The sequence below is a fragment of the Oncorhynchus mykiss genome, chromosome 2 (genome assembly GCF_057628025.1).
Source record: "Oncorhynchus mykiss isolate SJ-2025 chromosome 2, ASM5762802v1, whole genome shotgun sequence".
In the NCBI taxonomy this organism is placed as follows: domain Eukaryota; kingdom Metazoa; phylum Chordata; class Actinopteri; order Salmoniformes; family Salmonidae; genus Oncorhynchus; species Oncorhynchus mykiss.
The window spans coordinates 66,807,010-66,951,188 of NC_143023.1; the positions used below are offsets into that span (position 1 = coordinate 66,807,010).

A 144,179-nucleotide genomic window follows, 5' to 3' on the forward strand; every position below is an offset into this window, starting at 1 on the left:
TTAGCAGTCCAGTCTTGACGGAAAATGTTGTAATTGGGGATGGAAATTTCAGAATTTTTGGTGGTCTTCCTAAGCCAGGATTCAGACACGGCTAGGACATCAAGGTTGGCGGAGTATGCTAAAGCAGTGAATAAAGCAAACTTAGGGATGAGGCTTCTGATGTTAACAATCCTGAACCCAAGGCTTTAACTGTTGCAGAAGTCAACAAATGAGAGTGCCTGGGGACACACAGGGCCTGGGATAACCTCTACATCACCAGAGGAACAGAGGAGGAGTAGCATAAGGGTTCGGCTAAAGGCTATAAGAACTGGTTTGGGAACAGAGAATTAAAGGTGCAGATTCCTAGGCGTGGTAGGATAGTCTCAGGGCATAGTGCACTTTAAATTTCTGTGTTCGTCAAGGTTCCGTTTTAGGACCACTATTGTTTTCACTATATATTTTACCTCTTGGGGATGTCATTCGAAAACATAATGTTAACTTTCACTGCTATGCGGAAGACACAGAGCTGTACATTTCAATGAAACGTGGGGAAGCCCCAAAATTGCCCTTGTTGGAAGCCTGTGTTTCAGACATAAGGAAGTGGATGGCTGCAAACGTTCTACTTTTAAACTCAGACAAAACAGAGATGCTTGTCCTAGGTCCCAAGAAACAAAGAGATGATGGTTGTACAGTCGTCTCAAATAAAACTGTGAAGGGCCTCGGCGTTATTCTAGACCCTGATCTCTCTTTTGACGAACATATCAAGATTGTTTCAAGGACAGCTTTTTTCCATCTGCGTAACATTGCAAAGATCAGACAATTTCTGTCCAAAATTGATGCAGAAAAATGTATCCATGCTTTTGTTACTTCTAGGTTAGACTACTGCAATGCTCTACTTTCCGGCTACCCGGATAAAGCACTAAATAAACTTCAGTTAGTGCTAAATACGGCTGCTAGAATCCTGACTAGAACCAAAAAAATTGATCATATTACTCCAGTGCTATCCTCCCTATACTGGCTTCCTGTTAAGGCAAGGGCTGATTTCAAGGTTTTACCGCTAACCTACTAGGCATTAAATGGGTTTGCACCTATCTTTCTGATTTGGTCCTGCCAAATACCTTCACATACGCTACGGTCACAAGACGCAGGCCTCCTAATTGTCCCTAGAATTTCTAAGCAAACAGCTGGAGGCAGGGCTTTCTCCTATAGAGCTCCATTTTTATGGAATGGTCTGTCTACCAATGTGAGAGATGCAGACTCGGTCTCAACCTTTAAGTCTTTATTGAAGACTCATCTCTTCAGTGGGTCATATGATTTGAATGTAGTCTGGCCCAGGAGTGTGAAGGTGAACGGAAAGGTACTGGAGCAACGAACCGCCCTTGCTGTCTCTGCCCAGCCGGTTCCCCTCTCTCCGCTGGGATTCTCTGCCTCTAACCCTATTACAGGGGCTGAGTCACTGGCTTACTGGTGCTCTTCCATGCCGTCCCTAGGAGGGGTGCGTCACTTGAGTGGGTTGAGTCACTGACGTGCTCTTCCTGTCTGGGTTGGCACCCCCCTTGGGTTGTGCCGTGGCGGAGATGTTTGTGGGCTATACTCGGCCTTGTCTCAGGATAGTAAGTTGGTGGTTGAAGATATCCCTCTAGTGGTATGGGGGCTGTGCTTTGGCAAAGTGGGTGGGGTTATATCCTGCCTGTTTGGCCCTGTCTGGAAGTATCATCGGATGAGGCCACAGTGTCTCCTGACCCCTCCTGTCTCAGGCTTCAGTATTTATGTTGCAGTAGTTTATGTGTCGGGGGCTAGGGTCAGTCTGTTGTATCTGGAGTATTTCTCCAGTGTCTTATGTGAATTTAAGTATGCTCTCTCTAATTCTCTCTTTCTTTCTTTCTCTCTCTCGGGGGTCCTGAGCCCTAGGACCATGCCTCAGGACTACCTGGCATGATGACTCCTTGCTGTCCCCAGTCCACCTGGCCGTGCTGCTGCTCCAGTTTCAACTGTTCTGCCTGCGGCTATGGAACCCTGACCTGTTCACCGGATGTGCTACCTGTCCCAGACCTGCTGTTTTCAACTCTCTAGAGACAGCAGGAGCGGTAGAGATACTCTCAATGATCGGCTATGAAAAGCCAACTGACATTTACTCCTGAGGTGCTGACCTGTTGCACCCTCGACAACTACTGTGATTATTATTATTTGACCATGCTGGTCATTTATGAACATTTGAACATCTTGGCCATGTTCTGTTTATAATCTCCACCCGGCACAGCCAGAAGAGGACTGGCCACCCCTCATAGCCTGGTTCCTCTCTAGGTTTCTTCCTAGGTTTTGGCCTTACTAAGGAGTTTTTCCTAGCCACCGTGCTTCCACACCTGTCTTGCTTGCTGTTTGGGGTTTTAGGCTTGGTTTCTGTACAGCACTTTGAGATATCAGCTGATGTAAGAAGGGCTGTATAAATACATTGATTTGATTTGTACAGACATGGGTATGGTAGGGTGCGAGTACAGTGGGGGTACACCTAGGCATTGAGTGACAATGAGAGAGTTTGCATCTCTGCAGGTGCTAGTTAAGCTAGGTGCAGTCTCCGCATGTGTGGGGGTGGGACAAGGGGGCTATCTGAGGCAGGATTAGAGGCTCTGCAGTAAAATAAAACTATGAGAGCTGCCCTCAACAACAGTATACAAGCTATATTGACATTAGAGAGGCATAAAGCAATCACAGGTGTTGATTGGAAGAGCTAAGACAACAACGGGTGAGACAACAACGGGTAAACAACTAAGACAACAACAACGAGTAAATGGCGATAAATGGGCAGAGGGGGTCCGTTAGCTACACACAGGGCCTGAGTTCGAGGCTGGTGTCGACAGATAAACAAAATGAACCGTGTTAATGAACAGTCCAGCAGGCATCAGCTGTGTGGCCGAGTGATCATAGGGTCCAATGAGCAACAATAGATGAAACAGGGAGCCGTTCGGTAATCAATTACTATGCTAGGCGAGAGGGAGATAGTGTTCAGGAAGCTAGTGGGCTGGGGCTAGCAGATGGATCTTCAGCACATCCACGATGCAGAGGCCGGTTGAGAGCACATCAGCCGAATTATGTCAGCAGATCAGCAGTGTCGACAAAGGGTACAAGCCAAATTGGCAAGAGAGGTATTGTAGTTGGTGTACTTCGTTTGCTAGCCGGGGGATGGGCCTAGCTCAAGGCTAGCTTGAGGCTAACTGGTGCATGCTTCTGGACAAGGGCATTAACCACAATAGCCACTCGGTAGCAGCTAGCTAGCTGTGAAGAATCGGTGTAATGGTCCAGATTTTGCGGCAGTGGGAAAAAAAGCAGTCCAACATGCCATGGGCTGATATCGCGCTGTGCAGACTGGCAGGTATTATCCGGCCTATCTGGTGTCCGTGCGCAAGGAAAAGATCGCTAGTAGTGGCTAACAATGACTAAATAGCTAGTAGCTAGTTTGCTGGCTAGCTTCTGATGGAGGTTCCAGTTTTAAGGTCTAAAAAATAGCAGATCCATACCACATTGGGTGAGGCAGGTTGCAGGAAGGTGTATTTAATTCGAAAATGGAAAAAAGAGATTGAAATTTAATGAAATGTATACAAAAAACAACAAAAAAGACTGAATATTTACATGGGACAAAAACAATTACGTCTTACTGCTGCGCCATCTTGGAAATCAAACTATTATATTAAAATGACTATTCACAATAATCGCATTAATGTGTGCATGTAACTGTACTCATTGACCTCCATACAAAAACTCCTTTCCTTCTTCCTCTCTGATGTGACTCACTGGTCTGGTATCTCAGCTTTTCTCAAATGAACATAAAAAGTGGATTATTTTTCTTAATTTTAGGTAACCCTAATGCAGTTCAAAACAACTGGGAACTCGAGAAAAATAGAGGTCAAATCATGACGTCAGTGATCTTTAGGTTGATCTGAAGGTCGGATCTTTAGGTCGGCCTGAATTCCCGAGTTGGAATTGCGAGTTGGATGAACGTTCAAATCGATTTTTCTCAGTCAGAGTTCCCACTTGATTTGAACGCATTGAAGTCAGAAGTTAGAGATTTCCGAGTTCCCAGTTGTATTGAACGCAGCAGGTTAGGAGAATTAACGTAACAGGATAGGAAAATTAGGTTAAGGTTAGGAAAAGGGTTAGGATTAGCTAAAACGCAAAAATATATATGACTTTTGACTTTAATTTGACAAAAATTTGATCCCATCTAGCCATGACCACATATCAGGCTTGTAAACGTGGAAGTTGTGGGCCTCCTGAGTGGCGCAGCGGTCTAAGGCACTGCATCGCATGACTAGAGGCATCACTACAGACCTGGGTTCAATCCCAGTCTGTGTTGCAACCAGTATACCAATGAGCTAGCACATAAAAAATTGTAAAAGACTTGAGTCACCCAAGTCATACACTGTTCTCTCTGCTACCGCACGGCAAGCAATACCAGAGTTGCAAGTCTAGGACCAAAAGGCTTCTACCCCCAAGCCATAAGACTGCGGAAAAATTAATAAAATGGCCACCTGGTCTATTTACATTGACTCTCCCCCCTTTTGTTTTTACACTGATGCTACTCGCTGATTATTATTTATGCATTCACTTTACAAATTACCTCGGCTAACCTGTACCCTGCACATTTACTCAGTACCGGTACCCCATGCATATAGCCTCATTATTGTCATGTAATTGTCTTGTGTTACTTTTAGATTTTTGTTTTGTTTAACATTAGTTTATTTGGTAAAAATTTTCTTAACTCTATTTATTGAACTGCGTTGTTGGTTAAGGGCTTGTAAGTAAGCATTTCACAGTAAGGTGAAATACATGATGTATTTAGCGCATGTGACAAATAACATAACATTTGATTTGTTTCTATAATTGGCCCAGTGTTGTCCGGGTTAGGGGAGGGTTTGGCCTGCTGGGATGTCCTTGTCCCATCGCGCTCTAGCGAATCTTTGTAGCGGGCCAGGCTATTGTGAAGAGACCTGGCATTTGGGGGCTATGCATGGTTGTCCGAGCTGTGTGCTAGCAGTTTAAATAGACACCTCGGTTCATTCAGCATGTCAACACTTACAAAAACAAGTCAATCTCTCCTCCACTTTGAGCCATGAGAGATTTACATACATATTATGCATATTATTCATGTTAGCTCTCCATGTACATTTAAGGGCCAGCCGTGCTTCCATGTTCTGAGCCAATTGTCATTTTTCAAGGTCCCTCTTTGTGGAACCTGACCACACAACTGAATCTAGGTGCGACTAAACTAGAGCCTGTAGGAACTGCCTTGTTGATAGTGTTGTTAAAAAGTCAGAGCAATGCTTTATTATGGACAGACTTCTCCCCATCTTAGCTACTGTTGTATCAACATGTTTTGACCACGACAGTTTACAATCCAGGGTTACTCCAAGCAATTTAGTCACCTCAACTTGCTCAATTTCCACATGATTCATTACAAGATTTAGATGAGGTTTAGGGTTTAGTGAATGATTTGTCCCAAATACAATGTGTTTCGTTTTTGAAACGTATTCCTTGCCACCCATTCTGAAACTAACTGCAGCTCTTTCATAAGTGTTGCAGTGATTTAACTTGCTGTAGTAGCTTATGTGTAGTGTTGAGTCATCCGGATACATAGACACACTGGCTTTACTCAATGCCAGTGGCATGTCATTAGTAAAGATTGAAAAAAGTAAGGGGCCTAGACAGCTGCCCTGGGGAATTCCGAATTCTACCTGGATTATGTTGGAGATGCTTCCATTAAAGAACACACTATGTGTTCTGTTAGACAGGTAACTCTATATCCAGAATATAGCAGGGGGTGTAAAGCCATAACACATAAGTTTTTCCATCAGCAGACTATGATCGATAATGTCAAAAGCCGTGCTGAAGTCTAACAAAACAGCCCCCACAATCTTTTTATCATCAATTTCTCTCAGTTAATCATCAGTTATTTGTGTAAGTGCTGTGCTTGTTGAATGTCCTTCCCTATAAGCGTGCTGAAAGTCTGTTGTCAATTTGTTTACAGTAAAATAGCATTGTATCTGGTCAAACACAATTTTTTCCAAAAGTTTACGTAGAGTTGGTAACCGGCTGATTGGTCGGCTATTTGTCGTCGTCCAGGTTAGGGAGGGTTTGGACGGTAGGGATATCCTTGTCTCAGCACGGTGTTTCCTCCGACAAATTGGTGCGGCTGGCTTCCGGGTTGGAAGCGCGCAGTGTTAAGAAGCAGTGCGGTTTGGTTGGGTTGTGTTTTGGAGGACACATGGCTTTCGACCTTCATCTCTCCCGAGCCCGTACGTTGTAGCGATGAGACAAGATAGTACTAACAATTGGATACCACGAAAAGGGGGTAAAATTAAATAAAAAATTAAATAATTATAAAAAATGCCTATGTACCTTGTTCCATCTGACTGCCAATCCACTGTCTCATCAGCCCAGCCAGGCAATTTATACATTTGATTTCCACTATAAAAACATTTAGACATTATCTCACATTTCTTTTAGACTAACATTTAGTTTTCAACAGCGGAGATTTGAATAAACCTTGCTGTCTGTCTCTCCGACATTTCCAACATTGTTTCAATATTCAAATTCGATCTCCAGCTATAACATATTGAGAGTCGGGATGAGACAGACAGGCAAGCAGCTTTTCTCAGCAAGTCAAAATCATGAATCCACATAATGGTTATGGATATACAAAGAAATATCAATAGAAAACAGGTCAAATGAAACAAAGTGCAGCTAGTTTCAGTACTTCCATGTTCAGTTTGAAGTAATTGTGTTAACTGTGTTGTTGGCTATAAGATGGGAAAATATTCTTATAACCTGTGTTTGCATGAAATACCCTGCTCATTGAAATTTGTGTATTGATTATATATAGCAAACAGTACATGATGAATGCTGATCACTGCAATCAACAGCTGCAGTGTTGCTGATTGGATTACCACATACCATAGAATAGGCTATGTGAAAGGTTACGAAGACAGAAGCCAGACACATAGAATTATTTGATTTGGCTGGATCATGGATGGTTGGCATGACAGAAAAGTAGGCAGATGTTTTCTTATCTAAAATGTGGGTGAATCTTTGCTTCAGTGTAGGCTACATTTCTCGTGCTCGTTATTGTGTTGTTTCACGCACGGGACTCGAGCCTGGATGGACTCACGCTTGGTAAAAACTTTAAAGCATATTGCACACTATAGTCCAAAATTAAGTTTTTCTGATCAGATCGACAATTTTTTTCTAATATATTTGTGAGGGCAATACCATGCTATCTTTAGAGCACAGCATATTCCGCTATGTTTCCAGAGCGAAAGAGAAATTAGGCTACTAGGCTACTATCGGTAACAACCAAAATAAGATGGTCATACCATGTAACCCAATTGGTTTCGATGCTACAGACAAAAGTTTGCACATCAGGGTTTCCAATTTCACATAAGTCCACCATCAAACGGAGAAGACCATTGTGTTCGTGAGAGTCCCCCCTTTCCATAGAGTAGTCATATCGTTTTTAGGCCACACCGTGTTTTCGTGAGAACGGTTTTCTTTCGAGATGCCTCCTGGTGCAGATGTGGAAGGCCGATGTAGGCGAATGCGGTGGATTAAGACTCAGCCCATGCAAAAAAAGATATCTCTAGTTTAAACTGCCGGATATTGACAGGGATTTTTTTATTATGTTACTTACGCATGGGTGCGTCAATAGACTCTTTAAAGTGTTTAATCCTTATATGTACTAAACACATACTATCATTAGAAAAGCTGATGCCACACCCGCCTGTGTATTTCTATCATACTCACACACACACACACACACAAACAAACACACAAAATAGGAGTAACGTTATTACACAGTAATTAACATATGATATGACAAGATAACATTGTTTCAATAACAGCATTACTACACAAGTAGAAGAGCAATGTAATGTGAAGTGTTACCGACCGGTCTTTCCAGTATCATAAGGAATCAACAGATTCTCATGACTGTGGTAAATCCAAAAGGTAATGTTTGATCTTGTGTGTTCTGTATCTGTGAAAAACAATGACAAGATCTTTAAAGATTAGCATGATTAGTGAGTATCAGATTATCTGATGTAACACTTGTCTCAATTTCTGTACATCATCAAGACAAACTCACATGTTGATACAACATAACAGCTATCCTGCTGTTAGACACCAGCCTTTTTCTACTTGACAAGATTTTCACATTGTCACTAGATGGCAGCAGTGAATACGGCTTAAAAACTTGTCTTGTAAGCTATTGTTTTGGTTGTTGATTTGTACCCTCAATTTATGCCTTCTGGAGAAGTATTTTGTTACATATTCCTGAATGGTTTGTCAAATGTAAAACTATAGAAAAACAGATAAACAGATAAAATCCATACAAACTGCCTTTTTAAGTATTGAGAATACATATTGCACACTTGAGACTTTATGTTGCTAACAATCTATCACTTGGTTTTTACTTTGGTAGCATAAAAAGCGATGAGACTATTAAAGCCACACTCCTTAACATGTGCAAACCCTCAAAGAATTAGCAACAAAAATATAAACAATGGAGAATATGCATCCCATGACATTTTCACATACAAATAGTACTTGATATATATGATACGTCTGCAGTTCTCAATGAATGATTTTTCAGGATCGTGCCACATACATTATTTGTAGCTAATAATAACTACAGCATGCTTGGCACCCATCAGTTACCTAAAAACAAATAAATTAATTTGTCTTGAATTGCTTAAGTTTGTAGTAAAAATGCGGTGTTCCACATCACCTATGACATTGCATTTACATTGCACTAAAGAGGGTCACAAAAATACAAATCAAATACAATTTTATTGGTCACATACACATGGTTAGCAGATGTTAATGAGAGTCTAGCAAAATGCTTGTGCTTCTAGTTCCGACAGTGCAGTAATATCTAACAAGTAATCTAACAATTTCACAACAACTACCTAATACACACAAATCTTGAGGGGTGAAAAATAATGTACGCATAAATATGTGGATGAGTGATGACTGAGCGGCATAGGCAAGATGCAATAGATGGTATAAAATACAGTGTATACATATGAGATGAGTAATGTAAGATATGTAAACATTATTAGTATAATAAGTGCCATTATTTAAAGTGACGAGTGATCCATTCATTAAAGTAGCCAATGATTCGAGTCTGTACGTAGGCAGCAGCCTCTCTGTGTTAGTGATCGCTGTTTAACAGTCTGATGACCTTGATTGATGTTTTTCAGTCTCTCTGTCCCAGCTTTGATGCACCTGTACTGACCTCGCCTACTGGATGTTAACAGGGTGAACAGGCAGTGGCTCGGGTGGTTGTTGTCCTTGATGATCTTTTTGGCCTTCCTGTGAAATCGGGTGCTGTAGGAGTCCTGGAGGGCAGGTAGTTTTCCGCCAGTTATGCGTTGTGCAGACCGCACCACCCTCTGGTGAGCCTTGCGGTTGAGGGTGGTGCAGTTGCCGTACCAGGCGGTGATACAGCCTGACAGGATGCTCTCAATTGTGCATCTGTAAAAGTTGCATCTGTGAGGGTTTCAGGTGAAAAGCCAAAATTCTTCCGCCTCCTGAGGTTGAAGAGGTGTGTACATTTGTGATGTGTACGCAGAGGAAATTAAAACGTTCCACCTTCTCCACTACTGTCCCGTCGATGTGGATAGGGGGGTGCTCCCTCTGCTGTTTCTTGAAGTTCACGATCATCTCCTTTGTTTTTTTTACAATGAGTGAGAGGTTGTTTTCCTGACACCACACTCCGAGTGCCCTGTCTTGTCGTTGTTGGTAATCAAGCCCACTACTGTTGTGTCACCTGCAAACATGATGATTGAGTTGGAGACGTGCATGGCCACGCAGTCATGGGTGAACAGGGAGTACAGGAGGGGGCTGAGCATGCACCCTTGTGGGGCCCCAGTGTTGAGCATCAGCGAAGTGGAGATGTTGTTTCCTATCTTCACCACCTGGAGGCGGCCCGATCAGAAAGTCCAGGACCCAAATGCACAGGGCGGGGTTGAGACCCAGGGCCTCAAGCTTAATGATGAGCTTGAAGGGTACTATGGTGTTGAATGCTGAGCTGTAGTCAATGAACAGCATTCTTACATAGGTATTCCTCTTGTCCAGATGGGATAGGGCAGTGTGCAGTGTGATGGCGATTGCATCGTCTGTGTACATGTTGGGGTGGTATGCAAACTGAAGTGGGTCTAAGGTGGCAGGTAGTGGAGGTGGAGGTGATACGATCCTTGACTAGTCTCTCAAAGAACTTTATGATGACAGAAGTGAGCTTTACGGGGTGATAGTCATTTAGTTCAGTTATCTTTGCCTTCTTGGGTACAGGAACAATGGTGGCCATCTTGAAGCACATGGGGACAGCAGACTGGGATAGGTAGAGATTGAATATGCTCGTAAACACACCAACCAGCGGGTCTGCGCATGTTCTGAGTACGAAACTAGGGACGCCGTCTGGGCCAGCAGCCTTGTGAGGGTCAACATGTTTAAATGTCTTACTCGGGTAGGCCACGGAGAAGGAGAGGGGGGACCCGCAGTCCTTGGCACTGTATTATCCTAAAATACTTTCCTTATGCAAGGTTTCCCATGTCTTAATTTCTCATCAACTTCAATATTATCATAACTGTCTTTTATCTTGTAGGCAAATTACAAGGGATGGACTAATAGCCTTATAGTTTGTACATTATAAAGATAGGCTACAGATTTGCTGTGAATCATAGGCTACTATTGCCAGATTATGCAATTATAAATGCCAGAATAATTTAAGTTTTTGATAAACCTTCCAGATAAACCTAGATAAGTTAAGATAAACAGTCAAAATAAACGTAATAAATGGATAAAATCTAAGTAGGTATACAATCAAGGATTTGGGGGCCAACTGTTGACGCCCATCATCGAGACGCTACATCTACGTCAGACGCAGGTGGCGTTAGAGGGGCGTGTCATGTCTCCATATCAGCTGTACTGTTTAGTGTCATGCTCGCGCTCCATTGATACTGGCTGCCTGTACTAGAGCGTGGAGCGGACTAGGGAAAAACATAAAGGAAAAACGAAAACAATCAAGCGGCAACATTTAATACAATAATGATAGCGACACAACTGCAGGCACTGGCATCCCTTCGGTGACAGTCAAGACATCACAAGGAAGAGGAGGAAGAGCTAGGAGAAGACCGCACATCTGGGAAGACATTTAAAATTAACTAAAGCTTACTTGACCACAGGTAGTTATCGCGCGTCAAATAATATCAAAGTGCAGGTCATGCGGATATCTCCGGGTGGAGATCGAGCTGTGTTTCATTGCTAGTAGAGGTCTTCTTGGGAAGAAGATCACTTATTTTCAGCTGAACAAGAACAGGATAAAGCCATGTCCCGAAGGAAGCAGAGCAAACCCCGGCAGATCAAACGTAAGAACAAATAAGTTCACATTTATCTTTAAAGCGGCAATCAGCTGTTGAAACAATAACAAAGCGAGTTCCCCGCTACTGTTTCGCTAAACAACAGGGATGGGGCTGGATAAATGTAACCACTCTCAAGGAGCTATGGATGCAAGGAGGGGTCACCATGTTGTAACCATGTTTTGAGGCTATACAGCATTTGTTTACAAGTACTTTGTTTACAAACATTGGAATATCTCAAAACCATCTTATATTTTGGGTTCTGATCAAATCAAATTTGATTTGTCACATACACATGGTTAGCAGCTGTTAATGCCAGTGTGGCGAAATGCTTGTGTTTCTAGTTCCGACAATGATGTAATAACCAACGAGTAATCTAACATAACAATTTCACAACAACTACCTTATACACACAAGTGTAAAGGGATGAAGAATATGTACATAACGATATATGAATGAATGATGGTACAGAACGGCATAGGCAAGATGCAGTAGATGGTATCGAGTACAGTAAATACATATGAGATTAGTAATGTAGGGTATGTAAACATATAAAAGTGGCATTGTTTAAAGTGGCTAGTGATACATGTATTACATAAAGATGGCAAGATGCAGTAGATGGTATAGAGTACAGTATATACATATGAGATGAGTAATGTAGGGTATGTACAGTGATGGTATGTACAGTGATGGGGTACAAGTGTTGAACTAATCTCATGAGGCATGTATAAGTTATATTCTTCAAGAATCAATGGGTAAATATTGATTTTTAAGTCAACAAAATGTATGTAGCTACTGCAGATTTCCCCTTTAAGTGTCATTGTGCAGTTGTGAGTGTGATATATATATATATATATATATATATACACTTTGACAGGTGTTGACAGGTTTGTGAAATTCAGCAGTGACCAAAATAATATTTCTAGCATTTACCTGCAAACCTAATTTAAAAATGTTATTATGTAACAATATATTTTAAGGATTTTGTGAAAATGTGCATAGTTTTTTCATTTTGTGTAGGGTAGCCAACAGTTTTACTGATAGCCTAGGCTACTGACACAAACCAATTTTAAAATATAGTCAGCTAGCATAACATTGAGCTCGTAGGCTAGCCTACTATTATAAATGCTAAATAGGCCATACTATAGCATATATATTCAAAATTATTTCAAAATAATGTCATGTTTTATTTTAAATGTGATGTAAAGCACATCTCACTCAGTGGCAAGCAACATCTGCAGGCTTTCCAGCTCAACTCTCCACAGTGAGAGTGTGCAATAAATGATTAAACAATGTGAAACATCATAGAGTGAAAGCTATTATTCATTTAGATCTAGGCTAGGTTACATTTGAAAAATGGTTAATGCGGTCTATCGCGGGAGGTTTAAACGTTGTGTTACCTAATTAGTTAGGGCCATTTAGCCTAACTTGCAGTCTCTCTTTACTTTATTTACAGTTGCTGTAGGCTTAATAAAAAGTTGAATTTGCTCTTTTAAAAACGTTTTGTCCATTGGCAACTGAACTGAAACAGTGGTTTCCTGTTTAATTCTGTTGTGGAAACGTCACTGTTCTCTGAAAAAGGCGATGTGAACACAGATATACAGCGATCCGATCTCAGACGAGATAAAGATTAAAATTTGATCTTTTTTTATTTGTTTTCTGTCTGAGGCTGACGTTGCATTTTCCCCAGGCTTTACTGTTCTTTTTCCAGAGATGGGACACCAGATAGCGCGCCTAGCTGATCTTGCCTGCTGATAGTGGGTTACAATAGGATATTTTTTCATCTATCCTTTTAACTGTAATGCATAGGCTTCCATTTAAAATTGTTTTTATTTTGGTCTGGTGCTTGGTCTCCTTGCTTGACAAGTTCTTCCTGTTTACAAATTGTGTGAAGGTTTGCATGATTATGCAGTTAATGAAAATATTAATAATATTTACTCTCTCTCTCACACACACCCTCACTTACTGACTACTGCTGAGAAGTTGTTTTTCTCTGTTGCCATGCGCTGTTTCAGTTCTTCATCCAGAAGAGATGCCTTGGTCTGATAAACACAGTAGCAATATCTTGGAGGTTGAGTTTGGAAGGGCTGCTCAAAAATAAAGCAGAAAGCGACTCTTGAAAAGGAAAGAGAAATCACATAAGGTAACATTAGTATATGTTAGGCACTGTGTTTAAAGTGCTCATAAAAAGCTTCTAGTAAAAGGCACACCATTGGGCGTTCATGCCAATGGCCCAAATCTACTCCAAATAGGATCTGCAACATGCCATCATCAAAGCAGCCACTGGAAAAGGCTCTTTGACTATAAGTCAAATCCTCTTCATGTTATGTTGTTGATGTTCTGTAGGCTAGCTAGTTGTAATTTAAATAATACAAAAAAAACAATATTTGTTATTTCCTTTTCATAGTGGTCTATCAATAGTGTTCTATCAACTGATCACACATCAGTCTCACGTGGAATGTGGATATAGTCCAGACCCTGGAAAGGATGTATGCGTCTCAGGGTTGTCATAGCCTTTGTCTTTATCAGTTCTTACACCATCATGCTTCCCCGGCCTCTTGACGGTGCACAGAGAAACAAGTCCCATGATTCTCTTGTGCCTTGGCAGACATTTTAATGGAGGAGGAGTGTTGATAAAGACTTGGGGTTGGATTACTTCCACAATATTGTTCCATAAGCATCACAAGCTTGCTTCTTTGTACCAGCCTGTATTTTATGTTATGGTTATAGCACATTTGCTGGAATGATGGTAACAACATTTGGAATGATGGTCCAACAACAAATGTTGTGTCCAGCATTACGGAAGCTGAAAGCCTAAATTCAGGTTAGATATTTGTCTGCTTCTTTTGTGCGTCATTTTCCCAACGGTGAAGATCTCTCAAACTGATTATCCATCCCTCCTTGATGGAAAGATATGCATGCAACCCATTGCATCCGGATCCCAGGGCTTTTATTTTGGCGGTTGAGATGGGAGACAGGATAAGCAGGGCGGCGATCGCTCTCCGATATTATGAGCATGAGACAGATGAAGGCGATTGGGATGGAGCTTGCATTATAATTACATTCGGCTGCTGCATTCTCATCTTTGTTGTGTTTGTGTTGTTGTTTGGGACTAGCTGGGGGTATCTCTAGATACTTTAAAAAGTGGGAGAAGAGGATAAGACCAGAAACAGGGATGGTAGGTCTGATAAGGCAACAACAAAAAGAGCCTGGAATACAGACATGGTAGATGGATGTATTGTAGGTTTAAAAGCAGGCAGCTTCCCCTCTGAGATGTGCAGGGCTGATAAGGCCGCCTGCTGATCACTGGTAGATAAGCTCAGGCAGATCCACAGATACAGCTGCAACTCTCTCTGCAGCTCTGCCCTCATGACATCACGGGTAAAGCTCAGAGGTCACCATGAATAATGCATGGCCTCCTATAGAAACCATGATGCCATGTCTATAGGTTCAGCCACCTCTGAATTACCCATTGACCTTATCTCTTCAGACCATGGAAGTTTCTTTATGCATCAACTTTTTAATTTAGATTTTATATTTGTAACATTTGTATGGATGATTGTAACCCTTTTCTATATTATCTGACATACTTTTAACTTTCTGGTTCACATGACAGTTTCATAGTTATACAATTGAAACATTGATCCAATCTTCCCAAGCCAGTACCAAAGAAAACCACTGTGTCAGACAAACACACACACTCATAAACCCATATGCCCATATATACACACAGCGCCTTGGTGGCTTTCTCTTGTGTGTTTTTCCTTATTTGTTCTGCTTTTAGCTCGATGTGAACTTTTGATAAGCCCTGGGGGCCGATCTCCGGTGCAGATAGAGATTGCCAAGTATGATTAGAGTTGTTATCAGCACAGAGCAGGCAGGAGCTAAGACTCCACTGCAATAGCAAAGCGACACGTAGGAGCAGCAAGGCCTGGACCCTGGCAATCAGTTCCACCGTTAATGTGATTAATGTTGTTGTATAATTAGATGATAGGTGTGAATGCATTTCTCTCCCTCCCTCATTCAACCTCATCTTTTTCCCCGCCCCATTTTTTTTCCTAACAAGCATTGTAGATGATTAATTTAATTAAAACTAATACCACATATTACTCAGTGTAGATTCCATGTAAGATACCATTGAGATGCAGGGAAATTTGTGTTCATCGATGATTATCTTGAATGTGTTTTTTGGGGGGGCGAAAAATCAAGAGCATAACTTCATACTGCTAAAAGGGGGGGGGGGGATTAGAGAAAAGTACAGCATCAGCATAATGCTTAAAGTTGTTGATTTTTCTACATATTAGATGACAGATTAAGTTGGAATTGAGATGGTTTTAAATAGTCTGTTCAGTTTGAGAACATTATTTTTAGGGATTTGCTCATCTTGTTGGTGTGTTGTGTGTATCAGTTTATTTTGCACTTACGTTATGGTCTATAGAGCTGATGACTGTGAACAGTGTTATTGGAATGGGTGAGTGGTCTGTTAGTGGAGGGAAGTTGGCAGGGTTACAGAGGAAATGTTGCCTGTTTGGTGTGTGGATGAGTTATTACACCTTCCTGCTATTTACTCTGGGGACCGTGTAGCGTGAATTGTGATGCTCTGCTCTTTGGCCCCCCTGGAGCCATTGTAAACGGTTTCACCTCTGACCTCTGAGGCAAGAACCGCCTATAAAGAGAGAATACTTACTTAAAGGCCCAGTGCAGTCAAAAACTTTAGACATTTCTGTGTTTTTATACAATATATATAAAATATAATGTATATATTACATACAGTACCAGTCAAAAGTTTGGACACACCTACTCATTCAAGGGTTTTTCTTTATTTTTACTATTTTCTACATTGTAAAATAATAGTAAAGACATCAAAACTATGAAATAACACATGGAATCATGTAGTAACCAAAAAAGTGTTAAATGAATCAAAATATATTTTAGATTATTTAAGGTTCCCACCATTTGCCTTGATGATGGCTTTGCACACTCTTGGCATTCTTTCAACCAGCTTCATGAGGTAGTCATCTGGAATGCATTTTAATTAACAGCTTTCTTGAAAAGTTAATTTGTGGAATTTCTTTCCTCCTTAATGCGATTGAGCCAATCAATTGTGTTGTGACAAAGTAGGGGTGGTATACAGAAGATAGCCTTATCTGGTAAACGACCAAGTCCATATTATGGCTAGAACAGCTCAAAAAAGCAAAGAGAAACGACAGTCCTTCATTACTTTAAGACATGAAGATCAGTCAATCAGGAAAACTCATCCCAAACCATCTCAATTGGGTTGAGCTCGTCCAGGTCATCTGATGCAGCACTCCATCACTCTCCTTTTTGGTCAAATAGCCCTTACACAGCCTGGAGGTGTGTTGTGTCATTGTCCTGTTGAAAAACAAAAGATAGTCCCGCTAAGCGCAAACCAAATGGGATGGCGTATCGCTGAAGAATGCTGTGGTTGTGATTAGGGATGCACGATATATCGGTGAACATATGGGAATCGGATGATTATTAGCTAAAAATGCCAACATCGGTATCGGCCCGATGTCTAGTTTAATGCCGATGTGCAAAACTGATGTCAAAGCTGACGTGCATACCTATATAATGTAGATGACGTAATGACGCCACATAAAATGTTGCACTACACGTGCAACATAGCATTACTAACCTAGCCCACAATATCTTCTGTGTGGATCGAGCAGTCAACAAGTCGAGCAGTCATTTGAAAGAGTAAGAACATTTCAGTGAGACAATTCAAAGGCAAAATCCATTAAAGCCAAGATAATAGAATTCATTGCCCTTGACAATCAACTGTTTTCTGTCGTGGGTGATGTTGGCTTTCGCCGACTGGTCAAGCACCGGTACAGACTATCAAGTGCGCTGTTTTTCAGATGTTGCCCTACCGGAGTTACTGCTATTAGCTTCACGGCATGCATACTATAGAACGCCGTTTGGGTCTTTGCGTTTCAAAAAATATACAGTAGCACTGTCAAAGCTGTACAAAATGTCTGCAAACACCGGCCATGAACGATGTGTTTACAATACCGCATTGGTAATAAAGCATAATTTGTTTGACCGCAACTTCTGGGGTAGCTAGCTTTAGCTTCGTACCTAGCTAGCACCAATACAACCAGCCTGAAAACAGTAGAAACTGCAGTAATTTTCATTAATCTTAGCAATGATTTAGGAATCCTTGTGAGTAAGTATTAGCTAGGTTGCCACTTGTTGTTCACCAATTGAAATTAAACGTCAGTTCATGAAAACAAATAGCTATCCAGCTACTTAACCCTGTTTCCCAAAGCTAACGTTATAAACAGCCAGCTAGCTTCATCTGGCTAGTGAGGCTCGACCGGACCATGTTATGTGTTGTGAAGCTAGCAACAATAAGGATTAGGCACAATAGTGGAATTTCAGTTTGCCTTCAAAATAAAAGTATGTAATGGACAGTGATGCAAATGAATACAAATAGTAGAATTATGCCATACTTTTATTTTGAAGGCTAACCGCAAAGCCCACTATTATGGCCAATCCTTATTATGGCTAGCTTCACATAGATGGGTCCGACCACCATTAATCAAATAAGAACTGTCTTAATTTATAAGGTTATTTTAGACGATGACACCTAGCTATATAGTTGGCTAGCTAACTAGAGCTACTGAAACAGATGTCGTTTTGCTATGTTTTTGGGGAAGAACATTGTTTGCATCCATGAGCTCGCTAACTAGCTTTTTTTATGACCAGCGAGACAACTTTACCAGCATCATAGTATACATATCGATGGATCGTTGTGACACATGAAATAGGAGTGATTGTGTAATAACTACGTAAAAAAATGTGTGAATGCGTTAAATTATTATGTGACGTGCAGTCATATTCTGATCCTGATTGGTCAACAAGCTTATTTGACACGTCAAATAGTATTACTTGACGCATATATTTTATGACACGCAAAGACCCAAGCGGTGTTCCATAGAAATCCTGGTTGAGAATGAAACGACTGAAGAAATTAATAAATCCTCTTCAGTCTACCCCCTACTTTTTCGAACATTCTGTTAAAAATTCTGTTAAAAATCGCTACTCATGCCAGGAATATAGTATATGCATATGATTAGTATGTGTGGATAGAAAACACTCTGAAGTTTCTAAAACTGGTTAAATCACGGCTGTGACTATAACAGAGTGTGTGTTTCATCGAAAAGCGCAAGAAAAACTGGTCACTGAAAACTGAAAAAAATATCCATGCGCCACTTGCATGTATTGTTTAAGGGACACCAAATTAAATGGGGCCGAGATTGCAATTCCTTCAGCTTCCACACGATGTCGCCAGTCTTGTCAATTTCCTGGGAGTTATTTCTTGGTCAAACAAAGGAGAGAGATTCCATTCCATCCGGTCTCCGACAGGACGTCTTGGAAGAGAGATTTCCCAAACATGATTTGAAGACTTGGAGCTATTGAATACACCGCCCCGTGTTCAATTTGATAGATTATTAACGTTTACTAATACCTAAAGTTGGATTACAAAAGTATTTCGAAGTGTTTTGTGAAAGTTTATCATCGACTTTTTTAATTTAAAAAAATGACGCTGCGTTTTGAAACAGTGTTTTTTTCTGAATCACACAGTTTCCATAGATGGATATTTTGGGTATATATGGACCGATTTAATCGAAAAAAATACCCAATAGTGATGTTTATGGGGCATATAGGAGTGCCAACAAAGAAGCTCGTCAAAGGTAATGAATGTTTTATATTTTATTTCTGCTATTTGTGTAGCGCCGGCTACGCTAATTCTTTTGTTTACGTCGCCTTCAGGTATTTTGGGGTGTTGCATGCTATCAGATAATAGCTTCTCATGCTTTCGCCGAAAAGCATTTTAAAAATCTGACTTGTTGGCTAGATTCACAACGAGTGTAGCTTTAATTCAATACCCTGCATGTGTGTTTTAATGAACGTTTGAGTTTTAACGAGTACATTTAGCGTAGCGCATTTGCATTTCCAGGTGTCTAGATGAGACATCTGCGTCTCAGGTAGGAGCAAGAAGTTTAACAATGAAACAGCGCAGCAAGTAAGTGAAATAAATAGTTTTTGATTATGTTTTACTGGTAATGGGGACATAAGTAAATGCCAACCAAATTTTTGGGGGGTCAGTGTGTGTGTGTGTGTGTGAACTTTATTTAACTAGGCAAGTCAGTTGAGAACAAATTCTTATTTACAATGACGGCCTACCCCGGCCAAACCCAGACGACGCTGAGCCAATTGTGCGCCAATCACTGCCAGATGTGAGACAGCCTGGATTTGAACCAGGGACTGTAGTGACACCTCTTGCACTGAGATGCGGTGCCTTAGACCGCTGCGTCCATGTGTGTTAACTATTTAACTGTACTAGAATGCTTCAAAGGCCACTAATATTTTAAACATTGGTTATCGGTATCAGTGTCTTTTTTTTTGGCAAGGAAAATATCAAGTATCGGCCAAAAATGTAATATCGGTGCATCACTCGAGATGTCTGTTACATGAACTCTGTGAAGCATTTATGTGGGCTGCAATTTCTGAGGCTGGTAACTCTAATGAACTTATCTTCTGCAGCAGAGGTAACTCTTTGTCTTCCTTTCCTGTGGCGGTCCTCATGATAGCCAGTTTCATCATAGCGCTTGATGGTTTTTGCAACTGTACTTGAAGTAACTTTGAAAGTTCTTGAAATGTTCCTGATTGACTGACCTTAGTCATGATGGACTGTTGTTTCGCTTTGCTTATTTGAGCTGTTCTTTCCATAATATGGACTTGGTCTTTTACCATTTATTTTTTGTTTATCACCACTACCTTGTCAGAACACAATCGATTGGCTCAAATGCATTAAGAAGGAAAGAAACGCCACAAATTAACTTTTTTTTATCTCATGAAGCTGGTTGAGATGATGATCATTCCATATGTGTTAGTTTTGATGTCTTCAGTATTATCCTACAGTGTAGTAAAAATAAAGGTGTGTTCAAACTTTTGACTGGTACTCTGTGATATAATATATATATATATATATATATATATATATATATATATATATATATATATATATATACAGTGCCTTGCGAAAGTATTCGGGCCCCTTGAACTTTGCGACCTTTTGCCACATTTCAGGCTTCAAACATAAAGATATAAAACTGTATTTTTTTGTGAAGAATCAACAACAAGTGGGACACAATCATGAAGTGGAACGACATTTATTGGATATTTCAAACTTTTTTAACAAATCAAAAACTGAAAAATTGGGCGTGCAAAATTATTCAGCCCCCTTAAGTTAATACTTTGTAGCGCCACCTTTTGCTGCGATTACAGCTGTAAGTCGCTTGGGGTATGTCTCTATCAGTTTTGCACATCGAAAGACTGAATTTTTTTCCCATTCCTCCTTGCAAAACAGCTCGAGCTCAGTGAGGTTGGAAGGAGAGCATTTGTGAACAGCAGTTTTCAGTTCTTTCCACAGATTCTCAATTGGATTCAGGTCTGGACTTTGACTTGGCCATTCTAACACCTGGATATGTTTAATTTTGAACCATTCCATTGTAGATTTTGCTTTATGTTTTGGATCATTGTCTTGTTGGAAGTCAAATCTCTGTCCCAGTCTCAGGTCTTTTGCAGACTCCATCAGGTTTTCTTCCAGAATGGTCCTGTATTTGGCTCCATCCATCTTCCCATCAATTTTAACCATCTTCCCTGTCCCTGCTGAAGAAAAGCAGGCCCAAACCATGATTCTGCCACCACCACGTTTGACAGTGGGGATGGTGTGTTCAGCTGTGTTGCTTTTACGCCAAACATAACGTTTTGCATTGTTGCCAAAAAGTTAAATTTTGGTTTCATCTGACCAGAGCACCTTCTTCCACATGTTTGGTGTGTCTCCCAGGTGGCTTGTGGCAAACTTTAAAGACACTTTTTATGGATATCTTTAAGAAATGGCTTTCTTCTTGCCACTCTTCCATAAAGGCCAGATTTGTGCAATATACGACTGATTGTTGTCCTATGGACAGAGTCTCCCACCTCAGCTCTAGATCTCTGCAGTTCATCCAGAGTGATCATGGGCCTCTTGGCTGCATCTCTGATCAGTCTTCTCCTTGAATGAGCTGAAAGTTTAGAGGGACGGACAGGTCTTGGTAGATTTGCAGTGGTCTGATACTCCTTCCATTTCAATATTATCGTTTGCACAGTGCTCCTTGGGATTTTTAAAGCTTGGGAAATCTTTTTGTATCCAAATCCGGCTTTAAACTTCTTCACAACAGTATCTCGGACCTGCCTGGTGTGTTCCTTGTTCTTCATGATGCTCTCTGCGCTTTTGACGGACCTCTGAGACTATCACAGTGCAGGTGCATTTATACGGAGACTTGATTACACACAGGTGGATTGTATTTATCATCATTAGTCATTTAGGTCAACATTGGATCATTCAGAGATCCTCACTGAACTTCTGGAGGGAGTTTGCTGCACTGAAAGTAAAGGGGATGAATAATTTTGCACGCCCAATTTTTCAGTTTTTGATTGGTTAAAAAAGTTTGAAATATCCAATAAATGTCGTTCCACTTCATGATTGTGTCCCACTTGTTGTTGATTCTTCACAAAAAAATACAGTTTTATATCTTTATGTTTGAAGCCTGAAATGTGGCAAAAGGTCGCAAAGTTCAAGGGGGCCGAATACTTTCGCAAGGCACTGTATTTATATACACATACACAGTGGGGAAAAAAGTATTTAGTCAGCCACCAATTGTGCAAGTTCTCCAACTTTAAAAAGATGAGGCCTGTAATTTTCATCATAGGTACACTTCATCTATGACAGACAAAATGAGGTTAAAAAATCCAGCAAATCCCATTGTATAATTTTTAATGAATTTATTTGCAAATTATGGTGGAAAATAAGTATTTGGTCAATAACAAAAGTTTATCTCAATACTTTGTTATATACCCTTTGTTGGCAATGACAGAGGTGAAGACTTACAGAAAACATTTGATAAGGTTTTCACACACTGTTGCTTGTATTTTGGCCCATTCCTTCATGCAGATCTCCTCTAGAGCAGTGGTGTTTTGGGGCTGTTGCTGGGCAACACGGACTTTCAACTCCCTCCAAAGATTTTCTATGGGGTTGAGATCTGGAGACTGGCTAGGCCACTCCAGGACCTTGAAATGCTTCTTACGAAGCCACTCCTTCGTTGCCCAGGCAGTATGTTTGGGATCATTGTCATGCTGAAAGATCCAGCCACGTTTCATCTTCAATACCCTTGCTGATGGAAGGAAAATCTCACGATACATGGCCCCATTCATTCTTCCTTTACACGGATCAGTCGTCCTGGTCCCTTTGCAGAAAAACAGCCCCAAAGCATGATGTTTCCACCCCCATGCTTCACAGTAGGTATGGTGTTCTTTGGATACAACTCAGCATTCTTTGTCCTCCAAACACGACGAGTTGAGTTTTTACCAAAAAGTTATATTTTGGTTTCATCTGACCATATGACATTCTCCCAAACTTCTTCTGGATCATCCAAATGCTCTCTAGCAAACTTCAGACGGGCCTGGATATGTACTGGCTTAAGCAGGGGGACACGTCTGGCACTGCAGGATTTGAGTCCCTGGCGGCGTAGTGTGTTACTAATGGTAGGCTTTGTTACTTTGGTCCCAGCTCTCTGCAGGTCATTCACTAGGTCCCCCCGCGTGGTTCTGGGATTTTTGCTCACCGTTCTTGTGATCATTTTGACCCCACGGGGTGTGATCTTGCGTGGAGCCCCAGATCGAGGGAGATTATCAGTGGTCTTGTATGTCTTCCATTTCCTAATGATTGCTCCCACAGTTGATTTCTTCAAACCAAGCTGCTTACCTATTGCAGATTGTCTTCCCAGCCTGGTGCAGGTCTACAATTTTGTTTTTGGTGTCCTTTGACAGCTCTTTGGTCTTGGCCATAGTGGAGTTTGGATTGTGACTGTTTGAGGTTGTGGACAGGTGTCTTTTATACTGATAACAAGTTCAAACAGGTGCCATTAATACAGGTAACGAGTGGAGGACAGCCTATTAAAGAAGAAGTTACAGGTCTGTGAGAGCCAGAAATCTTGCTTGTTTGTAGGTGACCAAATACTTATTTTCCACCATAATTTGCAAATAAATTCATTAAAATTCATACAATGTGATTTTCTGGATTTCTTTTCTCATTTTGTCTGTCATAGTTGAAGTGTACCTATGATGAAGCCTCTCATCTTTTTAAATGGGAGAATTTGAACAATTGGTGGCTGACTAAATACTTTTTTGCCCCACTGTATGTATGTATGTACAGTGCCTTGCGAAAGTATTCGGCCCCCTTGAACTTTGCGACCTTTTGCCACATTTCATGCTTCAAACAAAGATATAAAACTGTATTTTTTTGTGAAGAATCAACAACAAGTGGGACACAATCATGAAGTGGAACGACATTTATTGGATATTTCAAACTTTTTTAACAAATCAAAAACTGAAAAATTGGGCGTGCAAAATTATTCAGCCCCTTTACTTTCAGTGCAGCAAACTCTCTCCAGAAGTTCAGTGAGGATCTCTGAATGATCCAATGTTGACCTAAATGACTAATGATGATAAATACAATCCACCTGTGTGTATTCAAGTCTCCGTATAAATGCACCTGCACTGTGATAGTCTCAGAGGTCAGTTAAAAGCGCAGAGAGCATCATGAAGAACAAGGAACACACCAGGCAGGTCCGAGATACTGTTGTGAAGAAGTTTAAAGCCGGATTTGGATACAAAAAGATTTCCCAAGCTTTAAACATCCCAAGGAGCACTGTGCAAGCGATAATATTGAAATGGAAGGAGTATCAGACCACTGCAAATCTACCAAGACCTGGCCGTCCCTCTAAACTTTCAGCTCATACAAGGAGAAGACTGATCAGAGATACAGCCAAGAGGCCCATGATCACTGGATGAACTGCAGAGATCTACAGCTGAGGTGGGAGACTCTGTCCATAGGACAACAATCAGTCGTATATTGCACAAATCTGGCCTTTATTGAAGAGTGGCAAGAAGAAAGCCATTTCTTAAAGATATCCATAAAAAGTGTAGTTTAAAGTTTGCCACAAGCCACCTGGGAGACACACCAAACATGTGGAAGAAGGTGCTCTGGTCAGATGAAACCAAAATTGATTTTTTTCAACAATGCAAAATGTTATGTTTGGTGTAAAAGCAACACAGCTGAACACACCATCCCCACTGTCAAACATGGTGGTGGCAGCATCATGGTTTGGGCCTGCTTTTCTTCAGCAGGGACAGGGAAGATGGTTAAAATTGATGGGAAGATGAATGGAGCCAAATACAGGACCATTCTGGAAGAAAACCTGATGGAGTCTGCAAAAGACCTGAGACTGGGACGGAGATTTGTCTTCCAACAAGACAATGATGCAAAACATAAAGCAAAATCTACAATGGAATGGTTCAAAAATAAACATATCCAGGTGTTAGAATGGCCAAGTCAAAGTCCAGACCTGAATCCAATCGAGAATCTGTGGAAAGAACTGAAAACTGCTGTTCACAAATGCTCTCCATCCAACCTCACTGAGCTCGAGCTGTTTTGCAAGGAGGAATGGGAAAAAATGTCAGTCTCTCGATGTGCAAAACTGATAGAGACATACCCCAAGCGACTTACAGCTGTAATCGCAGCAAAAGGTGGCGCTACACAGTATTAACTTAAGGGGGCTGAATAATTTTGCACGCCCAATTTTTCAGTTTTTGATTTGTTAAAAAAGTTGCAGAGGGAGGTGTTTAATCCCAGGGTCCTTAACTTAGTGATGAGCTTGGAGGGCAGTATGGTTTTGAATGCTGAGCTGTAGTCAACAGCATTCTCACGCAGGTGTTCCTTTTGTCCAGGTGGGAAAGGGCAATGTGGTGTGCAATAGAGATTGCGTGATCTGTTGGAGTAGGTCCAGGGTGTCGGAATGATGGTGTTGATGTGAGCCTTTCAAAGCATTTCATGGCTACAGATGTGAGTGATAAAATAGTCATTTAGAAAGGTTACCTTGTCGTTCTTGGGCACAGGGTGTTCTGCTTGAAACTTGGGTATTACAGACAGGATCAGGAAGAGGTTAAAAATGTCAGTGAAGACACTTTCTAACTGGTAAGCGCATGCTCCGAGTACGCATCCTGGTATTTCGTCTGGCCCTGCGGCCTTGTGAATGTTGCCCTGTTTAAAGTTCTTACTCGCATCAGCTACCGAGAGCGTGATCACACCGTCGTCCGGTACAACTGGTGATCTCATGCATACTTCGGTGTTGCGAGCATAGAAGGTGTTATGTAGCTTGTCTGGTAGGCTCGCGCCACTGGACAGCTCGGCTGGGTTTTCCTTTGTATTCCGTGATAGTTTGCAAGTTCTGCAACATTTGACGAGCGTCAGTGCCGGTGTAGTAGCATTCAATTTTGGTCCTGTCTTGACACTTTGCCTGTTTGATGGTTCGTCGGAGGGTGTAGCGGTATTTCTTAAAACGTCACACACACATACATTTACATTCCTTCACACTCTTCACATAAGCTGCTGCTACTCTGTTTATCTATGCATAGTCACCTGCATGTTATTAATACCTCAATTACCTCGACTAACCTGTACCCCGGCACATTGACTCGGTACCCCTTGTATAGAGCCTCTTTATTTACATTTTATTGTGTTACTGTTTTTCTTTAGTTTATTTAGCACATTTCTTACTTACATTTTAAAACACTGTTGTTGGTCAACTTCTTCGGGATCGATGTCCCATCCAGCATCTTCACAAGGTACTTTGCTGTTGTTCTGGGATTGATTTGCACTTTTCGCACCAAAGTACATTAATCTCTAGGAAATAGAACACATCTCCTTCCTGAGCGTTATGACAGCTGCGTAGTCCCATGGAGTTTATACTTGCGTACTATTGTTTGTACAGATTAACGTGGTACCTTCAGGCATTTGGAGGTTCAAATTGCTCCCAAGGATGAAACAGACTTGTGGAGGTCTACAATTCTTTTTCTGAGGTCTTGACTGATTTCTTTTGATTTTTCCCATGATGTCAAGCAAAGAGGCACTGAGTTTGAAGGTGGGCCTTGAAATACATCCACAGGTACACCTCCAATTGACTCAAATTATGTCAATTAGCCTATCAGAAGCTTCTAAAGCCATGACATCCCTTTCTGGAATTTTCCAAGATGTTTAAAGGCACAGTCAACTTAGTGTATGTAAACTTCTGACCCACTGGAATTGTGATACAGGGAATTATAAGTAATCTGTCTGTAAACAGTTGTTGGACAAATTACTTGTGTCATGCATAAAGTAGATGTAACCGACTTGCCAAACCTATAGTTTGTAAACAAGAAATTTGTGGAGTGGATGTAAACTTCAGACTTTAACTGTATATCCACAGTAAAAGGAGTCCTATATCGACATAACCTGAAAGGCCTCCCAGCAAGGAAGAAGCTACTGCTCCAAAACTGCCATAAAAAAGCCAGACTACGGTTTGCAGCTGCACATGGGGACAAAGATCGTACGTTTCGGAGAAATGTCATCTGGTCTGATGAAACAAAATATAATCGTTATGTTTGGAGAAAAAAGGGGGAGGCTAGCAAGCCGAAGAACACCATCTCAATCGTGGAGCACGGCGGTGGCTGCATCATGTTGTGGGGGTGGTTTGCTGCAAGATGGACTGGTGTACTTCACAAAATAGATGGCATCATGAGGGAGGAAAATTATGTGTAATTAAAATTACATCTCAAGACATCAGTCAGGAAGTTAAAGCTTGGTCGCAAATGGGCCTTTCAAATGGACAATGACCCCTAGCATACTTCCAAAGTTGTGGCAAAATGGCTTAAGGACAACAAAGTCAATGTATTTGAGTGGCCATCACAAAGCCCTGACCTCATCCTATTTGTGGTGTGGTATATCCTATAAGCGTGTGTGAGCAAGGAGGCCTACAAACCTGACTCAGTTACACCAGCCCTGTCAGGAGGAATGGGCCAAAATTCACCCAACTTATTGTAGGTGAATTTACCCAAAACGTTTGACCGAAGTTAAACAATTGAAAGGCAATGCTACCAAATACTAATTGAGTGTATGTAAACTTCTGACCCACTGGGAATGTGATGAAGAAATAGAAAGCTGAAATAAATTATTCTCTCCTATTATTCTGACATTTCACATTCTTAAAATAAAGTAGTGATCCTAACTGACCAAAGACAGTGGATTTTTACTTGGATTAAATGTCAGCAATTGTGAAAAACTGAGTTTTTAAATGTATTTGGCTAAGGTGTATGTACACTTCCGACTTCAACTGTATATGCTTACCCAGAGAGCGAGTTTGTAAGGACGTGTATAGGAGATGCTGTACCCACTGTGACTTAAAACCTTCCCTAACCAGAAACCATGGATTGATGGCAGCATTCGTGCATTCGTCAATTGTGAAAAACGGACTTTAAATGTATTTGGCTAATGTGTATGTAAACTTACGACTTCAACTGTCACTGTGGGGACTACGTCGTCAATGCTCTTATTAATGAAGCCATTGACTGAAGTGGTAAACTCCTCAAAGCCATCGGATGAATGCCGGAACATACAGGGCATTCGGAAAGTATTCGAAGCCCTTGACTTTTTTCACATTTTGTTACAGCCTTATTCTAAAATGTATTAAAAATATATATCTCTCATCAATCTACACACAATTCCCCATAATGACAAAGCAAAAAGCACGTTTTTAGGAATTTTTGCTAATTTATAAAAACATTTTTTTTTTGTGAAATATCACATTTACTTAAGTATTCAGACCCTGTACTCAGTACTTTGTTGAAGCACCCTTGGCAGTGGTTACAGCCTCAAGTCTGCATTGGTATGACGCTACAAGCTTGGCACACCTGTATTTGGGGGGTTTCTTCCATTCTCTGCAGATCCTCTCAAGCTCTGTCAGGTTGGATGGTGAGCGTTGCTGCAAAGCTATTTTCAGGCCTCCAGAGATGTTCGATTGGGTTCAAGTCCGGGCTCTGGCTGGTCCACTCAAGGACATTCAGAGACTTTTTCCAAAGACACTCCTGCGTTGTCTTGGCTGTGTGTTTAGGGTCAATTGTCCTGTTGGAAGGTGAACCTTCGCCCCATTCTGAGTTCCGCTTAGCATCCGCTTCATCGCACCCGTACGTCCTGTTGGAGTTTTTCTTGTAAGCAGGAATTAAGAGGATGGAATTATGGTCAGATTTGCTAAATGGATGGCGAGCGTTGTATGCGTCTCTGTGTGTAGAGGTGATCTAGAGTTTTTTATTTTATTTGCCTCAGTTTGCACAGGAGACATGTTGGTAGAAATTAGGTTTCCCTGCGTTAAAATCCTCAGCCATTAGCAGTGCCGCATCTAGTTGACCATTTTTCTTGTTTGCTTATGGCCTTTTACAGCTTGTTGAGTGTGGTCTTAGTGCGAGCATCAGTTTGTGGTGGTAAATAGACAGCTACAAAAAATGTTGATGGAAAGTCTCTTGGTAGATAGTGTGGTCCTTGAGGCTTCCTTAATTTTCACGATCATCGTAGTGAGGAGACCAAAGCGCAGCGTGATGTGAATACATACTTTTAATGTAAGACGAATGAACACGAAGTACACTAAACAAACAAACAAAATAACAAAATGAACGTGACCGCTATCAACACTGAGTGCAAACATGCAACATCACATAGACAATCACCCAGAAATTACCCAAGGAATATGGCTGCCTAAATATGGTTCCCAATCAGAGACAACGATAAACAGCTGCCTCTAATTGAGAACCAATCTAGGCAACCATAGACATACAAAACACCTAGACTAGTAAACAACCCCATAAACATACAAAAACCCTAGACAGGACAAAAACACTACAAACCACCCCTTGTCACACCCTAACCTAACCAAAATAATAAAGAAAACAAAGATAACTAAGTTCAGGGCATGACATTAATATTACAGATTGTGCACCAATTGTTGTCGACCAAGTGACACAACACCTCTCCTCAGCTTATCGGACACAGCTGTTCTGTTCTGACAATTTATAGAAAATATATTGTATTTTCCATGTCATTGTTCAGCCACAACTCAGTGAAACATAGTATATTGTAGTTCTTCTGATCACGTTGATAGGATAGTCTTGAATGAAGCTCATCCAGTTTATTTTCCAGTGCTTGCATGTTTCTCAATACAACGGAGGGTAATGGCAACTTATGCACTCGCCGTCGCAGTCTCGTTACATATCTCTCATGCCGACTTCTATAGCTCCGCCTCCTCCGAGTGACAGGGATTTGGGCCTGGTCTGGGATGAGAATTATGTCCTTAGCCTTCAATTTGTAGAAAGTAGAAGTCCTCATCCAACTCAAGGTCAGTAATCGCTGTTTTGATGTCCAGAAGCTCTTTTCGGTCATATGAAATGATGGCCAAAACATTATGTACAGCATTGTTTTTGGATCAGAGCACAAAAAACCCCACACAATATAGCACAATTGGTCAGGAGGCCGTAAAATGGCGGCCATCCTCTCCGGCGCCACTATCTCCAATTATATCCATAATCGTCTCATGTAGGTAGCCTACCCGCACTGTATCTGTGAGCTCTTGGCTAGATTGCCAATGCCTAGGCCAGAGTGGGCACATTTGTTGTATACCGCAACAGTTTTTGTGACAAAACCATCAGTAGGGTTGAAAATGCAATAGAAACCTATTTAACCTGTGTTTTTCATTCTGTACATGGGAATTCAGTGGCAAAATATATTTTTTATGTGCACTACGTCATCACGCACAGCCTTTCATCTGCAAAATGTCATTTTGATGTAAACACTACTCTGGTGGGAAAATGTGCATAATGTTTTATTCAGATTTTAGAATATTCACATGAAAATCTGTTGCAAATTAAATGGAAACCTAGCTACTGTCTGTCACCTTGATTACACCAATTAGCAACCTCATGATGGGTATAGAGCAAATATGTGTATCATGTAGTAGCCTAAACCTATTTATGTTACATTGAGCTGAGTGAATTGAATATGAATGACAGTCATCCAATATGCTGTAATGGAAATAAAGCCATGCCATAAACCTAAACGCCACCGACCGCCACTGATTACCACACTATGAGGTTGGAATAATACTATGAAATTGTGAAAATGATGATAATGCGGTTTGAAAATACGAGCTGAAATGTTATCCTTTTTCATTGGGATGGAGTTTTGGCCTGCCTGGTGACATCACTAAGCGGTAAATTAGTTAATAGACCAATAAGAAAGAGTTCCAAACTTCTCTGCTAAAATATAGTGTCTTAATAGGGTGTTAGGCCACCATGAGCAAGAACAGCTTCAATGTATCTTAGCATAGATTCTTCAAGGGTCTGGAACTCTATTGGAGGGATGCAACACCATTCTTCTAAGAGAAATTCCATAATTTGGTGTTTTGTTGAAGGTGGTGGGAAATGCTGTCTCAGACACCGCTCCCATAATTGTTCAATTGGGTTGCGATCTGGTGACGGAGACTGCTATGGCATATGGTTTATCGTTTTCACGCTCATCAAAGCATTCAGTGACCACTCGTGCCCTGTGGACGGGGGCATTGCCAGGAGGTGTAGCCAAAATAAAGACCTGCGCAGCATTTTTATACATGACCCTAATCATAATATAATGTTAATTGCTTAATTAACTCAGGAACCACACGGAACCACACCTGTGTGGAAGCACCTGCTTTCAATATACTTTGTATCCCTCATTTACCCAAGTGTTTCCATTATTTTGGCAGTTACCTGTACTTTGTCAAACTATTTACTTTTGCAGTAACTGCTGCTGTGTTTTGTCTTCGGTGTGGTTTAATGCCTTCCTGTAGTACAGGTGGACTTTTACCTCCACAACATTAAAGCAAAGAGCCCTTTCCTCAAGTACATAACAGCTGTGTCCCTCCTTCCATTCTAAACACTGCTGGTGCTGCTGTCTGTTGTAAGGACTTTTTAATAATGTGTACCTAAACTGTAATTACACTGTACCTGCCTATGTAACAACCAAATTAATACATAGCCGTTAGGGACACATTGCAAAATGAGACCAACAATTCTTTAGTTTTGTGTCCGTTATCCAGTTGATGAGTGATATTTATGTGGGGTATGGTTTGATGTGATTACGCTTTTTATTCAGGATATGATTGATGGAGTAAGGTTGTGTGGGTGTTGTATGTTAGATCTTTACATTGATATATTGTCTTGATGCAGAGGTCTGGATAGAGATGGTGTTTCTATGCGTGTCCTGGGTAGCCGTTGGCCACATGGCCATACTCAGGCTGAGTCGGCAGGCAGGCAGGCCGCTGGCTGGGGGGTAGTGTGTGACGCTGTTATGACAAGTTCCCCCTAGCGAAGACGATAAGAGAGGCCATTTACTCCTACTGTGTTCAGCGCTCTGTTCGGTTCCGGGGTATAAAAATGCTTGGGCAAACAATCCAGCCTGACCTGCTTTTTATAGCTGGCAGGCAGGTGGAGGGATCGGAGTACAACGGGAACACTACGGTCCTGCCCCCAACCGCTACTGTGATACGGGATGTACACAGAAGTGTGTCTTCTTGACCTGTAGAATATGATACATGTACAGTATGTTGCATGGACTTATGACTCTGCACCCCCAATCAGATCACCCATAACGATCTGTATTACACACACACACACACACACACACACACACACAATGAGGAGGAAAATAGACGATAAGAACTGCAGGGCGTCAGGGACAAAGGCCCAGAAAGAGGAGATGCTAGACTGCCCCAGGGACCCACCTTAACAGAGGTGGTCTAGACCAGCGGCTCCTCTCACTGTCTGCTCTCATACACTACACTCTGGCCAGATAGGATGTGTCCCATATGGCACCCTTTCCCTGTATAGTGCTCTAGTGGTCAAAAGTAGTGCATTATGTAGGGAAATGGATGTTGTTTGGGATGCAGATACACTACACTCCCTGGCCAGTAACTCTCCCAGTCCAGTTGAACTGAGGCGGGAACCAGGGATCAGTAACTCCTCTCTCTCTCTCATGTGTACAGTATGACCCATTCAGGCCAACCCTGTTATTTGTGAGTGGTCTTAGCCTGGTTTGCTTTGCTCTCGTGTAAAACGTGTGTTCTTGCTCTGTGGCTGATAAGTAACCTGTCAGTCAAAGACAGTTCTCTCGGCGGAGGGGATTTAGATAGTTGCGGGGCCACAGGTAGTATATCACACGTCATTAAGGAGTACTTTTCAGTGTACAGTATGAAATGGGGATGGTTAAGTGAGCTAAGATATGCTCTGTAGTACTCAGTAAAACCATAGGGGAATAGGGATCCAATCAGACCCATATATGGGTTAGGTGGTGTCTTTGTCCACCCCACTTACTACTAGCCCTCCAAGTCCAGTGACTCTTCACCCCTTCACATTTAGAAGTCTGTCTGTTGTGAGGAGAGATGATGTAGTCCAGACATCATGTTACTAACCACTCCCTTTGTTTTCTTCCAATGCCATGCCAAACTATATCTTATATTTTCCCTTTCTTAGTATCTTATTGATACGTGCACGTAATGAAATACCTAATTGTGCTCAAACGAGATGACGGAATAACATGGCAGATTGAGTCAGACAGTATGACCACAGCTGAAACTCATTTCCTTTATATAGTGTGTAAATGAAGAAGTTGCCTTCTTGACCATCAATGAACAACAAGAGAGTAAAAATGGGGAAGAGGAAGAACAATCGGGTGGTTTAACGACTTCCGTTGGCAATCAGATGTCGAACATCATTTTCATCCTTTTAGTACGTGAACCCACCTACAGTGTCTGTTCGTAGCCAGTGCAACCTGTGTAGACTATATTGATAAGCTAGGGGATTAGGAATGTGCACTTTATCTCATGGTTATGTTTCTACTTGTTTTTCCTGGTATATACAAGGACATTTTGTGATGTCAGTGGGTACTTTCTAAAATAATTTAAAACAATTGGAAAAGGTGCCTAGTGGTTCTTTGTTTTATTGAAACCCAAATAAACAAACACAATTAATTATTAATAGATTATTGTTGTGGAATTACCATGTAAAATTCTAAGTAAATACCTGGTTGTTACTGTAAATTTATGATAATTATTATAATTCCTGTAGTTAGTGTGACCTTGGGCTCCCGAGTGGTGCAGCGGTCTAAGGCATTGCATCTCAGTCACTACAGACCCTGGTTCGATTCCAGGCTTGCCTACTTAAATAAAAATTATCTATCTGTTTTCCAAAACCCTTTATTCTCCTCATTGCTCTCCTTTTCTTCTCTATCTACCAGTCCTACTTTTTTATTCACTCTATCTTTATCCTTCATTCTCTTGCAGAAGTCTCTCTCTCTCTCTAGTCAGACCTCTAGCCTCACTGAACCAGGTCTTGGCGGTATGATAATGTGGAAAGTTGAACTGGCCCCATTACAGCTTGGCTGATGGCAATGCCGATAAGGCTGTTGATAATGGGTGCAGATAGGGCTGACACAGCGGTCCAATAGCCAGCCCTCTCTCCCCCATTATCATTCCTGCCCACCGATGGGCTCCCAGAGCGCTATCTGCTCTCCATTTCCACTCCTGCGACAGATAAGAATGGAAATACTGACTTCATAGCTGACTGATTAAAGTGTCTGCCTTTCTTGATAATACACAGATAAATTATGATTTTTTTCTCTCTTTCTCTTCCTCCCTATCACTCTCTCTCTCTCTCTCTCTCTCTTTCTCCCTCTATCTAGAAAGGATGGGGTGCGTCAGGGTGAAAAACCTCTCTTTTTAATTTCTCTTTCTTTGTAGGCCTTTTTGAGAGGGAGCAGGGTCATAGGGAGAGGGGAGGTATAGGGATAGAGTGTATGATGGTAGAATAATTGGGAAAGTTTGAGGGTAGTGTGGAGGTCTATTATACATCTAGGTTGCATATGTATACATAATAGGGTCGTGCTGTTTTGGTTGTCTGTGCCATCTATTAGCAGCGAGGCCAGAGGAAACAGTACAGAGCGTGGGCAGCAGCCATATCTACAGCCCAATGAACTCCCATCGGAGTTACAGGCTTTTCCAGGTTGAGTTTTTATCACTGATTGCACCAGTGAGATACCAGGATGATCAGTGATGGATAGACTCCAGCATCCAAATCCTGTAACCCATTTGCTTTTTATCCACATTCCCTATCTTTCCTCTTATTCTTCTCTCTCCCCTTACTCTCTTTCCATCGTTACTCCTGTTGTCTCTCCTCCACTCACCCCTCTCTCCTCTCCTCCGCTCTCTTTCCCTCTCATTAATAGTGTTCCATTAGGAGTGGAATTCCTCCATGCCTCCTCTTCCCATATTGTAATATGATGTCACTCTTCCTGTCTACTGTCTCTTTGTTGTATGTCATAGCTTTGAGTCAGATGAGCTGTTCACATAGCCTGTAGCACACATAGACACGAGCTAGACAAGAGCTGATTGCACATGGCAACAACTCACTGGCCTATCCCAGTAGTAAAATGTCCCACCCCTCTCTCTGTCACAGTGGAATCTGTCCCCACAAGCTTGGGCCCTGTTAGAGCCTCGGAACAGGAAGTGGGTGGTTGTCCCCTTTAGAGGTGCAGAGGAACACCTCCCCAAAAGACCCTCCTGACAAAGACAGACCTGTAGCCATTGTGAGAACAGCGGCCTGTAACAACGTGCTGTTTGTTCGGGGCACAGTAACTGACCTTGATAGACTACAGATGGTTTTTTTTCTGTGAGTGAGATAAATGATAAGTCTTGTCTGAAATATTTTTTTACTCTTCTTTGAAACATGACTTTAGGATAGGGTGAGTCTGTGTCTGCTTCCAAGTGTGTGCTACTCTCCCTCTGGTTCAAATGAACTGTCTTTTACTTTTTCCCCATACTCCCCTGTGACCATTTCACCACAGCTATCCCTGCTGCTGAATTATACACATTAACAGGCCTGTTAAAATGTGTACATAAGGTTAATTTGATACCAAAACCTGACTTCATTTTTAAGGGTAATAGTCCTTCTTTTAGGCCATAAAGAATAGAGAGTGGAAGCGGGGGGGGGGGGGGGGGATGTGATAAAAAGCCTAGATAAGGGAATGACTGTGTTGTGTAGGAGTTGATATCAATGTTATCTATCTCTCTTTTTCACTCTCCTAGCCCTTCTGTTGTTTTTTTACCCCTTATCTCGCTCCACCAAAATGCCAGGAACAAAAAGGGAGAAAGAAAGAAATTACCGCATGGATTATTCATGGGGAGGCTGATAAAATGTTGACGCAAAAATTAAGAATATATGTTTTTCTTCCTCTCAGTTATTATTATTATTTTTTTACGTTTTAAAATAAAGGGTTAGTGTTGTGTGGTTGTTTTTGTGTTAGGAGATTGGACCTTGTTTAACCCTTTTCCCCCGCTACGTCTTTCTGCTCAGACCAAAGCCCCCGTCCTCATGATCCACACAGACACATAGAGCGCTGCTTGGCTTAGATAAGGCAGACCTCAATCTGACACTAATAGAGAGGCAGGAACACAGTGGACAGGCCTGTGTTGTCGTAGATGACAGCAGGTCTGGTTATTGTTAGGTTTCTGCTGAGGAGCTCTCCCCTCACAACGAAGAGGGGCAGGCCGTCCCTTTGACCCTGCTTTACATCCTAATCATTAATTGCACCTGTTCTAATACAATAGATTTAATTCTCAGTACTGATTCTCTGGTATTTAACTAGTCTACTCTGGTTTCCCTTCTGGTCTCAAAATGGCCACCATGTAATACTGATGCAAACCTGAAAAATCTGGTAAGATGCATCCAGAAGGGGAATAAATAAATATACTGTACAAAAATATAAACACAACATTTAAAGTGTTGGTTCCATGTTTCATGAGCTGCTTAAAAGATCCCAGAAATGTTCGATAGGCACAAAAAGCTTATTTTTCTCAAATGTTGTGCACAAATTTGTTTGCATCCCTGTTAGTGAGCGTTTCTCCTTTGCCAAGATAATCCATCCACCTGACAGGTGTGGCACATCAAGAAGCTGATTAAACAGCAGGATCATTACACAGGTGCACCTTGTGCTGGGGACAATAAATGGCCTCTCTGAAATGTGCCATTTTGTCACACAAGACCATTCTAAGGGAGCATGCAATTGACATGCTGACCGCAGGAATGTCCACCAGAGCTGTTGCCAAAGAATTGAATGTTAATTTCTCTACCATAAGCCACCTCCAACGTCGTTTTAGAGAATTTGGTATTATGTCCAACCGGCCTCACAACCGCAGACCACGTGTAATGACAGCAGCCCGTGACCTCCACATCCAGCTTTTTCACCTGCGGGCTCGTCTGAGACCAGCCTCCCGGACAGCTGATGAAACTGTGGGTTTGCACAACTGAAGAATTTCTGCCCAAACTGTCAGAAACGGTCCCAAGGAAACTTGCTTGTCGTCCTCACCAGGTTCTTGACCTGACTGCAGTTTGCCGTCGTAACTGATTTCAGTAGGCAAATGCTCACCTTCTATGGGCACTGGCACGTTGGAGAAGTTTGCTCTTCACGGATTCCCAGTTTCAACTGTAAGGGGTAGATGGCAGACAGCATGTATGGTGTTGTGTGGGCAAGCAATTTGCTGAAGTCAATGTTGTGAACAGAATCCCCCATGGTGACAGCGAGATTATGGTATGGGCAGGCATAAGCTACGGACAACGAACACAATTGCATTTTATCGATGGCAATTTGAATGCGCAGAGATACCATTACGAGATCCTGAGGCTCATTGTCTTACCATTAATCTGTCGTCATCACCTCATGTTTCAGCATGATAATGCACGGCCCCATGTCACAAGGATCTCGACACAACTCCTGGAAGCTGAAAATGTCCCAGTTCTTCCATGGCCTGCATACTTACCAGACATGCCACCAATTGAGCATGTTTGGGATGCTCTGGATCAGCATGTATTACTGTATGTTCCAGTCCCTGCCAATATCCAGCAACTTCGCACAGCCAAAGAGGAGTGGGACACCATTCCAGAGGCCACAATCAGCAGCCTGATCAACTCTATGCGAAGCAGATGACGCGCTGCCTGAGGCAAATGGTGGTCACACCAGACACTGACTGGTTTTCTGACCCACGCCTATACTTTATTTTTTTAAAGGTATCTGTGACCGACCAATGCATATTTGTCATGTGAAATCCATAGATTAGGGCCAAATGATTTTATTTCAATTGACTGATTTCCTTACATGAACTCTAACTCAGTAGTATTGCATGTTACGTTTTAGATTTTTGTTCAGTGTAGAAAAATGTCAAATGAATTTCAACAGATAACGAAATGGAAGAGCTGTCTCTATCTTGGTTTATCTCAATCTGTTCTCTCTGGTTTGTTATAGATTGCTACTGTAGCGAGAAACTAGTCTTTGTGTGGTGTCCTTGTGCATCACACTTGACCCTGTTTTAAACCGTAGGTCACCTGACGCGCCATCCCCTGCAGGGTAAGGTTTCCGCTGCTCTTTGTGCCTCTGGTCCGTGTGTGGCTGTGTGTGTACGCATCAGTGTGAGTCCTGGGGTAGAGGGGCTCTGTTTCAGGCCTAGGTGGGGAGGCAGGAGGTGGGGTGGAGGTGCCCTCTGTCCCTGGCTCCTGATGCATGCTAAAGATTAGCTGCAATGGACCAGGAGAACAAGGTAACAGTGGATGGATGGTTGTCGCCATCCCAGCAATGAGATCTAGCTAATGTCCTCTAGTCAACCATCCGCTCTCTACTTTACCCTCATCCTTTCTTGTCTTTTATCTCTTGTACCTATTCGTTCATGGAATGAGATATTTCAGGGTGAGATACACTTCCTTATTCCTTGCCTTTTTCTTTCTTTCTTTCTTTCTCCATCATCAATACAAAGAACGTCACACAGACACGGACGGACAGACACACACTTTCCCTTTCTCCAACTCATTTAGTGTCTTTTCCCTTTCCTCTTTGTGCTCTTGCCCCTCCTCCCTCACCAGTGAGTCTTGTCAAATTATTAGTATTAGCAGCAGCAGTGTCCCCTGAAGTAAAACAATCAGCTGTAATCTATCAGTGTGTTATCAGGCCTATCTGAGAGCTGAGAAAGCCGGGGCCGTGTCCGTGGCGCCGAGCTCCGGAGCTGATAAAGTTTCAGAGTTCAGCGATGATGAATGTTAAGAAACTACGCCCTCGTTAGAGAGGATGTGGACTTGGCAGAGGGAGTAAAGGGCCTGGGCTGAAAAACAAAAAGCCTCGGCACCAGCCACGGGTCGTGGGTCAAGCCCTTGTTTTTACAGACACACTCTCTGTCCTGACCCTCTACCTCATTTACTAACTGTTTTTTTTACACAGGGTTCACTTTCCCCTCCCTCCCTCCTTAAATCTCTCCTTTGACCTTTGGGCCTGTTGCCTAGTTTTCTTATTCTGTTGCATCTGTATCAAAGTTCTCATCTCATGTGTCTCAGACTTGTTTTTACCCTCTATCCCCTGATCCCTTTGTCCTCTCTGTCCACCTGAGCTCATCAGAAGCTTCTATCTATCACCTGAGCCATCGCGTCATGCATCAAAGTCCCCCGATTACGATGCAATTGATAAGGAGGCTGGAGACTCAAAAGTGCACAGTACAAATTTCCGATAAAGCATTAGTTCCTTTATAGATATTAGCTTCTGGGTATTAAAATGGTTCCTATTCTTTAACTTTGAATTCCAAGAGCTGTGATGTTTGATAAGGATATGTGTGGAACCAGCACAATTGGTGTCCCCTCAGTCTTCTGACATATTGTTCTCTGATGGTTCGAAGACATCTTTTTACCTTCATCTGCCTATAACAAGTGGCACAGAAAGAGAAGTGGTTGGAGTTGTTAAGAGCATAAAAGAGGGAACCATTATGATTTTGACAAAGTTCATGAGTGTATAATAGCAGTTAATGCAATGCAAGGCGCAGGCAGCTTTGTTCGCCAAAGTGTTGAGCGTTTAATAGAATCTGATAGACACAAGTCCTCGGGCCCAGAGGACGAAGGGGGGACTATGTGCTCATCAAGGAACTCTGCGCTCATCAAGGGAGCCGGGTGCGCTCTAAAGGAATCATTTGTCAATAATTGGCCGTGTCAGTCTCGTTAGACGTTTGATAATGCTGCGGTTCTTTGGGGCCGGCCTGTGAATATCTCAAATGAAACCGCCAGGCAGCGTGTGGCAGCAGATCTGGGCTCTCGATAGCACCATTAAGTGCTTTAGAAGTATTTTTGCTGAATTCACACAAAGCAAAAATAGATAAATAAATAATGAAAAAGAAAGTGGAACATCAACTGTCAGGGAAGTGATACAGACTATAAGAAATCATTTGTGAGGGTCTCCTCAGCCATCACTGTGGTTAATTCGCTTACTCAAGCAATCGTGCGGACATGCCCTGTGTGTGTGTGTGTGTGTGTATGCGTGTGTGTGTCCAACAGCCCCTTGGCCTTGTAAGTGCTACTCTAAGTGCTTATCCCAGCACTGTGTTATCCGAAAAATGGTTTTCAAAATGGTGTGTGTAGACTGTTCAGTAGGTGTGTGTCTGATCCCCTCTGTGAGCACATCACTCAGCACTATGGGATTCATTATCTCTTCCACTGAAAGGCCTGGAATGGTTCTAGAGATATTGTGGAATGGTTTATCTCAGAAATATCTCAGAATGGCTGACGTTTATCTGATTGGCTAAATCCTTCATGGCACCACATTCCACTGACCCTCCTTCCCAATTTCCCAATAGCTGCAAAATGGAGACTACACGAAATGTGCATATTCTCAAACACTACTGTATATCAAAGTACACTGTGGTGTGGACCAAGGTTACAGCACCAAGCTTACTGCTCTTGAGTTGTGCCTTACCTACATTCTGAGTAATAAGGGTGCAATATAAAACCCCAGTAGAGATGCATGGAGATCTCCCCTTAGTTTAGGGAAAGATTCTCTCCTTGTATCAGCGCAGCGATCTAACCGATTAACACTGTCATGGCCCAGGCTTGTTTGTCCTCATGCTGTACAAAGCCACTGTGACCTTTCAGTCAACTGGTCAGACTTTGCATTTATCCCTGCTATTTCCTTTTTATGCAAATGCAGACTGATCTGTTCCAGGGAGTGGGATTTTGGGCCTCACTGGTATTAATAAAGGGAGATTTTGGGGCCCAGGTGAAGATTATGGGAGTTTGGTCTGGTTAGTGATATTAGAGGATGGGACTGGTTAATAGTTCAAATGTACTGGGCTGGCTGTGGAGGGGTCATTATATTACATCTTTGGGTTACTTTTAACCTTCAGTCCCGTTTAGATTAAATCCCTCTCGACTATATGGCACATGCAGGAAGGTCCATGTATAAGAAGACACTCCATGACTATACTCTTGGGGCTGTATCCTGGTTGAAACAGTGTAATAGCAGTATGAATGGTTACATTTATAAGCAAGCGTCACCATCTGAATTTCCAGCAGCTTCTCTGAGTAAGGTATTTTTCCGCACTCTAAAACCACACGGTTTAAGTGAGTGTGATACTGGAATCCAGCATTTATTATTCATCTAAAGATAACACTTCCAGTGCTGAACCTCAAGAGTGGTGGGCAATGGGCTAGGCTGAGAGGGGGAAGTGGGAGGTAACGTTAATATTCCCTTTCCTCTGAGAGTGCCTCTCAAAAAGGAGACATCTATCGCTCTCATCCCCCTGCTTTTATTTCCCTTTCAGCTCATCTTAAATTTCCATTATTCACCACAAAAAGCCTACCCGAGCCTATTCATATGGCTCTGTGACACTGACGGCCCTCCTACACACTCACACACACACACACACACTTCAACCAACACTGTTATTAATCATCCCTATCAGTTTCTCACATCTCCCTGCTATTGGCTGTTTAATCACTAAAATAATATAGGGGGTAGAGTGCCTGTTGTCATGGCGACCAAAATTGAAAAGGTCAGGGTGAGTTTATCTTATCAGTGATAGAGAATGGTTACTAATTACAGATAGGTACTACCAGCTTTCAGTCCACTGGGCCCTGCCTTAAAACACTATCAGCAATCCACACCGGCCTGATATTAAAATTATCTACAGTCATCCACACAGACACACCTCGCCCTGGCACTGCACACCACGGCAGACCAGACAAGACAGGACCAGACTTTATCAGAGCTAACTAATACTCCAAACTAATGAAACAACCCTGTTTTAATGAGAGCTGTGGTATGTATTCAGCTCAGCTAGTGACTGATGAATTGTGGCTTTTATCTAGGTTATTCCCTCAGCTAAGGGTGATGTATATCCTACTAAAATGTCTAAGTATATTTATGACTAATTGCAACTATAGAGGAACCATAGTGCTCATAGTTAATGATGAGACCTAGCTTTCGTGAAAGATCACCAATCATATGGCTTTATTAGGAAGTGATTTATATAGACAACATAACACTGTAATAATATTTTTGTTAAAGTTAAAAAATAATACCTAACCTGTCGTATTATTTTAAAATATGTGGGGCAATTCCACGGTAACTGAATTACGTTTTGGCTCAGTTTTTTCATTTCAAAATGTATGCCAAACAAAAACATTGATTTCAACTTTTAACACACAATACAACTCTATGCACAGGAACTACTTTTAACAATTTCCGCTGAAAATGTAACCAAAACATTTTTTGTTGAAGAACTGTGCAGATGCAAACTGTGGTAACTTAGTTTGCGACCATTTTTTCCAAAAACTGTAAAATAACTGTTCCGAATTAAGGTTGGATTATGTCTGCAGAAAGAATGGAGTCAGCTATGGCACCTTGAGGTTATAAACATCTCTTGGTTATTGAACTACAGTAAATTAAGTGGATGTACACCCGCAAACAAAATTACGGTAACGGAATTACATCATGGGTCCCTGATATGTACTACTTAGAAATGCATAATTATGGATGTGAATGTCATTCTCCTCATGTTTCACAGGCTTTGGACATCACAGCGCAGCACAGTAGAGCACAGTGCATGACCATCCGGTGTCGTTCGGTGCTCAGTGGGTGAGGATTCTGGTTAAAGTAAATGGAAAGAGAGGGGGCTCATGGGTAGGTGTCAGTAAGAGATTGACATTAACTGGAGAGCGGGAGAGAAAGGCAGAGAGGGATAGAGCGAGGGAGGGGTTGTCCAGATGTACTTTTTTAATAGTCTGTGGTTTGACCACCAGACGACAGAAAGGGAAAGAGTTATGAGCTGAACGTAGTAGTATGCCAGTGGAAGGGAGGACAGTACAGGTGACCCAACTGTGGTTTGTGATTATTATGAGTTGTCATTGTAGCCCATTCATTTGCAGTCATTTATTTTATTGGTAATGTCGTTACCAATTATGAGTTTTAATCACTTAATGATTCATAAACAAAATTGATATCAGTGAAATCACTATAGCTAATTGGTAGGTCTACCATTACTTGTTACTTAGAGGAAGAGATTACAAAATATGTGATTTTTTTTTTTGTAACCGTATTACAAAGCAATATTTCTTAAACTTACAGCAGGTAATCAATTTCACCAAAATGAAAGGTACTTTAACATTTATTGTGTTCTGATTTATTTCTGATACCTTTTAAAGACTTTTTCTAGTAGATGTTTTCTAAGGCCCTTTTCCATCTGTTTATCCAGAAATCAAAGCCATGCCTAATTTTTAAGATGGAATATGGTTGAAAAATGGTATCTAGGCCTTAATTTCCCCAAAATATAGGCTCTTAGTTTTCATTTGACACCCAACTTGATATGCTCCAACATGTTGGTGCTCTTTTCTTTTTGTTTTCAATGGAAATACCCAGCATTTAGCTTTATTGCATTTTGTACCAGTAATAACTATGTTTGTAATCAAGACGTTTTTGTTTAAATAAACGTGTGTGGGAACTACAAGGTTTGAGCCTATTATACAGCTACTTTTTACAACTAGTTATCCATTGTGGTTATTTTAGTAAATCATATACCATATATTCAAATGGTATGTGTTTCTGTGTTTATGTATGTATGTGCATTCAGTTGTGTGTGTGTGGGTGTGTACTGTGTATGTTCACTTGTTTCTCTACACTCTTACAGTTATCATCTTTGACATTTGGCTGTATTCCCCCGTATCGTCCCATCATCTGAGAAGAACACATTTTTCCCATCAGAAATCCCGTTGTGACTTTTTGCGTTCGAGGGGTGCTGATATTTCCTTTTGCAACCAGGGAAGATGCATAGATGTGAGTGCATCTTTTCTGGGCTGCGTTCCCTCTCCCCCTTCTGGATGTTATCAGAGCAGTGAGGGCTACAGTGATGCCCTGCCTCTTGAAAATACCCCCTTTCTTTGCTGCTGCCAGCCATGCAGTGGGTTATATTTAACAAGCTAACCCCATGCTATCTCCTCTACATCCCCTCTACATGCTCCACAGAGTTATCACACTCACACTCCCAGGATCTTTATTTGTATTTTTTTAAGCCATGTGACAGGAGGGACAGATAACATTTCAACTGCCATCCGCTCCTCTGCCCCCCCCCCCCTTTTTTACTCTCCGTGTCCCTTTTTTTCTGCTCTCTGCCCACTTTTTTTTTGGCCTTTCAATTTATTTTTCTTGATCTCTAAATCTGAAATTTATTGTTAGACTGATATAAACTGACATGGTCCTATGGTCATATGATCATGCAATGCCTCGGTAAGTTACAGTTGGATGTAGTGATGTGGAAGACTAGTGTTATTGTATATCCTGGCTCTATGCAGCTCCTCCCTTTCCAGGGTTTCTCTTTGGGGGGGGGGGGGGGGGGGGGGGGGTAACCACTGTGTTGAGTGTTTTTATGTTCTTTTAGGATGTATAATTAAGTCATAACAATTACAAGAGAGCCATAAAAGAGTATTGTGGTTTAACAGGTTATGTGCAGATATTACACATCTTAGAAATACACAGTTGTGACTTCCACGTGGCAGCCGGTATACTGAGTGGGTTTAAGAGCAGGTGCGTACTCACTAAGCAGTACTAAGAGAACAGTAGGCTATGATACTGCCGTTCTTAGTAAGCAAATACATTGTGTAGTTAACACCATTTTAAAGGTACTCAAACACTGTAGATACAAGCCAGAACAATTTGGATATCAAAGGATAGAGAGATCACAGTGATCCAATACCTTGCATAAAGCAGCGTTAAGTGGATAAAAGCAGGTAGGCCATGAGTCGAGGCCTCTAATCGTCTCCTATCAGGGCTATATCAGTCTAGTCTAAACCCTAACCCCCAACACGTTCACTGGGGGTCACTTTCGCTCCAGCTTCCCAGCAGCCTCTGCACTTTGAGCACTGTTTTGTTGATCCAAATCTGGGCAGTTTTTTATTCTTCTCTGGCTCTGGGATGTGTTTAGTCTCTCGCGCTAGCAGAAACACCTGTGTAAGTGTTTGTCTGTTGGAGCAGTGGCGGTGGTTGTAGGCCCCTCTGGTTGGAGAGTTAAGCTAAGGCCTCAGGGTCAACACTCAGATAAGACGGCCAACCGAAGGCCGCGGCTCTTCAGACAAAAAGAGAGGAGGAGATAGAACAAGGCTCAGGAGGAGGAGGTGCTTAGATCTCCTGCTGGTTTCTGTCAGCGCTTTGAGAGCGTTAGTGGAAGAGAAATAGCAGTGGGTTGAGGCTTCTCTCTTCTTCTCCTCTCCTCTGCATACCATCATAATCATTTCCCCTCCCATCTTCATTCAGGGTTAAGATCAAGGAGGAGAGCGGTGGATCATCCTCCTCTTATGATATCTCTCACATATTCCCTCCCACATAAGTAATTACCAAGATTGACTCACTCAGATGTCTTTCTTTGTTTGCACGTCCAGCTCCATTCTTATTTTTTTATTTTTTTATTTTACCTTTAGTCAGTTAAGTCAGTTAAGAACAAATTCTTATTTTCAATGACTGCCTGTTCAGAGGCAGAACGACAGATTTGTACTGTCAGCTCAGGGGTTTGAACTTGCAACCTTCCGGTCCAACGCTCTAACCACTAGGCTACCCTGCCGCCCCATGTCTTGTAGTGGTGTTGCTCTGAAAATGGATGGCACAGAGAAAAACTGGCACCAAACTAAAAGTTAGGATATGAACTACTCAGACCTGTGTAGATTTACTTAAGTGTGTGTGTAATTGGCGTAAAAGGCCATGTTAGGATCCAAGCCAAGTTATGAGTTTGGCCCTAAGATCTTACACACACTTGACACAAAATTACCTAAATTCTATGAGAATGTGTGTGGAAATTCTCATCGGTGCTCAAGGACACTTCCTATATAGCATGTGAGAGTCTGATAAAGAATATGCAACAATATCACTGTTATTTATCCTTCCAGACTAGAGTGTGGAGAGATTGTTCTATTGTGGTTTCTGTTTTGGAAAATAACAGTCAAACTTAAGATCTACTGACCTTGTGTGTGTGTGTGAGGGGGGGTATAGTGACCCCTTTACGACCCCCTAGTGATGCCTATAATAATGCCCATTTTGATTCTAATAGGTGCATCTCTTTTCAATTGGCTCAGCAAGCTATTTACTTGGTTTCAGTGTACAGACCCACAGCTGGACGCTATAGTCCCCAGAATCACTACCTATTTATGGCTCCTATACTAAGGAGAAGGATTTCAAACCTCTTGTACCTTATTTGTGTATGTTGGAAGTCCAGAGCATTAGATTTATGTGAAATGGGTATGTATTAGGATCAAAAGATGGAGGAAGATGTTATTGCAAAAGGCCCCTCTATCCAGTTTCCATACGCACACACACACACTAGTCAAAAATTTGAATTGGAGGGGTGTGTGTCTGAGTGCGTCAGTATACCCACTCAGTGGCCTTGCTGGTTGTTCAGGATAGATAGGGAGCAGTGCAATAAGTAGTTGATTCAACCCCCCCCCTACCCCCCGCCCCTCTCCCCATGGATCTTGGGAACGGTGGGAAAGTTAAAATCTGCTGCTATTTTCAATCTTTTATCAGGGCGCTTATCGCCTGGCTCTTGTCTGCATGCCTGGCTTCAATAGTCCAGGGTCTCGGCTCAAGCCGCCTGGCAACTCAACTCCCCCTGGTTCTCCCCTCGTGCTCTGCTCTGGCTGTACTCTCTGCCCAAGAGCAAATATGACCATGGAGATGGGATCGAGTAGGACAATGTCGTTTTTTCTTATTTTCTGGAAAATTGTTGTCAATGTTTTTCATGGTGGTTGTTTTTGTGTCTGTGTGTGTCTTGTTTTTGGAGGTTGTGTCTGTGTGTGAGTGAGAAATGTATTCATAATAACCCTCCTACATACAGGCAGCGTGATGCAAAACCTTCTCTTAAAATGAAATGACATTTTAAACACAAGAAAACGGGTGCACATACAGTACACAATTTTCCCTTTAGACATCACAACACACACATTCTTACGTACAGTACATCCTATAATGAGTGGATCGTAGGTCCTGCCCTCCTATATAACCTCTATGGGATAGTATCATGGTCTTGATAATAATGACCATCTTTCACCGGGAGAGTGTTTGATGAGGTGCCAAGTAGGAACCGTTGTGATGTGTGTCTAGGGAGGGATGGGACATCATTCCACATACTGTATCCTAGAGAGGGAACATATACCACACTGGTCATATAAGAACCTCATTATGATTATGAAGTGTCATATATATATATATACACATTTTAAACCTGTTGAACATTACTGTTAGATGCTACTATTTTGCTAACTGTTAATGCTTTAACAGTTGCTGTAATTACAAGTAGATGAACAAGGACAGTGACGTTTATAGTCAAATAACTAAAATGGTTGAGAGGTCACCAGGTCATAGCTAGGTCACACAGCTAGATGTTGCTGTGCTCTTGAATGTTCCATACCAGAAGCCTGTTGATTTTTAAGCCGTGTGAAATGTATTGACAAATGCAAATTCGCTGATAATAATCTGTATTCTGCACCCAAACAAAGGTGATGAAATCTTATCTTACAGATATTGTTTTAGACCTCACCATTCACCATGTACCTTGGTGCACACAATGCTGTTTTGATGCCATTGATGTGGGGAATATACTGTATCTCAAGGTATAAGGTGTGGTTGGTATAACGAGTGTCTTAAACAACCTGCTTTCCCACCCTGCTGCCCATGAAGTGTCACAGAATCTGGACTCATCTGAAAATTCTGTGTTAGTAGGTATTGTAGCTAGTGGAGCTAGATGAAAAAGTAAGAATGCCATTGTGAATGTAATGCTGTTAGTGTGTATGAGGCTCAAAGACGCTTGGACCCTATCAGGGCTAAAAACACCATGTTCCAACATGGAAAACAAGAGGAAGATTTATTTTAGCCCAGCAGAAATGTCCTCTTGAGAGGTGGTGCTATCTGATAGATTGGTGTGAAGAGGTTTGTTGATCTCCCCTTGCAGGGGTAGTTTTTCTCTCATGGGGGCATGAAGTATACCCCTGTACTGGACAATCCATCACTGGCGATGCTGGGCAGTGGGTAACCTTGGTGCTATCTACCATCACACGTGCCCTCTCAGGGCCCACAGAGTGATATCCAGGCAGAAGGAAGCTGGTTTCCCTCCATGTTACTAACTCCTTCCTGTTTTCCTTCCCTAGTCCCGTTCTCTTTCTGTGGGTTCATTCACCCCGTCGTCTCCCCTGGACCATTATCAGGGAGAAGAGCTCCTGCTCATTAAGGAGTTAATTTTCTCCTTCCTATCTCTGATTTGTATAGTGAACCTAAAGCACTGTGAATTCTTTAAATGTATTTCGTGTTATCAAAAGGAGAAAAAGGGGAAATGGGAGATATTTAATCGTTTAAGTAGTCTTCCTGGGGAACTATGCTTTTTTCCCTCTCTCTTCCCAGCAATGTAAAGAAATCCTGCTGAAGCCGCCCAGCTCAGTAATTCAGTTTTTAAAGCAATGAAGAAAAAAAAATAGAACGACTTGATGAAATTCCACTATCAGCTCCGAACCAATATGCAAAATATCTCGCTGGAAATCAAATAGCTATTATGTTTTCATTTCCACGTCGGCGTATTTGCTTAATGAAGAGGAGACAGATCAGACCAGCAGAGAGAGTCTGCAGGAGCCGATAACCGAGAACGGCTCCCAGCTATCCGCACAGAGTGACGCTCCCAGTCACAGCGTTTTTTTCTGAGCGCGAGGGAGGGGTGGTGGGGGGGTAGAGAGGAAGAAAGCGGGAGAGCAAGAATATAAAAGAGAGATGGCAGGGTGGAAAGGGGAGAAATGGGGGGGTGATTATATACTGTAGGATGGAGTGAGGGATGTAGTAAAGGGAAAAGAGATTTAATTTGGGGAGATGTAAAGGAAGGGGGGGGGGGGGTGTTTGTCAAAGCTTCTGTACCTCAGTGCTCTGTCCGGGGATTTAACTGTTTGATGTTTGACGTCCTGCTGTCACGTGGTCCACGTTTGGGATCAGGCGGGCCCTGTTTGAAGTGCTCCAATGCCCTGTGCACATGAATATCATTGCCACACATTATCATCATATTATAATCACACTCATTATCATAAGTATTATAATCAGTCATTCGTATGATTTCACTGATGGCGTTGACAGACATTTTATGCAGATATATTTTTCTATTCAGTTACAGGCTATAGCTCTCACATCTTTTCTGACTGTGTTTAGTCTGGCTGCGGTTTGACAGACAGTTCTGCTCACAGGAATGCTACTTATATATAAAGTGATGGAATGACATGAGATGCAGCCACTAAAATATGGAAGACTTATTTTCTCTTCCACAACCCCAACATTCTACATACAACCTGTGTTTTATGGGAAGAAAAGTATGTAGTGTACCAACCATACTAATTTCCTTTTCATCCCTATATACAGGCATTAAAGAGTGTGTGACTGCCCTCTCTATAGCCTCTGTGGGCCTGGGTCTTCACTGAGGGCTGGTGAGGCAGCTAGGGAGTGGTATGGTAATTCTAAACACAGGTAGAGTGGTGTGCCAGGCCCCAGCCTGTTTCAGAGCCTCCATCTCCCTGACTCTACACCTGTCTGTCTGCAGTCGGTCCAGCGTGTGTCCCTGCCACTCGTCTGCTGTCAGGGCAGTGAGAGCGCAGAGCAGTGTAGCCCAGAGGCCCTCGGGCTTATCTGCGATGTCAGGGATTGTGGTCACCTGTGGCGCCCATCACCCTACTGCACTCTGGTCCTTCATCTGTCTGAAGAGTACTCAACCATCATCGCAGGAGATTTGGAGATCTTCAGAGCGATCAATGTCACCAGGATTTCATATCAAATCAAATGTTTTTAGTCACATGCCCCGAATACAACAGCCTTACAGTGAAATACTTACTTACAAGCTCTTAACAAACAATGCAGTTTAAAAAATAAGAAATAAAAAGTAACAAGTAATTAAAGAGCTGCAGTAAAATAACAATAGCGAGACTATACAGGGGGTATAGAGTCAATGTGCCAGACACTGGTTAGTCGGTAATTGAGGTAATATGTACACGTATACTTCCTTTCAAAAGTTTGGGGTCACTTAGGCATTTCCTTGTTTTTGAAAGAAAATCAAAAAAAATTGTCCATTAAAATAACATCAAATTTATCAGAAATACAGTGCAGACATTGTTAATGTTGTAAATGACTATTGTAGCTAGAAACGGCTGTTAAAAAAAAAAGAAGGAATATCTACATAGGCGTATGGAGGCCCATTATCGCAAAACACCAGTCTCAACGTCAACAGTGAAGAGGCGACTTCGTGATGCTGGCCTTCTAGGCAGAAGGGCAAAGAAAAAGCCATATCTCAGACTGGCCAATAAAATTAAAATTTTAAGATTTGGCAAAAGAATACAGTCACTGGACAGAGGAACTCTGCACCCCGGAGTCACCTGTTCACTGTTGACGTTGAGACTGGTGTTTTGCGGGTACTATTTAATGAAGCTGCCAGTTGAGGACTTGTGAGGCATCTGTCAAACTAGACACTCTAATGTACTTGTCCTCTTGCTCAGTTGTGCACCGGGGCCTCCCACTCCTCTTTCTATTCTGGTTAGGGCCAGTTTGCGCTGTTCTGTGAAGGGAGTAGTACAGAGCGTTGTACCAGATCTTCAGTTTCTTGATATTTCTCGCATGGAATAGCCTTAATTTCTCAGAACAAGAATAGACTGATGAGTTTCAGAAGGAAGGTCTTTGTTTCTGGACTTTTTGAGCCTGTAGTCGAACCCACAAATGCTGATGCTTCAGATACTCAACTAGTCAAAAGAAGGCCCGTTTTATTGCTTCTTTAATCAGGACAACAGTTTCAGCTGTGCTAACATCATTGCAAAAGGTTTTTCTAATGATCAATTAGCCTTTTAAAATGATAAACTTGGATTAGCTAACACAAAGTGCCATTGGAACACAGGAGTGATGGTTGCTGATGATGGGCCTCTATACGCCTATGTAGATATTCCATTAAAAGTCAGATGTTTCCAGCTACAATAGTCATTTACAACATTAACAATGTCTACACTGTTTTTCTGATCAATTTGATGTTATTTTAGTAGCCAAAAAATGTGCTTTTTCTTTCAAAAACAAGGACATTTCTAATTGACCCTAATTTTTTTTTTGCATAGATGATGACAACAGAGAAGAGCAGCAGTGTAAAAGAAGGGTGAAGCGGGGCAATGCAAATAGTCTGGGTAGCCATTACATGTTCAGGAGTCTTATGGCTTGGGGGTAGAAGCTGTTTAGAAGCCTCTTGGACCTAGACTTGGTGCTCCGGTACTGCTTGCCGTGCAGTAGCAGAGAGAACAATCTATGACTAGGATGGCTGGAGTCTTTGATACATTTTTAGGGCCTTCCTCTGACACCGCCTGGTATAAAAGAATGGCACGAAGCTTGGCCCCAGTGATGTACTGGGCCGTACGCACTACCCTCTGTAGTGCCTTGCGGTCAGAGGCCGAGCAGTTGCCATACCAGGAAGTGATGCAACCAGTCAGGGTACTCTCGATTGTGCAGCTGTAGAACATTTTGAGGATCTGAGGACCCATGCCAAATCTTTCCAATCTCCTGAAGGGGAATAGGTTTTGTCATGCCCTCTTCATGACTGTCTTGGTGTGCTTGAACCATGTTAGTTTGTTGGTGATGTGGACAGCAAGGAACTTGAAACTCTCAACTTGCTCCACTACAGCCCTGTCGATGAGAATGGGGGCGTGCTCGGTCCTCTTTTTCCTGTAGTCCACAATCATCTCCTTTGTATTGATCACGTTGAGGGAGAGGTTGTTGTCCTGGTACCACACGGCCAGGTCTCGGCCTGGCACCTGCTTCCTGCTTTAATTTTTGCTTGTAAGCAAGAATCAGGAGGATAGAATTATGGTCAGATTTGCCAAATGGAGGGCGAGGGAGAGTTTTGTATGCGTCTCTGTGTTTGGAGTAAATGTGGTCCACAGTTAGTTTTTTTCGTGTTTAATATGCTGTTAGAAATTTGGTTAGACAGATTTAAATTTCCCTGTAATAAAGTCCCCGGCCACTAGGAGCGCTGCCTCTGGCTGAGCGTTTTCCTGTTTGCTTATGGCGGAATAAAGCTCATTGAGTGCAAACATTTGTCTGTGGTGGTATGTAGACTGCTACGAAAAATACAGAAACTCTTTAGGTATGTAGTGTGGTCTACAGCTTATCATGAGATACTCTACCTCAGGCAAGCAAAACCTTGAGACTTCCTTAGATATTGTGCACCAGCTGATATTTACAAAAATACATAGTTCGCCACCCCTTGTCTTACCAGATGCCGCTGTTCTATCCCACCGATACAGCGTATAACCAGCCAGCTGTCGTTGTTCAGCCACGACTCCGTGAAGCATAAGATATTACAGTTTTTAATGTCCCGTTTGTAGTTTAGTCTTCCGCGTAGGTCATCAATTTTATTTTCCAAAGATTGTAGGTTTGCAAGCAGAACGGAAGGCAGTGGGGGTTTAATCGATCGCCTACAAATTCTCAGAAGGCAGCCCGCCCTCCGGACCCTTTTTCTCCGCCTTCTCTTCACGCAAATGACGGGGATTTTGACCTGTTCCCGGGAAAGCAGTATGTCATTCACGTCGGACTCGTCAGACTTGTTAAAAGAAAAATACACTGCTCAAAAAAATAAAGGGAACACTTAAACAACACAATGTAACTCCAAGTCAATCACACTTCTGTGAAATCAAACTGTCCACCTAGGAAGCAACACTGATTGACAATAAATTTCACATGCTGTTGTGCAAATGGAATAGACAACAGGTGGAAATTATAGGCAATTAGCAAGAGCCCCCAATAAAGGAGTGATTCTGCAGGTGGTGACCACAGACCACTTCTCAGTTCCTATGCTTCCTGGCTGATGTTTTGGTCACTTTTGAATGCTGGCGGTGCTTTCACTCTAGTGGTAGCATGAGACGGAGTCTACAACCCACACAAGTGGCTCAGGTAGTGCAGCTCATCCAGGATGGCACATCAATGCGAGCTGTGGAAATAAGGTTTGCTGTGTCTGTCAGCGTAGTGTCCAGAGCATGAAGGCGCTACCAGGAGACAGGCCAGTACATCAGGAGACGTGGAGGAGGCCATAGGAGGGCAACAACCCAGCAGCAGGACCGCTACCTCCGCCTTTGTGCAAGGAGGAGCAGGAGGAGCACTGCCAGAGCCCTGCAAAATGACCTCCAGCAGGCCACAAATGTGCATGTGTCTGCTCAAACGGTCAGAAACAGACTCCATGAGGGTGGTATGAGGGCCCGACGTCCACAGGTGGGGGTTGTGCTTACAGCCCAACACCGTGCAGGACGTTTGGCATTTGCCAGAGAACACCAAGATTGGCAAATTCGCAATTGGCGCCCTGTGCTCTTCACAGATGAAAGCAGGTTCACACTGAGCACGTGACAGACGTGACAGAGTCTGGAGACGCCGTGGAGAACGTTCTGCTGCCTGCAACATCCTCCAGCATGACCGGTTTGGCGGTGGGTCAGTCATGGTGTGGGGTGGCATTTCTTTGGGGGGCCATGCCATCTTTGGGGGGCCACTCCATGTGCTCGCCAGAGGTAGCCTGACTGCCATTAGGTATCGAGATGAGATCCTCAGACCCCTTGTGAGACCATATACTGGTGCGGTTGGCCCTGGGTTCCTCCTAATGCAAGACAATGCTAGACCTCGTGTGGCTGGAATGTGTCAGCAGTTCCTACAAGAGGAGAGCATTGATGCTATGGACTGGGCCGCCCGTTCCCCAGACCTGAATCCAATTGAGCACATCTGGGACATCATGTCTCGCTCCATCCACAGACTGTCCAGGAGTTGGCGGATGCTTTAGTCCAGGTCTGGGAAGAGATCCCTCAGGAGACCATCCGCCACCTCATCAGGAGCATGCCCAGGCGTTGTAGGGAGGTCATACAGGCACGTGGAGGCCACACACACTACTGAGCCTCATTTTGACTTGTTTTAAGGACATTACATAAAAGTTGGATCAGCCTGTAGTGTGGTTTTCCACTTTAATTTTGAGTGTGACTCCAAATCCAGACCTCCATGGGTTGCTAAATTTGATTTCCATTGATCATTTTGTGTGATTTTGTTGTCAGCACATTCAACTATGTAAAGAAAAAAGTATTTAATAAGAATATTTAATTCATTCAGATCTAGGATGTGTTCCTTTTATTTTTTTGAGCAGTGTAGTTTTCTGAGTAACCGCTGAGTAACCGAGTAACCGCTGTTCTGATGTCCAGAAGTTATTTTCGGTCATAAGAGATGGTGCAGCCAACAGGTTTCTCCACGCATCGCGCAGACAGAAACACACATCTTTCTGGTAAGAAGAGGGGCGGGGGCGTATGCCTTATGACTAACGTGACATGGTGTGATGAAAGAAACATACAGGAACTCAAATCCTTCTGTTCACCTGATTTAGAATTCCTCACAATCAAATGTAGACCGCATTATCTACCAAGAGAATTCTCTTCGATTATAATCACAGCCGTATATATCCCCCCCCCAAGCAGACACATCGTTGGCTCTGAATGAACTTTATTTGACTCTTTGCAAACTGGAAACCATTTATCCGGAAGCTGCATTCATTGTAGCTGGGGATTTTAACAAGGCTAATCTGAAAACAAGACTCCCTAAATTTTATCAGCATATCAATTGCGCAACCAGGGGTGGAAAGACCTTGGATCATTGTTACTCTAACTTCCGCGACGCATATAAGGCCCTGCCCCGCCCCCCTTTCGGAAAAGCTGACCACGACTCCATTTTGTTGATCCCTGCCTACAGACAGAAACTAAAACAAGAGGCTCCCACGCTGAGGTCTGTCCAACGCTGGTCCGACCAAGCTCCAAGACTCCACACTCCAAGACTGCTTCCATCACGTGGACTGGGACATGTTTCGTATTGCGTCAGACAACAACTTTGACGAATACGCTGATTCGGTGTGCGAGTTCATTAGAACGTGCGTTGAAGATGTCGTTCCCATAGCAACGATTAAAACATTCCCTAACCAGAAACCGTGGATTGATGGCAGCATTCGAGTGAAACTGAAAGCGCGAACCACTGCTTTTAATCAGGGCAAGGTGTGCAGCTATTCCCTCCGCAAGGCTATCAAACAAGCTAAGCGTCAGTACAGAGACAAAGTAGAATCTCAATTCAACGGCTCAGACACAAGAGGCATGTGGCAGGGTCTACAGTCAATCACGGACTACAGGAAGAAATCCAGCCCAGTCACGGACCAGGATGTCCTGCTCCCAGGCAGACTAAATAACTTTTTTGCCCGCTTTGAGGACAATACAGTGCCACTGACACGGCCTGCAACGAAAACTTGCGGTCTCTCCTTCACTGCAGCCGAGGTGAGTAAGACATTTAAACGTGTTAACCCTCGTAAGGCTGCAGGCCCAGACGGCATCCCCAGCCGCGCCCTCAGAGAATGCGCAGACCAGCTGGCCGGTGTGTTTACGGACATATTCAATCAATCCCTATACCAGTCTGCTGTTCCCACATGCTTCAAGAGGGCCACCATTGTTCCTGTTCCCAAGAAAGCTAAGGTAACTGAGCTAAACGACTACCGCCCCGTAGCACTCACTTCCGTCATCATGAAGTGCTTTGAGAGACTAGTCAAGGACCATATCACCTCCACCCTACCTGACACCCTAGACCCACTCCAATTTGCTTACCGCCCAAATAGGTCCACAGACGATGCAATCTCAACCACACTGCACACTGCCCTAACCCATCTGGACAAGAGGAATACCTATGTGAGAATGCTGTTCATTGACTACAGCTCGGCATTCAACACCATAGTACCCTCCAAGCTCGTCATCAAGCTCGAGACCCTGGGTCTCGACCCCGCCCTGTGCAACTGGGTACTGGACTTCCTGACGGGCCGCCCCCAGGTGGTGAGGGTAGGCAACAACATCTCCTCCCCGCTGATCCTCAACACTGGGGCCCCACAAGGGTGCGTTCTGAGCCCTCTCCTGTACTCCCTGTTCACCCACGACTGCGTGGCCACGCACGCCTCCAACTCAATCATCAAGTTTGCGGACGACACAACAGTGGTAGGCTTGATTACCAACAACGACGAGACGGCCTACAGGGAGGAGGTGAGGGCCCTCGGAGTGTGGTGTCAGGAAAATAACCTCACACTCAACGTCAACAAAACTAAGGAGATGATTGTGGACTTCAGGAAACAGCAGAGGGAACACCCCCCTATCCACATCGATGGAACAGTAGTGGAGAGGGTAGCAAGTTTTAAGTTCCTCGGCATACACATCACAGACAAACTGAATTGGTCCACTCACACAGACAGCATTGTGAAGAAGGCGCAGCAGCGCCTCTTCAACCTCAGGAGGCTGAAGAAATTCGGCTTGTCACCAAAAGCACTCACAAACTTTTACAGATGCACAATCGAGAGCATCCTGGCGGGCTGTATCACCGCCTGGTACGGCAACTGCACCGCCCTCAACCGTAAGGCTCTCCAGAGGGTAGTGAGGTCTGCACAACGCATCACCGGGGGCAAACTACCTGCCCTCCAGGACACCTACACCACCCGATGTCACAGGAAGGCCATAAAGATCATCAAGGACATCAACCACCCGAGCCACTGCCTGTTCACCCCGCTATCATCCAGAAGGCGAGGTCAGTACAGGTGCATCAAAGCTGGGACCGAGAGACTGAAAAACAGCTTCTATCTCAAGGCCATCAGACTGTTAAACAGCCACCACTAACATTGAGTGGCTGCTGCCAACACACTGACACTGACTCAACTCCAGCCACTTTAATAATGGGAATTGATGGGAAATGATGTAAATATATCCCTAGCCACTTTAAACAATGCTACCTTATATAATGTTACTTACCCTACATTATTCATCTCATATGCATACGTATATACTGTACTCTATATCATCGACTGTATCCTTATGTAATACATGTATCACTAGCCACTTTAACTATGCCACTTTGTTTACATACTCATCTCATATGTATATACTGTACTCGATACCATCTACTGTATCTTGCCTATGCTGCTCTGTACCATCACTCATTCATATATCCTTATGTACATATTCTTTATCCCCTCACACTGTGTACAAGACAGTAGTTCTGGAATTGTTAGTTAGATTACTTGTTGGTTATTACTGCATTGTCGGAATTAGAAGCACAAGCATTTCGCTACACTCGCATTAACATCTGCTAACCATGTGTATGTGACAAATAACATTTGATTTGATTTGATAGCAGCAATATTATGTACAAAACAAGTTAAAAAATAAGTTACAAATAATGCAAAGAAACAAACAAAAAAAATCTAAAATTCAAATGCTATACATTTTGCTAGATTTGTTTAATTTACGGCGTAATCAATGAAGTCATTCATCATTACTTTCCTCGGATCAAAGGAAATATATGTTTTATTTCACCTAGATATCAAATTAGAGAAATCATTCCTATCGCATGGACTGCATTTTTTGCAAAGTATAACAAAAGCTTAATTCTGATAATTGAAGTGGGTAAACCCTCTTGGGGGTTCACGCTTGAAAGACCTGATAGAACTGAAGTTAAAATAATATTTATTCCATCCTTCGTCATTCCTTTAAGTCTGAACAATAAGAGGCTCCTCTTCAGCATGTGACTCTATGTCAGGTAACCCAGTTCCCTCTTCAAGAGTACATAGGAAGAGGCCTCTCTCACTCTCTCTAAATATCCTCCTTTAAGATTTTCTTCTTTCTCACAAGTGTCTGATTGTCTGATACAAGTAGCGCTTCTCTTCTTGTTCTGCTGTTTTGTAAGATGAGTATTAGTGTAAGAGCTGGCGAGGCGCGGCGACTGTTTAATCAGTCTTGTTGAGCATGCAGGTTTGATGTGTTGTCTCTGTGTTTAATCACCGCTGCTGAGCACACAGGTTTGATGTGTTGTCTCTGTGTTTAATCACCGCTGCTGAGCACACAGGTTTGATGTGTTGTCTCTGTGTTTAATCACCGTTGCTGAGCACACAGGTTTGATGTGGACGGCGAGTTAATAAAGCAGTATCTCCTCTGCCTTCATCAGCTTTACACTTTGTTCTGTGCTGTATTAGAGTGGCAGATGGAGTTGGAGGCTGCTTCCCCCCTACCCGCTCTCTTTCTTTTTCACTGTCTTTATGATGAAAATTCTGTGTCACAGATGCATGCAGGTTAGTGTGTGTGTGTGTGTGTCTGTGTGAGTGCACGCACATGAATGACTTGAGACTTATTTCAGAATTTGGCTAATGGTATCAGTTCAGGTTATATACTACATGTTTCAATACTTGATTGACAGTCCAGACATTTGCTCCTCAAATTATACTCGGCGACATCTCCATTGTGTGGCATATTTCTGTGTTGTTTTCAGTTACTTAATATACCTAATATGATTGGTTAACAAATTAATTTATTTTTTATTAAGTCTAATTCTGAATTGTTTAACAGTCAATTTATTCAGTGAGTTTTAAACAATTTGTGGTTATAACTTTTGAAAAGTTCAGATGATGTAGGATGGTACAATGCTTATCAAGTAACCCGTACTATCCTTTCTTCCAACTATCCTGGAGAGGGAAAAATATTATATATTTTTTGTGGATAAATGAGGCAAAAGTTTCAACTTATTCCCCACAATTTGATGTCTGAAAGCAGTGGTGCGGCGATTGATTCATTAAACCAGAACAGTAATGAGGAAAGAAATGATAATTCAAACTTACATTTTTAACAAGAAATATAATTGGAATTTTATACAGAGAAGTCCCTTTGTACAATTATGATTAAAGGAAAATTAATTGTATGAAAATGTCCTCACAGATATACTGTAAATTTGATCTACCAAAGCTCAAGCCACATAATTCTAAAATATTGTGTTCGGGATCGATCTTTTTTCTTTCATCTTTTTTTATTTAGTATTAAGGTCCAAATCTAACTGTTAATTTTATCTGAAACAGTGAACCATGCAGGCGTGGAAGTCAAAATTAGCCTAAAGATGTTTCATTTACAAAGACCGAAACACTTTGTCAGGCAGCGATTGTTTCCAAGCATTATCTCTGCCTCGTTTTAATTGCTTGGAAGTGAAATTAACAGAATTAGAAAAATTGGCCTTTCTCTTTTTCTACAAGACTCTTTATTCACGGGTATTGTTGTGTGCTTTGTATAGATTATAGGCCTTTTTGTTCTAGGAGTGTAAATATATATGCCCCCAGTCACGGCTTTAGCTTGGAACAATCCCACTTCGCTCATCACAACCTCATGGGAATTCATTTACAAACTATGGGGTATAATCCCATTTTAATATCCAGTATTAATTTGACAAAAATGTACTTGTTTAAAATTGTGTTGTGCCCCAAGACTTAATTGCAATGCCTTTGTTTGCATTTGTTGTTTATTTTCTCCCATGGTAATCAGTAGAATAACCATTTACACCGATTTGACAGTTCCTAATCGTCTTTATGGAATAGGGCCGGTAGATTAATTCATAATCTATGTGCTCTCCTGGGAATAGGCTGTAACATTATGTCTACAGAGAGTTGTGGCATCCAATCCGATTTGAAATACTGGTGGGCTTTCATAATTAGAGTGGTCTCATGTAGAACCTTTTCTGTGTGTGACAGTAGAGTGAAAGCATGTGAGGAGAGAGCTGTTCCCGACCTGCACCAATAGAATGAGACCGTGATGATGGGGATTGGTTCTGATGAAAACAAGGAAAGGTTTTGTGTTCTCATCCTTGGTTTTACTTAGTCTGGATTATAATTATTAGGAGAATGCATATCAATTCATTTTTATTATTTTAAAGCATTATTAGCATTATTATTATTAAAGCATGATATTGTTATGCTTTAATTTAGGCTATCCTCACCGGTCTAAAATAGCTCAGCAACAAAATCGGCAGGTAGTCAGCAGGGATTATAGAAATACAATATCAGGTGTGAGTTAATTATTTTATGACATTAGTAAAACCGCTTTAGTGTACCAAATATACAATGTATTAAAAATGTTGCATTCAGGGCATAGCACTTCTTTTTTTCACACATTACGGAATCTGTTGTGCAGAATTTGATATCCTTAATTTTTTGGGTCACTCCTAATTCCATGAGATCAATTTTACAAGGGACATGAAATGAAAAATGTAATCACTTCAGAGCTTTCTGTACTGAAGAGTGACAGCACAATATTCTAGTTTCACTGTATTTAAATGGCTAAATATATAGTCATGAATTGGGGTATGGATTCCTTCACCTGATGTTATTGTGCTGTGGGTTAGAGGTTAATGCCTTCATATAAATGAGTAAAGATTTTCAATACAATTAAATGTTCCCTCTTTTTTTCCTTTAAGGTTCTATTGGCGACCTGGAGGGTGGTGAGGACAACACACCTGACGATGTCAGCCTATCGGGCGATGAGGGCGGAGCCTCAGACTCAGCAGAATGTGACAGCTCCAGTCCACCACCATATACCCCCCTGTACAATGAAGGTGAGCTCTCCCACCTCTGTTCACCCCCCTGTACAATGAAGGTGAGCTCTCTCAGCCTGGGGCAGCACTGAGAAACATACAGCTATCCTCTTATAACCATGCAACACAACTCAGTGAGTACCTGGTGGCATCTGAGCAGATCAACTGCTTCTCACAATGTCTTAGCTCATGGCTGGTACTGTAGCTTGCTGAGATGCTGTGAGTGACCTGACTCTCTGCCACTATTGCCAAACGGCTCATATGCCACTCAAATACTACTGCCAGTGGTAGTTCCCTGGTTTTTCTCACTGAACCATTGCTTTTAATTCTTCCCCAGGTTATGAACAATTATTGGCAAGTGCCCCGTTTCATTCTGTGGAACTATCTGTGGTGAGCTCATCATTTCAGTTGATTCATACAACAGTTGTCTTCTGTGATGGCACCAGGGTCTTGGAGATATATTGATAGCGTCGTCTCAGTCCTCAGTCTTTTGTCTCGGTCTCAGTCATATGTTTTCTAGTAATTATTTATCTATTCGGCAGTCTTCACTACAGTAGGTATGACTGCGGCTGTTATGTTGACTCTATTATTCAATATTTGCATTGATGATTTGATTGATTCCCCCTACTCATTATGATTTCTTTATTAGTTGTAAGTTAAAATATACGTTATGTGGTTCCTGGATAATAAGTTCTATACTCTCTCAAATCAACTGCCAGTGCTATGTAACCACTAATTCCCATAAACTCATCATATCTCAATATCCCACTACTTGTTAATTGTTAACCAAAACTATACAGAATAGGGGCAAACCATCAATGAATGTTGAAAAGATAATTTCACATGTACATACAGTACCAGCCAAAAGTTTGGACACCTACTCATTCAAGGCTTTTTCTTTCTTTTACTATTTTCTGCATTGCAGAATAATAGTGAAGACAAGCTATGAAATAACACATACGGAATCATGTAATAACCAAAAAAGTGTTAAAACAAATCAAAATATATTTTCGATTCTTCAAAGTATCCACCCTTTGCTATGATGACAGCTTTGCACACTCTTGGCATTCTCTCAAGCAGCTTCACCTGGAATGCTTTTCCAACAGTCTTGAAGGAGTTCCCACATATGCCTAGCACTTGTTGGCTGCTTTTCCTTCACTTTGCGGTCCAACTCATCCAAAACCATCTCAATTGGGTTGAGGTCAGGTGATTGTGGAGGCCAGGTCATCTGATGCAGCACTCTATCACTCTCTTTCTAGGTCAAATAGCCCTTACACAGCCTGGTGGTGTGTTGTGTCATTGTCCTGTTGAAACACAAATGATAGTCACACTAAGCGCAAACCAGATGGGATGGCATATCGTGCAGAATGCTGTGGTAGCCATGCTGGTTAAGTGTGCCTTGAATTCTAAATAAATCACAGACAGTGTCACCAGCAAAGCACCATCAAACCACCTCCGCCATGCTTCATGGTGGGACCACACATGCGGAAATTATTTGTTCACCTACGCTGCATCTCACAAAGACGGTTAGAACCAAAAATCTCAAATTTGGACACATCAGACCAAAGGACAGATTTCCACCGGTCTAATGTCCATTGCGCGTGTTTCTTGGCCCACGCAAGTCTCTTCTTCTTATTGGTGTCCTTAAGTAGTGGTTTCTTTGCAGCAATGCGACCATGAAGGCCTGATTCACGCAGTCTCCTCTGAACAGTTGATGTTGAGATGTGTCTGTTGCTTGAACTCTGTGAAGCATTTATTTGGGCTGCAATTTCTGAGGCTAGTAACTTTTTAATAAACTTTAATAAACTTATCCCCTACAGCAGAGGTATCACTGGGTCTTCCTTTCCTTTGGTGGTCCTAATGAGAGCCAGTTCCATCATGGTTTTTGCAACTGCACTTGAAGAAACTTGAAACGTTTTTGAAATGTTCTGAATTGACTGAGCTTCATGTCTTAAGGTAATGATGGACTATTGTTTCTCTTTGCTCATTTGAGCTGTTCTTGCCATAATGTGGACTTTGTCTTTTACCGAATAGGGTTATCTTCGAATCATATTATTTTGAGTTATTACAGAGTTCTGTATTTATTTAAAAAAAAGACAAATTCCTGCTCTTGTGAAATTTTGGGATGGAATGTTAAGTGATAAGTGTCTGCTGGTTGGCTTGGTTTGATAAACCCATGGAAATTCTGTCAGGTGTTAATTGAGACTAGATTAAAGATTACCCAGGGTTGTGTGTTGGTTTCAGCTTGTGTGCTGCAGGTGAGGATGAGAGAATTAAGTGTGTGAGTGTGTGTGCGCGCTCGCTCGCGATGGAGAAGAATAGAACGTCGATTACATTTCAGCGACAAATAAAGCTTGTATTTTTGTGTTTTCTCTTGTGTCTTTGTCCCCCCCCCCCCCCCAAACTGAATGGAGAAAAGCGACACGTCACCTTGTTGATTTAGCTCTCTCTCTGGTTCCTCGGTTGCCCGGACCTGCCATTATCAGCTCTCTGTAAATCAGCCGTGTTTGACGGACCTGCTCTTTCAACCTGGGATCAATACCAGGTCTTTATCGGGCCAGCGCTGGCTAATAAAGGCAAGGTCCCTTATCCACCATCTGGGAGAGAGAGAGACACAGGCGATAAGCTCCTGATAACTTAGAGAGAAAAACACATTCTACCAGTAACAGGACCCGCTCTGTGTTCATCTTCTAGACAGAAAACAAATATATTAATTTGCAATGAACAAAGAATGCACCTTTGCACATGCACACACAGATACGCTACTCATCTGCTCAATCCATCTGTCTCTGTCGTGGTGTGACTGCTTCCTTTCAATGTTCCTTCATTCTCAGTGTTTGATGAGATCTATGGTCTACATGTGAATACAGGAACTCTTACTGAAACAAGGACCCTTGTCTGAGACCTTATTAGGATAATAAAACTTATGCTAGTCAAAACTAGTGAGGGAGATAGACCAACACTGCTGGTCCAAATAACTCTTTCTCTTCACAGGGCCTTTGTGCTCAAGTAGCATCCCTGTTTTTGTTTCTGTGGGAACCAGTGGAGTTCACCAGTGAGTTAAGAGCAGAGGTCAACAATGCAGTAGGGGGAGGACACACAGTGAGTTGGGGATGAGAAAGAGGAGTCTGGGTTTAGAAGTTCAGGTTGTTGGGTGACTTTGCCCTGCAGGTGTGACAGGGGAAGTTCTGCTTATCAGATTGATAGAGGCTTTCTCGGTTGGGGGGGGTGGGGGGTGGGAGGCATAGAAGGAGGGGAGGAGGTAGAGAGGGGGGAGGAGGGGGCGGCAGAAAAGTCTCTGTCATCGACTCCTGATACCTGCCTCCTCGGCTCAGATGATATGGGAGATAATATTGATAATATTAAACGCAATAACTGTGGTTCCAGCTCCACTCCCCCAGCTGAGCGCTGCATGATAAAATCAATATGCCATTCAATGTGATTTATAGCTGAAAATAATGGGACTGTTTAGGCAGGGAGGGAGGGTTAGTAGTGTCGGGGCTGATGTGCTGGGACAGGCTGAGCGTGTGTGTGTGTGTGTGTGTGTGTGTGTGTGTGTGTGTGTGGGGTGGGATGGAGAGTTGGACGGGGTGGGTGGATTTTTAGGGAGGAGGAGGCAGGCAATGGTTTATTTTTTTATTTTTTTGACGATACAGATCTAATCTTCAACTGTTACACTAATAACAGCACCTCTCTGAGGGCGTCGTTGGCGGACGTTTATGGCTGGGTATCGATCGAGCGCTATCGCTGTTTATCTGAGCGAGAATGCAATGGTAAACATGCCCTTTGTGCACAAGGCCGAGGTGTTATCGGGGTGGGTTGATGGGAAGGGATTTGGGGAAGGGGAAAAGGTGAGTGGGGCAGGGGCGGGAGAGTCCCTCTGATTAAGCTAATGGCTGATAATCAGCCCATTCTGATATGTAGGAACACAGTGGAAGTAAAGTGTATGATACCAAAGTCAAAGAGGAGGTTCAGAGTTCTCCCTACACAGTGAACACTGATCAGAGAGAGAGATTCAGTAATCACCTTCATCAAAGACAGACAGGGATATTGATGACAGTGATTAGAGTGTATACTCCGTCTGTGTCTTTGTTGGAGGTGGTTTGCCTTTATGCGACGGAGGCAGAGAGGGAGAGATCACTAGACATCGTCTCTAATGAGGTTTTCTGTCTGTGGTGTCGCTTGGAGAATCAAAGGGTCCATCTCCGTGCTGAGGTGTTGTGTTACACAGCTATGGAGGCTTTATTCTGAGGGCTTTGATCAACAGACAGGAACCGCCAATGATGAGGAAAGTATGTGTGGAGTAGACTCATTGTACACACACATACACACTCAAGTGTGACGAATTGCGAGCACCACACACACACACACAGACACACACACAGTGTCCTGTCCTCTGGATGGATGGCGCTGATAGACATGGCAGCTCTGCTTCTAGCTCCTAAACCACTTTGCAATTTTTATTTATTTATTTATTTCTTACGTTATTAGCCCAGAACGTTTTTTGTGTTATTACATACACCCGGAAATAACTTTTTGATATTAGAACAGTGGTTACTATGACACACACTCACACAGGTTGAATAAACACAAAAGTGGATAAATAGCCACTGGATGGCCATCGATCCTCTTCTAAATAGTGTTTGTTTTCATGTCTCTGTGTAACGTCATATTACTATAATATGATACGTATATAATGTATAATGCACCAACCCTGTTGTTTGAATAGATGTCTCATTGTTCTGATGCCCTCTTCTTTCAACAGAGCCAAGGACACATGAATCCCTTTGTGCACCTGATGATGATGATGAGGAGGAGGAGAAAGGTCCAACACACACTAAGGAGGAGATGGAAGAGGAGGAAGACGGTCTACATTGGAGGGGTCCAGGTGAGTCAGTTTGTCTGTCTGTCCGTCTAGTCAGAGACTGTGAATCCATGTCTAGTTTGTCTTGTTTATTGTGTGGTGCGTGTGTAATGTGTTTGTTTTTGTGTCATAGCAGTCTTGACTGAGGGCTGTGTATTTGTTTTGTAAAGTAAGTGTGAGTGTGTTTTAAGTTGCTGTGTTATTGTGTAGATGGTGTGATGTGCCCAGGCTGTTGTTTGGGAGAGGCAGCCTTTAATGTGACCAATGGGAATTGATTAAACTTGTAACAAAAACCCATCTGAGAACACAAACATGTCACAGAGGATTTAACAAGCAATTGCCATCATATTTTTTCCCTCCCTCTTGTCATAGCTGTTTTATTTTTCTTCTGTTCAGTTAAATAATGTAAGGAGATTACTATAGGATCTATCTTTCATATTTATTTTCAAACTGTGTGTGTGAGTGTGTGTGTGCCCATCAGTGAGTATGTCAGTGTTTTTTTAATTATTTTAGTTGAGGATGTTTTCATTATCGTCATGTCCCAGCCTGTCCCTTTAACAGTAATTGGAGCGATATTAATTGCTGTGTGGTTGCTGGTTGATGGCAGCACAGTGATGTTAGTGTGATAGGCTTTTTTCCTCACAAACTAACTGCCGGGAGAGCAAGAGAGAGGGGGAACGAGCGAGAGATAGCCCTTCTATCAGTACTGGAGCAGGCGCTGTCTTTATCAGGAGCACGATTGGCAAAAGGGAAACTTTGACCGGTCTGAATTTTTCCCTTATCGTCAAGCCCCCCCCCCCACACACAATCCCCCATCACCACTAACAACCCCCCAAACCCAGACATGCACTTCCCTCTTGTTATTTCTTCCTCTGAATGTCAGGAATGGAGACATGGTGAACGTGGTCTTGTTCATACATTCGTTTAGTCTCCATCAGCGATTTCTCACAAGTCTCTGGGAGAGGAACATTTTCTCATATGGAAAAGCCTTTCATCTCTTTCTTCTTTGTGTTAGCGTTCTGCTCATTTCTCACTGTCACTTAGTTTACCCCTGTTTTCGGATCAGGCTGAAGATACAGAACTTTCTAGCTGCATATCTGTTTTTGTCTCTACCTCCTGTCTGTCTGGCTGTCCGTCTGGGTACAGGGATTTGGGGGTGGTTTACACTAGAGAGCAGGGTCTGGTCAGGTCCTCACCACAGACATCTCCCCCTCCTTCTTACTCTCTCTTTCCCTCTCACTCTCTCCGTCTCTCTCTGTCGCTCTCACAAGCTGTCCAACTTAACTATTTTCCTCCTCACAAATGCAGACTGTCATGCTCCTGTCTGCCAGAGATTGGTGCTTGCCCTCAATTTCTGTGCTTTCTAGATGTTCATGTCATGGCAGCCACGCTTTATGTGGGAAATTTGATATATTCTGTCTCCATGACTGATGTCTTCAGGCCCTCGCAGTCTTCTCGCTCTCTCTCTATGCCATAATGAGTCAATGATGAACACAATCATGAATATTTGTCGTTCATTTACAGTGTAGAAATATTTTTCATGTAATTTCCAATTCTGTGCAAAAATCCCATTTTTACAATATAATGGTAATGATTATTACGTTAGCAATTCTTTATAGAAAGGATTTTTATATATTTTTTAATCTATTTCGTTCCTGTAAATTATATTGCATTGTGTCTGTGTCATTACCACTGCTCAGACATTACATTTCACACGAACAGAAGGAAGACTCGTATTGTAATTGCTCAAAATAAGGATTTGAATTATTCCCATGCCTATATTTGTCGACCACATTCGTTTCCTGTTATTAGAAAATAAAATGTGACACTTCCCATCAGAAAGGCATTATACTATCTTCCTGTAAAGTGTCATTAGTGTGTTATTTTCCCTGGTAGGACCATATGATAAGTGGTTATCATATGGTTGTAGCCTACACTTTCATCCAAGTGAGTGATATGACTATAGACGATCGTTATCAAGCAGTATAAAAAATTAAATCATTATATTTACTTTCAATAACTATCAATACATTGCCTTTGTGACATTAATTGATAGTGAAAACCATGAACATTAAAATAGGCCTTGACTATAAGCAATATCTAAAGAAGTTGGATGCTGTAGGAAAAGGCTTACACTAGCTCAAATATATATTTAACAAATGATATTCTTGCTATATTTTTCAGGCCACCTGGAAGATGAGGTGTGTGTCTGTGGTTGTATTTCTCTGTAATGGAGTTGGTGTGTGTAATATAGAGTTTGATGAGGGTGTGGTGTTTTAGAATGGAAGGCGGTGGCTGGGACCAAGTGTCTGGCAGGGATAGTATGATACGGTAAAGGGGCTTTTTAATCTAGGATGTGTCCTGCTGCATGATATGCAAAATAAATTATGAAGAGAAAAAAATGTGTCTCTTGAATGACCTTGCTGGCTGGAGGGTTTGATATTTTCCTCTCTGCTTAAAATTCTTGATATGCAAATAGCCATCACAGTAATCCCTCGTGGCTCACAGACTGTCACTCCTGTCTCTCTCTCCTCCACATACTGAACAGAACAGACTGAGTGTCACTGAGCTGTGCAATCGGACCTGGAGAAACCCAGCAGACCTGCCTTGCTAGCATTTTCCTCTATCCTTGTCCTCCAAATTACCCGCAATAATAAATTATTATGGCAACGTAATAATAATAATTATTATTATTTACCAGGCGTGGTGGATTTGTATAATATTTAATTATGAAGGACCATGGAGTGACATAGTAATATGCATATTATCAATGGCATATAAATTATGATAATTTATTTTGGGCAGCGGTGGTGGTGGGTGAGAGGCAGGGAGGGAGTGGTCCTGATATGAAGGTGTGTATAGAGGGTTAGGTTGTCTCTCTGTCAGCAGAGAGTGACTGAATCTGCATATCCCTCTATAGGAGAGCTCCGTAGAGGGAATTGGAGGGTGAGCGGGGGGATGAGGGATGAGCAGAACTAAAGTGGAAAAGGCAGAGGTAGAACTGACATGGCTCCTTACAGGTATACCAAGATTAAAGTATTAAATACAAGTAGTTTTAATCATGAATATAAAAAAGTATGATTATTATGATGTCTGTTTCTAAATCTGCGTATGATATATGGTTTTATGTGAATTTATAAAGAAAATTCATGTACCTAACAGCAAGGTTTTGAACATGCCTTATATTTAGCAGTTTTGGAGACCGTAATCTCCTATCACTATGCATAATATTAAAGGCAGTAATGTTATCTGGAAAATGTTCCTTGTGTGCTTTGCTTTTTTATTATTTTGCAAGTTGCTTTATTTCTCTGTAAAGATTTCCATCAAATGAGAAGTTATACAAGTTTAGTTGTGTGTATCAGGTTGAGATATAGTGGTTTTACTTTTGAGGTTTTATTTCAGCCTATTCCTTGTGTGTCACGAAAGGCAGAAGGCAGTGGAGGTATCAAGTGCAGTAATAACACATTGGCATCATTTTGTGTAGCTATTTTCTCTTAGTATTAGAAATCAACAAAAATACCAATCCCAAAATCTGTTATTTTTTTAGGACAATACTTTGCTACAGAAAGTATCCGTTTGTACCTAGATGATGATTCTAAGGACAAGAACACTTGTTTGCTGTGACCACCAATCAAAGTGATTCTTTCATGGATGAAGTGTACTGATTGTGGTGATACAGTTTTCATTTCTATGCATTTCTGCAAAGGTTGTGGGTGTATATCTACAGCATGTCTTGGCGAAAGAAGATACATTTTCCTATAATGGCAATACTAGGGTAAAGCAGCTCATTTGTGATCCGGTTGGCAGTGACTGTGGTTGTGTGAAGATATCCTGTTATCTGGGGCGGTTTACGGTTGGTCTATTGACATTTATGTAGACCGTTGTTTCAGTCACATCATAAACATTTGACTGTGGTCTGACATCACTTTTGAGGGGTAGGGATTGAGGAGTAGGAGTGCGGGGATCGGGTGAGGGAGTGTGTTTCGCCCTCTGGTGTGAGGCTGAGAATGTGTGCCTAAGGGAAATATTGGTCTCTTGATATGTTCTTATAATGAGCACACAGCAGACTGGTGTATAGAAAGCCAACCACTCATTACTAGACCTTTTTCTCATGGCTTCTCTGTAACCTGTCTATTACAGCAGATTATATTTATCATTCAGAAGCTATTTCTTACTCATTCCCGGAGGTTTGTTTGCCTTTTAGATACTCTATGCCCATTGGACATGTTGATTCAGGGCATTTCCATAGAAAAGGACCCATGAGCACCTACATGCGGTAGCGGTGCATGGGTAAAATCACTGAGCAAGCCAAGCCAGTCAAAAATGCCACCTATGTTGTGATGATTGCGTTTTGCTCTCTAACCCATTCGTTCATACACCACTGTGATACACAATAAGGCCGTGACAACAGAAAGACAACAGTTTACTCAGTGGCAGAATAAATTCAACTACAAATACGTTGGTTTCATTTTTAAAAAAGGAAAGCAACATCTGTCCGGTGAAGTCCACAAAGCAAATGTTGCAAACAGTTATATCTCCTGCAGCATGGTCAAGCAAGTTAATGTTTTCAACAGTTTACTAAACAACACCTGATTGAGAACCACAGAGTTCCTGCACATCAGCACAAAGACAACAGGAGCACTGCCTCTGCTATTCCATCACCATTTCAACTTAAACATTTAAACATCAAATCAACAAGGCTGTATATGCTTAGTTTAATACTGAAAACAAATGTAAATATACCAAAAACGATTTAGTCCAATCAATGTTGCTAAATATCATGTGGCTGTCCATGGTACTGATTTCTGTGTGTGCGTGCGCGCTTAAACAAAAATGTTGACTCACCCTACTTGTGGACTAGTTGAATGCCAATGGCATCCTCTTTTTCATGTTGGCAAACCGGTCTATGGCTCTGTCATACAGTACACTTTTAGTTTTTTGTTGTCATAAGCTACTTCCTTGTATGAGCAACAATTAACCAGCTAAGCTTGCTAGTTATCTAGTTAATGTGAGCCTACTAAGCTACATCTAGGCTGCATATTGAACTTGTCTCAGGCCAGTGGCACAACATATTAATTTATGGTTAGATCAGAATCGCTGTCATAATCATAACCACAAGTCCAAATCCCCATCTCCATCCATGGCTTAGGAAAGGGCCGATTTAGAAGCTAGCTACTGCAGGACATCAACACAAGCAGACCAGAAACAGATACGTGATTTGATTGGTCTGAAGCCAAATCCAAACTGGCCTCCCATGGGGGGGTGTTTTGCTGCACTGGAACATCCCACAGTTGAACTCAGCTCAATGCTGATTGGCAAAAAAAGAAATGATCAAGGGAGGCCAAATTCTTGCTGGCATCAGTCAATCAATCAAATGCTACATGTTATACTCTTTTGGTCCAGAGAGAATCAGGTACATGGGCTACACATGCTGAGACAGAGGTGCACTGTTTCCCTGTCCAGAGAGAATCAGGTACATGGGCTACACATGCTGAGACAGAGGTGCACTGTTTCCCTGTCCAGAGAGAATCAGGTACATGGGCTACACATGCTGAGACAGAGGGGCACTGTTTCCCTGTCCAGAGAGAATCAGGTACATGGGCTACACATGCTGAGACAGAGGGGCACTGTTTCCCTGTCCAGAGAGAATCAGGTACATGGGCTACACATGCTGAGACAGAGGGGCATTGTTTCCCTCGCTCGGATGATTTCTCCGGTGAGATTCAGCCACTTGCAAATTTACAGAAAATTATGAGAACACAGAGAGACGAAATATAAATTATTTGATTTACTTATTTATTGGTTAAATATTTGTTGAAGCCTGGCTTCCCTTGGCATCCATGAATACACGTCACTGCCTACATGTGAAGTTCACAGGAGAATATCAAATTGGGTGTCAAATGAACACTAAGAGCCTATATTATTAAGTGATTAAAACTTGTAATTCGTTACCAAATTGGTAATGGAATAACCAAGAAATCGGTCATGGAATTAGTGCAACTGAATTTACATACTGTTATGTTCAGCTCATAACTGTTTTCTTTCTGTCGTCGGTGGTCAAACCAAGAGTTATAAATCTGTCTGAGTGGACAACTTCTCTCTCTCTCTCTCCAGTTAATGTTACCTTTTCCAGCTCTTACTGACACCTACCCATGAGCCTCCTCTCTTTCCATTTACTGTAACCAGCATCCTCACACATTGAGCACCGGATGTCCATGGACGGTGAAAAGTATTTGAAATTAGGTCAGTCCACCTTGGCCTGGCTGGACTGGACCAAATCTGAAACTGTTGTAGATGTATGTTTCACACGTTTGCATAGCACAGTAGAGTAAAGTACTGAGTATAGTACAGTAAATAAAAGTAGTGTACTGAACTCTACTCTACCCTACTCTGCTGTGCTACATTGTACTGTGCTCTACTATGCTGCGTTGGGATGTCCAAACTACTTGTGAAACATGAGGAGAATGACATTCATATCCATAATTATGCATTTCTATGTAGTACATATCAGGGACCCATGTTGTAATTCCGTTACCATAATGATGTTTAAATCAACTTGACTTGCTCTAGTTCAATAACCAAAATATATATTTTGCAAATTCAAGGTGCCATGCCATAGCTGACACCCCGTTCTTTCTGCAAACATGTTTGAATCTTTTTGGGAAAAAGTAGTTGCATAAAAATCTAAGATCGAAGACAATATGTACTCCTGGGAATAGAGACAGAAATAAAGAATGCTGACATTCACATGCAAAACTTCATTTTGAGTTCAAAGCCCAGTGGTTGAATGTGTTTACTTCCATGTGAATGTGGTCTGTTCCTGTGAATAAATATGGTGGCCATTACATGTCTGTTTCACTGTGGTAAAATAATAAGCTCACTGTTTAATGATGGACCTGCTTTGGTGTATTTTATCTAGAATGAAGGAGCAACTGTAGTTAAGCCTTAACAACCCCCTCTATCTCCGTTCCTCTTGAACCCCACCCCTGTCCACCCCTGTCCTCTCACTCTCGCTCTCTCTCAACTGGCCCTGTCTCTGTGTCACTCTGTTCCCCTCGTGATGATTGATAGGCGAGGGGTATAATCTAAAGGAACATTTCTCAGTGCTGTCCAGGCCCTATCAGCCCAGCTGCTCCCATCGCCGATGTGTTAGCGCCTGTTGCCGGGACAGAGCCATGGTGATTACAACCCTATCAGATGCCTGGCTTCTCAGCAGTGCTAGCCCACATCCTGTCCTTCCTACCCTGCGTTTCAGTTTGTTCTTTCCCCCTCCTGTCCTCTATCTCTCCACTGCCAGACTCACACCAACTTCCCACTCCAGCTCACTGCTCCACTATACTGAATGTTTTTATATGGTTTAGATCTGATGTGTGTGATGAGATTTCATGCAGGGGAAAGAGCATTGTCACATGTACTGTACTGTGGTGAACTTGGAGAGGGTGATGTATTTTCTGAAATGCATCGTTGGCTTGGTGTGCCCAAATGGAAGTATCTCTGGAATGATTGAATGTCAATACAGTAGTTGCCACCTCCAGCCTGATTCAATGAACACCAGGAAATGGGAATTTCTGGCACTTTTTCTGACACACTCCTCTAACAAAATCTGCTGTTAAAACTGTAGGAAAAAAGTACCCATTTTAGGAAGTGGAACACTCAATTGTCTCTCCTCCGTTAGCCCATTAATACTTCCCTTTTCTTACCCGTGATCAGTAATGTAGTGGTCAACAAATAGGTGGGTAACTCTGCTCACCGGTCGCAGTGACAAAAAGAATGCTCCCTGTTCTTTTAATGCATTTTTCTGCAAAAGGAGGGTAAACTGTTGGGAGATGGGGGAAAAAAGGTGGGGGAAAAAAGGTGGGGAAACTGTTAGGAGATGGGGAAAAAAAGGTGGGTAAACTGTTGGGAGATGGGGAAAAAAAGGTGGGTAAACTGTTGGGAGATGGGGAAAAAAGGTGGGTAAACTGTTGGGAGATGGGGAAAAAAAGGTGGGTAAACTGTTGGGAGATGGAGGAAAAAGGTGGGTAAACTGTTGGGAGATGGGGAAAAAAGGTGGGTAAACTGTTGGGAGATGGGGAAAAAAGGTGGGTAATCTGTTGGGAGATGGGGGGAAAAAGGTGGGTAAACTGTTGGGAGATGGGGGAAAAAGGTGGGTAAACTGTTGGGAGATGGGGGAAAAAGGTGGGTAAACTGTTGGGAGATGGAGGAAAAAGGTGGGTAAACTGTTGGGAGATGGGGGGAAAAAGGTGGGTAAACTGTTGGGAGATGGGGGGAAAAAGGTGGGTAAACTGTTGGGAGATGAGGGAAAAAGGTGGGTAAACTGCGTTTACTTGCATTTACCCTCCACTACACCACTGCCTGTGATTTCTATATAGATTTATTACAGGAAGCAGCATTATGTTTAAAACGGTTTGTTCTTTTAAAGTACAGACACAGACCAGAGTGTAAGAAAAGGACTCATATTTTATGGCACGTTGTTTCACATCCTTGTGCGCTATTATTATAACGCCTTAGGCCTTATAACTTGTAGCTAGTGGATTTGTACATGGCCCTGACCGTTTACAGTAGCTTCATTCTACACTCACTTTCCAAGTCTACATCCTGATACAGCTATGATTGAAATGTCCTTCATGAAGCCAGAAGGAGTTGTTAAAGAAGACATGAATTAATGATTGAATTAATTATCGAAGTCACATACCGTACAATTAATTTTGTGGCTTTGCCCGAGTCTTTTTTTCCCTCCATCTATGCGGAGAGAATGTCAAGAAACATTTTCTAATTAATTTATGTGTGATTATCAGGGAGAGTTTCTGGAAGGTCTCTACTTTCAATTTCTAAAAGGGTAGCAGTGGAGGAAGGGGAGGCTGTAAGAGATGGAGGCAAAGAATGAATAGAGATTGAGCTCACACGCACATATACACGCACATATGCACACGCACGCACACACACACTGTCTGTGTGTGTGTGGGTGGGTGGGGGGAGATCAGGGGTAGTATTGGTGTCTTGATCAGATCTAACCATTCTCCCCTGTCTGTGACCCTCCAGTCCTGCTGCTGCTGCCCTTGACCCTAATGAAGCTGCTCTCTGTTTTACAGTGCCCCCTGTTGGTACAGCCTCCCGGAGACACAGGAAGTACATTGCACATAGCCACTATTAATGATGACATTCAGTGCTTGTCCTTTTTGTATGTTTATTTTTTACATAACCTTGGACTCCCAGCTGGCTGTGTTTTTAGAGTGATAAAGTATACTTGAAGCATAAACTCAGACAAGGGTGTTACTAGTCATGTATCTCAATCACAGGCTCTTATTGCAAGTAAACACATTCAACCACTGGGCTTTGAACTCAAAATGAAGTTTTGCATGTGAATGTCAGCATTCTTCATTTCTGTCTGTATTCCCAGGAGTACATATTGTCAACACTGTCTTGCTACCCTGGCTTACAGTAATGTTCCCCATTTTGTTTTAAGTTATTTTATCTTATTTCACATATTTGTAATTTGCATGTTTGGCATCTGCTCTTTCCTAGGGTATGTATTTTGCTGATAAAAGTTCAGCAGTGCAGTTAAAAGAAATTAGTTGGGTAAACAGTCGTAAATGTCAATGATAAAGTTCTGTTGAAGCTCATCTGATTAGCGTGGCGATGCAGGTGTCTTATCTTTGCTGTGCAATAGAGGGTAAAATGGAAATGATTGCGTCCTGAGCATGAGGTGCATATCCAGAAATGTGTATATTTTCAACTGAACCGCTACTGGACCCGAAGGGACTCTGGGTCTGCTTGGATGATCATGGAAATGTTTCTTGTTAGAGAGTGTAGGTGGAACTCCATTTGGCAAAATCAGACCATAACTCTATCCTCCTGCTTGCTGCTTACAAGCAATAACTCAAACAGGAAGTACCAGTGACACGCTCAATACAGAAATGATCCATTGAAGTGGATGCTAAACTACAGGACTAGCACAGATTGGAATATGTTCCGGGACACATCTGATTGAGGAGTTTACCACATCAGTCACCGGCCTAATTAAGTGCATCAATGACGTCGTCCCCACAGTGACCGTATGTTTATAACCCAACCAGTCATGGATTACAGGCAACATCTGTGCTGAGCTAAAGGCTAGTGCTGCCGCTTTCAAGGAGTGGGACACTAATCTATAAGAAATCCTGCTTCGACCTTCGAGCCATGAAACAGGCAAAGCGTCTAAGACCGCATCCTAAGACCAAATCCTACTACACCGGCTCTGATGTTCAGCAGTTGGTGCAGGGATTGCGAACTACCACGGATTACAAAGGGAAACCCAGCAGAGAGCTGTCCAGCAACACGAGCTTAACAGATGAGATAAATGCCTTCTATGCTCACTTCCAGATAAGAAACATAGAACCATGCATGAGAGCACCAGTTGTTCCGGACACCTGTGTGATCTCGCTCTCCGTAGCCGATATGAGTAAGAGTTAACATTCACAAGGCCACGGGGCCAGGACATGCGGCGTACTCAGAGCATGTGCTGACCAGCTGGCAAGTGTCTTCACTGACATTTTCATCCTATCCCTAACCCTTCATGGCTGCGCACAGCTCCAACACCATCTTTAAGTTTGCTGACGGCCAGACGGTGATAGGATTGATCCCCGACGACGATGAGCCAGCCTGTAAGGAGGAGGTCAGTGACCTGGCAATGTGGTGTCAGGAATACGGCCTCTCCCTCAACATCGGCAAGACCAAGAAACTGTTTGTGGACTACAGGAAACATCCACATCTATGAGGGCTGTAGTGGAGCGGGTCGAGAACTTCAACTTCCTCTTTGTTCACATCACTAAGGAATTAACATGGTTCAGACACACCCACACAGTTGTGAAGACGGCACAACAGCGCCTCCTCCCCCTCAGGAGGCTGAAATGATTTGGCATTCCTTTATTCCTCAGTCTATTATCTATCGTGTTGCCTTGTCACTTTATACCTACCTATACAGTAGCTACCTCCAATTACCTTGTACCCCTGTTCAGCGACTCTGTACTAGTACTCCATGTATATAGATGGCCATGTTATTTTTACTCCTTATTGTTATTTATTATTCACTGTGTATTTATTCCTCGTGTCACCATCTATTTTTATTTTACCTTTTTTATTTTAATCTTTAACTCTGCATTGTTGGAAATGGACCCCTAAGTAAGCATTTCACTGTTAGTCAACACCTGTTGTTTGCAAAGCATGTGACAAATAACATTTGATTTTGATTTACCGATTGGGGCCCATCTTCTTTCCTCAGTTGGGAGTTACAGGGCAGAGCAGAGAGGGAGTCCCCATGCTGAGTGAGTGGGGAAGAAAGCTCAGGGATTTGTCATTCAGCAGAGGTTAAACCCCACCTATTAGCGCGGGGTCGTAGTACGGCCTTGATAAAGATTTCCTGTTGTACTGTGTCAAAAAAATCAATGGCTCCGCAGCGATGTGCTCATTTGATATCAACAATTGTTTTTTAAAATCAATTAGCCTTGATAGAGGAGACTATGGTGTTGGGGAGTAGGGGAGCACCTGTTACTTAGGGTTGTGTAACTGCTTTTTGTTAGTCATTGGTCAATCATTTTGTTTTGCACACGTGACAACCAACAGAACGCTAGGTTAGGTTGGCTGATGTAATGTTGGTCATTGTCGTTGAGTAATGCTGGTGATGTTGTCATTCATTGCTCAATAACTCAAAGTTCTTGTCCATTAGACCATGAATTGCTGTCCAAGAGTCCCATGAATTGTTGAGAATAACTAGATAAATGTACGCTGTGTATTTGACCTGTACCAGGAAGTGCTACTGTATGTCTGTCTCAAAACATTGTTTGGGTAATCTAGTCTGAACTCCGGTCCCCCTACAGTACTACTACTCATTGGTAGTACTTTAACATTATATAATTTATAACCCATTTGGTGGTGTTGGGTTACTCATAGGGCCATGTAACGGCAGGACATCAATGTTCACTGAGCTCATGACAATTTGACAGACTTGTCAAACTACTTTCAGGTGTCTGTTAACAAGTATGTTTTTTTTTCTCAGCTTAGAAGTGATGTTTCCTTTGTTCCTCTTGAAGGGTTCAGAGAGGAAGGGAATTTGTGTGAGTCTGTCTGTGGATACGTGCCACAACAGGTCACAAACATACAAGGTCTCTATAAAATAAAAGTGGTTATGTGATTGTTGGCTACATCCAGATCAATGATGCATTTGAAATATTGTACATGTATTTTTGTTACTAATTTATGACCTCATTGTTGCATTATTCACCCTTCTGTCCTTCCTCTCTGTCCTACCCTCCCTCTATCCCCATCTTTCTACTCATCGGGTAATTGCATTAGTCATTTCATTAATGATAGAGTGATTGTTTGTTTTATTGTCTGCTGTTGTAAACGGACAGGGCGCCTCAGTGGCTGGTGAAGCAGCCGTATTGATGAGGCTTTGTGTGGACACTGCCAGAGTGGAGCTATATTGATAAGGCTGGCCCCTCGGTCTATGTGGACTCTGTCGTGCAAGATCCCTATTGATAAGGCCTGTGTTTTTGTGGCCACTGGTCACGCAGCAGCGTAGATGATGTCTGTGTTCCAGGCCGGGGATATTGTTGAGGGCTGTGAGGGTATAGATATGGTGTAGAGGTGAGGAGAGGGGCCAGGGTATCAGGCGGAGTGGGCAAGTGGCAGGGCATTGAACAGGGCTGTGGGGGGTGTAGAGCCTCTACAGAGGGGCCAGTATCAGGCCGAGAGGCGAGCGGCAGGTCATTGAGCAGTATTGATAAGAACCCCAGGTCATTATGGGGTTTTGTGGTGGGTGGTAGTGGTAATTAGCAGTGATTAGGACTGGAGGAGGTCCTGCGTAGAGTAGCGCCATGCTAACCTGCAGAGATTACAGATGTGCAGTGATTAAAAGGCCTCGTGATCACTCCCTCCGCCTCAGTGGGAGGATGAAACTGATCTCTTATTTAAAGCCGCCGGTTGGATGGTGTGCCCGGGCGGCTGGCCGTGGGCACCTCAGAGCTGGACCCTACCATCCAGGAGGTGACGCCGCCTTCCTGTGCTATAGATGATAGAGAGGGAGAAGACTGGGCAGCAGGATCAAATATTTGTAGCTTCTAAATCAAATCAAATATTATTTGTCACATGCGCCGAATACAGCAGGGGTAGTAGACCTTACAGTGAAAATAAGTGTTAGGTATTTACTCAAACTGAAGTTGAAAAAAAAATACATAAACATATATATTTTTTGAAAAGTAACAAATAATTAAGAGCACCAATAAAATAACAGTAACGAGGTTATATACAGGGTGTACTGGTACAGTGTAAATGTGCGGGGGCATAGGTTAGTCGGGGTAATTAATATGTACATGTAGGAAGAGGTAAAGTGTCTATGTATAGATAATAAACAGAGAGTAGCAAGCAGTGTAAAAGATGTGTGTATGTGTGTGTGTGTGTGGGGGGGAGGTCAATGCACATAGTCCGGGTAGCCATTTGATTAGCTGTTCAGGAGTCTAATGGCTTGGGGGTAGAAGCTGTTAAGAAGCCTTTTGGACCTAGACTTGGCCCTCCGGTACCTCTTGCCGTGTGGTAGTAGAGAGAACAGTCTATGACTAGGGTGGCTGGAGTCTTTGGCAAATTTTAGGGCCTTCTCCTGACACCACCTGGTATAGAGATCCTGGATAGCAGGAAGCTTGGCCCCAGTGATGTAGTGCCTTGCGGCCTGGAGGCTGAGCAGTTGCCATACCAGGCGGTGATATAACAGTTGTAAAACTTTTTGAATATCTGGCGACCCATGCCAAATCTTTTCAGTCTCCTGAGGGGGAATAGGCGTTCTAAACACTGACTCTCAGTGTGCTCTCTTTGTATTTCCTCACAAAGGTAAAATCTCAGCAGACAATTTCACAATTAGGTTAATAGTGGTGGTCACGTTGATAAGGCATCATGTGACCGAGACCAGCCAGGGACAGGGCAGCAGACTGGACAATGATGGAGTGTTGAGATTAGGGGGTTACAGTGTGATCTGACCAGGGGGTGATGGGAGATAGGCCAAGCCTGGACACTGGACTTCAGCCTCACTGATGTGGACAGAAGACTAACACGGACTAATAGCTAATAGAGACATGGGCCTATTGCCTGTATAGTCTTCAACATTTTATGGGAATCAAATACATTTTAGCTTCAGAGATTTTCAATGGAGTTTGTTTAATTATGAGTTTGTTAGCCCAGTGCAGTTTCATACAGTAGCTTACAATGTGTTCAAATATAGTGGTATGAGCTCCATTTATGACAACCAGAGTCAAACAGTGGTCACATTAACACAATAACACACTCAAAAACACTTTCAAAAGCTTGATTTGTTCCCATCTCCTTCTCACTACTGCGTCTGAATTGTTTTCTTCCTTTCCTTCACTCCTCTCTCTCCCTGCCACCCCCCCCTTTCTCCATCCCTCTCTCTCCCTGCCATCCCCCCTTTCTCCATCCCTCTCTCTCCCACTCTAGGCTTGTGGGAAAGCCATTTTATCAGCGTCTGTCTGTTGTTCTCTGGTGGGGATAGATACAGAGAAGATAGATGAGTGTTTTGACATGGAGAGTGTTAGACAAACACTCTTATCGCCTCGGCACTTTAGCCCAAGCCCCGAAAGTGAAGCTGAACCATGTGGGGGGGGTGGGGGGTGGGTGGGGGGGGGGTGGGGGGGGGACTGCACTGTAGAGCACCATTGCTATGGGTGACGACTTACTGTATGTACTGGACTCAGTGAATTTCTACATGTCTTTCTCAATCATCCCTTTGTGAGAGACGTGTGTTTTTGTTGAAGCCTTTGAGATCCTACTTGGTTGATCCTCTGTGTTGTTGTAAGGGGTGTCAGTTTGTTAGTGAAGCGTTGTCCTCCTCAATGGCCTTAGTCTCCTCCTGTTCTAGTAGTCTAGTACCCCCCCCCCCCTCCAGAAAAGTGGATAGTAGCAGTCTTACCAGCTTTTTTAAAGCTGATCTTAACTTCTTTTGTACATAATGTCTCCTATAAACTATCAAAATAAATCATAAAGATAGTCGCACATTCCATATATCAACTCCCAGTAATTTATTGGGTGATTTACCCAATAGTTTGCACATTTCTGTATTATTTATTTTTATAGTTTATATTTGTCGTTAGTCAGCACCTCCACACAAAAATATTTTTTCTGTGTGTGCGCCAGCTCACATAATGTCTCCGCCATAATTTCCTATGACTGAAAAAACAGCTTCTGGACATCTTAACAGTGATCATTAACCTCGATTTGGAGGGAAATTTCTATTTCAACGAGTTGGCAGCTCTTTACATTCTGCTTACTCCGGACCAGGCCTTAAATACCCAGGTCTCGAAAGAGGAAGCGGCTGCAAAAGAGATGCAAGCAAGGGGGCATACTGACACGACCCCGTCGGTGAACCACCGTTGCCCTCTGTTGTATTGGAGTGCAGTCCCTGGAGAACAAACTGGATGAACTCTGTACAAGCTCCGTTCAAGACTATCCTATCAACGGCACCTGCATAACGACTTGGTTCAGCAACCGCAAGGCACCGTAAGTCGCTATAGAGCGTGGTAAGTACAGCCCAGTACATCACTGGGGCGGAACTCCCTGACTTCCAGGACCTCTATACCAGGCGGTGTCAGAGGAAGGCCCAAAGAATTTTCAGCCACCCAAGCCATAGAATGTTCTTTCTCCTATCGCACGGCAAGCGGTACAAGTGCACTAAGTCTAGAACCAACAAGACCCTGAAGAGCTTCTACCACCAAGCCATAAGACCTCGAAACACGACCGCTAAATAGCTAATCATATGGCTACCTGGACTACCTGCATTGACCCTTTTTTTCCGCTAACTCTCTTGCACTGACTCCATGCACACACACTGGACTCTACCCACACACTCACACATATTTACACTGAAACCCCAACACACACAGTACATACGCCCACACACGCGTACACATGCATACCGACGACACACACTTTCACACTCATCACATACGCTGCTGCTACTGTTTTCTCTATCCTGTTGCATAGTTTCTTTACCCCTACCTACAGTATATGTACATGGCTACCTCCATTACCCATCGAGTCGGTACTGGTACTCCCTGTATATAGCCATGATTATTTACTCGTTATTCGTTATTCACGGTGCATTTATTCCTTGTGTCACTAATTACATTTTTGTTAGATGTTTTATCTTTTTTAACTCTGCATTGTTGAAGGATCTGTAAGTAAGCATTTCACTGTTAGTCTACACCGGTTGTTTACAAAAAGCCTTGACTCCCATGTCTGTTCCTCAGTTATCTCCAGAGCTCTGGCCTTTACATGACGTAGATCATTGTAGTTGTGTTTTGAGACCGTATTTTTACCTGGATTTGGTTTAATTTTGTTTGGCTGTGTATCTTGTATGCTTGTGGGACCTTAGTGACTTAATATCTCTATCTCCTATCTCTCTCTTCCCGTTCTCTTCTCTCCCTTTCTATCTGTAGATGATCTGGAGCTGAGTGATGATGCTGCTTACCCCAAGGTCCTGGCCTGCAGGGACCTCACCACCGACACACTATGGGGGCCATATGCTGGGATCGTCCAAACAGAAGATGTGGGAGATGACCAGGAGTCAGAGGTGAAGGTTCAAAGTGCATGGAGGGAGATGTTAGAGGTCAAGTAGAGGGTTGGGTTCTGTCAATGGGACAGGATAATTAAAAAATGACTTATCACCCATTAATCTGTCAGTGGTGGGAAATGGAAATATCTTTGTGTGCGTGTGCGCACGCTCCTATTACCCCATGGCCAATCGCTATGTGCATTTCCTTGGGAAATGTTAGAGACAGGATGTTCCTCTCGCTGGAGTTGTCTCTTATTCATCATGTGCTGAAAGTCCGTCTAATCATGTGATTCTGAGCTGGAAGAGTTTTCCTGGCACTGACCAGATACAGATACCAGAACATTGCACACTCTCATACACAAAAACACATACACACACACTTTCTCTGGACTGGATCAAATACTTTTTAAAGATTTGTAATCCATGCTCTATTTAAGCAATACGGCTTGAGGGGGTGTGGTATATGGCCTTCGGAAAGTATTCAGACCCCTTGACTTTTTCCAAATTTTGTTATGTTACAGCCTTATTCTAAAATTGGTTAAATTGGGTTTTTCCCTCATCAATCTACACGCAATACCACATCCATGATGACAAAGAAAACATAGGCTTTTAGAAATTTTTGCTAATTTATATAAAAACATTTTTTTTAAATAACACATTTACATAAGTATTCAGACCCTTTACTCAATACTTTGTTGAAGCACTTTTGGAAGTGATTCTTGTGTATGACCCTACAAGCTTGGCACATCTATATTTGGGGAGTTTCTCCCATTCTTCTTTGCAGATTCTCTCAAGCTCTGTCAGGTTGGATGGGGAGCGTCGCTGCATAGCTATTTTCAGGTCTCTAGAGATGTTCGATCAGTTCAACTCCATGCTCAATACTGAATACTCAGAGCTCTATGGACAATTCCTTCGACCTCATGGCTTGGTTTTTGCTCTGACAGGCACTGTCAACTGTGGGACCTTATGTAGACAGGTGTATGTCTTTCCAAATAATGTCTAATCAATTGAATTTACCACAGGTGGACTCCAATCAAGTTGTAGAAACATCTCAAGGATGATCAATGGAAACAGGATGCACCTGAGCTCAATTTCGCATCTCATAGCAAAGGGTCTGAATACTTATGTAAATAAGGCTTTTCTGTTTATTTTTAATACATTTTCAAACATTTCTCAAAACCTGTTTTCATTTTGTCATTATGGGATATTGTGTGTAGATTGATGAGGGGGAAAAAATCTGTAATACATTTTAGAATAAGGCTGTAGCGTTACAAAATGTGGAAAAAGTCAAAGGGTCTGAATACTTTCCGAAGGCAATATACCATGGCTAAGGGCTGTTATTAGCACGACGCAACGCGTAGTGCCTGGATACAGCCATTAGCCGTGGTATATTGGCCATGTACCACAAACCCCGAGGTGCCTTATTGCTATTATAAACTGGTTGCCAACGGAATTAGAACAGTAAAAAGTATTTTTTTTGTCATACCCGTGGTATACGGTCTGATATACTTTACCACAGCTTTCAACCAATCAGCATTCAGCCAATCAGCATTCAGGGCTCAAACCTCCGAGTTTATAATCCAAAATGTGTAGCGGCCTTTTGCGATGTTGTTCTTAAATGACGGTATATGCCGTATGTATTCCCCAAAGGGTTAATAAATATATGAAGACATTATACTTGAATGACCATGAATGTTTCTCTGAAAGACTGCTCATCTACTTTTTGTCTCATGCTGATGCATCCATGAGTTTGACTGACTCACTGGTCCTGCAGCCTTTCCTCTCCCAGCTGCAGCCCAGCAAACCCAGACCAGCCCACCCCTCTCCTCTACCCTCTGCTCCCCAGACGTCCGCCTGTATTTTATCTCTGCGTGGCGCCATCCTCCTGGACAACAAATCCCAATGATTGATTTCTGGTTGATAGGCTCTCATTTCTAAGATTTAGTTTATTATCAGAATTTCTGAGTCCACACACCCATCACCCATCTTTCGTTTCCTCCCTTCCACTGCTCATCTCCTTTTCTCACTCTTCCCTTTCTGTCATGTTCAAGAAGACTACGTCTCAATGCAGTTTTTAGTCGATTTTCGGCATTGACCATCTCTTTTGAATTCTCTCTCCCTTCTCTCTAACCTCACCCTCTCCATCTCTGTCTCTCTCTCCCTCTCTCCCTCTGCTATCTGCGGGCTGAAAGAGTGAAGACTGACCCTCAGTCAGGAGGAGATAGTGGGTTTAATCTCACATTCCTCCTGTGTCTCCCACTGTCACTCCGCATCCTCCTCCCACAGTTCCCCGCCCGCCAGGCCGCCAGCCCAGGGGTCAGCAGGGGTCAGGGTTACCCTCAATAGAGTAGATCCACCGCTACGCAGCCCTTCATCTCTATCTCTGCTTAGCTAAGATTGCTTTCTGCTGCGTTCTCTCCCACTATAAAGAGACCAATTATTATTAATAAACTACTGGTGCTTACAATGGATGTGCAATTCATTTGGCTTTGCATGATTGTTGCCATCGTGTATTGTGTAAAGATTCAACATTGACAGTCTAAACAATTCCAAATACCCAATTTACACAGCTAACTTTTGTTTATTTTGCTGTGATTGAGTTACACTTATTACCAACCTTTCTGCTTGATTGGCCTCAGTAGGGAATATTATGTGTAGGGGATTGGACAAAGGGTTACCTGATTCAGCTACAAGATTATGTTTTTGTAACAGAAAAGAGACATTCAGTGTTGGTTTCATGGCAGTATGCCATGTGCTGTCCTGTTAGTGTGACCTCCTCCCTGTCCCTTTCCACCTCAGACCTGTCCCAGTGGTGGTGTCATGCAGCCTGCAGTGGCGTCTGGAGCCCTGGGGTTCTGCCCCTCATCACATCACATGGTGACTTGGCACCACCCGCCTCGCCTGGCAGACCTGCAGATCCATGCCAAACCTGCCTGCTGTGCTCTGCCTTCTCTGAGAAAATGTGCTTCTTATTTGATCTTGCCGGATAAGCTATCAGTTTAATACGGGCCTACCCTGTAACACAACAAGACAAGCGTTCACTTTGAACACCCACACACACTGCACACTAGTGCACTCTCACACAACAAGCATAGATCCTAGCTAATATAAGACCTGTTCTTTTTTGATCTGATATACAGGTAACTGCCAAAATAAAGGAAACACCAACATAAAGTGTCTTAATAGGGTGTTAGGCCCCCACAGGTCAGAACAGATTCAATGCACCTTGGCATAGAACCTACACGTGTCTGGAACTCTATTGGAGGGATTGACACCATTTTTCTACAAGAAATGTGTGTGTTCGCTCGCGCATATGTTTGTTGCTTTGTGTGGGTGGGGATCATGAGCGGCAGTCAGTTCTAAGGAAACGGGGTGGATAGTGAGTTGATATCCATGACAGGTCTCTCTTAAAGAGATCTCACTCATTAGATTATCAATGTCACTGGGCTGTGTGTGTGTCATATGGAAATCCTGTAATTTGCATCTCTTGAGAAAGAGGCATTAAAATCTATTTAAATATATTCTGTCTGATATGGATGTTGGACTTTGGTACACAGTGTAATAATGTTTACTGATGAGCTGACCAGGTTTCCTTAGATTTCTGGGAGTTTGTCGTTCAGTGAACATGTCCTCGTCTCACGGCAACTGAGGTGTGTATTTTCTGATTGGATCAGACTCATCTGATATAGTTCCCCTCGTTTTGATTACATCACAAATTGATCAAATCTCGGTCAAAAGAGTCTTAAGATTAGTAGGTTACACCTGATATGTAGTGATGATTTGGTGGTATCAACCAAGTTAGAATAACTTCATAATGGCAATGCTTCAACAAGGAAAAGAGCACCATACCTTATAGTTTCACCGTAGTTTGAGTGATACTCCTCCAAACCATCTTCTGCCGAGCACACACCACTGCAGAAGCAACTCAACTTACCCATCGCTTTTGTTCCCTCTCTTCACCCTCCTGTCTTTCGCGGAAACGAAGCCTAGAGGCATGATCCTAGAAGGAGCGGAGTGTGGAGTTCAAAGCGTTATCACGTGCGGAACGTCTTTTCATCATGTTTTAGAAACAAGCGTTAGCACTAATCCCCCAATAATCTCTCCAGGAGAACTCAAATGATAAGGTCCGCCACCCACGGCTTGCAAACACACTTTTGGGGAGTCTCTCCCCCCTCACTGCTCTGTCGTTCCCTACGAAGGACGAGTGAAGGTGAGAACCTTCTCACTCTCTCTCATTCTCTATCTAGCAGTGTTTGTTTACCTCCTGGTAAATCTCTCCAGTTGATCTGAAATTATCAACAGAGACGGTCTTTGGCAGCCTTCTGCACCCTGCCCTCACAAATTAGATCTTAATTAAAACAGTCGCTCCAGAAGACCCCAAATCTGTAATTTAGCACTTGTCACCCTCTTGATCGCTCCTGAATGTCTATAATAATAAAGTGCACTAAACTAGCTTAATCTTGATGGCAGATATGTTGAGAGCACGTCCATGTATACGTTCATTGGCAACAAGGACCTGAGGTTGTGCTACAGAGCTTAGAGCTCACAGGAGGACCAGAGGCCTAAATTCTTCCTCAGACACTTCCACTATGGCATCTCTCCCTCTTTCTGCCCCTGCCAGACACTGAGAAGATGTTGACTAGCGAAAGGGAATGGAACAAATAGGTGGACTATGGTAGGGGCAAGTAGAGAGGCAAAAGGGAGAAAAAAGGAAATTATAGGAAAGTGCAATGGCAAAAGCCAGCAAAAGGATGAAGGCAGTGCCAGAGAGGAAGGGAGATGGAATGGAAAGAGGTGGGATTGGAGAGATGGAGTTGATGGGGAGGGGGTGCTTATTCTCATCACTCAGTCCCTGTGACTGGGCTGGTATCTGCAGCTCGCTGTCATCTGCGCCTGCTTCTGCGGGGCGGAGAGTAAAGGAGAGAGGGAAAACCTATCTCCGAGGCTCATCTCCGGCAGTTCTGGAGCCCGCTTTCCAAGAGTGCCTCATTTTCAAATCTCTTATCTTGCCTGTTTTAAGTATCGCAGTTTTATATTTTTACATGTCATTTGCATGCAGCTCATCAAACCTGGATTATTTTTTCTTGGAGGCACACTACATGACCAAAAGTATGTGGACACCTGCTCGTTGAACATCTCATTTCAAAATCATGGGCATTAATATGGAGTTGGTCCCCCTTTGCTGCTATAACAGCCTCTACTCTTCTGGGAAGGCTTTCCACTAGATGTTGGAACATTGCTGTGGGGACTTGCTTCTATTCAGCCACAAGCATTAGTGAGGTCAGGCGCTGATGACCTAGCTCACAGTCGGCATTCCAATTAATCCCAAAGGTGTTAGATGGGGTTGAGGTCAGGGCTCTGTGCAGGCCAGTCAAGTTCTTCCACACTGATCTCGACAAACCATTTCTGGCTGAACCTCGGTTTGTGCACGGGGGCATTGTCATGCAGAAACAAGAAGAGGGCCTTCCCGAAATTGTGGCAGACAGTTGGAGGCACATAATCGTTTAGAATGTCATTTGTACAGTGCATACTGAAAATATTCAGACCCCTTTACTTTTTCCACATTTTTTTCCCACATCAATCTACACACAATATCCCATAATGACAAAGCAAACAGGTTTTTAGAAATGTTTGCACATTTATAAAACATGTACTGAACTATAACATTTACATAAGTATTCAGACCATTTACTCAGTACTTTGTTGAAGCACCTTTGGCATAGATTACAGCCTCGAATCTTCTTGGATATGACACTACAAACTTGGCACAGCTGTATTTGGGGAGTTTCTCACATTCCTCTCTGCAGATCCTCTCAAGCTCTTTTTCAGGTCTCTCCAGATATGTTTGATCGAGTTCAAGTCTGGGCTCTGTCTGGGCCACTCAAGGACATTCAGAGACTTGACCCGAAGCCACTCCTGCGTTGTCTTGGCTATGTGCTTAGAGTTATTGACTTGTTGGAAGGTGAACCTTTGCCCCAGTCTGAGGTCCTGAGCGCTCTGGAGCAGGTTTTCATCAAGGATCTCTCTGTACTTTGCTCAGTTCATATTTCCCTCGATCCTGACCAGTCTCCCAGTCCCTCAGTCCCTGCAGCTGAAAAATATCCCCACAGCATGATGCTGCCACCACCATGCTTCACCGTAGGGATGGTGCCAGGTTTCCTCCAGACGTGACACTTGGCATTTAGGCCAGAGTTCAATCTTGGTTTCATCACATCAGAGAATCATGTTTCTCATGGTCTGAGTGTCTTTAGGTGACTTTTGGCAAACTCCAAGTGGGCTGTCATGTTCTTTTTACTGAGGGGTGGCTTGCATCTGGCCTGATTGGTGGAGTGCTGTGGGGATGGTTGTCCTTTTGGAAGGTTCTACCATTTCCACAGAGGAACTCTGGAGCTCTGTCAGCGGTGACCATCGGGTTCTTGGTCACCTCCTTGACAAAGGCCCATTTCCCCGATTGCTCAGTTTGGCCGGGCCGAGTCTTGGTGGTTCCAAACTTCTTCCATTTAAGAATGATTGAGGCCACTGTGTTCTTGGGGACCTTTAATGCTACAGACATTTTTTGTTACCCTTCCCCAGATCTGTGCCTCGACACAATCCTGTCTTGGAGCTATACGGACAATTCCTTCGACCTCATGGTATAGACAGGTGTGTGCCTTTCCAAATCATGTCCAATCAATTGAATTTACCACAGGTGGACTTCAGTCAAGTTGTAGAAACATCTTAAGGATGATCAATGGAAACAGGATGCACCTTAGCTCAATTTCGAATCTCATCGCAAAGGGTCTGAATACTTATCTAAATTAGTTCTTTCTGTTTTTATTTTCAATAAATGTGCAAAAAAAATGGAAAAACCTGCTTCGCTTTGTTGTTATGGGGTATTGTGTAGATTGAGGATTTTTATTTATTCAATCAATTTTAGAATAAGTCTGTAACGTAACAAAATGTGGAAAAAGGCAAGGGGTCTTAATACTTCCCGAATGCGCTGTTGCATTATAATGTCCCTTCACTGGAACTAAGGGGCCCAAACCATGAAAAACAGTCCCACACCATTATTCCTCCTCTACCAAACTTTGCAGTTGGCACTATGCATTCGGCAGGTAGCGTTCTCCTAACATCCACCAAACTCAGATTTGTCTGTTGGTGAAGAGTGATTCATCACTCCAGAGAGCATGTTTCCACTGATCCAGAGTCCAATGGCGGCGAGCTTTACACCACTCCAGCCGACGCTTGGCATTGCGCATGGTGATCTTAGGCTTGTGTGCTGCTGCTTGGCCATGGAAACAGTTATTGTGTTGACGTTGCTTCCAGAGGAAGTTTGGAACTCGGTAGTGAGTGTTGCAACTGAAGACAGGCGATTTTTACGAGCTTCAGTACTCGGCAGTCCCGTTCTGTGAGCGTGTGTGGCCTACAACTTCACATCTGATCCTAGACGTTTCCACTTCATAATAACAGCACTCACAGTTGACCGGGGCAGCTCTAGAAGGGCAGAAATTTGATGAACTGACTTGTTGGAAAGGTGGCGTCCTATGACGGTGCCACGTTGAAGGTCACTGAGCTCTTCAGTATGGCCATTCTACTGCCATGTTTGTCTATGGAGATTGCATGGCTGTGTGCTCGATTGTATACACCTGTCAGCAACGGGGCTGAAGTAGCAAAATCCACTATTTTGAAGGAGTGTCTACATACTTTTGTATATATAGTGTATATGCAGATGTGTGTCTGTGCATGAGCAGACCAGTATAAGGGAATGGGTTTCAGTGTGTTTGTACAGTAAGCACATTTATTAGTGTATTAATGTGCGTATTTATTTGTGTTAAAGAAGTGTGTGTGTGTGTGTGTGTGTGTGTGTGTGTGTGTGTGTGTTGAGAGAGAGAGAATGTGTGTGTGAGAGGCGGATGTTGAGTAGGTTTCTGATGTTTATCTTCCTTCCTTTTCTTCTCTGTATTTTTGGAGGATTCACACAGTGACCTCTTTGTTTGGGACAGTGAGTACCCCCTTCATTCCCCTTTTGGGAAAGAAACCATTTCCTGAAGGGGAGAGATAGAGATAGAAGGGCAGACAGAGGGGTAGGAATGAGAGAGGGAGGTTGAGGAATGGGAAAGAGAGAGGGATGAGAGAGGGCATGATTAGCCATACAGTACTGTAGAGCGGGAGGGATGGGAAGATTAAGCGAAGGGGAAGAGGTAAATGGTAGGAGGGGGTGAAAGAGAGAGTGAGAGGGAAAACGAGTATGAATAAAGACCAGGCCAGCCCCAATAGTCAGGAGGTCTATGGTGGAATTCAGTGGAAGTCAGCTGCACTGGCCAGGAAAGGAGAGACTATTCTACCTTCCTGTTCTTTTCTTCTCTGTCTGTCCAGCTGTGTCCGCTTCATAGAGTACATTCAAACAGACTTGGATGATATCATTATCCAGGATGCACACATTGAAAAATAAGTTCATTATTGACCAATCATTTCATTGTGTTTCTCATGGTTCCACAGAGAACAGGATTCTATAATTGCTTTAATCACCAGGGAATATTCAGCAAATTATGGTAGCAATGATGTGTATGCAAATTCAAATATATGTGGAGAGTGGTATGAAGGCTTAATCTTCTAATCTACTGGAGGATGGGGGAGGCGTTGTCTTATTTCCTTTGCTTTAATTGAACCGTATATTAAGCTGAATTGATCTGAGTCGAGGTTAGACTTGGGGTTAGTTCAGGGAAAGGTTTCTCCCTTCATTTCCAACCCCCAGACAAGAGCATCTGGGGAGAATTCTATATTCCTTTTTATACTCCGCAACGACAGGGCTACAGAATGAACGAATACAGAAATGAAATCAGCCGAGCATCATTTGCATTCAAGTTTTATCGGTGTGAGAAGAGGGCGTTTTTGGGAGTGATAAGGAGAGGGCGTCGTGGGCTGCGGTGAGGTGCGTGCGCACTGAGGCTGTGTCTGTGCGCGTTTGGGAGTTGAAGGTGGCTATGGTGAGGCTGTATGGTGTGGGGAGGGGGCTAGTGGTGGTTAATATCAGAATACCAAATAATTAGATTTGCTATCGTCATGGCGGCAGCAGTGCGGGGATCAGGCAGATTAAAGCCCGGCTGAGCTGATTAATATTCATGAGAGACGAGGGTCCAGAAGAGGGGGCTTAGACTGCACCTCAAAGACTCCCTCACTGAGGGACTTGAAGCGCTCTCAAAGTGCCTGGATCCTAGGGAGACCACCAGGGTGAACACAGGCAGCGCTAAGCAACATTCACTTCCACTCTTAGTCTTTTAGTCCTCCTCTGGCTCCCCCTTCCTTGTTCTCTCCCTCCTCATTAGAAAGTGTTTCAGTTAGGGATGTTGGACACTGCATTGTGGGATAGTTTACATCACTAGTAGTGGTGTGTGTGTGTGTGTGTGTGTGTGTGTGTTCACAGGCAGGGACTTGCCATTTGATTATATGTTTAATTTGATACTGTGATTGTTGATTATGTCCTCCAGGCTAGGGAGATGTGATACTAGAGGCTTCTCTGCTCCTCTTAACTTAACAATCTTTGGCGGCCACAGCCTCTGTTGGCTTTTGTTAATTACACATCCTATCAAACTGCAATCTTGCCCCATGTCTTTTAGTTCATATTATCACACTGTGTGTTGGTTCCAGCCATCATTCAAGCCCTAGTGCAGTCAGGGCCCAAAGCCAGATCAGAGCCAGCTAAACCACCATATCCACCTCATCTTCTCTCTGCTAGTCTCAGAGAGTCTCTCAGAGAGCATTTTGCATTTGTTCAAACTGTCCAAAACTCCCAACTGTTTCTGTTGTAAGATTTTATTTTTCTGTCCTATATACAGTAGTCTTGTGTGAAATGTTCCTGTGAAATTTTCTCAAGTCGGACCACACTGGCCTTTTCTTCAGTGAATACCAAAGCATCGTGATAGATTCATGATAAATTAGTCTGAAACAAATTAGCAGCACTTATAGCACAGACGGCTCCAGCATTGGGTTACAAACTAAAACAAAAGAAGCCATATCTCCACATCAGCGCAAGTTCTCCATGAAATACAATACACAGCGTCTTCAGGCTAGAACAGACCGATTCAGAAATAAATCCTTCCACTGTCCTCCCTTGCTTCCCAACTCACCCCATATACCCCCAGTCCCTGTACACACGTCAGTTTAAACTCATACCTCATATTCTCTCAAAAAGTTTCAGTCCATGTGGTGCTATGTTGGAATATGTGTACCAAGGTATCCTCTGTAGCAAGCAGTCTGAGTGAACTGTGGTTCCCCTGAAGCGGTGTGTCTGTCAGGGCTGTTGCTGCTGAATGACTGCTGCCACCTAGTGGAGACAGTGTTCTAGAATCTATATGTCCTCAGGCTTCCATACAGGTGTAGCACTGCTATAGGCCTTGTGCAACTATACTATACGGTAGTTGTGGAGCTCCACCTAATGTGACTGTGTTTATGGTTTTACTACACATTTTCATGAATGTATCATTGAATCTCACAAAGAAGACAACATTTTACTGGGACTGCTATAAGATATTTGGTTACGGACGCACTCTGCTTAACTGTGCCGTAACACACAGAGGTACGTAGGTGAGTGTGTGTCTCATGCAGACACACGATAAGCCTGTGGGAGTGATTGTCAGGTGGAATGCTCTGTGAGCCTCCACTGAACAAAGACAAGATTGTGCTGAGGACGGCACAGGTGTGTGTTTCTCTCTGGTCTGCCCTGCCCTGGCTTCAGCAGCACTCACACATGTGCAGACACTGACACACATTCTTCAACACACACAGCTAGATTATGACTCCCCTCCACTCACACACCTTTTGTCCCATCGTGTATTGAGAGAAGCTCCTGAGAGGGCGTCCGGGTGAATAGGAGCACTACGACGTCATCGGATCTCCTTTCTTACCTTTCCTTCTCCTCTCTCCTGGGGTCTCTCTGTTCCTTCCCTTTCTCCATGCCCTGTCTATAGCTCTTTTCAGTGAGTCTTTGTTCAGCCTGTGCCCCCTTCCTCTTCCTCTATGCTTCTGATTGCCCATGTTACAGGCCTGCCCCTTACTGCTGGAAAAGATTAGTCCCTTTATTGTAGTGTATATTCGATGGGCTTTAATTATTGAACAGTTTATTCAGAGGACATTGTCAGGATTAATTCATTGTTAAACCTCACTTTTCAGTAGGTCTTTGTCTGTATAATGTTCTGTATCAAAATCGGTTTGTCAGAAAAGACCTGGAAAAGTGTGTGATACGTGATGATGGCTTATGATAATTATTTGCCGCACCTCATTCTGTATTAAAAACGTGACCCTGTGTTTCCAGAGCAAGACTGATGGTCTCTGTTTGTTTATTTGTGTGTCTACAGATCTCCAGGTTGAGCCTGGTGTGTGAGGACACAGACTGCTGGCTCCGTAGAGTCCTGTTAACCTCTGATGCAACAGATACCAACTGTACCATCTACAGCCAAGGTTCTACAAACTGCCCAAACAATCAACACAGCACTCATGCAGATAATGCACCATTTTCATTGTTACATTTTTAGTTCTGGTGCTCTTATCCAGGTTTACAATCAGAGGTCTCTTATTAGAGTGAGACCAGAACGGAGATATTTTGACCTACTATAGATTACTATACATTCCATAGATAACATACTGTACAAAACCATCTATTCACTACATGCCCCTGGTGTGACGTGTGTTGTTGTGTGTGTGACTCTATCTCTTCTTCCTAGGTGAGGAGCTGTATTGTAAGGTAACCCAGGACATCTCCACAGGGGACGGTCTGCTGGCTACGCTGTCTACACCCTCTATGGAGCAGCGGTCCCCCTCTAAGACCCAGGCTGTAGCGGTGAAGGAGGAGCCTACAGGTGTCTACCCAGCATCCCTCCACTCTGAGATACAGCTCCTCCCCCAGCAGGCTGGGATGGCAGCCATCTTGGCCACGGCAGTTGTCAACAGTGAGTTTCAGATTGCTCAGGATAATAATGTGTTCTTTTTATAAGTGTGTCTTGTGTGCTTTCGTACATGTGTCTGTGTAAGCACCAAAGCCCCCAGTGTCCAGTCTGGAGCATGAAGTCACGAGCTCTGCTTGTCGGCTACTGCGTAGAAACCTAGAGGGGGCCGAAAGGCCTGTTCTGCCCTAAAAAGCCTATGTCAATTACAATCGACAGAACGGCCAGACATTATTTGAAAGTTCGCTACAAATTAAGATATTTAATTAAATAGTGACCCATTCTGACTACTACATCTGTCGTCACACAGGACCACGTTCTGACACAGACCAATCACGGGCCGGCATGCTACAAGGAGGCTCGCGCCCTCACACCATTGACATTAAGGTTGACTCTTTCAGGCAGGTTGAAAACAAGTACATTGTAACCTTTAATTAACTAGGCAAGTCAGTTATGAACAAATATTGTATTTACATTGACCATGATCCTTTGCTAGTTACGGCCACTTTCACTATGATCTTTAGCTATTTTCTGGTGCTATTCAGCCCCATTGAGCAATATGGCGCTAAAAATGAAAATACTTCATGCTCCATCAGGAGTTTTCCATAGGAATGTCAGCGCTAACACCATCTACTGGTTTTAATGTCTATGGTGAGCACATGCATAGCACAAAGCATTGGCAGTTACTGTACTGTGTATATACTGTCAATGTGAACAACATTGAGGGACTCAATGTTGGGAACCTAGATAAATGCAAGTGCTAAGGTTCACCGTGCCACATTTTCTCATTCACCCAGTACACCACAAGGTGGCAATGTAACTCCTCTGTACCGCCTGGTCTCAGAGGTAGACTGCTTTGTAATTGCCTTCGCGCTTTTTCATAAAGTCCCCTATTGGCAGTGTAGTCAGCAGCGGGAGCAGGCATGGACATGCTGTGATGAGTGCATGATTAATCACCACAAATCAAGCTAAAGGGTAAAACATGATCAGCCGTATCCCGGTTCCTGCTGTAGAAGCTCTGTGCTGAGGACTGTGGGTAATTACGGACGTTATCAAAAATAGCCTGTTTAACATGAGCCCTGACACCAGATCAGTACGATTACCCCGCGCGGGCGGGCGCTCGCTCCCACAACCTCTGTGCTCTTGTTGCCTTGGAGACCCCGGAGCAATATCAAGTGTTTTTTCTCGCTCCGCAATTGAATCGATCATGTGACGCAGCTGAATGCGTGTGTGGTGATGTGTGTACACATCAATGAACATGATGTTTACATGAAAGTGTCTATGTAACGTTTTAATGTGTAAGCAGATCACATGGAATCTGTTTTTTTTTAATGAATGAACATGCACTGCTCTCATGCATTGTTTATGTACTACTCATTTGATAAGTGATAACAGTTGTTTGTTTGCTTGGTCCAGAGGACATCTTTCCGTGTAAGGACTGTGGGATCTGGTACCGCAGTGAGAGGAACCTCCAGGCCCACCTCATGTACTACTGTGCCAGCCGGCAGAAGCAGCAGTCCTCCTGCTCCCCTCCACAGGACAAGCCCAAGGACTCCTACCCCAATGAGCGTGTCTGCCCCTTCCCACAATGTAACAAGAGCTGCCCCAGCGCCAGCTCCCTGGAGATCCACATGCGGACACACAGTGGTGAGAACTGTCATCTCTCTAACAAAACATTACTTTAGCTCTCTCTCTCAAAGCAGATTCCCTAAGTGTGTATATTTGCGTAATTATTGCACTTTTAATAGCCAGTTATAACAGTAGGACCTTTTCTCTCTTTTTGTATTATTAGGTTAAGCAAGTCTACTGGTGGTCATTGTGTGTTAAAACACCTACACTGAATGTTCAAAACATGCTCTTTCCATGGCATAGACTGATCAGGTGAATCCAGGTGAAAGCTATGATCCCATCAGACTGCTAAACAGCAATCACTAACTCAGAGAGGCAGCTGCCTACATTGAGACCCAATCACAGGCCACTTAAATAAATGGACCACTAGTCACTTTATACAATGCCACTCTAAATAATGCCACTTTTAAGAATGTTTACATATCTTACATTACTCATATCACATGTATATACTGTATTTTATACCATCTATTGCACCTTGCCTATGCCGCTCGGCCATTGCTCATCCATACGCTTTATCTTGGCCAGGTCGCAGTTTCAAATGAGAACTTGTTCTCAACTAGCCTACCTGGTTAAATAAAGGTGAAATAAAATAAATAAAAATGTACATCTACATATTCTCATTCACCCCTTTAGATTTGTGTTTATATGGTAGTTGTTGGGGAATTGTAATATTACTTGCTAGACATTACTGCACTGTCGGAACTAGAAGCACAAGCATTTCGCTACACTCGCATTAACATGTGTACGTGACAAATAAAATGTTACGTGCTTTATTGATGTCACTTGTTAAATCCATTTGAGTCAGTGTAGATGAATGGGGAGAGGCAAGTTAAATAAGTATTTTTAAGCCTTGAGACAATTGAGACATGGATTGTGTATGTGTGCCATTCAGAGGGTGAATGGGCAAGACAAAATATTTAAGTGCCTTTGAAATGGGTATCAAATCAAATCAAATGTATTTATATAGCCCTTCGTACATCAGCTGATATCTCAAAGTGTAGTACAGAAACCCAGCCTAAAACCCCAAACAGCAAGCAATGCAGGTGTAGAAGCACGGTGGCTAGGAAAAACTCCCTAGAAAGGCCAAAACCTAGGAAGAAACCTAGAGAGGAACCAGGCTATGTGGGGTGGCCAGTCCTCTTCTGGCTGTGCCGGGTGGAGATTATAACAGAACATGGCCAAGATGTTCAAATATTCATAAATGACCAACATGGTCAAATAATGATAACCACAGGCAGAACAGTTGAAACTGGAGCAGCAGCACGGCCCGGTGGACTGGGTACAGCAAGGAGTCATCATGTCAGGTAGTCCTGAGGCATGGTCTTAGGGCTCAGGTCCTCCGAGAGAGAGAAAGAGAGAATTAGAGAGAGCATACTTAAATTCACACAGGACACCGGATAGGACAGGAGAAGTACTCCAGATATAACAAACTGACCCTAGCCCCCCGACACATAAACTACTGCAGCATAAATACTGGAGGCTGAGACAGGAGGGGTCAGGAGACACTGTGGCCCCATCCGATGACACCCCCGGATAGGACCAAACAGGAAGGATATAACCCCACCCACTCTGTCAAAGAACAGCCCCCACACCACTAGAGGGATATCTTCAACCACCAACTTATCATCCTGAGACAAGGCCGAGTATAGCCCACAAAGATCTCCGCCACGGCACAACCCAAGGGAGGGCGCCACCCAGACAGGAAGATCACATCAGTGACTCAACCCACTCAAGTGACGCACCCCTCGTAGGGACGGTATGAAAGAGCCCTAGTAAGCCAGTGACTCAGCCCCTGTAATAGGGTTAGAGGCAGAGAATCCCAGTGGAAAGAGGGGAACCGGCCAGGCAGAGACAGCAAGGGCGGTTTGTTGCTCCAGAGCCTTTCCGTTCACCTTCACACTCCTGGGCCAGACTCAATCATATGACCCACTGAAGAGATGAGTCTTCAGTAAAGACTTAAAGGTTGAGACCGAGTTTGCGTCTCTCACATGGTAGGCAGACCATTCCATAAAAATGTTGCTCTATGGGAGAAAGCCCTGCCTCCAGCTGTTTACTTAGAAATTCTAGGGACAATTAGGAGGCCTGCGTCTTGTGACCGTAGTATGGTAGTAGGTGTCAGCCACACAGGTTTGACTGTGTCAAGAACTGCAACGCTGCTGGGTTTTTCACGCCTAACAGTTTCCCGTGTGTATCAAGAATGGTCCACCACCCAAAGGACATACAGCTGACTAGACACAACTGTGGGAAGTATTCAAGTCAACACGGGCCAGCATCCCTGTGGAACGCTTTCGACAACTTGTAGAGCATGCCCTGACAAATTGAGGCTGTTCTGAGGGCAAAGGGGTTGCAACTCCATATTAGGAAGGTGTTCCTAATGTTTTGTACACTGTATATGTTAGCGTTAGACACTTTTGTTGAGCTGTGTGTGTTGTATCCTGTGTGTCTGTAGGTGAGCGTCCCTTTGTGTGTCTGATCTGCCTGTCGGCCTTCACCACTAAAGCCAACTGTGAGCGTCACCTGAAGGTGCACACGGACACGCAAAACGGAGTGTGTCACGGCTGTGGCTTCATCTCCACCACGAGGGACATCCTCTATAGCCACCTGGTTACCAGTCACATGGTTTGTCAGCCCGGCTCGCACAGTGAAGTGTATTCCCCAGGTCCTGGCCTGCCCAAACTGCCTCTGTCCACAGGTAAATACATGAACAGACTAAATGTTTTTGTTTACAATTGCAGTGAGAGGATAACAGCACTGCCTCTACTTCAGAACAGCAACTATGCAGAGATACCATGTTTTCTATGGGTATATTAATATAGGTTAACCCAGAACTAAAATATTGTGACATTTGGTCAGATGCTTGATTAAGTTCTGGGGGAGACGTGTTAGAGATTGCGATAATGTGATTTGTAAAGTCTCCACCCTCGCAAACAGAAACTCTCAGCCAAAGCCCCCCCCCCCCCCTCCTCCTTTCGCATTTATCATCCATGTTGACACACGACAGCAGTGTAAGACTCACCATGGATATGTGAGGCTGTTTTCAACACTATTTTGAATTAGCAGTGTCCATTTCATCACTTCGTTTTAAGCCACTGCAACAGTTGTGCTTAAAAATGATAACAGGGAAAAGAGACGTTTTTGCATACTTGCCAACTGGCTACGGCAAAAATGTGATATATCAAGCATGGCCAGGTTCTCGTAGTCTGCAATTGGAGGAATAACCTCGCAGCGTATCCCCGCCCCAAGTTTAAGCACCTGCCTCGCCCTGGTACACCCAAATACGAAAAAATCAAGCCCCGGAACTACTGCTGCTGCTATCCGATGCTTCCCATTGTCTGACATAGTGTAAGGGCGGCAGGTAGCCTTGCGGTTAGAGCGTTGGTCCAGTAACCGAAAGCTCGCTGGTTCGAAGAGCCGACAAGTTGAAAAATCTGTCAATGTGCCCTTGAGCAAGACACTTAACCCTACTTTGCTCCAGGGGTGCTGTTTTACTATGGCTGAAACTGTAAAACAACACATTTCACTGCACCTATTCAGGGTATGTGACAATATAACGTGTGTTTTTTGGAGGGTCTCTCCATGAGAGATTATGGGTATATTGATGATGATTCGGTCCTATAGGCTATGAAGCATAATCACCAGTGATCTAATGTTATGTTTAATAGTAAGAAACCAATTTCTAATAGTGTGTGTCTCTGTCTCTCTGTGGCAGGTCTAAGTCCAGGAGACTCTGGTGTTGTGTTGAAATGTCAGATATGTGGCCACGTCACAGACTCACCCGGCCAGCTCCAGCAGCATGTTCGCACACACCTGGAGGTGAGGGTCCCGGCAGAGAGGAGCCCCTCACCCCGCCAGAGCACCCCCTCCTCAGCTGACCACCCTGAGCCCCCTGCCTGCGTACCCCACCCTGACTCCTCCAGCCCTGGGGCCAATGGGAGCTCAGCCACCCCGCGAGGCTGCAGCCCACCTGACCACCTCCCCACAGACATGAGGATCAAAGAGGAACTGCGCTCGGACTCTGAGAATGAGGGGCAGGAGGAGGAGGACCGGGAGGGGAAGAGCCATGGACACACTGGGGTAGGGTGCTCTCAGACCTCCACCTCCCCCAGGAGTCCCTTTGCTGTGGCCGTGAAGGCAGAGCCAACCAGCCCCACCCCTGGCTCCAGCCCTGCCCACCCGGGAGGAGCTGGCTCAGTGCTGCCTGGAGGAGCTGTATTCCTGCCACAGTACATGTTCAGCCCAGAGGCAGCCATCCTGCCCCAGGCCTCAGAGATCCTGGCCAAGATGTCTGAGATGGTCCACAGCCGGCTGAAGCAGGGCCAGGTGTCCCCTGGGGCAGCACCAGCCTTCTATCCCGCAGGCACTACCGCCACTGTCCACAAGGGGGCCACCTGCTTAGAGTGTGACATCACCTTCAACAACATAAACAACTTTTACGTTCACAAGAAGCTCTACTGCTCCAGCAGGCATCAGCAGGGAGACGCGGCTGGCCCAGTGAAGGAGGGGGCCTCGGGGGTCACCGTCCCCTCTGTCGGACACGGTTCATCCCCTCAGGCTGCCACAGCCTCCCACAGTGACTCAGACCCTGTTCCAGGCAGCACCGGCACAGAGGGCAAGCTGGTGGAGATGAAAAGTGAGAACCCTGGGGTGAAGGAGGCTGTGTCCTCCTCTTCCTCTGAGGGGGAAGGTGGTGGAGGAGGACGAGACCTGGCCAGTGAGGGCAGCCAGAGCCCCAGCGGCTCAGCAGAGGACCAGGAAGAAGACCCCACCAGGACCTTCTGTCAGGCCTGCAACATTCACTTCAGTCGCCATGAGAACTACACGGTCCACAAGCGCTTCTATTGTGCCTCACGCCACGATCCGTCCAACCAGCGGTCAAGCGCTGGCAAAGCCACCTTCCTGCCTCAGCCCATCCGCACGCGCAAGAGGAAGAAGATGTATGAGATCCACATGGCTCGGACTGAGGCCCTAGCCAACGCTGCTGCTATTGCCTTTCCCTCTGCTCCAGGGATGGGCCCGGCTGTGAAGCAGGAGGCTGCTGCCTCATTGGGGAAGGTCCTGGAGGCCCCTGTTCCAACCATGGCCTTGGGCCTGTGTCCAGCCACTTCCAGTAGCACCAGCCCTGATGGAGACGGCCCAATCGACCTGAGTAAGAGGCCCCGTCTGAGGGACACCCCACGGGGCAGCAGCAGCAGCATCTCTGCTCTGCCCCTCACTGACTACCACAAGTGCACCGCCTGCAGCATCAGCTTCAACAGCATTGAAAACTACCTGGCCCACAAGACCTACTACTGCCCAGCCACCACCCTGCAGGCCCACACCCTGAAGACGCTCCACAGGCTGAAGAGACCAGCCTCCACTTCCCCAGAGGCCAATGGGCTCCCCACAGAGAAGGCTCCTCAGGGGGCCTCGCCCAGCCCTCACCCCTCAGCTTTGCCTGGCTCTGAGTCTACATCCCTTCACAGCGGCCCTGCAGGCAAAGGCCCAGGCTCTCCTCCTGTGGTCTGCCCCTACTGCCCTCCCAATAGGGCGGTGACCTGTGACCTGGTGGAGCACTTCAGATCCATGCATGGCCTGGTCTTGAACCTGGAGGGCCAGCCAGCTGTCATCAGCCCCAGCCTGAGCCCCAGGGATGAGACTCCAGTTACCCCGCCCAAACTGGGCCTCCAGACCCGCAGGGACAGCATCAACATTCGGGTCAGAATGGACACTGTATCCCCCTCCTCTCCCCTGGTGAACATTAGCCCCCTGGGTCCCCATGCTGGGGGTGGCAGCTCCCCCAAAGCAGCCCCTCCTGCTGTGTCTCCCACCAGGTCCCTCCCCCTGACTGTGTCCCCTGTGCCTGAGGTCCTGAGGGAGGTTGGGGTTATGAACCACCAGGCTGCTGTTGCTCTGCTTCCAGACAGGGCAGCCCTCACCCTGGGTCTCCCACTCCCTGTTGCTGTCCCAGCACCTACCACACCCAAGACCCTCCTGGTCTCCCCTTTGCAGAACGGTAACATCCGCTTCTGCCGGCTGTGCAATATCAAGTTCAGCAGCCTGTCCACGTTCATAGCCCACAAAAAGTACTACTGTTCCTCCCACAGCGCTGAGCACGTCAAGTGAACATGCCTGTCTATGCAGTGTCCCCTCACATCCTAGCCCCAGCTTTTCACCTGTGTCAGTGCCACCATGGCATAGCACCACGTCTGGACAGTCTGAAGTAAATGTGACTGTTACTCGCCAGGCACTGGTTAGCTGCTCGGACGCTGACGCTCCCGGTATTGTTACTATGGTAACTTATTTCTTCTTATGGGTCAAAGTTCGTATTACACTAAGAGCGGAGATACGCTACCTGCACACACATTTGTGCCCACCTTCCCTTCCCCACCACCTCAATACCTGTCCCCTAACCCTCTCCCCCCCTCTCACCTCCAAGGTTCACAGAATGTTGATAATGGGACTTCTAGATCCAACATTTAATCTCCTGAGCAAGCTTAATTTAACTGTTTATATTACAGTTATCTTGATTTGATTGTGATTGTTTGAAGCATTTCTTGCTCATGACGAAACTTGCTTTTCCTGAGCCATTGATGCTCATGACCTGTCAGTGAGTGGGGACAACTGTTGTCCCCCAGGGCCCTCTTGTGGAGCTGACCATCTCCACCTTTTTATTTCTACCTACCTGTGCATAGTGTATGATGCTTTAAAATAATGATATGGTTTTGTTTGAACACTGGCTCTTTTGTTAACTAGAAAGCATTTTAGCTGAATTACAGGAATGGGTGTCACAAGGTTATCAATTACAGATGAAATATTTGCAAATGGATAGATTTTCCTTTTTCCAAAACCACAATTGTAATTTCTCTTAATGCAAGGGAAAGCATGGGAAATATTTATCTCTGATTTCATGTCAACAGAAAACTACCTAGCGTCTGAAAATATTTTTAGTTTTTATTTGTATTGTTTTCATACTTTTCGAAGGAACTCTTTCAATCTTGGTGTGTAAAGGTGTTTTTGTAAGTGTAGATATATAATATCTTTCACAGTAATCACTGGGATGACACTGAATCTTATTTTCATTATTGTCAGCATTTTTTTTTTAATGCTGGTGTTTTAAATTTGGGTAGAACGAAGATGACTGGACCTGAGTATCAGGATGAAGACACTTCACTTCCTGTTCCTATAATGCCCTTCACAACACCGCCCATCTCCCCATTAAACCTGACCTTTAACCCTCAAACCTCCTACTGTATCAACATATTACACCCGCCAATCTGCTGCTGCTGATACACAACCATCACCATCTTGCTATATGATGCTTGAATTAGACATGGGATCCATTTAAATCTATGTTGATTAATTGACACCTGTTAGTGTGTGCTTGTTCTATTGTGTTTTTCCGGTAATGAAGTAAAAGAAGAAGAAAACATGTGAGAAGGTGTAAGAGACAGGCAAGGACAGCAGATGTATTTCACAGATTGTAGAGAGACACGCGGTAGATACTGTAGCTCCTAAAACTGTCATGTCTAAAACACAAACACACATACAGTTGAAGTCGTAAGTTTACATACACTTAGGTTGGAGTCATTAAAACTTGTTTTTCAACCACTCCACAAATTTCTTGTTAACAAACTATAGTTTTGGCATGACACAAGTAATTTTTCCAACAATTGTTTACAGGCAGGTTATTTCACGTATATTTCACTGTATCACAATTCCAGTGGGTCAGAAGTTTACATACACTAAGTTGACTGTGCCTTTAAACAGCTTGGAAAATTCCAGAAAATGATGTCATGGCTTTAGAAGTTTCTGATAGGCTAATTGACATAATTTGAGTCAAATGAAGGTGTACCTGTGGATGTATTTCAAAGCCTAACTTCAAACTCAGTGCCTCTTTGCTTGACATACTGGGAAAATCAAGATAAATCAGTCAAGACCTCAGACCTCCACAAGTCTGGTTCATCCTTGGGAGCAATTTCCAAACGCCCGATGAACGGTACCACGTTCATCTGTACAAACAATAGTACACAAGTATAAACACCATGGGACCACGCAGCCATCATACTGCTCAGGAAGAAGATGCGTTCTGTCTCCTAGAGATGAACGTACTTTGCTGCGAGAAGTACCTTCAGGTACAAAAGTATCTATATCCACAGTAAAACGAGTCCTATATCAACATAACCTGAAAGGCGTCTCAGCAAGGAAGAAGCCACTGCTCCAAAACCGCCAGACTACGGTTTGCAACTGCACATGGGGACAAAGATCCTACATTTTGGAGCAGTAGCTGAAGAACACCATCCCAACCGTGAAGCACGGGGGTGGCAGCATCATCTTGTGGGGGTGCTTTGCTGCAGGAAGGACTTGTGCACTTCACAATATAGATGGCATCATGAGGCAGGAAAACTATGTAGATATATATTGAAGCAACATCTCAAGACATCAGTCAGGAAGTTAAAGCTTGGTCGCAAATGTGTCTTCCAAATGGACAATGACTCCAAGCATACTTCCAAAGTTGTGGCAAAAAAGACAACAAAGTCAAGGTATTGGAGTGACCATCACAAAGCCCTGACCTCAATCCTATCGAACATTTGTGGGCAGAACTGAAAAAGTATGTGCGAGCAAGGAGGCCTAGAAACCTGACTCAGTTACAGCAGCTCTGTCAGGAGGAATGGGCCAGAATTCACCCAACTTACGTTTCCCCAAAACGTTTTACCCAACTTAAACAATTTAAAGGCAATGATACCAAATACTAATTGAGTGTATGTAAACTTCTGACCCACTGTGAATGTGATGAAAGAAATAAAAGCTGAAATAAATAATTATCTTTACTATTATTCTGACATTTCACATTCTTAAAATAAAGTGGTGATCCTAACTGACCTAAGACAGGGAGTTTAAATGTATTTGGCTAAGGTGTATGTAAACTTCCGACTTCAACTGTACATCCCTGGTTTACAGAGTGTTGTTGAATAGACCTGCGAAATGCAATCTTTCCTCAGTCAGAACTGGCTGTACTGGCACAGCCTTACCGTAGAGTTGAGTTAGCTGGTCCTGTGCTCCACTATCCTTACCTCTCATGATGATCTACATGGATTGGTTTGTTACTTGTGCTGTTCTCTTCTCTGTGTTACACAGGCAGATGTTTCTCTGCACTAAAAACTGGAAAACAAAATGGCAGTGAAAAGTTGAGGATTTTTGCTCTGTTGTGGTTTTGAACAGTGCTGTATCAGTCATATCTTACTCAATAATGTTTACAATTGCATTGCGTTCTCATTTGTAAAAGAGATTAGCAATTTCAACAAGTGACAAATCGAGGAGCTCAGTGCTGAGAACCATTTCGAATTTCCCCTTTATATTGCACTGTGTTGTACAAATGTGCTGAATGTTTTAGTTTTAGAGGCTTTTTTGTCAAGTATTTATGTTTTTACAGCACTTTTCCTCATCCAAACTCATCCCTTGAAAGAGTTGCTGATCAATTTCAACCTTTTCACATTAATTGAAAACATTTTGTGAATGATTCCTAATGGAAAAGTAATAATGAATGTCAGATCTTTTCTTTTTTTAAAATTTCAATCTCAAATTCCACCACACACTTGTCCAAACTATGCATGGGAAATAAACGTCCTGAGAGACATTAAAGAGTGTCAAACGTCTGTCTTCTTTCACATTTGATTGAACTGGTCCACCCACACACTAGACCTGCCGTTTTACCTCTTCTCCTAATTGTATCTCTCTTGGCTTTTATGATGCTTGCTTCAATAGATTTCAGGCCACACATCATTTCTCTTTTCATATAACTTATTTCGGTGAATGTGTGAACCTCCATACGTAAGAGAACTGAAAGAGTCATCTCCACAGTGCCGACATGCTTTAAAAAAAAAAATCCTGTTAAAGAAAAGCATTAACCCCCAAGTCTCAAGCCTATGCTGATTTAGTACTAACAGTACAGTCAGTCCTACACTTCTTATTTTATAACCAATCTGATGGATGTTGTGGACATACTGAATACTTTCATTTTAGTTACCTCATCATATCCCATTATACAGCAAGTTTGAATTGTGTTGACCACTGCTTAGCATAGCTAATTAGGGAAAAAATTATATTAACATCCTGAGCGGCATAATTTTTCAGAGACCCAGCTTGTCGATTGGTCAGGACTCGGGAGTACTACAGTCAGTATTTATAGCCAATCAACAAGCTCCAAAGCATCAAGATGGACAATTTTTTTTCTAAACATAGTCAAATCAGATGTATAGATTATGCAATTCAATTGTTAGCAGCATGAATTAACCATTGTTATTAGATGAGTGGTACTCTTTGTGTAAATTCAATGCTGCCTTAATGACTTTTTAAAGCCAAATTCTACATTCAGTGCCTGCATTATCATGGAAAACTCTTTGACAGTTCCCAATGGCATGGAGTGAAGAAAAGTACTTTTATCACAGCACATCATAATGTTGACTGATTCTAAGCAATTGTATTGCTATCAAGCAGAGCATCAAGTGGTTCTATTTCTCTGAAATGGTCTATAACTAGGGTCCCCAACTAGATTCAGCTTGTGGCTGATTTTGTTCTTGAGCGGATGGTCGGGGGCCGGAACATATACAGTAGTACCAGTCAAAAGTTTGGACACAACTGCTTATTACAGGGTTTTGCCACCCTTTGCCTTGATGACAGCTTTGCTCACTCTTGGCGTTCTCTCAACCAGCTTCACCTGGAATGCTTTTCCAACAGTCTTGAAGCCGTTCCCACATATGCTGAGCACTTGTTGGCTGCTTCTCCTTCACTTTGCAGTCCAGCTCATCCCAAACCATCTCAATTGGGTTGAGGTCGGGTGATTTTGGAGGCCAGGTCATCTAATGCAGCACTCCATTACTCTCCTTCTTGGTCAAATAGCCCTTACACAGCCTGGGGGTGTGTTGGGTCATTGTTCTGTTGAAAAACATGATAGTCCAACCAGATGCAAACCAGATGGGAATGCATATCGCTGCAGAATGCTGTGGTAGCCATGCTGGTTGTGTGCCTTGAATTCAAAATAAATCACTGACAGTGTCACCAGCAAAGCACCCACACACCATCACGCCTCCTCCTCCATGCGTCACGGTGGGAACCACACATGCAGAGATGATCCGTTCACCTACTCTGCGTCTCACAAAGACACAGTCGTTGGAACCAAAAATCTCAAATTTGGACTCATTAGACCAAAGGACAGATTTCCACCGGTCTAATGTCCATTGCTTGTATTTCTTGGTTTAAGCAAGTCTCTTCTTATTATTGGTGTCCTTTAGTAGTGGTTTCTTTGCAGCAAATTGACCATGAAGGCCTGATTCATACAGTTTCCTCTGAAAAGTTGATGTTGAGATGTGTCTGTTACTTAAACTTTTTGAAGCATTTATTTGGGCTGTAATCTGAGGTGCAGTTAACTCTAATGAACTTATCCTCTGCAGCAGAGGTAACTCTGGGTCTTACTTTCCTGTGGCGGTCCTCATGAGAGAGAGTTTCATCATAGCGCTTGATGGTTTTTGCGACTGCGCTTGAATAAACTTTCAAAGTCCTTGACATTTTCTGTATTGACTGACCTTCATGTCTTAAAGTAATGATGCTATCATTTCTCTTTGCTTATTTGAGCTGCTTTTGCCAAATAGGGATATCTTCTGTATACCACCCCTACCTTGTCATAACACAATTGATTGGCTCAAAAGCATTAAGAAGGGAAGAATTCCACATTCATTTTTAACAAGGCTCACCTGTTAATTTGTTTACTACATGATTCCAAATGTGTTATTTCATAGTTTTGATGTCTTCACTATTATTCTACATTGTTCTAAATATTGTGTGTGTGTGTGTGTGTGTGTGTGTATACAGTGCCTTTGAAAAGTAATTCAGACCCCTTCTCTTATTGAAAATGTTGTTACGTTACAGCCTTATTCTACAATTGATGAAAAAAACTATAATTTAATCCATCTACACACAATATCGGCCCGGTCTAAAATCAAGCTCTTAGACAAAGCAATAATAACAAAGCAAAAACAGGTTTATAGATTTTTTTCGCAAAAAAATAAACAAAATATGTTTATCAGATTTACATAAGTATTCAGACCCTTTATTATACTTTGTTGAAGCACCTTTGGCAGTGATTACAGCCTCGAGTCTTCTTGGGTATGACGCAACAAGTTTGGCACATGTATTTGGGGAGTTTCTCCCATTCTGCACTGCAGATCCTCTCGAGCTCTGTCAGGTTGGATGGGGAGCGTCGCTGCACAGCTATTTTCAGGTCTCTCCAGACATGTTCAATTGTGTTCAAGTCCAGCTCTGGCTGGGCCTCTCAAGGACATTCAGAGACTTGTCCTGAAGCCACTCCTGTGTTGTCTTGGCTGTGTGCTTAGGGTCGTTGCCCTGTTGGAAGGTGAAGGTTCTCATCAAGGATCTCTCTGTACTTTGCTCTTTCATCTTTCCCTCTTTCCTTCTATCCTGACCAGTCTCCCAGTCCCTGCCGCTGAAAAACATCCCCACAGCATGATGCTTCACCACCATGCTTCACCGTAGGGATGGTGCCAGGTTTCCTTCAGACGTGGTGCTTGGCATTGAGGCCAAAGAGTTCAATCTTGATTTCATCAAACCAGAGAATCTTGTTTCTTATGGTCTGAGAGTCCTTTAGGTGCCTTTTGGCAAACACCAAGCGGACCGTCATGTGCCTTTTACTGAGGAGTGGCTTCTGTCTGGCCCCTGAACCTTAAAGGCCTGATTGGTGGAGCACTGCAGAGATGGTTGTCCTTCTGGAAGGTTTCCCCATCTCCACATAGGAACTCTGGAGCTCTGTCAGAGTGACCAATGGGTTCTTGGTCACCCTCCCTGACCAAGGCCCTTCTCCCCCAATTGCTGAGTTTGGCCGGGTGGCCAGCTCTAGGAAGAGTCTTGGTGGTTCCAAACTTCTTCCATTTAAGAATGATTGAGGCCACTATGTTCTTGGGGACCTTTAATGCTGCAGACATTTTTTGTTACCCTTCCTCAGATCTGTGCCGTGACGCAATCCTTTCTCAGGGGGTCTATAGACAATTCCCTCAACCTCTTGACTTGGTTCTTGCTCTGACAGGCACTGTCAAATGTGGTACCTTTATATAGACAGGTGTGTGCATTTCTAAATCATGTCCAATCAATTGAATTTACCGCTGGTGGACTCCTATCAAGTTGTAGAAACAACTCGAGGATGATTAATGGAAACAGGATGCACTTGAGCTCAATTTCGAGTCTCATAGCAGAGGGTCTGAATACTTACATAAATAAGGTATTTCTGTTTTTTATAAATTAGCAAGCATTTCTGAAAACCTGTTTTTGCTTTGTCATTATAGGAAATTGTGTGTACATTGATGAGGAAATGTTTAAATTGAATCAGTTTTGGAATAAAGCTGTAATGTAACAGAATGTGGGAAAAGTGTAGGACTCTGAATACTTTCCGAATGCACTGTGTGTTATACATAAAACTATTTTTTGGGGGGGTAGCCAAATAAAATCAGCCCTGGTCTATAATCAAGCTCTTAGACTGAATGGTTACATATGTGCTCAATCCTTTGACAGTTCTTAACACACTGTCATGACTATTGCCATGGTAATTTCTGCATTTGGACGACTTGTTCTATTTTTGTTTGCATGGTGATGATAGATGACACTGTTCATTATCAGGAACAAATGTTTTGTGTGTCCATGCATGTGTTTGTGTGGAATACCAGTCTGTTACTGTGTGCCTGTTGTTGTTTGTAGAAGGTGATTGTGTGTGTGTCTGTGTTTTGGAACTCAATGGAGAACAGTTGCCCTCTTCTCCTCCCCGTTGGCTTTTATCATCCTGGGTGAGTGGTTTGGTGATGGGGTTACTGACCTCTATTTCCCAGAACACACCTCAATGCCCCTCAGCCAGTGTTTCAACCAGTGTTTACATGTCACCTCCCCACGGCCCTGTTCTACATCCTCACCTCGCTGTCTGACTAGCTCCACATCAAGATAGGACACATAAAAGAAAAACTGCTTGTTTGGGTCTCGTATGTGACTCATGAGTTCTATACTGCCCCCTTCTGGGGATAGATGACAGTTGTTAGACACCCATTGTGGAGGTTTCTGTCAATGGATAGTTCTCGTCTCTAGCCAGCTTTCTCTCTGTCTATACGCAGTAGCAATTGAGCCCGGGGACAAAGTTATGTAGGCGTCAAAGTGGAGTCCAGGTGAAATGATGTGGTCAATATCTGCTTTTGCATGTTCGATAGACCCACAAGCTCAATCATGCTAAATCTGTTTGACATTTCATGACAGAATGTTGTGTTAATGTGGAGAAATGGTGTCATGACTCCTGAGGAATGTACCTACTAGCTACCTCTGCTTTTGGCTCTTGCAGTAACTGAGGTTTTTCACCATTCAGCCTGAAGCTATAGTTCATCATTAAACACATAGAGATGGGCTGTATCTGGACTCTATCATTTCCTAAGGATGTTCCCACTGTGCTTTCAGTCCCAGGAAAGGATGGAGGGCGAATGAAAGCCCAGTGGAAAGACTGAGCTCTAGAGGACAATTATGAACCTGTGTCTGATGGGAGGATTTTCACATTGCCTCTATAAAGTCCTTTCTCTCATTGCTATGTTTGGCTCCTGTTCTCTCCCATGTGACAAACAGTGGACACAATGTTCTGTGTATATATCTCTAAAGTCAGGATGTAAAGAAAAGCCTTTCTGAGGTCAAGGTTGTAATGGCCATCGAACAACTCGTTATATAACTGAGCGTCTTGCAATCCAATCTGAGTGAAAGTAAAAACACAGCAACCCTCTGGTGCCACCTCTGAGCATTCCCAGTAATGACCAGACTAGATTACAGCGTGTTCCTCGTTGCTGGAGGGGGCAGAGCAGGCCCACTGGTAACAGACGTCAATTCAACGTCTGTTCCACGTTGGTTCAATGTCATTTCATCAAAATGACATGGAAACAACGTTGTTTCAACAAGTGTGTGCCCAGTGGGGAGAGACTGAGAGACGGAGACACGAGAGCAGTGGGACGTTACATTAAAAGCCATGGAGAGATCATTTGGTTCACATATGGAGTCGTAAGGTTCACTGAGAAGAAAACTCTAATAATTTAAAATCATGACTGCTGCTGTTAGGGTGAAGAGGTGGGGATGCAGAGGAGAGGAGGAGGCTGAAGAGGTTGAAACTTGCATTATTCAATATGCCTTCTCACTATGGGCCCGATCTTGATTTTGGAATGTATGCTATTGTTACACAAGCCTATCCTATCCACTTGTCAGTATTTGGTATTTAGACCTACCCCTTTCAATCGAGTAATTCGTTCTGCAGGTGTGGCTACCTTGCACGCACTGAATAAATGTCAGTCAACAGTTGAAAACCATTCTACCTGCCGGCCAATATAGTTTTCAGTACATTTATCTTAAGCCTTCCTTTTAAATACGTCTACTTATAATTTTGTTGACAGACTCAACAGAACACATCAAGAGAATGGGTTCAGATTATATGAATCAATTAAAGAATGCTTCAGTATCTATTCATCTTTGTCTCTGTTTCAGCACCAACTGGTAGATTTACTATGATCTTGTAAAGTGTGTATGAAATATAAAGAACGGTTTGGACAGCCTTTATGCAGAAAATATATTCATATTCATAATATTCAAGTTCAATCGATAAAATATTGGAAGGTGGAAAAAAGTTTACGATGGGGGTTGAACGATAATGCTATAAATCTACCCTAATTCTCACTAATCATGGAACTGTATGACAACCTTCTAGTGGTCGTGAACCATGCGTCTGGCTCCAGGTTTAAGCTGCTACGCGTGGTCTGATTTCCATAATGATTCAAATTGGGTATTTGTCCCAAACCTTTGCACAAAATGTGCCTAATATGATCCAATAATGCTAGATACCCTCAGGAACAACTTACATGAACGTGACAGAAGAAAGAAAGGTAAACGGAATGGAATGATGCAAAAATAAATGTATGTGGGTATTACTGACGATGGCTCCTGATCATTGGCGATCGTAGCACGCGCTCCAGCAGGTGTATCTCACTGATCATCCCTAAAGCCAACACCTCATTTGGCCGCCTTTCGTTCCAGTACTCTGCTGCCTGTGACTGGAACGAATTGCAAAAATCGCTGAAGTTGGAGACTTTTATCTCCCTCACCAACTTCAAACATCAGCTATCTGAGCAGCTAACCGATCGCTGCAGCTGTACATAGTCTATTGGTAAATAGCCCACCCATTTTCACCTACCTCATCCCCATACTGTTTTTATTTATTTATTTACTTTTCTGCTCTTTTGCACACCAATATCTCTACCTGTACATGACCATCTGATCATTTATCACTCCAGTGTTAATCTGCAAAATTGTAATTATTCGCCTACCTCATGCCTTTTGCACACATTGTATATAGACTCCCCCTTTGTTTTCTATTGTGTTATTGACTTGTTAATTGTTTACTCCATGTGTAACTCTGTGTTGTCTGCTCATACTGCTATGCTTTATCTTGGCCAGGTCGCAGTTGCAAATGAGAACTTGTTCTCAACTAGCCTACCTGGTTAAATAAAGGTGAAATAAAATTAAAAATTAAAAAATAAAATATGCCATTTAAGATGAAGGAGGTTGATTATTTTTATTATGAGCATGGCCTTATTTCTATTACATCATATTGGATGACTGTCATTCATATTTCATTCACCCAGCTCAGTGTAACATCAATAGGTTTAGGCTACTACATGATTAAAAAAATGTCCCCCATACCCATCATGAGGTTGCTACAACCTAGCCTGTGATTGAAAGTTTACAATGTAAAAGAGGTAATATGTCGAGAGAAATTTGAGTAATCAAGGTGACAGACATTGACACATTTTAATACCGCCTTGCACAATCTTATCTGCATCTAGCTGATCTAGGAATTAATCATTAGTCCAACAGTTGCAAAAAATGGTTTCTATTGGACAAATTCAGGTATGTTTATCCCCGTTTCGTTATTTTTTTTCTTCTGTTTAAGAAACTTTGTCAATAGAATCAGCAGAATGAACACACCCCTAATTACAAATAAACACAGTTCACTTTCATAGCAGCCACAAACGAACAGCATGATCGCTTTGACCACTATATAATTCCTTCTCGTATCTACACACACTCCTCTCACTTTTTCCCTTCGCTTCTGGACTTCAGTGCACAACACATTAGCTGTCTGTGACCAGGTGAAAAAACGGTTGGTCCGATCCTTGCTACTCCTCCTCAGAAGAGGAGGAGGAAAGCCATTACAATCTACCAGAACTAACGCATTAGTAAACTTAGCAGTACAGTGTACAGTTAGAAAGCAGTTTAGCAGACACACATGCCGGCCCGGGTGGTAATAAATTAATAAAACCAAAAGCTTACCTTGACTTGGAAGAGTTCCAGTGTTGAATAGCCAGCTAGGTAACATAGTACCCCTCTACTTGAGCTGTGTGTTTGAGTAGCCTAAACTAGCTAGCTGCATTCCCTAGCTAAGTACATTTTTGAAGAAATGTATTTGTTACAAACTGTTCAACTGATCTTTCTCTCTATTTGAGTCAACTACTCACCACATTGTATGCACTGCAGTGCTAGCTAGCTGTAGCTTAGGTGGACAAAATGTCAGTTAATGCTGCAAGAGTTCTGATAGGTTGGAGGATGTCCTGCGGAAGTTGTCATAATTACTATGAGCCTCTTAGGTTTTGGATTGAAGTCAATGACCCAGAGGAGGAGGGAAACTAGCTGTCCTCCAGCTGCACAATGTTTCTCCCCTACAGAGTGCTATTAAGGCTACTGTAGACCTTGATTGCAAAACAGTGTGTTTTAATACATTTTTGGGTGACAATATATTTAGTATAGTTTTATCTAAAAAGTATAACTTTTTTAATGTTTCGCAATTATCATTATTTATTTTTTTCACTGAGGAGGATGGTCCTCCCCTTCCTCCTGTGAGGAGCCTCCACTACTCCTGATAGTTGTTCATGTTTAATACGATACAAATTGTAAAATAAAACAGAAAAAAGCCTGGGCATATAATCAACATTTCGTTCATGCAAATTGTGATGGCACACAATTGGCATTCTGAATAATGGCACAGCTATTTATATCCCATTTCACTGTGGATAAGGGGCCACAATATCTGTAATGTTGATTTGATTTCAGTTTGCTTCCATATGGTTGGTTTGACGTTCCTCTCCAGGGGTCAAAAGGAAAAATAATTTAAAACATTTGCTATCTGTATTTACAATCCCCTTCTCCAAATGGATTACTCATTTACCTAGCTCAATAGATCTTATCAATTTATACAATTACAGTGCAATGAGAATGCTGCTGTCTATCAGGAAAAAATGAAGTAGATGCTTTTTCCACTTGGAACAGGAAGGTTTGCTTGACGTTATTCATGGTTTCCTTGCTGGTGAAGGTGGTGGAAGTGTGAGAAAATGAAGTCAAGGTCATAATACGGCGTATCTGTAGACACACCTCCGCCACACCTTCATTTTTATCCCGAGCTCCATCTCAAACGAATAGTGGGTGAATAGCATGCTTTTCTCATGCCTAAGTTCAAGGTCAGATGCATAGAAAGAAAAGAGCAGTAAAAGGGAATTGCAATTCATTTACACAAGCTTGCGTCAGAATCGGACCGATGTTATTTATAATGATGATGCTTTGCACTCCTGTAAGTGCTCCTCCTGTGTGGCTTAGAGAAGCTGATGGGTAGAGCCCTTTTTAGAACTGAAGTGAAGAGTAACTATACTTAGCAAAAAAAGAAATATCCTCTCACTGTCAACTGCGTTTATTTTCAGCAAACTTAACATGTGTAAATATTTGTATGAACATAACATTCAACAACTGAGACATAAACTGAACACGTTCCACAGACATGTGACTAACATACATTGAATAATGTGTCCCTGAACAATGGGAGGGGGGGTCAAAATCTAAAGTAACAGTCAGTATTTGGTGTGGCCACCAGATGCATCAAGTACTGCAGTGCATCTCCTCCTCATGGACTGCACCGGAATTGCCAGTTCTTGCTGTGAGACGCTACCCCACTCTTCCACCAAGGCACCTGCAAGTTCCCTGACATTTCTGGGGGGAATAACCCTAGCCCTCAACCTCTGATCCAACAGGTCCCAGGCGTACTCAATGGGATTGAGATCTGGACTCTTCGCTGTCCATGGCAGAACACTGACATCCCTATCTTGCAGGAAATCACACACAGAATGAGCAGTATGGCTGGTGACATTATCCTGCTGGAGGGTCATGTCAGAGTGAGGAGGAGGATGTCTTCCCTGTAACGCACAGCGTTGAGATTGCCTGCAATGACAACAAGCTTAGTCCGATGATGCTGTGACACAACGCCCCAGACCATGACGGACCCTCCACCTCCAAATCGATCCCGCTCCAGAGCACATGCCTCGGTGTAACGCTCATTCCTTCGACGATAAACGTGAATCTGACCATCACCCGAGGTGCGACAAAACCGCGACTCGTCAGTGAAGAACAATTTTTGCCAGTCCTGTCTGGTCCTGTGACAGTGGGTTGTGCCCATAGGCAACGATGTTGCCGGTGATATCGGGTGAGGACCTGCCTTACAACAGACCTACAAGCCCTCAGTCCAACCTCTCTCAGCCTATTACGGACAGTCTGAGCACTGATGGAGGGATTGTGCATTCCTAGTGTAACTCTGGTAGTTGTTGTTGCCATCCTGTACCTGTCCCCCTGGTGTGATGTTCAGATGTACTGATACTGTGCAGGTGTTGTTACACGTGGTCTGCCACTGCGAGGACGATCAGCTGTCCATCCTGTCTCCCTGTAGCGCTGTCTTAGGCGTCTCACAGTATGGACATCGCAATTTATTGCCCTGGCCACATTTGCAGTCCTCATGCCTCCTTGCAGCATTCACACAGATGAGCAGGGGCCCTGGGCATCTTTCTTTTGGTGTTTTTCAGAGTCAGTAGAAAAGCCTCTTTCGTGTCCTAACTGTGACCGTAATTGCCTACCGTCTGTAAGCTGTTAGTCTTAACGACTGTTCCACAGGTCCATGTTCATTAATTGTTTATGGTTCATTGAACAAGCATGGGAAACAGTGTTAAAACCCTTTACAATGAAGTTCTGTGAAGTTATTTGGATTTTTATTTATTATCTTTGAAAGACAGGGTCCTGAAAAAGTGATGTTTCTTTTTTTGCTGAGTTTAGGTTCATTCAGTAGTTTCAGCCCTGAAACAATAAGAGTGGGATAACATAATGAAATGCACAGAGAACACATTTACATATATCTGTAACCTTCACAGAACTCATCGCCCCCTTGTGTGAGTAACCCTCTGTGACGCATTTATGGTTTGAATAATTTTCTCTGTCTCGACAGTGCTAGACATTTTCATTAGTCTCCAAGGACAAGAATAAGATAGATTTCTATATATTGTAAAAACATTTTGCTTTGTGCAGGTGGAGTTAGTCCATTTGCATGTGTGTACATCTGTGATTCATAGTCTTCCTTGTTTGTGTCATTTTGGCCCTGAACAGAAAGTCACTAGAGCTAGTGAGTGAGAGAGAGATGAGGAGAGAGAGAGAAATCAGCACGAGAGAGAGAGTGATGAGGAGCGAGAGGGTTTTCTGCCAAATAAATGTGGTCTTCTACCTGTGTTCACTGACCTTTGACTACCCCTCCAGGCAGCTGTGATTCATAGTCTTCCTTGTTTGTGTAGCCCTGTGCATCGTCATACTGTACTTTTGGCCCTGAACAGAAAGTCATTAGAGCTAGCGAATGAGAGAGAGATGAGGAGTGAGAGAAATCAGCAAGATCACAGGGCAGAGGAATAAAGAGTGTCTCCTGAAAAAATAATGTGTTCTTCTACCTGTGTTCACTGATCTTTGACCCCCCCTCCAGGCAGACAGAGAGGAGGGGCATGTCTGGACATGCTATGGCCCTATTGGCCCATGTGACATGTGACACACTCCTAATGAATGATTGCATGGTATCCGAGAGGTTCTCCACACATGTAATGAAAGAGTGCTGGTGGAATGCTGAGGGAACATGCATGCATAATGAAACAGAATTGCAGACTGATATAGCTCTAGCCCAGGACAACAGGGGAGGGGATGACCGAGTACTTACATTGTGTCTTGTGCACTTTTATGAAGGTAAAATGTGTTGGTAGTGGAGTGTGTGTGTGTGTATTATGAAAGTTCTTTAGGGAGTATGTAGCTCCTTAGAATAAAATACACCCAACTAGGGAATAGGAGTCTGTCTTTTCATCTGTGTGTGCCTGTGTTTGTGGGAGGGAGTGAGCATGCATATTTGAGTGGCACATTGAAAACAAGGCGTATTCTTATCGCGGGTTTGTGTTAGCAATTGGCATTCACAGCAGAGTACATTTGTGAAGTAAGCAGAGTAATAGCAGTGAATCCTGTGGATTGCTGAGTCTGGAGCAGAGAAGGGAGGTGAGCTCAGGGGATCAGTGCAACAGTGTACCTACCCTACCCACCCAGAGATCAGACAACAATCACAGGGCAGGGGAATAAAGTAAACGGCTCATTTGGCAAGGCCTCGTTAAGCAAGACCTCATTATGCTCCATGAATGCGCCTCTCAAATGATGGGGTAATTAAAAATGGTCGTCGCCAGAGAATGGCTAACTGATTGTGGACTTCAGGAAACAGCAGAGGGTCCACCACCCCCATCGACGGGACCACAGTGGAGAAGGTGGAAAGCTTCAAGTTACTTGGTGTACACATCACTGACAAACTGAAATGAACAGCCCACACAGACAGTGTGGAGAAGAAGGCTCAACAGAGCCTCTTCAACCTCAACAGAGCCTCTTCAACCTCAGGAGGCCAAAGAAATTTGGCTTGTCACCTATAACCCTCACAAACTTTTATAGAATCACAATTGAAAGCTTCCTGACGGGCTGTATCATCGCCTGGGACGGCAACTATACCGCCCGCAATCAAGTTGCCCGGAACCGCAAGGCTCTCCAGAGGGTGGTGCATCCTTTCGGGCTGTATCATCGCCTGGTACGGCAACTGTACCGCCCACAACCTCAAGGCTCTCCAGAGGGTGGTGCATCCTGTCAGGCTGTATCATCGCCTGGTACGCTAACTGTACCGCCCACAGCCGCAATGCTCTCCAGAGGGTGGTGCATCCTGTCGGGCTGTATCATCGCCTGGTACGGCAACTGTACTGGATTCAGGTCTGGACTTTGACTTGGCCATTCTAACACCTGGATATGTTTATTTTTGAACCATTCCATTGTAGATGTTGCTTTATGTTTTGGATCATTGTCTTGTTGGAAGACAAATCTCCGTCCCAGTCTCAGGTCTTTTGCAGACTCCATCAGGTTTTCTTCCAGAATGGTCCTGTATTTGGCTCCATCCATCTTCCCATCAATTTTAACCATCTTCCCTGTGCCTGCTGAAGAAAAGCAGGCCCAAACCATGATGCTGCCACCACCATGTTTGACAGTGGGGATGGTGTGTTCAGGATGATGAGCTGTGTTGCTTTTACGCCAAACATAACGTTTTGCATTGTTACCAAAAAGTTCAATTTTGGTTTCATCTGACCAGAGCACCTTCTTCCACATGTTTGGTGTGTCTCCCAGGTGGCTTGTGGCAAACTTTAAACAACACTTTTTATGGATATCTTTAAGAAATGGCTTTCTTCTTGCCACTCTTCCATAAAGGCCAGATTTGTGCAATATACGACTGATTGTTGTCCTATGGACAGAGTCTCCCACCTCAGCTGTAGATCTCTGCAGTTCATCCAGAGTGATCATGGGCCTCTTGGCTGCATCTCTGATCAGTCTTCTCCTTGTATGAGCTGAAAGTTTAGAGGGACGGCCAGGTCTTGGTAGATTTGCAGTGGTCTGATACTCCTTCCATTTCAATATTATCGCTTGCACAGTGCTCCTTGGGATGTTTAAAGCTTGGGAAATCTTTTTGTATCCAAATCCGTCTTTAAACTTCTTCACAACAGTATCTCGGACCTGCCTGGTGTGTTCCTTGTTCTTCATGATGCTCTCTGCGCTTTTGACGGACCTCTGAGACTATCACAGTGCAGGTGCATTTATACGGAGACTTGATTACACACAGGTGGATTGTATTTATCATCATTAGTCATTTAGGTCAACATTGGATCATTCAGAGATCCTCACTGAACTTCTGGAGAGAGTTTGCTGCACTGAAAGCTGAATAATTTTGCACGCCCAATTTTTCAGTTTTTGATTTGTTAAAAAAGTTTGAAATATTCAATAAATGTCGTTCCACTTCATGATTGTGTCCCACTTGTTGTTGATTATTCACAAAAAAATACAGTTTTATATCTTTATGTTTGAAGCCTGAAATGTGGCAAAAGGTTGCAAAGTTCAAGGGGGCCGAATACTTTCGCAAGGCACTGTATCTGTCATTACTCATCTCATATGTACAGTTGAAGTCGGAAGTTTACACACACCTTGGCAAAATACGTTTAAAGTCAGTTTTTCCACTATTCCTGACATTTAATCCCAGTAAAAATTCCCTGTCTTAAATCAGTTAGGACTAACACTTTTTTTATGAATGTGAAATGTCAGAATAATCGTAGAGTGATTTATTTCAGCACTTTTTTCACATCACATTCCCAGTGGGTCAGAAGTTTACATCCACTTAGGTTGGAGTCATTAAAACTATTTTTTCAACCACTCCACACATTTCTTGTTAACAAACTATAGTTTTGGCAAGTCGGTTAGGACATCAACTTTGTGCATGACACAAGTAATGTTCCCAACAATTGTTTACAGGCAGATTATAATTCACTGTATCACAATTCCAGTGGGTCAGAAGTTTACATACACTAAGTTGACTGTGCCTTTAAACAGCTTGGAAAATTATGTCATGGCTTTTAAAGCTTCTGATAGGCTAATTGACATCAAATGAGTCAATTGGAGGTGTACCTGTGGATGTATTTCAAGGCCAACCTTCAAACTCAGTGCCTCTTTACTGGGAGAATCAAAAGAAATCAGCCAAGACCTCAGAAAAAGAATTGTAGACCTCGACAAGTCTGGTTCATCGTTGGGAGCAATTTCCAAACTCCTGAAGGTACCAAGTTCATATGTACAAACAATAGTACGCAAGTATAAACACCATGGGACCATGAGGACGTCATATCGCTCAGGAAGGAGACTCTGTCTCCTAGAGATGAACATACTTTGGTGGGAAAAGTGCAAATCAATCCCAGAACAACAACAAAGGACCTTGTGAAAATGCTGGAGGAAACAGGTACAAAAGTATCTATATCCACAGTAAAATTAGTCCTATATCGACATAACCTGAAAGGCCACTCAGCAAGGAAGAAGCCACTGCTCCAAAAACACCATAAAAAAGCCAGACTACGGTTTGCAACTGCACATGGGGACAAAGATCTTACTTTTTGGAGAAATGTCCTCTGGTCTGATGAAACAAAAATAGAACTGTTTGGCCATAATGACCATCGTTATGTTTGCAGGAAAAAGGGGAATGCTTGCAAGCCGAAGAACACCATCCCAACCGTGAAACACGGAGGTTGGCAGCATCATGTTGTGGGGGCTTTTCTGCAGGAGGGACTGGTGCACTTCACAAACTAGATGGTGTCATAAGGAAGGAATATTATATGGATAGATTGAAGCAACATCCGTCAGGAAGTTAAAGCTTGGTCACAAATGGGTCTTCCAAATGGACAATGACCCCAAGAATACTTTCAAAGTTGTGGCAAAAAGGACAACAAAGTCAAGGTATTGGAGTGGCCATCACAAAGCTCTGACCTCAATCCTATAGAAAATGTGTGGGTAGAACTCAAAAGCGTGTGCGAGCAAGGAGGCCTACAAACCTGACTCAGTTACACCAGCTCTGTCAGGAGGAATGGGCCAAAATCCACCCAACTTATTGTGGGAGGCTACCCGAAACTACCTGTAGCCTACTCTAAGTGGAGATGGAGAGATGTTCCCCCATGTTTCGTGTGCTGTTTGTTCTATACAAGACCAAGGTAATGTTGATTAGAAAGTCATTACTTAAGCATCACTCGGTAGCATGCATACAGCACGGTAAGTAATGCCTAAATTGGCTCGCTAGTACTATATAGTATCACACTCAGATACACATAACAGCAGCGCCATCTATTGGCTTGGTGACATCTCGTAACACCCCATATCCTTGATATTTTTTTCTAATTTCTGTATTGATTATAGATTTCTTATGTATGTGTAATAAATGTCTCTCCTGTGTTTGTTCAGAAAATGATATATAAATGGAATGAAACAGTTAAGAAAATGAAGTGGGTGGCCTTCATGTTGAATCTGTGAGTCAATGAGAGGAGTCATTTCGAGACAAGATGTGCAGTATAAAGCACATCCCAGAAGAGTGGATACATACTGTATGAGGACCAAGCTAGCTCGTTGTTCTGAATCACTGTCATATTGGCAGCTGAATGCACTCTCCCATTCAATTTATCCCAGCAGTTAAAGAAATACTGCCAATTTCTTGGAAATTGACAAGTGGTGCTGAGGCTGGACAGTTTGTAAGAGAAGAGGTAATCTAAAAGTCAAATGACCAGTTTCTGTCTAACTCAGCACTGACTAACACTGCTGTAAAAAAAAATTGTAGTTTGGTGGTTTGCTTGAACATATGGTGGTATAGTTGCCATAAAGCCCACTGTTCTGATACAGAGACATGTTTTGCACGCTACAGTTGGCGCATGGGGAGTGGGGACACGGGTGTGGCCGTGGTGGTATTTTTTAAGTGGTGGAAGGAAAATGGGACAGTTTAACCGTTCAACAAGAAGCTTTTAAGTAGCCAAGTTGAATTTATTTGTATTTATTTATTTAACCTTTATTTAACCAGGTAGGCCAGTTGAGAACAAGTTCTCATTTACAACTGCGACCTGGCCAAGAAAGCATAGCAGTGCAACAAAAACAACAACACAGAGTTACACATGAACAAACGTACAGTCAATAACCCAAAATAAAATAAAAATAGAAAGATCTATGTACAGTGTGTGAAAATGTAGAAGACTATGGAGGTAGGTAATAAATAGGCCATAGAGGTGAAAATAATAGAAATTGAGCATTAATACTGGAGTGATAGATGTGCGGATGATGTGCAAGTAGAGATACTGGGGTGCAAAAGAGCAAGAGGGTAAGTAATAATATGGTGATGAGGTAGTCGGGTGTGCTATTTACAGCTGACAGCTGATGCTTAAAGTTAGAGAGGGAGATATAAGACTCCAGCTTCAGAGATTTTTGCAATTCGTTCCAGTCAATGGCAGCAGAGAACTGGAAGGAAAGGCTGCCAAAGGAAGTGTTGGCTTTGGGGATGACCAGTGAAATATACCTGCTGGACTATACCATTGCTATGGTGACCAGTGAGCTGAGATAAGGCAGGCTTCACCTAGCAAAGACTTGTAGATGACCTGGAGCCAGTGGGTTTGGCGATGAGTATGAAGCAAGGGCCAACCAACGAGAGCATACAGGTCGCAGTGGTAGGTAGTATATGGGGCTTTGGTGACAAAACGGATGGCACTGTGATAGACTGCATCCAATTTATTGAGTAGAGTGTTGGAGGCTGTATTGTAAATGACATCGACGAAGTCGAGGATTGGTAGGATAGTCAGTTTTAGTCAGAGGATAGTCAGAGGGTATGTTTGGCAGAATGAGTGAAGGATGCTTTGTTGCAAAATAGGAAGCCGATTCGAGAATTAATTTTGGATTGGAGATGCTTAATGTGAGTCTGGAAGGAGAGTTTACAGTCTAACCAGACACCTAGGCATTTGCAGTTGTCCACATATTCTAGGTCAGAACCGTCCAGAGTAGTGATGCTGGATGGTCAGGTAGGTGCGGGCAGCGATCGGTTGAAGAGCATGCATTTATTTTTACTTGCATTTAAGAGCAGTTGGAGGCCATGGAAGGAGAGTTGTATGGCATTGAAGCTCGTCTGGAGGTTACAGTGTCCAAAGAAGGGGCAGCAGTATACAGAATGGTGTCGTCTGCATAGAGGTGGATCAGAGAATCATCAGCAGCAAGAGAGACATCATTGATGTATACAGAGAAGAGAGTCGGCCTGAGAATTGAACACTGTGGCACCCCCATAGAGACTGCCAGAGGTCCAGACAACAGGCACTCCGATTTGACACACTGAACTCTATCAGAGAAGTAGTTGGTGAACCAGGCAAGGCAGTCATTTGAGAAACCAAAGCTGTTTAGTCTGCCAATAAGAATGTGGTGATTGACAGGGTCGAAAGCCTTGGCCAGGTCGATGAATACGACTGCACGGTATTGTCTCTTATCAATGGCAGTTATGATATCATTTAGGACCTTGAGTGTGACTGAGGTGCACCCATGACCAGCTCGGAACCCAGATTGCATAGCGGAGAAGGTATGGTGGGATTCGAAATGGTCAGTGATCTGTTTGTTAACTTGGCTTTCGAAGACCTTAGAAAGGCAGGGTAGGATAGATATAGGTCTGTAGCAGTTTGGGTCTAGAGTGGCTCGCCCTTTGAAGAGGAGGATGGTCGCGGCAGCTTTCCAATCTTTGGGGATCTCAAACGATATGAAAGATAGGTTGAACAGGCTAGTAATAGGGGTTGCAACAATTTTGGCAGATAATTTTAGATAGAGGGTGATATGGGCAGAAAACTTAAATTCTTGTTAATCTAACTGCAGTCTAATTTACAGTAGTTATTACAGTGAAATAATACCATCCTATTGTTTGAGGAGAGTGCACAGTTAATAACTTGAAAATGTTTTAATAAACCAATTAGGCACATTTTGGCGGTCTTGATACAACATTTTTAACAGAAATGCAATGGTTTATTGGACCAGTCTAAAACTTTGCACATACACTGTTTCCATCTAGTGGCCAAAATCAAAATTGCGCCTCAGCTGGAATAATACAGTGGGGCCTTTCTCTTGCATTTCAAAGATTATGGGGAAAAAATACGCATGTTTTTTCTTTGTATTATCTTTTACCAGATCTAATGTGTTATATTCTCCTACATTAATTTCACATTTCCACAAATTTCAACGTGTTACCTTCCAAATGGTATCTACAGGCAGTTAGATTTGGGTATGTCATTTTAGATGAAAATTGAAGAAAAAAAAAGGTCTGATCCTTAAGAGGTGATAAACAGCTTTGATGGAGGTCATGCATGTGGGTTGAGGCTGCAGTGTTCCTGAGGATTTTCACTCATATCTCTCTGTGGAAGTGGGTTGACTGCTGGTAGCAAGACTGGCTCAGGTAAAATTTAATTATTTAATTAATTTTGAAATCCCAGACAGTTCCAATAGCACACACTTTTCTGGTTCATAGGTTTTCATCATTCATTAGTTTCATATTTTAATTGTGCGTTAGGGTTTTTACGCATGTCTTTTGTCACCCATTCTATGAGCCATTCTATAAACTCAAGTTTCAAATGTGTTTACATGATTCAAATCAGTTAAAAAGTACAGTGGCTTGCGAAAATATTCACCCCCTTGGCATTTTTCCTATTTTGTTGCCTTTCAACCTGGAATTAAAATCTTTTTTTTTTTTGGGGGGGGGGGGGGGGGGGGATTGTGTCATTTGATTTACACAACATGCCTATCACTTTGAAGATGCAAAATATTTTTATTGTGAAACAAACAAACAATAAATAATGTATTTTTTAAACTGAAAACGTGCATAACCATTCAGCCCTCCAAAGTCATTACTTTGTAGAGCCTCCTTTTGCATCAATTACAGCTGCAAGTCTTTTGGGGTATGTCTCTATCAGCTTGGCACATCTAGTCACTGGGATTTTTGCCCATTCTTCAAGGCAAAACTGCTCCAGCTCCTTCAAGTTGGATGAGTTCTGCTGGTGTACAGCAATCTTTAAGTCATACCACAGATTCTCAATTGGATTGAGGTCTGGGCTTTGACAAGGCCATTCCAAGACATTTAAATGTTTCCCCTTAAACGACTCAAGTGTTGCTTTAGCAGTATGCTTAGGGTCATTGCCCTGCTGGAAGGTGAACATCCATCCCAGTCTCAAATCTCTGGAAGACTGAAACAGGTTTCCCTCAAGAATTTCCCTGTATTTAGCGTCATCCATCATTCCTTCAATTCTGACCTGTTTCCCAGTCCCTGCCGATGGGGAAAAACATCCCCACAGCATGATGCTGCCACCACCATGCTTCACTGTGGGGATGGTATTCTCGGGGGGATGAGAGGTGTTGGGTTTTTGCCTGACATAGCATTTTCCTTGATGGCCAAAAAGCTCAATTTTAGTCTCATCTGACCAGAGTACCTTCTTCCATATGTTTGGGGAGTCTCCCACATGCATTTTGGCGAACACCAAACATGTTTGCTTATTCTTTTCTTTAAGCAATGGCTTTTTTCTGGCCACTCTTCCTTAAAGCCCAGCTCTGTGGAGTGTACGGCTTAAAGTGATCCTATGGACAGATACTCCAATCTCTGCTGTGGAGCTTTGCAGCTCCTTCAGGGTTATCTTTAGTCTCTTTGTTGCCTCTCTGATTAATGCCCTCCTTGCCTGGTCTGTGAGTTTTGGTGGGCGGCCCTCTCTTTGCAGGTTTGTTGTGGTGCCATATTCTTTCCATTTTTTTATAACGGATTTAATGGTGCACCGTGGGATATTCAATGTTTCGGATCTTTTTTTATAACCCAACCCTGATCTGTACTTCTCCACAACCATTTCCCTGACCTGTTTGGAGAGCTCCTTGGTCTTCGTGGTGCCTCTTGCTTGGTGTTGCCCCTTGCTTAATGGCGTTGCAGACTCTGGGGCCTTTCAGAACAGGTGTATATTTACTGAGATCATGTGACAGATCAGGTGACACTTAGATTGCACACAGGTGGACTTTAACTAATTATGTGACTTCTGAAGGTAATCGGTTGCACCAGATCTTATTTAGGGGCTTCATAGCAAAGGGGTGAATACATATGTACACACCACTTTTCTGTTTTTTTTTATTTTTTAGAACGTTTTTAAACAAGTTACTTTTTTAATTTCACTTCACCAATTTGGACTATTTTGTGTATGTCCATTACATGAAATCCAAATAAAAATACATTTCAATTACAGGCTGTTATGCAACAAAGTAGAAAAAATGCCCAGGGGCATGAATACTTTTGCAAGGCACTGTAATCTATACTGTCCAAATAATGATGATCCACACTTCCTAATAATCTATCCAACTCACAAGTGAAATGTGTGTATTGGAGTGATGCTAAAAAAAAACGTGTGGCTGTTCAATTGGAAGGTTGAGCATCAGCAATTGTATGGCAGCAGAAATTGCTGAGGATCACTAGTTTTTTTATCTCTCCTGCAGTGATCATGCTCTTAGGATGTGTCCGCAGCAGTCCATTGTGGTCAGTGGAGCGATCCATTCACCGGGAGTGTCCCTTTGAGTTGGATATCAGTTATTGACTGAGGTCTGCCAAGTCCTCGCAATACAGTCACACAACTTTCAATTGACTTTTTCAAAGGTGAAAAACTTGCATTACTCATACTTTATTCTTTGTTCCTTATTTCGTCATGATGAGACTAAAGCCTTTTCATTCAGTGCAAAAGGGGCAAGGACATCTTTCCAAGAATCAAGCACACTTTTTCTCCCTGAAACCAGATAATGTGAAAAGCACTTTGGAACATCGTTGAGATTCTTATTGAATATATTTCTCATTACAAGGCCATATCAGACAGTGACGGAGATTATCTCGCTCTCCTTTCCATTCCATTTCACAAACTTTTAGTGAGGTTGTATTAATTAGGCCACAATCATGGGTAATATCTCACCCGCATTTTACACAGAAAATTAGGAAAGACATTGCGGCAGCAGCCTGTCTTCAAAATGTCTAATTAAGGTTGTAGAGGGGGAAAATGAAGAATGAAGAGAGCCACATAGCAGATAAAACCCTTTTTCATTAACTGGTATGTGAGGGCTATCGAGGGAATGCAGGAGCGAAATACAGACGTTCACCCTTCTCCTCTACCTCAACTCCTCTAGCCATTCCTTTCTCAAATTCAAACCAACTGCCGTTCCCCAGTGATTTGTAAGTAAAATGCCTGATCCCTGTGAAATATAAGGGATTATGATGTTGCTCATAATTACAGGATGACACCCATGTGCTGCTTTTTCTCTCAATTATCCAGTCACTGAATAGCTTTAATCCACAGGAATATGGTAGTAATGCAGGTATATCTCTCCATCCCTCTCCATCACTTGTTTTATAAAATGCAATACTTATCAAATGTTTGAGGTGGAGAACTATCTCACCTGTTTTTAGGTCAGAAAACAGCTGCCTGTCACAATGTTCCCCTTTGTTTAAAACTAATCTGAAAGGTCCAATCTGTCAACTCAAGACTCCTCTGTGGATAACTGCTGTTTTTTTTTGTAGCATGGAATTAGTTTTTTCCTCAGCTTCGAGCATTCAATCCTGTTTGCCTCATAGCCTCTTTAGGCAGCGCCATTGGCAGGGAACCTTGTGTGTGCGTGTGTGCGTGCATTCACGTGTGAAAGCATTTGTGTTTTTGTGTAAGAGTGTGAGTGAGTGTTCTGTTCCACTTGTGAGCCTCTGTCTGTGCTCTTACATATTGTTGCCTAGAGAGAATTCAGTCCCTGGGCTCTTGTCTTGCTCTGTCTACAGAAGGGTGAGTGTGTCAGAGGAGGCCAACTTCTCGGTGGTTCACCCCCACCAGCCTCAAAGTTTTCCTGTCTTACAATAGTTTCTCTGCCTAAAGTAAGAAAAGCTCACACAGACCAGAGATACTTCGAATGTCCCCTGGGATAGAGGGCATTTGTCTTGTCTGTTATGTGGCTTGTTTATTGGACAAATTCATACAGCTCTCAGTTAACATCATTAGGCAAGACATTCATAGATTTTTACAAGGACTACTTTTCAGTTAATGGCATTTGATATGGAAAAATTTCATTTGAGGTCGAGGCTTTTAAACAAATCAAATGTTTCTTTAATTTAATATTGAATTCATTTTACACTTGTGAACTGTCATGGGGACACATTTTAATTTGGATTGTTTTTTTTTCCCTCTAGTTTTTATTTTTATTTTTAAGGGTCCATTTTATCTCAATATCAAATCGTTTTTGAGTAAGAATGAAGTACCTTCTTGTGATTGTTTTCAATGAAAATAGTCAAAAGTAAACAAGAATAGCTTTTTAGCAAAGGGCAATTTCTCAAGCAAGAATTTTGCTAGGACTTACTGGGAATGGTCTGAGTTGGGAAGGGAAAACTGAAAATGTAGTCTTATTGGCAGAGAGGTTTTAAACTCTCTTTCTTATTGGTCTAATTCACCGCATGCTGATGTCACCACGGAAAGCCAAAACTCCTTCCCACAAAAACAGGCAGAAACTTGAAGCAGTCTTTTAAAACAACTCTTACACTAAAAGGGCATTATGATAATTTTCACAGTATTATTCCATCTTCATCATGTGGAAATATGTACATAACACTGGAAATCACATTTTTGACTGTACTGAGACTTTAATAAAAGGCTAATGAGACCAGCACATTATAACGTCTAATTGTGATATGACTGTCAGTTTTATTGCACAGCCAGCCAGGCTTGCTGAAGAAGCATGTGCATCAGTACTCAGTCTTCATCTACAGCAGGGGTGGGCAAACTAAGGCCCTTCAATCTGGTCTGCAGGAGGTTTGACATTTTTTGGGCAAATTATTATTTTGACCCCAAAAAACTCAGACCACTCTTGAACATCTTCAACTAGATAAAATGTATTTAGAAATTATAGTGGACATACAGTCACAACCCAAATTATAGGCACCCTTGATGAAAATGAGTGAAAAAGACCATCAAATAAATAATACAAATACTGACCTATATCGTCTGCAAAAAAAATTGGAAAACAATATTATTTTATACTAATACAATTACTCAGAGAAAAAATATTTAGTTTAACAATAATTTAAAAAATCTTAAGAAAGATACGCGTCAAAATTATTGCCACTACTAACGATTCTTATAAATAAAATAAAGCTAAATTTAATCTGCATTGACATTCTACTTAGAGTTAGAGTTTTTCTCCATCGCATACCAGCATTTTTTGGAACTGTGGTTAAACTATAGCAGAACAACAATGGCCAAACCCTTAAATAAATGTTCAGAATGTCTGATCGTTTTCTTGCCACCTCCATGTCAATTAATTCTTAAAAGTCTAACCCGTTGGAGGGTGGAAGCTGACATATGGAATTGTTTTATGAAGGTCACATAATGGATCATTTAGTTATTTGATTTGGAATTTTAGGACCCCTTTAGGTTTAAATATATATATATATATATATATATATATACAAAAATTATTTGACAAAATATTGAATTTTCCTTTTACTTATATAGTCTATAGAAACTAATAACACATTCATAAATGTCAAAACAAGACACTCAAAAAAATTATCATACGGAATACGTTTTTAAGTATTTTTCCTATATCTATGAGATATGAGAAAGCTCAGGAAAGGATTTAGTTTTTTTTACACATATTTAACCCCTTATTTTTGTTGGCACAAAACTGCCGCCGTACTTCTATTAATTTGTATGGGTTACCTTTAGACGAGTCCCATGACACTTCTGGGGCTCATAGAGCAAAGGCAAAGCCCCCCCAAAATGTTATAGATGCATGCCAGCAAAGCCAATACACAACACAACACTAAACAATACATGAATTGCACTATACTGGTGATACATGGTGCCCACAAACTGTTAGGGCCTACATAAAGCTGTCCCAACAGAAGAGTCCCAACAGCAGTCCAAACACCTTACCACTGCTAGACCTCAGCGGAGCCTTGTCTGGCAGCGAAACAGTTCATTCAGCCTTCTTTTCTGCCTTTAAAAAAACATTGCTTATATGGCTACCCTAATTAAACAAATGTGGAATCTAGTAACAATTGATATGTACAAACTAAGACATAAGGGGTCGACGAGCAGATAAGAGGCCATCTGTAATTTTGATTAAAAGTGAGCTAGGACGGACGTAGACAATATAACTATTTGTTCAGCACTTTTGAAATGTACAGCGACAGAATTCAGAACATGGGCCGTTCTGACAGTATTCTCCCAGTACACCAAGTCAGAACCGTATGATAAATAATAGGGGCATATAAGCAGATAATGAAAGCTCTTACAATATTTGATGATGACATTTCTCTAAAACAGGCTATAGGCTAAATGTGCACCACTTAATCAGAACAGTAGGCTAAGTTATGAGGGGGAAAGGGAGCAAATTATTAGGGTGAGGCACCTGGGCTACTAACAACCTACTACACAACACACTTAGTATTACTTTCTTAGCTACAGTATACATACAGTTGAAGTCGGAAGTTTACATAAACCTTAGCCACTTTATAGTCGGAAGTTTACATACACAGTTAGGATCACCACTTTATTTGAATGTGAAATATCCGAATAATGGTAGAGAGAATTATGTATTTCAGCTTCTATTTCTTTCATCACATTCCCAGTGGGTCAGAAGTTTACATACACTCAATTAGAATTTGGTAGCATTGCCTTTAAATGGTTTAACTTGGGTCAAAAGTTTCAGGGAGCCTTCCACAAGCTTCCCAAAGTAAGTTGGGTGAATTTTTGCCCATTCCCCCTGACAGAGCTGGTGTAACTGAGTCAGGTTTGTAGGCCTCCTTGGCTCGCACACACTTTTTCAGTTCTGCTCACACATTTTCTATGGGATTGAGGTCAGGTCTATGTGATGGCCACTCCAATACCTTGACTTTGTTGTCATTTTACCACAACTTTGGAAGTATGCTTGGGGTCATTGTCCATTTGGAAGACCCATTTGCAACCAAGCTTTAACTTCCTGAATGATGTCTTGAGATGTTGCTTCAATATATCCACAGAATTTTACCCCATCTATTTTGTGAAGTGCACCATTCCCTCCTGCAGCAAAGCACCCCCACAACATGATGCTGCCACCCCCATGCTTCACTGTTGGGATGGTGTCCTTTGGCTTGCAAGCCTCCCCCTTCTTCCTCCAAGCATAACAATGGTCATTATTGTCAAACAGTTCTATTTTTTTCATCAGACCAGAGAACATTTCTGCTGGGCAACAAGGACTTTCAACTCCCTCCAAAGATTTTCTATGGGGTTGAGATCTGGAGACTGGCTAGGCCACTCCAGGACCTTGAAATGCTTCTTACGAAGCCACTCCTTCGTTGCCCGGGCGGTGTGTTTGGGATCATTGTCATGCTGAAAGACCCAGCCACTGATGGAAGGAGGTTTTCACTCAAAATCTCACAATACATGGCCCCATTCATTCTTTCCTTTACACGGATCAGTCGTCCTGGTCCCTTTGCAGAAAAACAGCCCCAAAGCATGATGTTTCCACCCCCATGCTTCACAGTAGGTATGGTGTTCTTTGGATGCAACTCAGCATTCTTTGTTCTCCAAACACGACGAGTTGAGTTTTTACCAAAAAGTTATATTTTGGTTTCATCTGATCATATGACATTCTCCCAATCTTCTTCTGGATCATCCAAATGCTCTCTAGCAAACTTCAGACGGGACTGGCTTAAGCAGGGGGGCACGTCTGGCACTGCAGGATTTGAGTCCCTGGCGGCGTAGTGTGTTACTGATGGTAGGCTTTATTACTTTGGTCCCAGCTCTCTGCAGGTCATTCACTAGGTCCCCCCGTGTGGTTCTGGGAATTTTTGTCACCGTTCTTGTGATCATTTTGACCCCACGGGGTGAGATCTTGTGTGGAGCCCCAGATCGAGGGAGATTATCAGTGGTCTTGTATGTCTTCCATTTCCTAATAATTGCTCCCACGGTTGATTTCTTCAAACCAAGCTGCTTACAGGTGTCTTTTATACTGAAGTTCAAACAGGTGCCATTAACACAAACGAGTGGAGGACAGAGGAGCCTCTTAAAGAAGAAGTTACAGGTCTTTGAGAGCCAGAAATCTTGCTTGTTTGTAGGTGACCAAATACTTATTTTCCACCATAATTTGCAAATAAATTCATAAAAAATCCTACAATGTGATTTCCTGGATTTTTTTTCTCATTTTGTCATAGTTGAAGTGTACCTATGATTAATATTACAGGCCTCTCTCATCTTTTCAAGTGGGAGAACTTGCACAATTGGTGGCTGACTAAATACTTTTTTGCCCCACTGTGTATGTACAGTACATACAGTAGCTACCTCAATTACCTTCTACCCCTGCACATCGACTTGGTGCTGGTACTCCTTGTATATAGCCATGTTATTTTTACTTGTTATTTTTATTCATTATTCACTGTGTATTTATTCCTTGTGTCACTATTTCTATTTATAAATGTTTTTCTTATATTTGACTCTGCATTGTTGGAAATGGACCCCTAAGTAAGCATTTCACTGTTAGTCCACACCTGTTGTCTAAAAAGCATGTGACAAATAACATTTGATTTGATTTAGATAGCATATGAACACGTCATTAAAAAAACAAAATCTATGAAATTCGCTGTAAAACTGGAACGTTTTCTCTTATGTAAAAGAAATGCATGGAATAGCAGGAAATTGGCATTACAAATGCTAAATTATCTCACCCTCACTGCAAAATGTTTGTCTCGCCACATGAAAATGTGTAGAATTGCAGGAAATGTGCCAATAATTTTGGTCTTGACTGTATACAGTATATATTCAAATAAATGCCCTTTTTCCGGCCAGCAAATTGCTTTCCATATACAAATCGGTCCGGAAAAAAACTACTTATGTGGTCCTCGAGCCAACATTATTGCCCACCCCTATTCAAAAGTACTGTTTTATCATTCTCACAGGCCTCTCTCTCAGGGACACAAACTCCGTAACTTTCCAAATCTTGCAGTAGGCTTCCTTCACCCATTGAAGCCTAGCAGGCAAGCCAGGGACCATAAACTGGCACGTCAGACCTAGGGCCCTGACCACTGGTTGGTTGCTATGGTGGTTGCCAGGGCAGTTACTGGGCTGGTTGTTAGGGGGCCGAACATCTGCCCATCCTCCTGACTCTGCAGGTCACACATTTTCACAGACTTCTCCAAGCAGTGACAGAGCAATCAGCAAGCTCACCTCTGTCCTGCACAGCAATATCTGGACATATCTCTGGACTAGTGAGACAGTGTGTGTGTTAAAAAAACACTCCCATTCCATTACCTTTCTATGTCCATTTCATTCCTGTGTGTGTCGATAAAGTTTCCTTGTGTGTAACTCTGAGGTTGCCTTATTCTACTCTAACTGGGGGAGGTGCTAGGGGGTCACAGATCAGCCCAAATGAATAATCACTCTCTTTCAAGGGGTGTCATCTGAGGTGCTTAGGGGAGACTTTTTAACAATCCGTTCTATTTCTAGCCATCAAGTGTCTCGTATTCCTACTACTGTATACAGCATGAATACTGTATGTCAAATGATCTGGGGATATTGGACAAACAGTGGTTTACAAGTGAGTTGAGTACTGTATATATAGCAGGCTGAGGGTGGCAGACTTATTGATCCAGAGATCCTCTGTTGTGTGTAAGTTCAGGATGTGATGTATTTCGACCACATTGTAATGTCTCTAGCTGAAACAATCTTGGCAGGGACATGATCGATGAGAAGTGTCATTGAATGACTAAATATAAGAATTAAATGGGATGAAAATGATAGGTGTTTTGGAAACAATGTTGCATATTTTCTGATTCACTGGAATTCATGATTAGCCACATTAACCCTGGCTGCTACACGTTTATTGAGAATGATATGGAAGAGTCGCATGTAAATGAACAAGCCAGGAGGTGAGGAAGTGTTGCAGTTTCATTAATGTATCTGAGTCTGTATGTATTGTTCAGCTCCTATGGTGGGTATTACTTTGTTTCCCCACAGACAAAAGGATTGAGTAGGAGGAAGGATTTCTCTGTTTCAGTTGGGTTTGGTCTCAGTTTAATGAGGCACATATTTTTGTTTTTCTATACTCTTTGGTGCTGATTCAGACTTAGGAAAGTTACACCTTTCCTACACCTGCTTTTCCTATGCACTTCTCAGTAGTTGGTATTCAGACTTACCTTATGGAGGTGCATAACAAGATTTGCGAGTGTGGCTCCCTTGCATGCAGTGAATAAATTGAATTAAATCCCAGAAAACACTCAATTTGTTTTTTTGTTCATTTATCTAAAGCAATCCCTTTAAATACTGTGTACCTTAAATTTGATTAGCTCAAGACTAGAATGTAGTCTATGGAGAATGCATTCAGAATATGGAAAGATAGCCATGAAAACATATGGATATTTGTGATGGACTGGCTCGATTTGGTCTTATGTAGCAAACATTTAATTTTTTAAAATATTTTTTTACATTGGATCAAAATAGAGACTCAGAGCTAGGAAATGGTATATCATACACTACAGTTGAGGAACAATGGGAATGTAACGTGGTCACTGGGAGTTGGGAAGCAGCTGCAGGATGAAGCCGGCCAGAGGGATGGCCCCGAGGACGAGCAGCGGGCTGAAAAGATGGAAATCACGGATGATGTTGGGGTCCAGAATGTCCTCCCCCGGAACCCAAAACTGCTACTCTGGGCCCTACCCATCCCAGTCCACCAGGTACTGGAGCCAACCCCCACGACATCGGGAGTCCAGTAGGGATCTAACGGCATAGGTGGGACCTCCCTCAACATCCAAGGGGGGTGGAGGGGTGTCGTAGGGGACAGCATCAGCTAGGGGACCAGGAACCACTGTCCTGAGAAGGGAGACATGAAACGATGGTGAGATACAGTAGTCACTGGGAAGCAGTAACCTATTCGTTACCGTTGTTGACCCCCCAGAGAACCTTGAACGGCCCCACAAACCAGGGCTGAGCTTTTTGCTCTATGTTATCTATGTTAACTTCTGGTGACAGACTGCACACTGGAGCCTCGGAGACTAGGCCGGCTGATAACCCAGGACACACTGGAAGGGAGTAAGCATGGTGGAGGAGTGAAATAATGAATTCCGGGTGAATTCCGCCCAGGGAAGGAATCGGGCCCACTCCCCCTGCCAGTCCTGGCAGTGACTCCTCAGGAACCTCCCCAGCTCCAGGTTCATCCTCTCCACCTGCCCGTTGGACTGAGGCCCATACCCGGCAGTGAGGCTGACTGTGATCCCCAGTTTCTCCATGAAAGCCCTCTATACTCATGAAGTGAATTGGGGGCCACAGTCGGAGACTATGTTCTCCGGAGTCCATAGTACCAGAAGACCTGCAGGAACAGTGTCTCGGTTATCTGGAGAGAGGTAGGGAGACCAGAGAGAGGAATAAACCGGCATTATTTAGAAAATCTGTCCACAACCACCAGAATAGTGGTGAAACCGTCAGAGGAGGGGAGATCGGTAACAAAGTCAATGGACAGATGAGACCAGGGATGCTGAGGCACGGGAAGGAGTTTCCCTACTGGAGCGTGCCGAGGAGGCTTTGTTTGGGCACGCACAGAACAGGAGTTGACCTAGCGTGTAACTTCCTGCGCTAAGGTGGGCCACCAATACTTTTTGGAGAGTGATTGTATAGTACGGGTGATCCCAGGATGTCCAGCGATGACAGCTGTGTGTTCCCAGGTCAACAGTTGCTCCTTTGTCATCGTGGGAACATAGATGTGCTAAGGAGGACAAGTAGTAGGAGCAGGTTCCCTCTCCAGAGCCTGGCGAATGTCCACATCTACATCCAAGACCACAGGGGCTACGACACGAGGGAACAGGAAAACAGGTTCTCCGGCATTAGCCAGTTAGCACCCAAGCTAACTGGCTAGCTTGCTAGCTACTTCCAGACACAAATGAGAGAACAGCTCACTCTAACAATTTTACTCACCCTAGCAGAGCTGGTTAGGTTGTTTCTATGTTATCCAGATCATCTGTGACTGCAACTGTGCTGCTGGCAACAATTTAATTAAGCTTTTTTTGCCAACGTTTCCTGACATCTGCCATATTCCATGGGTGTTGAGCGTTTTTAAATTTGTCAGTTATTCTGCACTCTGCCACACTCAGACGAGAGTGCAAATTTACCAGCTAAGTCTCTCGACGGTTGTTGTAGTGACATCATAAACTTTTCTCTTTTGTTTAGACATGTAGCTAGCTAGGTGAACAATGAACCATAATCCCTACTCATAATGTTACTACCCTGCATGAATCTGCAGGTAGCTAATCAACCAGGTTCAATGTTAGCTAGCTAACATTAGTCTATAACTAGCAATACAAAGGTCTCTGAGATACAAATAGTATTACTACACAGATCATACATGTCACGTTAGCTAGCTAGCCAGCCAGCTAACATTAGCTAGCTAGCTAACAGTACACTTAACTTGAATTGAAAACAACTTTCTAACAAAATTAGAAATGTGTAATATCTGAAATATAGCTAGCTAGACCCTCTTACCCGTCTACATGGATGGACGCTTCTCCCTCTCTGTCACGGATGCCATGGTTGCAGTTTTACTACTGGAGGAAGTTTAAAGGGTGAGTGTAACGGACTTAAGAACATACCGTAACCTCACTCAACAGCTAGCTTGAAATTTTGACGATGGACCTATCCAATTGGTAAGTTTTGTGTTGCTCAAACGGTTCGCATGTTGTCAAGCGGTCGGCCTTGTGTGTTGGCGATGTAGAGGACCCTGGTTCAAGCCCACTCAGAGGCAGATTCAGAGAGACAGCGCTATATGCTGTGGCGTAGTTGTGCCGACAGAGAACAGATAGAGAACAGAAACATTGTTCTATAATGCCTGAGTGTTCCGACAACCCTGGGATTTTCCAATAGGCATCGACAGAGCTGGAAGTAAAGTAACCTCTGATACATTGTCGTCTTTGTCTCTTGTCTTTTCAGTCCATAATCTATAATATAGGAACATCCCCCTCAAGCTACAGTGTTAACTAATGGGTTTTGGGTCGATGTATGATGTGGAGGGTGTGGAGAACAACCGTGTCTCAAGTATGTTTGCTGTTTTAGAAAAGAGGGCTCTGGGGTCATGTTGCTTTGTTATGAGCTTGTTTAAGGACATAGAGACACACCACTTGATTTGGTTTACTAAAAAATGGTGATGCAAAAGTGTTGAAAAGAAGGACAAAGCATAGTTATTTTAGACTGACTTGCCATGCCTTATGATTTGTCAACTGTTTCACATCCTCCTTCTCATCACAGTGCTGCAGGATGTGTGTGTGTGTGTGTGTGTGTGTGTGTGTGTGTGTGTGTTTGTGTGTGTGTGTGTGTGTGTGTGTGTGTGTGTGTGTGTGTGTGTGTGTGTGTGTGTGTGTGTGTGTGTGTGTGTGTGTGTGTGTGTGTGTGTGTGTGTGTGTGTGTGTGTGTGTGTTTTGACCAATCAGATCCATGGATATCGGAGGTAGTGCAAAAAATGCAAAGTGCGCTCTCCGCTATCCATGGTGCAACCACAGAGCAGCCTCAACTTTGCCTGGCTGTCATAAATGCCATACATTGCCCATGTTTTACTTTTAAAAAACAATGGGGATGAAGCAAACATAATAGTTTTAAGCTAGGCCTACTGGAATTTCTTTACAGTTTTGTTGTTTTCAGTAAAAGATAAATGGGGCAACTTTGGAGCACGCTCAACTATTCTGAGACAAAAGGACAATCCTTACTGTACCTGCTACAACTACATTCCGGAGTTATACCTGGTTAGGTCTATCATCAGAAGGAAAAAAATCAGCCCGCCACTCTGGGACCAGTGGTGCCACCTCTGGAGAGACATGCTCAAGAGGTCAGGTGACACTATAATTAAGAATTCAATCTTTCTTTGTCGTAACTGCTCTACACAGCACAGCCCTATTTGTACATTGCAGTTCAACAGGGCTGGTCAGGATTAAAAGGGCTTTATAATTACATTTGATTGAAAATTTGATCGAGGTAGACAGACATACAGACAGACAGACTCCTGTCAAGGTCATCCATCCCCCAGACTGCCTGTAATACCTGAAGGGTATCTTTACCTCACTCTATCTCTCCCTCTTCCTCTGTGCTACTAGGCCTTTCACGAAGTCTCTTTCACGCTTCATTTGAACCTGCTCAGAGCATGACGACTCCATAAAAAAGAAGCAAGAATGTTAACCGCCGCACTTGCGTGAAGTGAGCAGTTATCATATTTATCCTTCCTTCAGTGCTTTAAGTGTCACGCCATATGCAATGAAAAGGGAAGAGCGAAAGCGGTGTCTGGCCCAGATAATTCAGAGTTTTTTAGGGAGTAATTTAATTACAGGCCAATTAAACATTAATCTGTGAGTCAGCGTGAGCTTTGACCCTCCGCAGCGCAGACGACCTCCCCCTGCAATCTGGCTGCTGCCTGGCATGTGCCTGGTTGGCGGTGTGCCAACCTTATCATTACACTGAGTTGTGTTGTTTTGAGAAAGTGTTACAGCACCAAGTTACCCTTTGAGTTCAATCACGTATCATTGTCCCATGTCAAAGAAAAATGCTCACCAGGAAGCAGCTCTCAGGTAGACTGAAGGACTCACACACACACACACACACACACACTAAGCCTACTGAATATAATGAAAGAAAATGACAGGTGATCATTGTTCCATGATTAGCAATGAGTTACTTTGGTCATCTCTGTGGCCTAAAGGCACACTTTCAGTCAGTCATGTTTTAAAGCAGCATTTTCGGAGCCAGAAAAGCATTACCCACTCAACCAAAATAGAAATGGGTGACAGACAGATCCCCACCCCCTTTGTGTAGCCATTAATTCAACAAATTCAACACCACTTCATTTTCGGAACAATTCACCTTAGTTTGTCCAAACAGCACAAAAGCCCCTGTGATTTCAAGTTACATCCTAATAACACTTAAGAAGAATGATCCCATTGCTCCCACTACTCGCCTCTCAAAATAAATCTGAAAAGCTACATTCAATTTAAAGCAACCGAATCCAAGAACTTGAAAGTAGAATTGGTCAAGCTGTTAATCTTAAGCACACTCAGAGAGTCATGGTTCAGACTGGTGAATAGGCTGTGGTTTTAGCCTATGATTACCTTAGTCATGCTTCTGTGTATCTTTGACTCTTGTTTGATGACAGGACTCTGGCTATAGGAGCTATGCAATTGTGTGTGGGGCCGGGATTTGCCTTGATGTGCCGTACCTTTCTGGGGTGGGCCGCCCTATTGTGTTTCCAGAGGACAGATTGATAGATGGCTCTGTGTCTCCATAAAGGTAAAGTCACAGGGTCTCCCTCTACCCCAGGTCGTAGGGCGGTTATCTATCTCCTCACAGCGGGTGTGAAGCTGTCTTTGTGCAGATACGGCACCTGTGTATAATTCATGGAGGCGCCACGGTATGCCTGCCCATTACCATTGTTGCACGCAACAGTGGCCTACTTTATATGCCCAGAGCTCTGGAGGACCACACTCCATTCAATGTCACTGTCAAAACCCAGTGTTTACTTCGATTGTAAACTCAGAAAAAAAGAAACGTCCTCTCACTGTCAACTGCGTTTATTTTCAGCAAACTTAACATGTGTAAATATTTGTATGACCATAACAACATTCAACAACTGATACATAAACTGAACAAGTTCCACAGACATGTGACTAACATAAATGTAATAATGTGTCCTTGAACAAAGGGGGATCAAAATCAAAAGTAACAGTCAGTATCTGGTGTTTCCACCAGCTGCATTAAGTACTGCAGTGCATCTCCTCCTCATGGACTGCACCAGATTTGGCAGTTCTTGCTGTGAGATGTTACCCCACTCTTCCACCAAGGCACCTGCAAGTTCCCTGACATTTCTGGGGGGAATGGCCCTAGCCCTCACCCTCCGATCCAACAGGTCCCAGACGTGCTCAATGGGATTGAGATCCGGGCTCTTCGCTGGCCATGGCAGAACACTGGCATTCCTGTCTTGCAGGAAATCACACACAGAAAGAGCAGTATGGCTGGTGGCATTGTCATGCTGGAGGATCATGTCAGGTTGAGCCTGCAGGAAGGGTACCACATGAGGAAGCAGGATGTCTTCCCTGTAATGCACAGCGTTGAGATTGCCTGCAATGACAACTAGCTCAGTCCGATGATGCTGTGGCACACCGTCTCAGACCATGCCGACCCTCCACCTCCAAATCGATCCCGCTCCAGAGCACAGGCCTCGGTGTAACGCGCATTCCTTCGACGATAAGCGCGAATCTGACCTTCGCCCCTGGTGAGACAAAACGTGACTCGTCAGTGAAGAGCACTTTTTGCCAGTCCTGTCTGGTCCAGCAACGGTGGGTTTGTGCCCATAGGCGACGATGTTGCCGGTGATGCCTGGTGAGGACCTGCCTTACAACAGACCTACAAGCATTCAGTCCAGCCTATTGCGGACAGTCTGAGAACTGATGGAGGGATTGTGCGTTCCTGGTGTAACTCGGGCAGTTGTTGTTGCCATCCTGTACCTGTCCCGCAGGTGTGATGTTCGGCTGTACCGATCCTGTGCAGGTGTTGTTACACGTGGTCTGCCACTGCGAGGACAATCAGCTGTCCATCCTGTCTCCCTGTTGCGCTGTCTTAGGCGTCTCACAGTATGGACATTGAAATGTATTGCCCTGGCCACATCTGCAGTCCTCATGCCTCCTTGCAGCATGCCTAAGGTACATTCACACAGATGAGGAGGCATCTTTCTTTTGGTGTTTTTCAGAGTAAGTAAAAAGGCCTCTTTAGTATCCTAAGTTTTCATAACTGTGACCTTAATTGCCTACCATCTGTAAGCTGTTAGTGTCTTAACGACCGTTCCACAGGTGCATGTTCATTAATTGTTTATGGTTCATTGAACAAGCATGGGAAACAGTGTTTAAACCCTTTACAATGAAGATCTGTGAAGAATACTTTTTGTTGTTGCTGAGTTTATTTACATTCTGGTGCCCAGTCCATTTATTCATGTAATTCCAGTTATTCAGTTCAGATCCAATGTCATATGGCAATCCAGATATGGTATGTTGATTTCAAATGTGATATAAGATGTGGATGTAAGCAAGATGATGAACTGTTTCCATGGTTATTATCATCAAGGCTGACAGTGTTGTATAGCAAACGTGTTTGATTCTTTGCCCTTGTTTGTGTTGAGTACATGTTGAGCTGTGCCACAAATAACACCTTGCATGTTCTCAAGAAACACGAGTCTGCTACATGTCAATGTTACATATTAGTGGTGGAATGGGCTCTTCACTGTTTGTTATATTTGATCACTGCTGTAGTCTGCTAATTAGACTGTAGACAGCTGGACTTTTGGTTAAGAAGAGAGGGAGGAGAAGGATGTTGGAGGAAGTAGGAAACCTGAAAAAGGACATTTCAAAAACCCAGATATTAAATATTCTGTGTGGCTTATGAACCAAACCTTTCCCTCATCATCTCAACCCTAACCAGAATGTGATCAAGTCATTTGTCCAGCATTGAGTTGCACACGGACCATTTTAGATTATTTATTGTCCACTGGCCATTAAGACCAGCCAGGTCGGTGGCTGACGTTGAGGTGACCGTGGTTTCCATGACACAAGCGGCAACGTCAGTCAGCGTGTCTGTAAATACATCTCCTCTGCTTAGACAGCTGCTGTCTCTGTTTCTATCCATTGCTTCAGTGCTGTGATTTGTGGTGGGCAGCAGCCAGCAGCGGCGAAACTGCTGAAAACAATCTAATGAATTAATCATGAAAAAGAAACAGTAGTCTAGCTCCTTTAGTCCCACTGTTCTGAGAGAGGAATTAGAATTATTACATCCCAGAGCACCGTTTGGATTAGGAGTACTGTTCGTTATTGATCAAAGGGTTTCAGAATATCCCTCTGCAAATAGAATGTAAACGGATGTTCATTTAACACTGTGCTGAATTTTGCACATTAGTAATTACGTGTATACACTTTCCTCTTTAGAAATGCAGAGGGGCCTGGTTTTAGAGAAACAGACACCTTTTCTCGCCTGGTTTCAGCCTCTCTGAAATATTGATGCGAGAGGAAAAGAGGAGAGTGATGTTTCCTTTTCTAAACACTCACATCAGCATAGGAACGCATCATCATCCCTTAAAAAATACAAATGTGGTCTCAAGGCAATTCATATTATTATGTAAGTAAATCTGTGACAATACATTTAGTATGATACATTACAGTTATGAATGGAATAGAGGTCGTACAATATCATATGAATTATAGGACATACAGTGCCTTCAGAAAGTATTCACACCACTTGATTTTTACACATTTTGTTGTGTTGAAGCTTTATCTGAAATATATTACATTTCAATTTAGTTTTAACTGGCCTACACACAATACAACATAGTGTCAAAGTGGAATTATGTTTGCAGATTTTTTTTTACAAATTAATATAAAAAATGAAAAGCTGAAATGTCTTGAGTCAATGAGGATTCAACCCCATTGGCGAGTCACATAATAAGTTGCATGGACTCACTCTTGTGTTCAATACAAGTGTTTAACATATATTTTGAATGACTACCTCATCTCTGTAACCCACACATACAATTATCTGTAAGGTCCCTCAGTCGAGCAGTGAATTTCAAACACAGATTCAACCACAAAGACCATGGAGGTTTTCCAATGCCTCGCGAAGAAGGGCACCTATTGGTAGATGGGTAAAAAATAAAGCAGCAGGCATTGAATATCCATTTGACCATGGTGAAGTTATTTATTACACTTTGGATAGTGTATCAATACAACCAGTCACTACAAAGATACAGGTAGCCTTCCTAACTTAGTTGCCTGAGAGGAAAGAAACAGTTCAAGGATTCCACCATGAGGCAAAGGGTGACTTTAAAACAGTTAATGTACAGCGTTTAATGGCTGTGATAGGAAGATGGGTCAACAATGTGCTTACTCCACAATGGGATGGCAGGTAGCCTAGTGGTTAGAGCGTTGGGCCACTAACCAAAAGGTTGCTAGATTGAATCCCCGAGCTGACAAGGTAAAACATCTGTCATTCTGCCCCTGCCCCATTCTGCCCCCCACTATTCCCCGGCTGTCATTGTAAATAAGAATTTGTTCTTAACGGACTTACCTAGTTAAATAAAGGTTACATTTACAAAGAAATACTAACCTAATTGTACAGAATACATTTTTTCTAAAACATCCATCATGTTTAAGGCACTAAAGTAAAACTGAAAAAAATGTGGCAAAGCAATTCACTTTTTGTCCTGAATACAAAGTGTTATGTTTAGGGTAAATTCAATGCAACACATTACTGAGTACCACTCTACATATTTTCAAGCATTGTGGTGGCTGCCTCATGTTATGGGTATGCTTGTAATTGTTAAGGACTGGGGAGTTAAGCACAGGAAAAAATCCTTGAGGAAAACCTGGTTGTCTGCTTTCCACCAGACACTGGGAGTTGAATTCACCTTTCAGCAAGACAATAACTGAAAACACAAGGCCAAATATACACTGGAGTTGCTTGCCAAGAAGACAGTGAAAGTTGCCGAGTTACAGTTTTGACTTAAATATAGTTGAAAATCTATGGCAAGACCGGAAAATGTTTGTCTGGCAATGATCAACAACCAATTTGTCAGAGCTTGAATAATTTTGCACAATCCAGGTGTGGGAAGCTCCTAGAGACATTCCCAGAAGACTCACAGCTGTAATCCCTGTCAAAGGTGCTTCTACAAAGTATTTATTCAGGGGTGTGAATGCTTATGCAAATGAGATATTTCTGTATTTCATTTTCATTTTCTGTATTTCATTTTCGATCAATTAGAAAAAAATATTTAATCCATTTTGAATTCAGGCTGTAACAAAATGTGGAATTACTCAAGGGGTATGAATACTTTCTGAAGGCACTGTATAGTATCTTACATCTTGCCCAGATGTACAATATCATACAAACTGGATAACTTAACATCATACATCTTGGTGGACGTATAGTATTATATGTCTTTCTCTGAGACCTGGTTGCTTGTTGCAGCGTAACAACAAAGAAGAATTACGGGGAAAATTTACGTTGGCGGTTTGGGGAACTAACGACAAAGGTTAGGATAATTTATGTATAAGGTTAGGAAAACTAAAACGACAACGGTTAGGTGAATGTACGTAGCAGGTTAGGTCAATAATAGAATAAGGGTTATTGTCATCCATCCATCCTCCTCGACCAACCTCCCTACTTTGTTTCTGTCTAAGGTAACTAGACCGTTAGTAGGTATCATAGGTCTTGGTGATGCTCAGAAATATGTAAAGTATGTTTAGTATAACTGTTTGATTGACTTTTATTAAACACTAATTGTCAAGGTTTTCATATGTTTGCCCTGAACTAATTTATTGCTAAAACCTGTGGATTCTAAAGAGGTATAGATTATTGAATATGGTTGTCCAACATAAACTAGCCTACACTGACTTTTCAAATAGAAAGCCTGTTCTCTGAAATATTATTTTCAGTGTGGTTCAATGGATATGAGTAGGAGTAGCAGATTTGTGTGTGCGTGCATGTGTGCATAGTGGTTTTGAAGTGACAAAGAGATCATTAGGAGATACTCTAATACACATACTGAAGTGTGGATGTGTGTATTTGTACCCATGTGAAGTGATTTTCTCTTTATTGAGACATATAAATAACAGCATCAAGAGAGCCCCTTAGCCAGAGTAGGAATTACTGGGGGCCCAGGGGGGTCACAGACCCTCTGAATAAGGCATGAGTCCTAAATGCAGCAAAGTCAAACTTTGGAAGGGTCTCTAAATAATTCTAATTTAATCATTTTTGTATTTGTTTAAAATGCAATTTGTACTGCTACAGTGGTAAATATTACAATAAAAAATTATTCCAAATTAAACACTACTGTGTCATGGTTAAAAAATAAATAAGTCCTGTATCTCAGCCCCTTTTCAGGTGTCCCAACTTTTTTTTCTACAAAAAGTGTCACGGATTCCCCTGGTACTGGTACTGCTGTTCATTCCGTTCACCAGCTCCGGACTGTCTTGTCTGATTATGCACACCTGGTTCCCATTCCCCATTCCCCCTGTTCGCTGAATGTCATTGCACTTGTTGGTGTTTTTGTAACAGACGTCTCTTTCCATTCATCAAATGGCGCAAGTGCACTGTTTGGATGCTGGAATTATTTTGGAGTGGAGTCCCTGATGTTA

The 144,179-nt window shown here is 42.8% G+C and overlaps 1 protein-coding gene across 4 annotated transcripts; it reads left to right on the forward strand.

Moving 5' to 3' along the window:
• Positions 1 to 10,907: 10,907 nt before the first annotated feature.
• On the forward strand, positions 10,908 to 104,800 carry LOC110494451 (zinc finger protein ZFPM1). Of its 4 annotated transcripts, XM_090205724.1 has the most exons (10): positions 10,924 to 11,396; positions 60,058 to 60,195; positions 64,940 to 65,062; positions 81,517 to 81,650; positions 84,432 to 84,509; positions 92,966 to 93,068; positions 93,332 to 93,556; positions 94,967 to 95,197; positions 97,632 to 97,874; positions 98,892 to 104,800. In XM_090205724.1, the coding sequence occupies exons 1-10, from the start codon at positions 11,357 to 11,359 to the stop codon at positions 101,282 to 101,284; spliced, it is 3,708 nt and encodes a 1,235-aa protein (XP_090061850.1). In that variant the 5' UTR covers positions 10,924 to 11,356; the 3' UTR covers positions 101,285 to 104,800. The 4 variants fall into 4 exon arrangements, with proteins under 4 accessions (XP_021425181.3, XP_090061850.1, XP_090061842.1 ...); XM_021569506.3 differs by lacking the exon at positions 84,432 to 84,509 and having other exon boundaries at positions 10,908 to 11,396; XM_090205716.1 differs by lacking the exon at positions 84,432 to 84,509 and having other exon boundaries at positions 10,963 to 11,396; positions 60,058 to 60,236.
• The last annotated feature ends 39,379 nt before the right edge of the window (positions 104,801 to 144,179 follow it).

Excerpts from the sequence above, each read along its gene's own strand:
- LOC110494451 (XM_090205724.1), top strand. The coding sequence starts at position 11,357 with ATGTCCCGAAGGAAGCAGAGCAAACCCCGGCAGATCAAAC. Across the intron at positions 11,397-60,057 it reads CAAACCCCGGCAGATCAAAC|GTTCTATTGGCGACCTGGAG; the intron begins GTAAGAACAAAT and ends TTTTCCTTTAAG. Across the intron at positions 81,651-84,431 it reads GAGATGACCAGGAGTCAGAG|ACCTGTCCCAGTGGTGGTGT; the intron begins GTGAAGGTTCAA and ends TTTCCACCTCAG.